At 33.2% G+C, this 142,573-nt stretch overlaps 13 protein-coding genes and 2 pseudogenes across 23 annotated transcripts; 4 read left to right on the top strand and 11 right to left on the bottom strand.

Moving 5' to 3' along the window:
- Positions 1-603: 603 nt before the first annotated feature.
- Positions 604-4,401, bottom strand: LOC126692193 (uncharacterized). 3 transcript variants are annotated; one of them, XM_050387710.1, is made up of 5 exons: positions 4,231-4,401; positions 3,983-4,091; positions 2,020-2,170; positions 1,746-1,917; positions 604-1,051 (listed from the first exon to the last, which is right to left on the bottom strand). In XM_050387710.1, exons 3-5 carry the CDS (start codon positions 2,155-2,157, stop codon positions 858-860), a joined length of 504 nt encoding a protein of 167 aa, XP_050243667.1. In that variant the 5' UTR covers positions 2,158-2,170; positions 3,983-4,091; positions 4,231-4,401; the 3' UTR covers positions 604-857. The 3 variants fall into 3 exon arrangements, with proteins under 3 accessions (XP_050243667.1, XP_050243665.1, XP_050243666.1); XM_050387708.1 differs by lacking the exon at positions 3,983-4,091 and adding an exon at positions 2,462-2,558 and having other exon boundaries at positions 4,231-4,400; XM_050387709.1 differs by lacking the exon at positions 3,983-4,091 and having other exon boundaries at positions 4,231-4,399.
- Positions 4,402-7,197: 2,796 nt separating this feature from the next.
- Positions 7,198-9,833, bottom strand: LOC126692192 (40S ribosomal protein SA-like). Its single transcript, XM_050387707.1, has 5 exons — positions 9,581-9,833; positions 8,705-8,967; positions 8,409-8,606; positions 8,102-8,312; positions 7,198-7,550 (listed from the first exon to the last, which is right to left on the bottom strand). Exons 1-5 carry the CDS (start codon positions 9,723-9,725, stop codon positions 7,456-7,458), a joined length of 912 nt encoding a protein of 303 aa, XP_050243664.1. The 5' UTR covers positions 9,726-9,833; the 3' UTR covers positions 7,198-7,455.
- Positions 9,834-17,664: 7,831 nt separating this feature from the next.
- LOC126692191 (protein trichome birefringence-like 8) lies at positions 17,665-21,197 on the top strand. The gene is made up of 4 exons (XM_050387706.1): positions 17,665-18,122; positions 19,745-20,134; positions 20,300-20,458; positions 20,724-21,197. Exons 1-4 carry the CDS (start codon positions 17,725-17,727, stop codon positions 21,049-21,051), a joined length of 1,275 nt encoding a protein of 424 aa, XP_050243663.1. The 5' UTR covers positions 17,665-17,724; the 3' UTR covers positions 21,052-21,197.
- On the bottom strand, positions 20,773-33,752 carry LOC126692190 (uncharacterized). 3 transcript variants are annotated; one of them, XM_050387703.1, is made up of 19 exons: positions 33,520-33,751; positions 31,945-32,437; positions 31,402-31,496; positions 30,501-30,665; positions 30,015-30,408; positions 28,976-29,094; positions 28,794-28,866; positions 28,493-28,713; positions 28,363-28,407; positions 28,077-28,173; positions 26,127-26,318; positions 25,527-25,630; positions 25,309-25,390; positions 23,719-23,868; positions 22,640-22,765; positions 22,016-22,186; positions 21,358-21,417; positions 21,084-21,258; positions 20,773-20,980 (listed from the first exon to the last, which is right to left on the bottom strand). In XM_050387703.1, the coding sequence occupies exons 1-18, from the start codon at positions 33,564-33,566 to the stop codon at positions 21,145-21,147; spliced, it is 2,748 nt and encodes a 915-aa protein (XP_050243660.1). In that variant the 5' UTR covers positions 33,567-33,751; the 3' UTR covers positions 20,773-20,980; positions 21,084-21,144. The 3 variants fall into 3 exon arrangements, with proteins under 3 accessions (XP_050243660.1, XP_050243662.1, XP_050243661.1); XM_050387705.1 differs by having other exon boundaries at positions 31,405-31,496; positions 33,520-33,750; XM_050387704.1 differs by having other exon boundaries at positions 20,773-21,258; positions 33,520-33,752.
- Positions 33,753-52,223: 18,471 nt separating this feature from the next.
- Positions 52,224-53,495, top strand: LOC126692189 (probable F-box protein At2g36090). The gene has a single exon (XM_050387702.1). The coding sequence runs from the start codon at positions 52,259-52,261 to the stop codon at positions 53,306-53,308; it is 1,050 nt and encodes a 349-aa protein (XP_050243659.1). The 5' UTR covers positions 52,224-52,258; the 3' UTR covers positions 53,309-53,495.
- Positions 53,496-60,834: 7,339 nt separating this feature from the next.
- LOC126692188 (small RNA-binding protein 11, chloroplastic) lies at positions 60,835-63,311 on the bottom strand. Its single transcript, XM_050387701.1, has 4 exons — positions 63,122-63,311; positions 61,552-61,620; positions 61,347-61,453; positions 60,835-61,271 (listed from the first exon to the last, which is right to left on the bottom strand). Exons 1-4 carry the CDS (start codon positions 63,234-63,236, stop codon positions 61,152-61,154), a joined length of 411 nt encoding a protein of 136 aa, XP_050243658.1. The 5' UTR covers positions 63,237-63,311; the 3' UTR covers positions 60,835-61,151.
- A 1,220-nt stretch (positions 63,312-64,531) lies between these two features.
- On the bottom strand, positions 64,532-67,936 carry LOC126691001 (uncharacterized; annotated as a pseudogene).
- Positions 67,937-70,308: 2,372 nt separating this feature from the next.
- Positions 70,309-74,941, bottom strand: LOC126692187 (mRNA-decapping enzyme-like protein). The gene is made up of 8 exons (XM_050387700.1): positions 74,599-74,941; positions 74,360-74,400; positions 74,116-74,165; positions 73,372-73,516; positions 72,521-72,577; positions 72,148-72,262; positions 71,216-71,692; positions 70,309-70,892 (listed from the first exon to the last, which is right to left on the bottom strand). The coding sequence occupies exons 1-8, from the start codon at positions 74,755-74,757 to the stop codon at positions 70,836-70,838; spliced, it is 1,101 nt and encodes a 366-aa protein (XP_050243657.1). The 5' UTR covers positions 74,758-74,941; the 3' UTR covers positions 70,309-70,835.
- Positions 74,942-77,016: 2,075 nt separating this feature from the next.
- LOC126692186 (DNA-directed RNA polymerases II and IV subunit 5A) lies at positions 77,017-80,867 on the bottom strand. The gene is made up of 4 exons (XM_050387699.1): positions 80,468-80,867; positions 79,351-79,530; positions 78,638-78,751; positions 77,017-77,314 (listed from the first exon to the last, which is right to left on the bottom strand). Exons 1-4 carry the CDS (start codon positions 80,666-80,668, stop codon positions 77,189-77,191), a joined length of 621 nt encoding a protein of 206 aa, XP_050243656.1. The 5' UTR covers positions 80,669-80,867; the 3' UTR covers positions 77,017-77,188.
- Positions 80,868-82,816: 1,949 nt separating this feature from the next.
- Positions 82,817-84,240, bottom strand: LOC126692185 (casparian strip membrane protein 1-like). The gene is made up of 3 exons (XM_050387698.1): positions 83,855-84,240; positions 83,451-83,574; positions 82,817-83,235 (listed from the first exon to the last, which is right to left on the bottom strand). Exons 1-3 carry the CDS (start codon positions 84,121-84,123, stop codon positions 83,020-83,022), a joined length of 609 nt encoding a protein of 202 aa, XP_050243655.1. The 5' UTR covers positions 84,124-84,240; the 3' UTR covers positions 82,817-83,019.
- Positions 84,241-85,500: 1,260 nt separating this feature from the next.
- Positions 85,501-89,783, bottom strand: LOC126692184 (mitochondrial fission protein ELM1). Of its 4 annotated transcripts, none has more exons than XR_007644946.1 (11): positions 89,511-89,783; positions 89,108-89,261; positions 88,915-88,981; positions 88,648-88,744; positions 87,752-87,901; positions 87,512-87,638; positions 87,119-87,231; positions 86,979-87,042; positions 86,782-86,886; positions 86,579-86,687; positions 85,501-85,967 (listed from the first exon to the last, which is right to left on the bottom strand). XR_007644946.1 is itself a non-coding variant. In XM_050387697.1 (11 exons), the coding sequence occupies exons 1-11, from the start codon at positions 89,700-89,702 to the stop codon at positions 85,866-85,868; spliced, it is 1,242 nt and encodes a 413-aa protein (XP_050243654.1). In that variant the 5' UTR covers positions 89,703-89,780; the 3' UTR covers positions 85,501-85,865. The 4 variants fall into 4 exon arrangements, 2 of the variants coding, with proteins under 2 accessions (XP_050243654.1, XP_050243653.1); XR_007644947.1 differs by having other exon boundaries at positions 86,825-86,886; positions 89,511-89,782; XM_050387697.1 differs by having other exon boundaries at positions 86,793-86,886; positions 87,512-87,611; positions 89,511-89,780.
- A 1,948-nt stretch (positions 89,784-91,731) lies between these two features.
- LOC126692183 (peptidyl-prolyl cis-trans isomerase CYP18-2) lies at positions 91,732-95,415 on the top strand. Of its 2 annotated transcripts, none has more exons than XM_050387695.1 (6): positions 91,732-91,925; positions 92,159-92,254; positions 92,351-92,412; positions 93,068-93,159; positions 93,753-93,837; positions 95,075-95,415. In XM_050387695.1, the coding sequence occupies exons 1-6, from the start codon at positions 91,854-91,856 to the stop codon at positions 95,118-95,120; spliced, it is 453 nt and encodes a 150-aa protein (XP_050243652.1). In that variant the 5' UTR covers positions 91,732-91,853; the 3' UTR covers positions 95,121-95,415. The 2 variants fall into 2 exon arrangements, with proteins under 2 accessions (XP_050243652.1, XP_050243651.1); XM_050387694.1 differs by having other exon boundaries at positions 91,735-91,925; positions 93,068-93,201.
- Positions 95,416-99,849: 4,434 nt separating this feature from the next.
- On the bottom strand, positions 99,850-114,402 carry LOC126692182 (probable UDP-N-acetylglucosamine--peptide N-acetylglucosaminyltransferase SPINDLY). Of its 2 annotated transcripts, XM_050387691.1 has the most exons (18): positions 114,066-114,402; positions 113,218-113,656; positions 111,935-112,096; positions 111,669-111,844; positions 111,433-111,508; positions 110,215-110,343; positions 109,961-110,080; positions 109,754-109,822; positions 109,590-109,671; positions 108,665-108,759; positions 106,564-106,628; positions 105,203-105,401; positions 104,142-104,336; positions 103,518-103,612; positions 103,274-103,409; positions 102,928-103,145; positions 101,156-101,283; positions 99,850-100,647 (listed from the first exon to the last, which is right to left on the bottom strand). In XM_050387691.1, the coding sequence occupies exons 2-18, from the start codon at positions 113,626-113,628 to the stop codon at positions 100,220-100,222; spliced, it is 2,784 nt and encodes a 927-aa protein (XP_050243648.1). In that variant the 5' UTR covers positions 113,629-113,656; positions 114,066-114,402; the 3' UTR covers positions 99,850-100,219. The 2 variants fall into 2 exon arrangements, with proteins under 2 accessions (XP_050243648.1, XP_050243649.1); XM_050387692.1 differs by lacking the exon at positions 114,066-114,402 and having other exon boundaries at positions 113,204-113,347.
- Positions 114,403-132,490: 18,088 nt separating this feature from the next.
- On the bottom strand, positions 132,491-133,182 carry LOC126691000 (arogenate dehydratase 3-like; annotated as a pseudogene).
- A 4,332-nt stretch (positions 133,183-137,514) lies between these two features.
- On the top strand, positions 137,515-142,517 carry LOC126692180 (WD repeat-containing protein LWD1-like). 2 transcript variants are annotated; one of them, XM_050387689.1, is made up of 2 exons: positions 137,515-137,674; positions 141,342-142,517. In XM_050387689.1, the coding sequence occupies exon 2, from the start codon at positions 141,395-141,397 to the stop codon at positions 142,403-142,405; it is 1,011 nt and encodes a 336-aa protein (XP_050243646.1). In that variant the 5' UTR covers positions 137,515-137,674; positions 141,342-141,394; the 3' UTR covers positions 142,406-142,517. The 2 variants fall into 2 exon arrangements, with proteins under 2 accessions (XP_050243646.1, XP_050243647.1); XM_050387690.1 differs by having other exon boundaries at positions 137,537-137,674; positions 141,378-142,517.
- Positions 142,518-142,573: the final 56 nt, after the last annotated feature.

Here is a 142,573-nt window from a genome sequence, read left to right as displayed (position 1 = left end):
ATATAACTACCATCTCTTCACACACGCCGGCACACACACACACACAAATTATATGCTCATATTAAATGTGTTCAATCTAATTGAATGAAAGTTTTTTTTTTTTTTTTTTTTTTTGGTGGGGGAATGTATACAACTACCATCTCTTCACATGTGCACGCGCACACACAAAACAAACCAAACCATAAGCCACCGTAATGCGTCCATACCTCCACACATTAGCAAAATAGAAACCAATAATTAGAACATAGAGAAATGAAGAAGAGAAGAATGATAAAATAATTGCTATTAGTGTCCCACACAAATTACACTTGTTTCTGTTATTCATTTGGGAACAGTTGAGAGTTTATAACAAGCAGATCCTTATGCACTCTACCTGCTGCCATAGAACTTTAACTGATAGTATTTATCAAGCATTACTCTCCTTGGACTTCATACAGATATTAAACAACACAGTTTCATATCAGTAATATTCTCTGTTCATCATAGTTGTACACACTAGATTATACCATTAACATCTATTCCATTGGCTGGAAATAAAACGAAAACAACACAAGTATAAGGCGTAAACAAATCATAAAACTAATTACCAAGGATTCACAAATGTGGCAAAATAACGACTTCAGCACTACCAAGTGACAGGTATTTCAAAAGACATTATATGTACATTATATGTACAAAAGAATTTCCAGACTATTCATAGCTCTCAAGTGTTTGTTTACACTATGGAAAAACTCTTAAATTTGAGTCGATCATGCTAGTAGTTCCCTACAATCTGAGCTCTAGCAAAGCTCTACAAGTTGAGTGATTATTTTACGCACTAGAAAAGAAGAAACATATATATTGCTTCCTACATTATGTCAATGTGAATTTTTTGGCGCATTGCCTTCCTGTTCAGATTTAGAATCATCCTTCTTCTCCATGACCTGTTGAACACCTTCTTGATAGCCCTGTATAAAACTTTTGAGAGCATCTCTGTAGGCAGAAGCTCTTGTCATGTACACCCGTTGCAAAGCAGGCCTTAGTGTCTCCATTCCCCCTCTCGCAGCCACAGCTATAAATTTTGTTTTCCCCAAGTAAAAGATAGCCAGAATTAAACTCAATAAATTACAAACTCAATAGTGGTATCCAATTTGATGTTCAAAACAATAAAAGGAATATTGATAATGAGGGGAAAAAAATTATGGTAATATAAAGATTAGCAGGTGAAGAAAGAAATATTCAAGATCTTCCAACATATTTGTTTTTCAATTAAAACAGTAACTATTAATTTATGAACATCAACTGCAAGAATATGTTTTTGATGTTGCAAGCTTCTTTTTACCTTCCAATTCAATTTTCTTTTCTTTATTACATGCTCAGAATTTCTAATGTGAAGCAGCCTTTAGGGACAGATTGGATAGGGCTAGAATGTGGAACCTAAAGACATATGAGAAGATTGCATATAGGTCAAGGCGTCTTGCACATAATGTATCGAGTTTATGGAAAATGCTAAAGCTACTCCAATTTTATTACTTTTCAAACTAAAGTGACACTGAATGTAATTACTACCACTTTACCAACATAATAAATAAATTTCTGAATTACTTTTTGTGATTGTTGACATATTAATCTGTAGTTTCCCTAGCATTGACACACACACACACACACACACACACACACACACAAAAAAAGAACATCAAATGTACAACAAACTGAGTCCACTGACACTAATAGTGAATATTATTAAAACAGAGATTTAGTCTTACCAAGATCCTCCAACGTTGACGGTTCTCTCTCCTTAGTAGTCCCACCCTTTGCTCCATTAGGCTTACTCTCACTCTCATCCTCGTCAAACTTCTTATAATCATTTGGCCGAAGATCCGGACCAATGTCACGTACCCAACTTGCAGCATAAAGCCTAGAAGCCTCCTTTAATATCTTCACCATCAAAAAATACACACACCCATTAATTTGAAATTCTTTCTAATTAAAACTTAATGAACAATTTTGCCAAAAAAAAAACAGAAATAGTGGTCAAACCAAGAATCGGTCACGCCAAGTGAGTTTTGGGCGCTTTTTGATGTGAGGAGGATCAGGCAAGGAAGAAGGGAAAGCAATTTCTTTGAGATCATGGCGCACATAATCATAGATTTTCTTGGACACTACCTTCAGCTTCATTGTATATATAAATCTATATCATAATCAATTAGATTTGTGTGAGAAAAATGAACACAAATTGTAAAGTGGAGAAGAGTTTGACAAAAGTTGATAGCCTATAAACGGTGTGTTGTTTTGGTGATTATTATAGTTGAAGAAGAAAGAATCTACAGTATACAGTAAACCCCTGAAATTGAATGAAGTGATTGAAGTTCCATCATTCAAAACATTCAAAACTGTTCCTACTGATTTCACAACTAAACATAAAACATCATTATAATTGACATTGAGCTCACAGAGAGAGAAAGAGAGAGTGGTCTCTCACCTTATCCAACTCCCAGTCACGTACTGAGAGTGGTGAATCACTGCCAACTGTTGAAGCCACCAGGTGAAAGAGAGAGAGTGGCGGTGTTTGGGTGCGACTGAAAGTAACTCAAGAAGTGATGGGTTGGTGATATAACCGATAATGGCAACTTTTTTTTTTTAATTCAATAAAAATATCTCCTAAATTTGTTTTATATATATATACACACACACTAGTCGCTAACCTAAGCGATGCACAGAATAGTTAAATAAAAATAAAAAATGTTTATTTTATTGAAGGTACTATGAGTTGAAACTATAAATGAAGATAAGTCATTTTGTTCAAAATAACCTTTTTGCAACCAACATGCTAATTGAGTACTACTCTTGGGGAGGAATCAAGTTTAGGAATGACATGGGATCATGTAGTTGTTTATCATATAAGATATATTACATGAATAACTAAAGACTGAATCTAATGCAAGTGCAATTAAATTTATTGTTGTGACAATACTGTTGGGGAGGAATTGCGGAAAAATAGCTCGATGCCATGATTATAAAAAATTTTACACCTCTCATTATTAGTACTTCTCAATATGAAAAAGGAAACAAAAAATGAAAAGGTTGTCTTATTTAAAACCCAACTTTTCTCCAACCTCACAATGTACCTTTCCTAAAGAGGGAGAGGCACTTTCATATCTTCTTAACCTAACAAAACTCAAAACAATAGAGACAGCCTCATGAGCATGTCCTACACGGCCTTATTAAGGGCATCCCTTTTTAAAGGTTCCAACTGTCCATTATATTGAAATAATTGGCAAATGGCTATTGAATATCCTTGAATTTCTCTCCAAAACTTCACACCAGATTTTCCCTTAACATATTTTTCAACCTGAAAGTCTGCATAAAACTAAAGATATAATTATTTCTTATAACTTCTAATTTCAAGGGTTCCAGACTAAGCCACTTAAATCCACATATCCAACTAAATTTCACAATCTAAGCCATCGGAGCTATTGCAATACACTTAATATCTGAAACTATTACAACTTACTGTACCTCTCCAAATTATTTTCTTTGTAACTTATAAACCAAAATGAGTTTGTAATGTCATATCTCCAATGGAAGAGAAAAATAAAACGAAGTTGATTGAGAATATTTGCTGGCTGTTTTGTGAAGGAACGCCACTCCTTCAGCTGATGACATAGATGTGGCACATATACTTAGTAATCATCACCACTTCAGCAACTTCTACTTAGGAAAGTGGTAATATAGTACACGCTTATTTTGTTCTTCTTATGGTTAAAGCTTTAACCTTGGCAATGCCTAGGTTAGCTTTGTCCAGCAATTTCCTCTTTTTATGCATCAAGGCACACAACTAAAAGCAAATGATTTAGCTGTGAGAAATACCATATTCAGTTTCTGAATCAATTAATTGTATATGAGCAATAGTGATACATGTGAGCAGCAGAGAATGAAATACCCATGTAAAGAATGAGGAAACATGTACTTACAAAGATGCCCAAAAATAAGATTTTTCTACCTTACACAACCTACTCAAACCCTTTTTGATGAGTTTTGGTGATACGAACTTTGGTTCAGGAATTTCTTCAAACAGTTTGAGGGAAACATCCAACCTATATTTGTTCACTCTATTGGGGGTTCTCTCAAAGAGAGATTTTTATTTCAAAAGCAAGAAAGCACATTTGCCAAAGGCATCCATGATAATAATAAGTAGTAATAACAGTTATCATGGAAATGACAATAACCTCTATTGAGAATTCCACGTACCTCAGCCAGACGATGGGTGCTCCCTCTGTCTTACTCTTAGGATCAGAGACTCTCTCTGTTTCTGCTTTTTTCCTTTCTTTTTTTGCCTGTGGTACACTACGGAAGTAAAGGTATGTTATTTGTTAATATATAACACTCGGTCATGGGTTGGGTGAGAGAAAGAAAATTTAGCAGAAAGTTTTGTCTCCAGTATCTTATATCTTATACTATATATAAAAATAAATAAATAAATATGAGAGTTTGAGTGGTTTTGTTTTGCATTTTGATAGCAATTTTGAGTGTTACTTTGTCTAAGTTTTGCCATTTCGTTTCATTGCATAACCAAGTAATCACTTCAATGTTTTTATTTAATATTGATTTGTATAGCTAATAATTTCAAGTGGCACCAGTGGAGAATCAATATATGTTACTTGAATTTAGAACTAACTTGATTTTAATCATTGTTGGCAATAATGTGATAAAACTAATGTTAGTTTATATTTTGACATTTGGAAGGGTATTTTTGGGCCCAATAGCGTAATTTTAGGAAAAATCTAGGAAAAAAACATTTGGCTAAACTTATTTAGTTATGTAACACTTTTTTGGAACTCAAGTTTGTGAAACTCGGGTTCCAAGTATTATGTGTCACTCAAGATTGGAACTCGACTTTCACTTAATTTCAAAAAAAAGTGCTATATAACTAAATAAGTTTGGCTGAATGTGTTTCTCCTAAATTTTTCCTAAAATCATGCTATTTAACAAAATTAGCGCATTTGGAAGCATTTATTTCAATTTTATTATAATTGATAAATCTATTATGTTTGTTTTTGTTTTTGTTATTTTTTTTTTTTCTTGGTGGTATTCTATAGCTTTTTTATACTCTAAAGGAAAATTTTCCATTTAGCATAAACAGTTTCTGACAAGTACATTTTTTAGTGCCTTCTGTTCTATGATATTGAATTTCAATTTAGTTAGTTTTTTGGTGGGTGATTTCATTTTAATTGCAAGTTTTTGTTGATATTTTGTAGAATAGTATCCTTACATGTTTTCCTATTATGTTTAAGGGAATGAAAGGAAGAAGATTGATATAAAAATCCAACATAAAAAAGGTCACTTGAAGTATTTAAATATGCCCTCAAAATCTTGGATATCATATGTCTAATGCTCAAGCCTGACAATTCTATCTTCAGAGTTTAAAGGACACCACTCAATTATCTTTTGTTAGCTTTTAAAGAAAGTCAGTCATGATAGAATCATAATGTTGTTTATTATGAATCTTTGCTGATAGTGTTTTTCACATGCCTTGCACGTGCACTAAAACTATCATATATAAGGTTGGGGTTCGAATCCCCTATAAAGGCAACTTTCTTAGCCTGAATGCTTAAAATAAATCGAGTGAAGTGAAGGCAACTTGTTAGTGCCTTAACCCAACCCTACATTACATTATATGGACAAATAAAAGGGTAGAGAAGTAAAACTACTATCGACATCATCTTAGTATAACCAACCTTACATTATTTGGATATCGCTTATTGTTGAAAATTGAAAACTTATTGTTGAAAATACTTAGCAAAATAATTTTTAAATGTGTGAATAGTGCCGTAGAACCCAGTTTTAAAGCAAAATTTGCTGAATTCCGTACTTGTGGGTCCCGTGAACAATACACGGGACCCAGCCAAAAAAACGCAGATGCGCAAAACGCCGCTACTGCTGCTATCCAAACTCACACTATATAGACAATTAAAAGGGTAAAGAAGTAACATTATTATTGATAGCATCTTATTATGACACGCAAGTCAGGTAATAAATTATTTTAGCAACCTTACATTACATTATTTTAATCTTGTCCTCTACTTTATAAAAAGTAGGATCTAACAATTGATCTTCTTCCTCGTAATCTTCATATTTAGGCACCTTAAAAATCTTTTCTTGGAAGTTCCTATTTCTCTAATTCTTAAGAGTCTTTTGTCTAAACATTTCTAAAATCAAAGTAAATAGACTTTGAATAGTTCTATACTATAAATTTTATTACATCTAATTACTCGTTGCCACTTGGACACATTCTCGTTCGATGCAGTATACTTGTTTTTGCCTTTTGTTTTTATTTTCCCCTTGCAAGTTGGGCAGGAGATCATGGAAAATGCTTCATCTGCATATAATTTAATAAAGGTCAGTTTTTTTGGCATTTTGCTTGCCTCTAGCGTTCCAATACACAACACATCTAAAAACGATCACACATTGCTTCCAGGTCCTATCCGTTTCCAAGTCCTATCCAATGCACTAGAAGACTATACCAAAGTTTTATCCCATCCTCAATATCTAACAACAGGCAACACATGCAAGAAGACCAAGTCTCAAAAATGTCGACAATTATAACGATGAACATATGAATACATCTTAACCACTCAAGTTTATTTGATATAAAACAAACTCCCCAAAAAAATAAAATTACGCCATAACAATTGGAGGCTAAACGTGAAACACAAATAACTCACTTTGTTTTTGTTTTATTTTTTGAGTAATAGCAGTCTTCTAGGTAAGACCCTTGTTTAACATTTACATTTAACTGCTGATGAGTACTGATGCCTTCTAAACTTTTTTTTTTTTTTTTTTTTTGAGAAAATGATGCCTTCTAAACTTAAACATCAAACAAACATGGAAAAATAACATTTTACCAACCCCTATCATCAGTTAAAGGTTAAATTTACAATGTCGCAGGATGATCAAGAATTTAGTTAGTAAAAAACTAAATGTACTAAAATTAAATTATCAAAAAATAAAAAGTTGCTATTAATATTCTAGATACCTTTCAGAATCCTCAGGTAACCCAATCGATGACAAAAGATATGGGTGGGCATGGGTCACCAGTATTAATTTATTTCTACAACAAAAAAGAAATTGTACCTTACATCAAAATTGAATATGGCACAGTTTGGATGACATTTAGTCATATACTTCCAAACCCTTCAAACATGTCATGTTGCAGAATGCAAGGGAAAACGAGGATTTGATTCTATCATAAAATATAGCTTACACTGCTTGCAGATTTTAAATCATAAATATATCAAAATAAAGCATCTCTCAAAGACACCAACATCAAAGTCAAAAGCCTCTGAAACTCTATATCTAAAACTGAGCTGTGCCAATTAAAAGGTTCATTCCCAACAGAAAATTGACCATACTTCAAATCCTAACACAAAATCCTGGATTCAGGGAGTATTTAAGTAAAAAATCTGGCACACTTCATTACTCCCAGCCAGAAGGAGGAGGAACACCTTCAACAGCAACAGTAGGAATTGGGGGCGCAATTGGATCCCATTCAGCTGTTGTAGCAGCTGGACCTGGAAAAAAAGGGTAAGAAATATGGAAATAAAATGTCAGCTAATGCAACAGATGCCATACCACATACATAGTTTTCTGCATGAACAAATCTTATTTTAAACACAAGATCAGCACATGTTGCAAATATTTCTTTATTAACATCCAGGAATAATGTAATGGAATTCCAGCAAACAAATGAAGAATTAAATTCAAAGAACAAATGACAATAGTTGTAATATTCTTTGCTGTTGATAGACAAGTTTACCAAATAAGGCCAGAATTGAATCCATCATATGATTTTTTAGTAGTAAATTCAAGCTATCAGTGTTAGAAGAAAAACTACCAACACGTACACGAACACTTGCACAAAATCCTGAAATCAATTTATAAATAACTCTTTTTGCCCATAGGGACACGTCAAACATGTTTATAACATTAGAAATATACAAATATAATAGCAATATAGCACCAGTGCATACAAATATATTCAGATGGACCATATCAACGAGATAAAATTTACATAATCTTGCATTTCAATAAGCCAAAGTAAAAGAAAACAACTTAGTTCTACCTGTTTCTGGAGTCCATGCCGCAGTAACAGCGGAAATAGGTTGCGGAGCATCAGGGATCCACTGGGCATCAGCAGCACCTTGAACAGGCCATTGGTCAGAAGCAAGGGGAGCAGGATTATATTCAATTCCATAATCTGCCATGGGTTGAGCTTCTTCTTCTTCTTCCTGTTGCTTAGCCTCCTCGGGCTCCCGATAGAAAAACAAATCCACCTGTAAATAAAAAGGATGACCCATTTTACGTTAGCAAATTAGCTCTCTAAGGAAAAATAAAGTCCACCAAAAAGAGCCTTCTGCCATCTTCCTTACCATCACTTCCCACCTACTCCCAGGACGAATAGTACCACGCATCTGCAGAACCATCCTTGCCAAAAGCCAGAAGAGACATCCTATGCTATGCTTCCCCTTGTTGTTGGCAGGGATCCCAATATCAACATACCGCATGGGTGAATCAGTATCACAAAAGGCAATAGTTGGAATATTTCCAAGGGCAGCTTCCTTAATGGGCTGCAATCAGCTTTTGGTAGTGAGTAAACATTGGTACAAATAAGCAACAGTACAAGCAAAAACAATGCATCAATAACATCAATTTAAGCAGCAATCACCTGATGATCAGTCCTTGGATCAGTGAGGATGAGGAGACGAGGCTCACTGAATGAGGTCTGCAACTGATTGGTGAAGGTACCAGGAGTGTGCCTCCCAGCAATAGCATGGGCACCCGTGTACTGAGCAAACTTCAGGACCGCTCTCTGACCATACGGCCTTGCAGACTGTACGATGATGTCTTGTGGGTTCTCAATTGCAACAATAACCCGGGCTGCCAACTGAAGCTTTTCCCATGTCTTCCCCACATTGATTATGTATATTCCTAAAAGTCAAAACAACACTAATCAAGTATTAGACAAGCACACAGGTAATCAACACATAAACATCAATTTCCCCAGTCCATGTATATATAAAGGACGTGAAAAGCAGCTCTTAATAGCACTTAGTGTACATTAAGAACTGAGCCCATTATTCAGAAACTTGCAATAAAATTTAAACAATCTACTCTAAGAGCTATTTAAAAAATAAATAAACCCAATATACATATACAACCAAGCTTTAAAACCTACAAATCTTAAACAATTCCATTTACAGATGAAATGCGAAAGACAATCTGATAATTAATATGCACAATTTCACATTTCAATCCCTGATTCAAATGGATCTTCATTTTGAAAATGAAAAGTTTAAAACCACTATGCTATATATAACAAAACCAATGCAATACATCCAAACATAATCAATACAATGTTCTTATTTCTGCCATACTCTGCTAAAAACCAAAGCTACCAATAGTGAATTAGTGTTAAAATATTACATGGGTATTGCAAAATTGGACACCCAGTTAACTCTACTGTTACTAATAATCAAAACCAATCCAAAACAATAACAAAAACCGAGAAGAGAAAAAGTTAAAAAGAGAGAGAAAAACCAACCATCACTGCGCCTCTTGAAGACATAACGCTCCATCTGGAAGTCGATGTTTTTGGTGCCCAAGTGGACATGGGAGGCCAACATCATCTGTATATCTTTCTCCTTCTGTGAGAGTTGCGCCGGCGTGGCGGCGGCGGTGTTTTCCATGCTTGCTTGCTCGCTCTTGCTGTTTTTGTGAGGAGAAAGAGAAACTGTGAAAAACCCTAGCCTGCCTCTCTGCGCTATGTGGGTGCGTGGTGTTGAGCAAAATATAAGAGAGTGGAACTTGGGTTTTACATTTAGGTTTTCGATAAAATACAAAAAACACCCCTAAAGTTTAAACTAATATCATATATTACCCTACCAAAAAATATATATAATATCATATATTGCCAAGAATTTTAAAAACAATTTTCCAATTTACTCCCTAAACACAAACTATACTTTTAATTAAAGGTGATAATTCGTATTCGTGTGTTGGATTTGTGTCGTATTAACTTATGAGTACCTGATTATATAGACCAATACTAACTCGATATGTTTATTAAACGGGTCAAGATTCCTCAACCCTCACATGATTCATTTGTTAGACAGGTTAGTTGTGTCGATTTGTTTACGAGCTCTATGGATTGAACACTAACCCAACCCGTTTATGCGGGTCAGTCGTGTCAACCCAAATATGACACGAACCTATTAAGTCTCAATCCATAACTTGCTAATTTCGTGTCGTATTATGTCGTGTCGAGTTTGTGGGTCATGTCCAATTTTGCCGTCCCTACTTTTAATTCGGTTTGAAAGCTTGTGTCTTGTTAGCCAAAGATAAATAAATAGTGGCCACATATTAATAATGAAGAATGAGAAGCATAAAATTTTTCAAATGGTGTTTAGTGACATTTATACATAGGGAGCAAATTTGATATTTTTGAAAAAATTTAGTACTATTTAGTATTGGTTCAAACCTCAATAGTATTTTTTTAGAGAGTTTCAGCATATGGTGTCCGTTCCTAATGATATAGTTTTTTATCATCAGACTAAGACACCAATTAGTTTTTTGTGTAAGCAGAAATTAAACCATAAATCTCTTATTCAACCATCAGAAATTTTATTAGTTGAACTAATTGGAATCCACCAAACCTCAAGAGTAGTTTTTGTATTTTACCCTTTGGGATTTGTGTCGTATTAACTCATGGGTACCCAATTATATGGACCAACACTAACTCGATATGTTTATTAAATGAGTCAAGATTCCTCAACCCTAACACGACCCATTTATTAAACGGTTCAGTGGTATCGACCTATTTATCAAATTTTATCAAAATGAAAAAAAAATATAAATAAATATTTTTAATATAAAATTTAGAATTAACGAATAACTGCATCACAAATAATCATTCAAAACTAAAGCATATTTCGATATCACAAACAATCAATCACAATATGTCAAAGAAAGTAAATTACAACAACTAATAAGTTTATATACTTAGGGTTTGAAGAGTATATTGGTAAAATGTCATTTAATTAAACAGGTTAAACAGACTCTATAGGTTGAACACTAATGCAAATTGTTTATTAAACGGGTTAATCGTGTCAACCCAAATACGACACAAACTTATTAAGTCTCAATCCATAACTTGCTAATTTCGTATTGTTTTGTGTCGAGTTTGTGGGTTATATTTTGCCATCCCTACTTTTAATTTGGTTTGAAAGCTTGTGTCTCGTTAGCCAATAATAAATAAATAGCAGCCACATATTAATAATGAAGAATGAGAAGCATAAAATTTTTCAAATGGTGTTTAGTGACATTTATACATAGGGAGCAAATTTGATATTTTTGAAAAATTTTAGTACTGTTTAGTATTGGTTCAAACCTCAATAGTTTTTTTTTTTTTTTTTTTTTTTTTTTTTTTTTTTTTTTTTTTTTTTTTTAATTAGAGAGTTTCAACATATGATGTCCGTTCCTAATGATATAATTCTTCAGCATCAAACCAAGACACCAATTAATTTTTGTGTAGGTAGGAATTGAACCTTAAATCTCTTATTCAACCATCAGATATTTTTGTATTTTACCCTTTTATATTCAGTAGCGTGAGGGTTTTAGGAATTAGGAAACAAAATTGTGTAAGAACTCTAGCATGCTCTTAAATGACTTAAATGCCCCTCATTAGCTACTTCAATATATATTTTACACCTTTTATTTTCTTTCTTTACTTGTTTATTTATTTGTTTATTATTATTTATAATTCAATAGTTACAATAACAACAAAGGGAGAATTTGAACCCTTAACATTTCTGATAAAAATACATTATCATCAAACGAAGACACTAATCAGTTTTTGGTATAGGCAGGAATTGAACCCTAAATCTGTTATTCAACCATCAAAGATTTTATCAATTGAACTAATTGGAACCCACCAAACCTCAAGAGTAGTTTTTTTGTATTTTACCCTTTTATATTCAGTAGTGTGAGGGTTTCAGGAATTAGGAAACAAAATTGTGTGAGAACTCTAGCATGCTCTTAAATGACGTAAATGCCCCTCATTAGCTACTTCAATATATATCTTACACCTTTCATTTTCTTTCTTTATTTGTTTGTTATTATTTATAATTCAACGGTTACAATAACAACAAAGGGAGAATTTGAACCCTTAACATTTCCGATAAAAACACCAAGAAGTGTTAATTAAGTTATAAAACCCTTCACAATTTTTTTTCCAATATTGTTGGGGTAGGAGAGGTGTTGATTGTTGAGGTAAGGATAGCGAAAATGTCCTAACCACTTCCATTTTATCATGCTTTCTCTTGTGTGAGTTTTTTTTTCCCCTTAGACTGACAATGAGAGTGGTTAGGTTTTACTATTTATTTATTTTTTTATTTTTTTTGAGGAATAGGTTTTACTTAATCTATCCTAAATGTGTATAGATATTTTTTTATTTAGCATATATTAAGTTATTTATATATAATTTAATATTTTTATACATATCAAGTTTGTAAGTTATCACACCCAAAACACAAATATTTCTTTTTTAACACTTTCATAGTCGCTCAATTATCTTCTTCCACACCTTTATCTAGTTAGTCCAAAAGTCACTTTCATCAAAAATGACAAAATATCTTTAATTTGCTTGCAGCCTGCCCCACTTTCACCATGTGAAAGTTTTATTCATCCTAAAAAGAGGGTAAGATACCCATGATCCATCTCCATCTTGCCCTAACTATTTCCATCCCCATAATTAGGGGCCTGAACCCAATCTAGCCTAATATAAGGGGTCACAAACTAATTTGAATGGTGGGTTGGGGGAATCTCGGACCAATGATTTTAAAATTTTCGACCCCAATGTTGGATGGAGCAAAATCTCACTTGAAAAACTTGATTCAAAATATTTTGAAACATATAAATTTTTTTTTTAACACACCTTTCACCTTCATTTGTCCTATTGGTCCATTTCAGATTACCTTATCCCCTAACCTTATTCTTATCAAATTTTAAAACTCTTTTCAGCTTTTCTTGACTAATCACTTTTTCAAATTTCATCTCTCTTTCTCTGAAATCCATTTATCTCAATTTCATCATTGCCTCATGGTGCTAAGATAATTCAAATTGTAAATTAAATTTCTTCATTTTGCAAGGAAATTTCAAGCTTACTTGCAAAGTGAAAAAAAAAAAAAAAAAAAAAAAAAAAAAAAAAAAAAAAAGAAGAAGAAGAAAAAAGAAGAAGAAGAAAGAGGCTATACAAAGAGTCGAAGAGGTGGTCATGGATCTCTTTCTAAAAGATAGATGTCATCTCTTTCTACTTGGTGGTATATCTAGTTTTTTGTTTTTGTTTTTTGTTTTGGAGAGGTACATATGATATTTTTGGTTTTGTTTTTTTGGAGGTGTAAATTTGTGGAAATGATTAATTATATTGCTTTTAACTTTTTTATTTAATTGAAGGTGAGAATTACAACTACATGGATCTATAAATATAGATGTGTATATTCGTGTAAAAATAATGTGATAGATATGCGTTTTTGTGGATGGGAATAAAAATATAACTAGTAAAAGTCTCATGCCTTGCACGGTTTTAGTCATTAATTTGTTCTATATTTTTTTTAGAAACTATAACTAAATGAATAATTTTTTTATGTGAACTGAATAAATCATTACTAAATCCTTTCATATTTTTTATCTAACATAATTATATATATATATATATATATATTTATATATATATATATAATATCTAACACCTTAAATTATATAACTTGAGTAATGTCTTTAGTTGTATTGTACTTTAAAAACTATTGAAATTTATAAGCATTAACAAATATTTAAAACATTTTTTTAGAAGAGAAAAAAAATTAAAACTGAAGGCAAAAAGAACAACAAACACATGAAAAAAAATTAATTTAATAATTACAAACAACCAAAAACAAAATTAAATAGAAATCTCAATTCATTAATTAAGAACAATCCATTTTTTTTTTTAAGAAAAAAGAATATTCCAAATTTCTAAACATTAAAAATATGAAAAACAAATTTAAGTTAAGCAAAGAGAGACTTACATAGGAATTGGACTGATGGATCTAATTTATCCAATTTCTTTTTCTCTTATCCAATTTAAATTGGCAGCAAATTTTGCTTTTAGAAAAGCTAGACTATACATAACAAAGTATCAAGCAAAAATTGCAACAAATTAAATCCACAATATGATGTCAATAACATATAAAATAAAAATAAATGATAAAGCTAGCATAATCTGTAAATATATCCATACATGAAATTTTAACCTATCTATAAAATTAACAAATTTAATAAATAAAAAAGAGAGAGAACAAAAGAACCACTTTATTCAATTACGGTTTCTAAGTCCAACTTGTACTTTCTTCAATATTGTAAAACCTACCTACTTCTCATTTGCCTTGCACATCTGAGTCTAGCACATTTACTTAACTAAATAACATTAAAATTTATATACATCTTCAAAGAAAAAAAGTTATTGTAGGGGTATTAGGTCCAGGAGCTCATTATCTACGTATATAGTGGGCCTAAGGCCCAAGTCAAGGACTAGAGGGCGTCCGAGGAGGGGTAAACATTGTCAAGGGAGCCCATGTTAGTAAATGAAGAAGTTAGTTTTGATCATAATGGCCCAGGAGGTTGGGCCGAGGATGAATGCCTCCTCGACTAACCAAAGTTGAGGTCTGTAGAGGTGGTCTGCCGTCCGGGAGAATGTTCCAAGAAGTTCTGTTGGCATGGATAAGCATTGCAGAAACAAAGGATAGAGGGGAGTCCTAAAATATTTAAGGAGAAAGTTGCTACCACCGCATTAAATGCTCTGCAGCTAACTTTCTGGCCACATTAATGTGGAGGTGATACCTGAACAGTGGTTTTGAGCCTTATAATTACTACCTACAGATTTTAGGAAGGTGCTAATGGGACAAGTATCAAACACCAACCATCTGGTCTGCACGTGAAGGGTAGAGATGAAAAGGGAAAATAGTATAAAAGAAGAAGGGAGCAATGAGAGAGGGGGATCGAGAAATCTAGAGAGAAACACTGTGGCAATCAGAAAACAAATTTGTAATCAAACTTAAGAGAAATATACAAGAACTGGTATTCTCGGACCGTACTGAGGACAATTTTCTTTAGTTGAAATCAATCTATCTTTTTGTTCTTGTCATTTGAGCCCATTCCATCTGTTGTCCAACTCATTTTAACCTAGTTTTCCAACTCACTTTCTACAAATTCATTGTTTTGGGCTTGTTGGGCCTGAGTCCATCCACCCTTTGGGCTAGGGATTTAAATCTGGTCCTTACAGTTATATTTTTATTTTTCTCAAAACGTGAAATTTAAAAGATTCATCTACATGTTACCTGTAGAGGAAATTGAAGTCAACGGCATTTCAAATGATAACCATTTTGCGTTTAAAGTTTTCTATATCATGGTTGGTATATATATACATGCATGTGAAAGAATTAAGTATGTCATCTTTATCCTTATCTCTAGCATAACATATAGAGTTTGTTCTTATCATGTAAACCATGTTATCAGGTAGAGAGAAGAGAAGAGATCCGTATATTAAATTAAAAAAAAAAAAAAACTCTTTCATGATTTTTAGATTGACACATAATTATCAATTAAGGGAATGGATATTATTGTAGAGAGTGCAGGTGTGAAGCCAAAATTTTAATCACCCTAGAACTCATAACTCATAAATCAAATAAATCTCCAATTGCTAATCAAATAAATCAAAAGTGAGAGGACATGTTAACGATAACTATGAAGAACTCAAAAAATATTAGTAGTAATTGTATGGCATTAGGACATAAAAGGTAGGATATTAATTGTGATATACATCACGTTAAATATTTAATTTAATTTTTTAATATTTAGTTTAATTATATGATTTCAATTGTTATAAAAAGTTGATAAGAAGTTGTTTCTATTTAAAACAATAATTTTAAGTTCTGAAGAAGTTGATATAAGCAAAAAAAAAAAAAAAAAAAATTTAAAATCAAATACCATAATTAATTACAATTTTTTTTCCTGTTATACCGTAAAAATCAAGTTGTTATTTGTTAACATTATTAGCTTCTTGTTCTTTTCTTTTTTTTTCTTTTTTGGTTATCCAAAAATTTGACATTTATCCCAAAAAAAAAAAATTATAACAAAATATATTTGGAGAAAAAAAAAAAAAAGTAGATAACAAATCCTCCCGTGTATCCCAATGAAATTGGTTTTTTTTTTTTTTTTAATAATTTTTTTATAATAAATTCATGGGATTAGCTATACTTCTACATCACAACTACACATTTCAATAGTTTATGCTTTAGATGATTTTTTTTTCTTTCTATCCTATTATTTTAGGCTTTGTTGATAGTATTTAGATAGACACACTTGAAGGTTTTACCTGTATGTCACCAACCAACTAAATTTACCTCTCAAAGAAAAAAACCAACTAAATAGGTGTAGTGTAGTAATAAAAAATAAGAAAGTTGCTACTTTTCTTTAATAATACACCATATGTAAAAAAAAAAAAAAAAAAAAAAAAAAATGATTAGATGTAGAATTTGGATTATAATACACTACACTTAAAAAATAAGGATTAGATGAAGAATTTGGATTGTATAACCAAATTAAGATTTTTATCAACTTAGAAATTATAGGAAAATAAAAATTATATATATATATATATATAAATATATATATTTTTTAAATCTAATAAAATTTCTGCAATTTGGTGAAGTCACTTAGCGCAATTACGGCTTCTAAGCCCAATTTTTACTATATAGTATATGATGATATGATATGATGTGCAGAATAACTTGATGGAGTCAAATGGTTCTCCTTGTTTGACCTATAAACGGTTTCATTTGCCCGTCAATCAACATTAATTAGGCCTTTCATTTACTTGACAAGGTCACATTTTATGGCATGTATATTTTGAAACTCAATCCGACCTTTCCTGTCATCACTCCTAATTTGTAGTAATTGCTTATTACTTTCATATAGATCCACAATTATTTCATACATTCTGTCATATTAAAGTTACCTCAAAAAGTTGAGGTCTTAGATTTTTTTTTTTTAATTTTTTTTTTCCCAAATGACTCCAATTCCACCATCCAAGCAACACAACCCAATATGTACGGATGTGATTGGTTTTAGAGCTACAATTGATTATGTTTAGATTAACTTGACATTTTTCAAACCTAAAAAGTTGGCTTGAATTTTAAGAATAGCACAAACCCAATTCATGCAAATCCCTATTTTATATATATTGGGTTAGATGGTCACGTAAGGGGAGTTGTATACACAGTGATATGCTCCCATGGTGGAGCCGTGGAGGATTCTAATAATTGAATAGACTAATAAACATGCAGTGCACGTCGTTAGAGCAAAGTCTCACCATGAAATGCTTAAACCCCAACAAGAAAAGTTCAAAAAATTGAAGTCTTGTTCTACCAGGACTTTAGTTATTTATAAAAATTAATTTACATTTATAACATTAATTTCTTTGCTGAAATTATGTATAACATTAATTATAGGCTATAAAAGTAGATACGCTGTAGCTATTAAAAAAAAATCGCAATCACTCCACAAACCTCTCTATATTACTCAATTATTGACCCCACATTATTAACAAACAACCTGGTCTCTCTTTCTCTCTAATGACTTCTTCAACCCCTTCATATGGATCATGAACCTTCTCAGCAACCAAATACACCAAAACTCCATCTTCTTCCTTTCTTATTCCCCATCACAATCCAAAAAGAAGTAAAATATGCACTTTGTTTTCTCCTTCTCTTACTTTCTTCCTTTGTTATTTTCAACCTTGTAACCCCTATTGACTCTCAGTTCATCTTTGGCATTGGTTTCTTCTCGCAAATCCTACCAAACAATCAAAAATCATCATTAGGAGGTTGTGATTATTCTAATGGCAGATGGGTTTGGGACGAAAGTTACTCCCTTGAGTCATACACCGAGAACTGCCAGTTTCTTGATCCTGGCTTTCGGTGCAGTCGAAATGGAAGAAAAGATGGTGATTATCGTAAATGGCGATGGCAACCAGAGGGCTGTGATCTTCCAAGGTATGGATTCAAAATGGAGTTTCATGCATGCATGATTGATGATTGGTTGTACTTTCTTTATAATCCATTTATGCAATAATTCTCTCATGTATTCTCGTTTTCATAGCATGTGAGCTGTATAGACTATAAAAAGAATAATAGTATAATACATATAACTTTCTAGATTCTAGTTCATATTAAGTTCTTAGCTCAAACTCTACAAATTTAATAAGATTTCTGAAATTGATGAAACACACACACTTTTGTTAGCATAAGCACTAAAAATTTGGAACGAGCAAGAATCAAGGACCACAAATATTACAGTTTCAAAACTTTTTTTTTTCCTTTTAAAAATTTAAATCTTTTTGGTAAAGGGAGTTGGTAGAGGGAGTTGCGGGACAACTGTGAAAAGTCATTAATAATGAAGATTTAATTATGACGTGTGGAAAGTTGCTCTCATCAAGTGCAACCAATTAGCAATGTATGTTGGCTAAGAAAAATCCCCTTATTTTCTACTGTAATACGGAAGAAAATAAAATTTAAATTTTGTTTTGCATCTAATTTTTCATGTATCATTGTGCACTCTTAATCTGATGGTCACTTTATAAATATAAAATTTTTGTAGAGTGAGTGGGACAAAAGTTGGGGTTCAAATTTTTAGGAGGAAACTTCATACACATATATACTTAGATTGGGCTGATTAGGCTAAAGTAGAATTTCTATATTGTATAAGCTAAAAAAAAAATTTATGCTTATTTTTTATCAAAAAGAGAGAGAGAGAGAAATCATATGCATTTAATTTGCAAGACATAGGATCTCACCCAGCTAGTCTATGGTTTATTGTGAACTGCGGAGGGTGGCGTTATTAAGTAGTAAGAGACTACTAGTTAAAGGAGTTCAATATATAAGCTATAGCTTTCAACCAACCACTCATTTTCTTTCTATCATTTCAATTTCCAATCAGCCACAAAAAAAGAAAAAAAAAAGATTTTTTTTTTTCTAAGATTTAACCGTGTGGAGGTACATTAGATTGAATTGAATGTGTTTAAATTTGAATAAATACTTACCAATCAAATGATAAAATTCTGGTTTTTTGTTCAAATGCAAAGACATCTATACATGAGTCATGCATTAATAGTGCGTTCTTCGATTAGCCTTCTTCCAAATGCACACTAGGAAGGAAATAAAACTTTTAGACAGGGAATGAGAGCCAAAATCAAAAATATTACGTAATTTAGCTTAACAGTCTTGTTTCTAAAAAAAAAAAAAATGCTTAATGGTCTTTATTCACGGTGGAGAAAACCATTTAAATGCTACATCTTTGCTATTCTAAATTGTTATTTTTAGATTGAACTCTAAATATATATTCTCAAAAAAAAAAAAAAATCCAAATATAATTTTTTTTTTGAGAAACTAAATATAAAATATATAGGAACTAAAATTAGCTTAAAAGAATCCCTTGGACTAAAATCAAGGAAGGATCATTAATATTCCTTGATTTTAGTCGATCAAAGTAGAAAACAGTTAATTTTCTTCTTTCTTTCTTGTTTTGGCCTCATACAATCACGTAATTATAGTACTTTCCATGTTACCAAAGATCATTTCGTAAAATTATAATTTTGCTTCTTTTTTGCTAATCTCAGATTTAATGCAAGTGATCTCCTGGAAAGAAGCCGAAATGGACGTATAGTATTTGCCGGCGATTCTATTGGAAGAAACCAGTGGGAATCCCTGCTATGCATGCTTGCACAAGCAGTCTCCAACCAGTCTAGAATATATGAAGTATATGGAAGCCCCATAACCAAACACAAAGGCTTCCTCTCCATGCGGTTCCATGACTACAACCTCACAGTTGAATATTACAGAGCACCCTTTTTAGTTTTCCTCGGCCGGCCATCTGAGAACTCATCTGATCAAATTCAAAAAACCATTAGGGTTGATGAGTTGCACGGGTACTCCAAGAAGTGGATTGGAGCAAATGTTTTTGTTTTCAATGCTGGTCATTGGTGGAATGAAGACAAAACTGTTAAGATGTAAGGAGCTTCTATTGATGCTACGACTCTAGTTTGTCAGACTTCAATTACTAGTTATTCAACTTATGTACAACTTTTAAATTATTTTTTGTTTCAATACTTTTAGTTGCAAAATGAGATAATTGACACTAAATGTTTTTACCACCACTATTGCTGTGTTTTCAGGGGCTTGCATTTCCAGGAAGGTGGCAAAGTAAATATGACAATGGACACAATGGAAGCATTCAGGAGGTCTTTACAGACATGGAAGTCTTGGGCATTACAAAATTTAGATTCAAATAGAAGTCATATATTCTTTCGCAGCTACTCCCCAGTGCATTATAGGCAAGTCTCAGTAACTATCTATTTCATTCGAATTAAAACATACAATAGAACCTTGATACTATATCATCATTACAGAACTTGAATTGAATTAGATTAGTGAACTGAAGGCCAGCACCTGATACTATTTAAGTTTTTTCTCTCATCTACATGCTTGAATCCTATGCACTCATTTTCTGCAATTCAAAAAGAAATGAGGGGAGGACAATAATAGCCGGAAGGCCTTAATTATAAGCTCTGACCCAAGCTTTTCATACATAAATTGCAGGAATGGCACCTGGGATACCGGGGGCCTGTGTGATACAGACACAGAACCAGAAACAAACCTCACAAATCTGGAGGCGGAGCCATTAAATAATGAATTCATTTCCAATGTAGTCAAACAGATGGATTATGGAAACAGGAGTATCCAATTCTTAAACATCACATATCTAACAGGATTTAGGTTTGATGGTCACCCTTCAAAGTATCGCGAGCCAGGCACTCCAACTCCCTCTCCACAAGACTGCAGTCATTGGTGCTTACCTGGAGTGCCAGACACATGGAATGAGCTTCTCTATGCTTATCTATTGTCAAAAGGATTCAGAACCCAGTGAAATTAGCTTTTAAAAGAATAAAATCATGTCACCTCATGATTAAAACTAGTGTTTCAATTTTGACAGCTGTACAAAATTTGCATTGGCTTCTAGTCAGGCTAGTTCCTCCCCATTTTCATTCGAATTATCTTCACTGGTTTCCATCTCCTTAACTTTCTCAAGTTGCCTCAAGAGATCCAATCTTTCAGGTCCATATGAGGATGGTATCTGCCAAAAAAAAGTGTCAGCTCACCAGGACACACAAGTTTTGGCATCTCACAAAGATTTTAACAAAAAAAAGCTGATCGAGAAAGCCAAGCCACACACCAGAGCTGGTGCATATCTCTGAATAGCAGCCAACATTGCTGCATGCCCAACTGCAGTAACCTAGAGGAATGAGGAAATAGTTGTTCTCAACATTAAGTCAGAAATGAATCAATATTCAACAGCCAAGAGAAAATTTGTCATAAAAACAATGTTTTCTCCAGTCATGTAAACCGTGATTATGCATAGAAGAGGTATTAAATAGCACAGGACTGATTTTGAAGCTTTCAATAAATGTACATGTATGAAAACCCTCAGTAGATTCCCATCTTTATCTTCTGATAGATAGAAATTATAGATGTATTCCCTCCATTTAGGTTGTACACAAACAGAAAAAGATATATTTTCCCCATTTAACATTTATGAAAACTATTTCCTCACAACTGGGTGGTCTCAACTCCCCATCTCAAATGATGTGGCAACAATACTTAATTTAAGGGACAGTAATGGTGCTACTAATCTAAATGAAAGGGGGAAAAAGGTGAGTTAGCCAAGACAAAGAGTTGATCAGGGTTATATAACCTACTAACATATGTCTCTTGAGTTAATATAATGGTTAAGAAAGATACAAGGAAGGAAAGCTGGATAGCGAAAAAGGAGATGCAATGTTGAATAAAAAAAGAATGCTGTCTTGAGGGAATTATTTCCATATTAAACTCACCGGAAGAAGCATCAAAACGCCAATTGGAACAACTGATGCTAAGTCAGTCATCGTTCTTTTGAAAACTTTCTTTTCTTTTTCTGTCAATTCATCTCCTACCAGGGCCCTTCTGAGCAATCCCATAGAAGCAGCAACATCAATAGCTAAAAGCTGGGTTCCTTGCAAGACATCCTGCTCAATTAAGTGTGATTATGATTACATAAGCTGAAATATTCTCATGTAACCAGTCAAGGCAAAGAAATGATTCTCTTAAATTCTGATTAATGTTACTAATTCCAAAGATCAAATGATTGGCCTTGGCTCAGGTAGTAACAGTGAATGGAGGGGTTGTGTAGGTCTAGGCTATTAAAGTATCAGAAACATCAAATTTATTAAAATCAACATTCTTGTCAGGGACTCTTTGAAATTGCAATATTCATAATGCAGATGGATTTTTTATTTTTATTTTTTATAATTAGATAGTTTGGGAAGAGGTGATTTGAACCCTGGATCTCTGTGTTGGAAACATCGAGAGGTGCCAACTAGTTAATCTACAAGGATCTTGGCTTAAAATAAGACTAATCATGTATACTAGTTACACCACAGATCATATTGTGACTGATGGAAAACCATAGATATCCATACCGTGCTAGTTTCTTTTAGCTTGACTAATGATTTTTCGATGATACTTTCTTTCTTCTGAACCTGGACCAATTGAGAACCTCTAACATCACACTGATTATTATCATCATCATCTGTAACATTAAACTCCTGAAAAAAAATAAAATAATAGCACATGATCACAAACTAAAGTCTGAAACAACACTACAGACAAGCAAAGGAAGAAAATTTTCATGACAATGTTCTGACACAAAGATGACTGCCTGGGCACCAACACAAAACTAGCAGGGTCATTTCCTTGGTGTCATAACCCATAACAACCATTTTTTTTTTATAGGTAAGAAAACTTGTATTAAGAGAAGACTACTTCATTAGAAAAATATGTACAAACAACAGAGAAGAAAACAAAAAAATTATGTATCTAAAAAGAAGAAAACTGGATGCAGCCAAAAATAAGCATTAGTGCAAAGAAACAATTTCTCACAGGTTTGTTGATAATTATTCATGTTCATCACATGTAAGCAAAGCCAAGGACCCCATTAGCCAAAACTTTCTAACATATTCTGTTGGCATAGAAAATCAAAGCCAATAGCTGGCCAACCTTAAAATATTCTAACACATAGGCCCACTAACTTCATATTATTTGGAATTTTTGGGAGAAGGTCAAGAGTCAAACCTTTAGGATGGATAATAAGAGGAACAACCCATTATGCTATCAAATGTTACATCCTAACACTATTTATAGGTGTTATGTATACTATATACCACTTGAGATTTGTAAAAGGCTAAAAGCTGATTTAAAATATTAATTGCTTCTTAACGGCTTCAAGATTAATGTCAAGTGGATTTTCAAATAATTCCAATTCAAGTGAAAATGCCCAAACAATTTAAATATAAAATGAGAGTTTAGACATCAACTGAATTCTAGAACAAGGGCCAAATGCCACAAGAAATTTTAAAATCAACAAAGTTGGCTGGGACTTCAGGCACATTTAAACTAGGCCCTATCTAACATCCACCTGACCTTTGAACTCCACATCCTAATGGCAGTTTTATCTATATTTTATATTGCGCACAACTAACTAAAAGCGTATTAGATATACCTCCTCATTTTCTGATTGATTAGCACTTCTTTGGACCCGTTTTTCAAGTTCTTTTAGCTCATTCCTCAGAAGTTCAAAACGGTGAATTTCATTTGATTCTGAGTCTGCATTATCTATATTTGAAGTAGTCTGCTCCAAACATTCATTTTCCTGCATAGAGAAACCAAATTTTAAAATTCTTTTCAATTGACAAAGCACACCTGCTTCACATAGCAAAATAGGCATTTCAGCTCCCTGAGCCAATGGTTACATTAGCAAAATATAAGAAACCCATAAATCACAGAACCAAATGCCAGGTTAATGGACTTAAAATCACTTGATCTCTCAGCTGAGAATATTGAGTGTAAAAAAACCCTAATAGCTATCTTACTGAAGCTGAAATAACTCTGTATTAAAAATTCAAACGCTGAAAAATGAAATCATTGGGAGAGATTTCAAAGTTCAGAAGTATTGAGACTTCCAGCATGTTTAGTTGCATAAATAGTAGGTCCAAAAGTTCCACAAATGTTTCCCAATGGAGCTATCCAAACTACTGAGTACCATTGACAACATGTTTTCAGTTAAGTATGTGGAAACATGTTATTAGTTGACAATGTCAGTCTTTCCAACAGGAAAAGATTAATATTGAGAATCTAAGGGACAGGTACAGTTTACAGTTGATAAATTTATCTAGGTGATCTTGTCAGTCACTTTGAAATTAATGGAAAGTATCAAAGTTTGCCCTATAGAGCAAGGAATTCCTTATCATTATTGCTTTACCAAATTGTGATTTACAAACCAGCAAAAGAAGTACTCCCATACTGCCTCCATCAAACTAGTAAAACTTTTTATCCACCCAATTTAGTTACTTTTTAATTTATTATATCATTGCTCAATGCATCTATAGAAAAAAAATTGCTCAACGCTCATAGAAACTCCTCTTGACCCAAAGTTGGGAATTGGCACTCTAATACCCAAGAGTGGACATCCTTGGAACAAATGGAGCTTTTGACTTCCTAGAGAAGTGATATCTGATTAACTAATGACCTTTTTTCCTATGAAAATCCACCTTGCAATTAGTTCATAACCTACAGTCCTACACCCCTAAGAATAAATACCACAAGATCCCATTGACAACCTAAACAAAGCTCTTGTTTGATTTAAACTATGAAATTAATCCACAAACACAAACTTCATTTTCGAAATTAGCAAAGATTTTTCACTACACCATCAAAATATTCACTCTAATCCTGCCATAGCTTGAGCCTAGTACCTTCATGTTCTGACCCAAATTATAAAACCTTGTAACATCAGAGAATCTACCAGCAGATTAAATCACACAAACCATAACTTCAAAGGAGCCATTATAAAAAATGCATTCCAAGGCCAGCTAAAAGTTCTTGAATCATAATCTAAAAAGGGCTGTTTTTACATAAAGAGGAATAAGTTTTCTGCAAAACAAGGCAAACTTCAATTTGAAAGATCAACAAGGTAGGCTTGCATGTACAAGAATCCTAAAATATAACAAACACATTTGGCTATAGCTCATGGCAATATAAGTTAATTAATGCGAACGTAAAATTTTATATTCATGTTAAAAGCAGAACATACGGATCCATCCATAATTGACTCTGGGCCAGGCTTTTTATCTGGAAGGGGCATAAAGAAGCTCCACATAGGTTTGTTGAGAATTCTGGAGAGAATTTTTTTCAAATAAGATTAACCCAACAAAAGAAAGAAATAGCATGTCAGTGGGAAAATTTTAAAGATGAGCAGTAATTAATAAGCTTCCAAAAGGCGGAACTAATCGTACGGTAGTAGTTACATACCTGTTGCTCCTATCCGGCACTATATTAGCATTCTTCCTGTTTTTCCCTTTCAAGTACTGTTGCTGCCCGCTGATACTTGACTGGGAATGACTGTCACCATCTCCCTGGATGATCATTACAGAAGTAACAGCAAGATCAATGAGAAAATATGCATATTTTAACAAGGATTATAGATGTCATATGCAAGATGCAGATGTGACCCTAACTGATGGAGAATGAAACTGAAGAGATCAAAAGGAAAGGATTTGTCCTGCACTCCTTTTGTTTTTAGAACACAACTAATATGTAAGCTTGGCAAAGAGTAAGCATTAGACTACGAACATGTAAAGAAAGACTCGGTTTGAATTAGTGGTTTTCAATGTCAACAGATCTCTTAGTAATAAATAATAATAAAACGCACAAAAAGTGCATAATGTAGCACATGATCAGATCATGCTTGCTTAAAAATTTATTAGTCTTAAAAAGAGAAAAGGCAATGCCCATAACATTTCAAGTTCTTCAAGATAGTGAGAAATTTAAATGAGAGGTGCAGTCATTTCTAGTCAACATGTTATGAGGTCTAGCTAATCTTAAATAAAATATTAAAACACGAAGAAATACCTGCCGAAGGGAGGCTGCTTTTGCTCTAAAAGATGCCTCCAAAAATTCAGCCTCTTTTTTCAGCTTCCTCATTTTCTCAAGGTCAGAACAAGCAGCTTTTAGATGCTCTTTTCCAGAAGAAGAACTTGATACATGCAACTCTTGAAGCAATTTTTCTAGTCTTACAAGAGCTTCTTCTACACTCTCCAATGCCTGAAACCAAATGCCAATTTCACCAGATCAAAGAAGCCTCCAGAAGATTCCAGATAAAAGTACAAAGTATAGTCTTTTTGGACTGGGACAATAATGAAATTTAGAAATCCATTCATTCGGCTCGTCAAGAGAAAGGTTGGATGCCAAGGCTCAAATTAAGCAAGTTTAATTTGTACTTTTACCATAAGCAACATCTGAAGACATCATCATCCTAGAAATAAATGAAATTAATGACAAAAATAACATTCTTATTTGTGAACATATGGACGTTCTTACATATATAAGGCCATAAAGAATAAGGGGTGCTTTTATTATTATTATTATTTTTTTTATTGATAAGTTACACATGCACTCAATGGGTTTTGAACCTATAACATAACCATCCATCCGGAAGAAGTTCCATTTGAGCCAGAGCTCATTGGCAAGGATTGTGTTAAATTAAATATTCAACACCAAACTTTGATTCCATTGCATGGTAGATGAATACAACAACCCATATAGAGAACTTTCTTGTCTTTATATTATATGATAATTTACACATTGTGGAATTTTTGTTGCTTTAAAAGTACGAAGTATAGTCTTTCTGGTTTTTTCATGATTTCTTTGGATTTCATATAGCAAAATGGTGTAATGGGGTTATTATAAATTGCCTCAAATTTCTGTTTTGACTTGTCCTGAAATTTCATAAAGTGGAAGGAAAGATTGCTCATTGTTAAAAAAAAAAAAAGTAATTTGATATTTCTTATTCACCAAGGAAAGTATTCCTAGTCCACCAAGGAATAGATATTTAAGTTTTACATATGTACAATGTTGCAAGGGGTTTGGTGGCTTTAGCCCAAGAAATTCTCCCATATAAACGAGAGGAGAAGACTTTGGAAAAACATGGAAATTTCTTCTATTGTAACTTAGTAGTTCTTTTAGGGTTTTAACACACCTGCATTTGTGAGCTCAGAATTTGTTATTGTTTGAGTGAGAGAGCACCATTGGGTGTATTGGGACTTTAGACTTATGACTGTCTCATTTGTGAATTTGTTTGTTGGTGGGTATAATGATAATTGGATTACTGTGTTTGTGAGAGTTTTTCTGTGTGTTAGTGTTTGTGAAATTTGTGACAATGTGTTAAGTTATTTGTGAGGTTTGGTGAGAGTGATTGTAATCCAAATTGTTGATGTGGATTTTGGTTGGTGTTACTTGTGGATGTAGGCATGGAGTTGACCAAACCACATTAAAATTTTGTGTCTTATGTGTGTTTTCATTTCTTGTTTATGTGTATGCACTTCTGCTAGTCTCAAATTCCAACAAGAATATCAAACTTGGTCCACTAATACCATGACTAAAAACAATATCAAGACCATGAAATTTAGTATGCACTCAACTCAAATTCACATAAACATAGAAAAGATTACAGTTGAAAAATCTCAATCAAAAGCAACAACACTAGCAAAATGAAAGGCAAGAAGTCCCCAGTGAGCCACGGTGAATCATGTTTATAAGTTTATTGAATACTTATTCATATCTACAAACATGAATTATTCTAGGAAACATTGTAATCAACTTGCAAGATCCCTATCCCATAGGTGTCTAATCGAGATTCATTTGACTTTGCTAGATTTCAGGTAGAAATCATATTCACCACATTTCTTATTCAAAATAAATTTAGTCTTCTACTTCTAAAAGTGGGTATATCATCAATCCAACATTAACTTGAAGCCATTAAGCAAGAGAACATTGACTTGATTTAAGTATAAAAAAGCCAACCTTGTCAAAAGAATCCAATGATTTCTCAGGCAGAAAATTAGTCTTAGATCCAATCCTCTCAACAGAATTCTTACTTTTACTTTCCACCATATCATTCCTGCATCACATATTTTGAAGGAGCATAATCGCAATTACTTGTTGATTCGTAAGAAAGTTTCATGGTTTACATGCACAGACCATCCCATGTTTTACAGGTTCTTTTCTAATCCTTCAAACAAAGAGTACACAAATACACTTTGTGTGTGTGTGTGTGTATGAGAGAGGTGATCAGCCTCCGTTTGCTTACTTCGATATCCGCAATTCGTCCTTGCACTCCATTAACTTGTTGTGCCTAAAAGATAGAAAAAAAATTATCATAATTCCATAAATCAGATGCATCACTTTATTGTTAAATTATTACTGAACCATGAAATTACCCTCTAGACAGAAATTTTGCTGCCTTAACATTAGAAGGGTTCTCCAGCCATTCGCTGTATTTGATAAAGCTCTGCATCCAATGAGAGCAAACATCTATTACTTGAGGGATAGCTTCAGCATTGGGAGGGCCATCTCTTTTACTTTTATGGCTGTGCAACTGTTTTTGGGTGCCAAAGTTGCCTGGATAAAAAGGAAGCCAATCCAACTCTTCACAGACTACCTATGGAATGCAAAAGCGTTAAATTCCATAACTGAACCACAACACATTTTAATAAGATCATAATAATCATACATACTAACCTCAACATACAATTGATAAGAACTTATTGATGAAAGTTGAGGATAGTATAAAACACTGCCCCCAATAAGGTAACTGCAAGAAAGAATGGCAAAAATAAATAGTCAACCAAACCATAGAAGCAATATTAAACTTAAGGGGTGATAGAAAAGAAGAAAAAAATGTCATAGATCAGAAGCTATACCTAACAAAGCCTTCAATAGGATCATCTATAACATCAAAACCATTAGCAGATAGAAAGGACTTTGTACTTCTGCCTAAAGCAATAAAGAATCCCAATATCGCCAAATCCTTCTCCAAAACCTGTTGCCAATTAATCTTTAATTTCAATAACAGCATCCACATGATTGAAACAATGCAGTTACATGTACACAAAAGTGTATAGGCCTCTAGCATACTTAACTAGTCATTATGTTTTAAAGAAAATCAAAAAGGGCATAGCCCTTGTCAATATATTTATTTTTGATAATTCGATAGTTGGGGGAGGGGAGATTTGTTGAACCCTAGACGTCTATATTGGAAACACCAAAATATAACAATTAAGCCACAAGGTTCTTGGCCCTTGTCAATGTTAATATATTCTTTTTGCTGCCCACTCATTCTGAATGGACAGTTTCTTTTTTTTGAAAAAATTTCTAGTTTAATTTATATTACAAATTGGTTCGCTTCAAACTCTCTCAGGTAAAACCATATGATTTTTAATCTTTGGCTAATTCTGTAGTATTTATAAAACATTTCCAAAATGGTTTTTTTTTTTTTTTTTTTTCTTTTAAATATGACAGACCTACCAAACATAGCAACCAGCAACTCACACAAATAACTTTCAGATGTAGCAACAAAAAAAAAAGTTGTATGAATAGCTGGCAAATGGTAACTTGGAACTCCCTCATTTCTCTGCTATTCTTTGTCTTTATTTTTATTCTTCTACAAGTCCTAAACCGATATATATATATATATATATATATATTTTCTACCAGACCAATAATGCTGATTGGCTATTACTTTGATTCACTATAAAATTGATGATATTATAAATTCTTATAGGATGAGGAATGTTAGATTGGTACTTATACTTGAGTCTTACTTCAAAATGATTTTTAGCCAATAATAAGTTCGTTGCCTCAAATCTATCTTAAATCCAAACTCTTTCATTCAATAAGCTACCTTCGCAGGGCTGAAAGACAAAATGTTGTCTCTAAAGCTACAGAGACTTTAGCACTAACCTCAATACTTTCAGATGTTGTCAGTCTTGACCATATTTTCTCCCTATCTATAGCTCGTTGCAGCTGCTTCTGTACAAGATTTACCCAGAAAAAGACCTCTTCTGAACCCCAATCGTTATTTACTCTACATGCCGCAGCTCGAGGACCGAAATGAACAAGAAATTCTGTGTGTAGACCAATATCTTTCATAGAATGATAAGCCTTGCGTATAGGAATAAAATCAACCAGTATGTCCATCAATCTACCAGTTATTTCTGGAGTCATGGAAAAGAATTGCGGACAAGAAACTTTTGCCGGACCAAGTTTTGTAATTGCAGCAATGCAAGTAAGTGCAAGCATGAGGACTGATACATCACTTGCATTCCCAGATCCCAATGATGTGCCTTTTCCACAACTGTAAGCAAATTAAAAATAACATAATCTCTACACTACCTTCAAAATCATTATGCAAAACCTCAACATGCAGTTTTGAAGATGACAACATACACAGCAGTGGCAGCAGTAAAGCGTGCATCCCCTTCAAAATAATCGACAAAGGACGTCACCACCACTGGAACTTGCTCAGAAAAAAACCATTCAGGAGCTTCAGGTTGCTTGGCTGATAATTTATCTCGGATTAAGCTCTCCAGTGGAGCAGATTGCCGTAATAAACTGCATTGACTCAAATATCAAATACATCAAAAAGCCTAGATAACTGAAAGCAATATATAATATATTTTTTTTTGAAACCAAAAGCAATATATAATATAGCTAAAAGAAAAGGGAGAAGAAGATGGCCATATGGGTAGTTTAGTAATATAAATAGGGAGGTTGATGGGAATTACATCTCAATGATATCAGAGATCATCAAAGAAAGTACCAAGAAAAGGCAAAGTATAAAAGACAGTAAAAAATTTAAAAGTTTACCATTAGAGATCCTGCCTCTGAAATGAAGGCAAAGCCAAAAAGTACAAGTTTCCTGGCATTAACTTCACACATAAACTAAATCCAAGAATTTTTAAATCTCAAACAACCATTTCTTTTTACAGAGTAAAAGAGGCCAATTATTAAAAAAAGGAAAGTGAAAGAAGCTTGTCTGTGAATTTTAAAGACTATTTAATTTCAAAATTGGCTGTGCAGGACCAACAATCAAATCAGTCACTGGAAAGTTGAAATGTAAAGTAAGCACAATTACAATCCAAGGTGGGGAAATTCCAGATCCTTAATTCATCACAAGAAACACTATCTTGATTAATAAAGTGGACATTCATATCCATCAAGGCTAAATCAAAGGGGGACACAAAAAGGCTTTAAATTGACAACAAAAGGCCTCACTTTGACAAGCTTCTGAAAACGGATAGCTCTTGCGCAACATAAGCACTTATAATATGAAATATGAGCAACTTACTACCTCCTTTGAACAATAAGATTTATATCCCTGTCTCTACGATCACCTCGGGATGAAATCTCACTTGCAGCTTGCAATAAGGAATACACAGAAGCCTGAGAAAATTCATGAGTCTTCAGATAGCCTAGATATTTATTATACAAGTTTAAATTAAGTAAGAACTGATTAGTCAATACCCTAGGACTAGGAATTCAGAGTCCAGCACTCTCTTTTAACTCATCACATACAAAAATCTAGAAGCTTAACCAGGTTGCTTTTCTTTTTTTGAAGAGTAACCAGTTTACTCATATGATATATTGAGCAGGAATTTCAGGAAAAAAGTAGTATAATGTATCAACTAACAACTCTACGAAAGGAAACAGGAAGCTAAAACTGCATTTGGGAAAGATAACACTTTCAATAGATCTATATAATAGTTTATTAAAAATAAAAAAATAAACCTATCATGCTAGTGCAAGAGTTTACATTCATACATGAAGCATTTACCACATGAAATTCTGGAGAATGTCACAATAACTTTTGAAGAAAGTTTCATGACTATACCTGATAAGATACTGATTTCACCCATGCATTTCTGTCTACACCAAGCCAGGCAGCTGAAAACCAAGATATTTTTGACAATGAGCCTTGTTCTTTGATTCCTAACTCAAAAATCCTGGCAGCCTCATGTAAAGTCTGGGCAAGTCCATCGCTATTATCTTCGGCTTGTAGTGACTGATTTAGTTTGACCCTCATTCCCTCCACATCACCACTGGTACTTGCTGGGGGACTCCCATTGACTGTTACACCATCATCAGCGGATGCAAGAGGACGGTGTTTTGCCATCCTTCTTGATTTATGAAAGGTAAAATAGGTTTTCCTATATCCCAACAACCGGTGGCTAAGGCCAACATTATTGCTCTCTGACAAAGCAAGCCTTATAAAGCATCTCTTACTTGAATTACCCCAATTTATTAGGAGGTGATCCAAGCTAGCCACTTGCTTGCAGGAAAAACGGGTTCTAACTGACTCACGCAATAGCCACGGATCTGAAGAGCTGCAAATACAGAATACATAAATGACACAATTTTCACCACAATAGGTGACTCTTAAGGCTTATGGTGGAACATAAAACTACAGGGCTACATCTACTACAAGTCTACAACCAAATCTTTCACTGTTTAACCCACATTTAAACCGTTACAATCTTTAAGGTGCCTTATTCTTCCTACAAAACAAGGAAATTCCCCTAGTTTCGAGTATAAACCAATATGTGAATCGCGCTTCTCAAATTTTTTCTATTTTAGTAATCAAATTTTAACTTTGAATGTGGGAAGCACTTCAAATATGACATTATTTCATCATAATTCCTCGTCCATTTTAATTGTTAGAATAATAGTTTAGTGATTAAATTCACTCAGCTTGAACTTTTGGAAAATGGTAATTTATCATAATATCAGAGTCAGTGGAACCCTATCTCCAATCTACCACTCATCTAAAAATCGGCCCAACGTGAGCGAGATTGTTAGAATAAATAATGATTAAGTGATTGAATTCACCAATTCCTAATAGTTTCTTAACCTTTTGGAACAAATGGTAGTTTATCATTAACCACTCAAATACAAACACAATTCCACAACAGTTCCACAAAGCATCACAAATGTAGTGTAATTACTTACAACGTGATTTGAGGAATTTCAGAATCAAGAACTCTAAAAAAATAAAAAATTACAAATTATCTGACTTAGTCTCTGTTTGGTTATGTAGAAAACTGAGTCAAAGAAACTACTATAAAAAAATTCACATTTTCCGCTGTTTAGTCAAAATAAACAAAACTGTGAAGAAAAATAAAAATCAACCTTCTAATCCACAATAACTCAAATTGGATTCTCCAGCTCTTTGAAGAAAACTAGAAACAAACGGACAATAACATGTTTAAATTTTTGTTTTATCCTTTTTTTCTTTTCTTTTCACTTTCCTCCACTTTCTCAGCAAACAAACAATGAATTTTCAAATTAAAAATTAAAAATTAAATAAATAAAATAGTAACCAACTCTAAAGCGCATAACAGAAATTCCAACTGCCTAAAGTTAGTTAGTTCAACAAAATACGCACATATAGAGAGAGAGAATTGAGTACCTTGAATAAATTAAGCTTTTATGTTGCAATTTAAATGCCATATACATATGAGAGAGAAAATTTTGGTCTCAATGAGAAAAAATGTATTGAGTTTGAGAGGGTAAAGCGATAGATATGAAAAATGGAGAGCTGAAGAGAAAGAGAATGGGAAGGTGACGTGGCTAAAAGGGCATTTTCTTTTTTGTTTTGGTTTTGGTTTTCGAAGACGTGGAGAAGCGAACGATCACACAACAGATAAAAATTCTTTTTCAGTCGTTTTTGCTTTTGCGATCTACAATGGAATAGGTTTCTAGGAGTGTATGGACTTTCTGTGCTACCGTGGGTGAGTTGGGGTTAGGTTTTGAGCTGTGTTTAGCCACTGGGTTGGTCCTATGCTTCCCCAATGGGCTTGAAGCCCAATCAACGACCCCTTATGACCTTATCCCTGTCCATTTGGTTGGGGGAGAAAAGTGAGGTGATTTGTGTGGATAAGAGAAAATAGGAGAAAACTTTTGGTGCCTCCTCCCAAAGTTTAAAGAGATATTTTTATCATTTGATTTTTTTTTTAATAGTCTTTTTGTAATTCAGTTGGTTTTAAGGGTTTTTTTTTTTTTTTGATACATCAATACTTAGGTACTTAGTGTGAGGAGATTTTAACCGGAATGTATGTTTGGAAACGAATGTGATACTAACCAATTGAGTTATGTCGGGGACTTACATTTTGAGTAATTTGTAATATATTATTACTTTTAAGTTTAAATAATTTAAATTTGTATATTATAAACACATGCTAATGCTAGTTTGATTTATTTAGTTAATTTGTTAAAAATTATTACATAAATGATGAATAAATTAATCATTAGTTAAATATATTCAAAATTTATTAAGAATATACATTTTATTAAATGTTTAAGTATCTGACATAAACCAAAAAAAAAAAAATTCTATTCACTGTACTGTTAATTTGAGTAATTTTGAGTAATAATATATTACAAATTACTCAAAAAAAAAAATTCTATTCACTTTACTCAAATTACTCAAAAATGCAAGACTAGCCCAAATCTCCCATTGGGTTCTTTAGAAGTGTTTATTTGTGGAGAATCAAGTCCAAAATTTCAAATGTATAATGAATAAAGGCTAATAGTGTTTTAACAAGAGAGAAATGAAAATGCTATAACTAAAATACAAGAAAATGTAGAAAAAGTACACAAGTTCGAAATTTCGACACACAGTCAACGAGAAGAGGAAATTGAGAGAATTTGTGAGGAAGAGAGGGAAGGTTACTCTATACCCATATTTCCACCCATTGGCTTTAGAATTGTGAGAATGTCTCCTGACTAAGTTGGCCTTTGCTCTAAAGTTGCTGCTCTATGGGAAAAATGTAGTTGATTAATTTTTGAGCTGAAGAGAGAGTTTTATATAGAGTTTGGGGTGTTGCTAATGTCTGGTTTCCGAGTAGTGGAAGAGGCTTTTATCCCCCATGATACTAATTTGGTGTTTTAGCTTGGGTTGCTTTTGTTTAAGGAAGAGTTTGGCATGATTTTAGCATGATTTTGGAAATAAGGTGGTTGACTCCATCAGCTATTATTTCCTTGTCATTGTAGGCTTTTGACAACTGCATTTGGTGGCTATAATAGGCTAGTTAATTAGTTTAGGGCCAGTTGTATTTTTTGGATGGAAAAGAAAATATGGTAGCAAAATTAGGTTAGGATAGAAACTTTGGGCACAATCAGCCAGAGCATAAAAGCTCTTTTGGGGGTGGAAATTTCGGATACAAGACCTCCTTCTTGAGCCTAAGATGCTACTAGTGTCCATTACCCACTTGGTAGCACGCATGTGTTGGGCTCATGCAAAAGGTCCGAAAGGAATCGACCCATACCTTCCAAATCACACTTTCTCAATTTCCCCCAATATGTTGCATGGACTTGGGCCATACTTAAAAGAATAAAATATAATGTAATATATGAATTAAGCCCACAAGGAAGTCAAGCTTGGTTGAAAATGTGTTGCGAAAATAGGTATTAACAAGCTGCGAGGCTTTTGGCCATTTTGGAAGTTTAGGGGCATTTTGGCCTTTTTTTAGTTTTGAGTGTATGTTGATTTCACTATTTAGGGAGAGGTCATGTCATTCTAGAGATTTATAGGGTAGTTAGGTCGTTTTAGAGATTTTCAGGATTATTTTCTTCATTGTACAAGTTTTGAGGGTAATTTGGTCATGTAAAAGATTTGATGAACACTTTGGAGGTTTTGAGGACATTTTGTTCATATTGTAGGTTTTGGAATATTTCTACCATTTTGAAGATTTTGAGAGAATTTGGTCATTTTAGGGTATTTTTTGGGGTCATATTTTGGAGGCTTCCTTGGAGTATTGGTTATTTTGGAGAGAGAATGAAGCTTTGGTTATCTTGACTCTTGAGATTAAAAATGTATTATGCTCCTTGGAAGGTGGAAAACATTTAGCTCCCAAACAAAGTGATTTTTTGTGTTTAACAAAAATTGTGGGGGGAAAAAAGAGTAATAGGCCCGTTTGAATATCTATACTGGGCCAGGGGCCCAGTCCATGGAAAAACCCCTCCTTGGCCACGAAAAAATCCTCTTCGGATGGATAGAGCCGAGGACAAAAGAGGTAACAGACCATCAACGGCAAAACTCCAAACCGTTCCACAGGGCAAGGAAAGCACGAAAGTGGAGAAAGACGACAGATAGAACGAATGCGTACAAGGGAAGGCAACCTTTATTGTACTCAGTGCCTTGTGCCTGACACAACTATACTTCTCTGTCCTTACAACCATTCCCAATAACTGGAGGTAAGGGCGGATTGGACAAGTACCTACCCTGGGAACCCCAGTCAGGAGGGAAAAACGACTATAAAAGGGGAGTAAAGAGGAACAAAAGAAGGGGGCCAACAGAGGGGAGACACCAGAAAAAGCTCCTCGGATCCTGCCAAGGACCAAATCTTCTCTATGAAACTCGGCCCATGAGAGATACTATGTTGGTCATTGTTCATACATTAAAACCCAGCTCTTTGGCCCACTCTCTACAAAATTCATTGTATCGGGCTCCCTGGTCTAAGTATCCATGCATCCTGGGCCTGGCCTAAAAAATGTGCCCCTACAAAAATTATTTCAATTTGATAAATCAAGAATCTTTATATGTGTTAGTTTACTCATTTTTCAAAAAAGAAGAAGCAAACACATGTATAAAATACATCTTAGCATATATACTAGGCCTCTCTAGTCACAATTAGACTTTTGAGAACTGAGAATTAGATCTTGTTTTCTCTAGATAACAGCCCCAACCCCAAAGGCCTCAAATACTCAAAAAATGAGAAAACAATTATGAAGAACGCTTTGCACACAAAAAACGGAGTCAAGATCCTTGAAGTTGAAAGGTACTTTTTTGAAAGCTTGGTTAAATTCATTGTAAACTTTTATAATATAACAGAAGTCAACCGATTTAGATGGAACGCAGCCTCTCGAGACCACTTGGAATCCACTTGAAATGTTTATGCATAAAATCATTTTAGGTGGGGATTGACTAATAGTTGATTTTGAAGAAAATGACATTTCATCTAAACATATTCTATCCCATGAAAAAACTCATAAAGTGGTTGTAGACTTGTAGCTCTTACTATCCCTACAAAGAAATTTTAAAGATGAATTATTCTCTCCTCATAGCTTACGTACATTCTTTTTAATTTGATTGGCCACAATTAATCTTGCCTATTTGAGTTTAAGAGCATTTGTATCGATGCTTGAATGATAAAAAAAAGTACCACATTTTAGTTAATCAAGCCCAAAATTCACCCACATCAAGTTATGCAAAATTGTATAAAAATTCATGATTGTTACAGTACAACCGTATAAATTTACACTGTTACTATTCATTTTACATTTAATTTTTTATTCTTTCTTTATGTATTTAGAGGATGAAAGAATAGAGTGAATAATAGTTGTTATGTGTGAAAAAAATCAACAATTAAAAAAATTAAGAAAATTTGATATTTTAATGAAATATAATGTAAAATAGATAATTTGATGAAAAGTATTTTAAAAAGTGGTTACGTAAAATAGAAAAAATAAATTCTTATATTAAATAAGACAAAAAATTTTACACGAGCCGATACAAATGCCTAGAGCTGATACAAATGCCTATGGGCTTATTCGCATTCTTTAACTTGCCTAGTTCTTTTTGCTGAGAGACTTGTCTAATCTTTTTTCATTGGTAACATTGACATGTTAAGCATTGTATTAAACACAAAGTGAACGATAACAGCAAAGCATAGCCTGCAAAGTCCACACATTAGTTTAGTCTCATGGAACACATAGACATAGTCCACCCTGCAGTTGGTGAGACTTGTCTAGTTGAGCATTAGAAAACTCGGCTGTGTATTTGAACGGTCTCTGATATATATATAAATATATATATATATATATATATATATATTTGCAAGCTCGCCAATGCTTATGCTGCTAATTATTTCACCATTGAGTCCTGCCACACTGCTGCAACTCAAAGAGATTTGACAATGAATAAAAATATATCCTCCATGTTACTCTTAGTATTTTATTTTATATTCTATCAACCACAGTATGTAACAATTTTTTTTTTTTTTTTTTTAAACAACCCAAAGTTTAATGAATAAAAATCTTTTATCTCACTCTTAGCGTTCTATATACTATATAGTTTATATCATGCATGAGTCTGTATAATAGACTGGACAAATTTACAACCATGAATTTTCTAAAATTTTCCAACTTATAAAAAAGTTTGTACCTCAACTGTACTCGGAAAAGAGGCAAAAAGCATCCATGTATATTACTTTGTTATTTTAATAAGGGAAATAGTTAATTAATTTTAGCAACAAGTTTTCAAAAATCATTTCTCTAATTAACAAATCTTACCTTCGGGAGGTAACGTAGGATTTGAGGGAGTCACATTACTTGACGGATTCCCTTAACATGTTAATGTATGTCATTTTCTCATATTTGGAGAATCTTGCTTTTACAATTTGCAGAGTTGTCTTGTTTACATGAGTTAATAGTAACAGCATATATACCTTAATATATAAATCATTAAATTGTGAATTTGTGTGTCTTTAACTTTGTTTTGAGTTGTCAATTGTTGACAACTATGAATTTTCTAAAATTTTCCGTCTTATAACAAAATTTGTACCTCGATGGTACTTGGAAAAGAGGCAAAAAGCATCCATTTAAATTACTTTGAGGTTTGAGGGGTTCTTGGTTTGTTTGAGTCTTGTCTCAGGACCAAAAAGAACGCAACCAATGATGGAGCTAGAAAAATATCTTTGAGAGGAATGTGATTGATTTTAATCTTATATAATTTTTAGGGAGCCAACGTGTAAAAATTTATATATATAATATTTATTCTTCATAGAAATTAGAAGGAGGAGGAAGGGTTTTTTCAAAACCCAGGGAGGCCATGGCCCCCTTCCTTCGCTAGTGTGTATATATATATATATATATATATATATTATATCATCACTTAATATATATTTTGATAAGATTATGACTTAGTTTGTTTGAGAGTATTATCTATAGATTTGCTTATAATATAAGCATTGAAAAAAAAATTGAGGGGTCAAGCGTTATTTTTACTTATATATATATATATATATATATATATAATGATAATTATAAATACCCATGTAGCTCTGCCACTAGGCACAACATTCACATTATAAGCAATTTAGCATAACCACTGCCCACGGGATTCCCATATTGTGGATAAAGACAGGCCACTAGCAACTGCATTGACGTTATTTCACTCTCTTGTGGATATTGTGTGCCTTGTGTTACATGATTAAGGGCGGCTCTATATTGATGTCAGGGTGTGGTCACCGACCAACTTGACCTGAAAAAGAAAAATTTATTATATATAAAATTAAATTTTTTTTTTTGATGTTTTTACCTTTAAAAAATTTTGTTTACTACCCTAAATTTTTTTAGGCCCAACATAAATAAACTTTTGACAAAATTTGTCAACAAACTTGATTATAAATTAAGGTTACAACTCCACTTAAATTTTTTTTATTAAATGTGAATTTTGACAAATCCACCGTTAAATTATATTTTCTTCTTATATCCTCAATTCTTTCAAAATACTAATAAAATCAAAGATCAATAACTATGTTATCAATCAAATGTTTAAATTTTGAGTTTTTGTAGTATAAAATTATACATAAAAAATAAGTTTTTGAATCAAATAGTAAATAAAATCCGATTAACATGAAATTTGACATGTTTTATAAAAACATAAAGAACATGCAATTCAATTATTAGATTTTCAAAATATGTAATCATATGTTAATTTGTTTAGTGAAAGTTGTAGAGTTACAACTAAGTTTGTAGTCAAACTTTGGTCTCTTGAACAATATACTAGGCTTTTACAAACACAATGGAAAAGCTTGAGAAAAATTTTATTAAACTAAAATTTTGAAAGAGATGTAGCTTGTAGCATTGATAATGAAACTATCATGTAACAATTTCAAAATAAGAAAATTCGTAGAAGGAAATTGTAAAATTATTTGCATTTTTTTATTTATCAATATATGAAATTATCTTTTTATTAGATTATACATAATTTAAGTTTCATAATGACTACTGTGGCGGCCAAAAACTATGTTATCAGTTTGTATTTGGGCCCCAACTTATTTATATGTATGTCACGATCCTACAAACTAGGCCCTGAACTTTGCCTGGCTTGTCTTTCCCCAACCCTTAATACAATGTAGTTTCCCCGGTTTCCCTACATTTCCCACTGGTTCCCTGTGTTTCCCTTACTCTCACTCTCTCTCCCCCTAATTTTTCCAACCCCTTAACATGTTCACCTTCTCCTCCTTTTATAGACTCTCCTTAGTAGGGGAGTTATCATTACTTCCCCACTTGACACACTTTCCCACATCTATTTGAATCCCCAGGAATCTTCACAACTTCATAGGATTTCCTTGGAACATGTTCCAAAAGCCAATTAGTGCTCGGTAGCGAACTCGCCAAAGTTATTTGACAATGTTTGGTTCCAACCTCAAATGGTTGTTCTCCTTCGGTCTTTTCTTTGGCTGGCTTGTTGAAATTGGGCCCAACTTGGCCCAAGCGTAACTCTATATTACCGAGGATTTGCCCATTTTCTTAGTGAGCTAATCACATCCCCTCCGTGTCTGACTTTAGCCGTATGGGCCAACCACACTGTAACGGGCCTTAGCCACATAGGCCCCTCTTTGTGTTGGGCTTTGGTGACATGGGCCATTCCCAATTCAAGGGCCCAAGCCCCTACAACTACCTTGGAAAAAATTCTTGGAACTGCCATTTTACATGACATCATTGTCATAAGAGGATTCACAACCGCGACAAACGTTGGTGCGACATATTTAGAAGCTTTAATATGCCATAGTAGTGACCTTGTTGATCTAAGGATGGCGGCTTTGGGTCTTTCAATTAGGTTTTTTGTGGCTTTGTGAATGTATTTGAATATTTACATGTTAGTGGTGTGTTTAGCTAAGAAGTGAAATTAATCATACATGAATACTAATAATAAGAATGAATGGTTAATGTAATTTGACTTTTCTAATATCTGCTACCTCTATCTAGTCCAATCTATTATCCACGTACATTTGACTTTTCTTTTTAAGCTTCCATTAGAACCAAACCATGGATCACAAGGTACATTGATTAAGATTCAAACCAACGAAAAAAATCTCTTCCGACAAGTATAGTGCTCTAACATGTGAGAGGTTGGTATTCACTTATTGACTTATTAAGATCAACTTGACATACAATATAAAATTGAATAACATGATATTCACTTATTGACTTATTACATTCGAGTGACTTGGTATGTTTGCTACAAAAGATTCTTTTCCACCTTAATTATATGAAACATAAACACAATTCAGCAAAAAAAGAAAAAGAAACATAAACACAGGAGAACAACAGGAACCACCAAACTAGAACCTCAAGAAAAGATTTACTAATGGCACAAACGTCACAGGGTGAGAGAATAACTGAGCATCACCAATTGCTAATGTACTTATCCTATCATATAGTCCTACCCTTATAAATTGACCATGCAACTTTTATTTTTTGGGCTTAGAATTTACCATGCAAATGATCATAAAGATTGGTGTTTATTTCCTTTCTGGTTTAGTAACAAGGGATAGTCTCTGTCTCTGATGGGTTCAATAACTAAATCACAGTAAAAAAATGTATATCTCCTTCAAAAAAAAAAAAAAATCCATTATTTAATCTTCACGCTCTGCAATAGCATTCCAAGTTCCAACAGCCAGCTCTACAGCCTTTTTTTAAAGAAAAATTGCAAGCTCTTTACAGTTTTCAGCCATTATTTACTAACACCAAAAGCTTTACGCATTCATACCAGCAAAAAAAAAATATTGGCAATGTATTTGTTTACTCATACATGTGATGTGAATGTGGTTAACATTTTCCATGAGGTACTCACCCCAATGCATTCTCTACCGTCATCAATTGCGTAATTGTATCGTGCGAGAGAGTACCATTTTATTTTATTTTATTTAGTAATAGTTGTATACTTTTTTCTACTCATTTGAATTTCTTTTTTTAACCCAAGAAATATCACTGGAAATAAAACTTCCAATTGACCAGTTACATAAAACTAATCTTACGCCTGACTACTTAACCTAAAGAAAGAAAAGTTTAAAAGAGTTCCAATTTCTAAGTTTATATTATTTGACATGTATAAATAAAACTAATGGCAAATATGGCTTTTCTTGCATATAAAAAGCTTGGTATATGGTCTATTTCCATTTAAATAGGTATCCATTGTAGGTGAAGTAGTGGACCATAAGACTATAAGAGCTTAAACGCAGCTGTCAATTGGAATGATCTTCTTGAATCCTGATTGTCTCTAATACATACAGAGTCTATGAATCGATGTGCTTGATCACGGTCTCATCTTATGTTGTTTTCGAATCGATGCTCATGTTGCACTCAACTTTTCTGTGAAACTAAAAAAACACCATTGCTATCATCATCATCATACAAAGTCTATGAATTATGAAAGCAACAAAAATGGATTTCTTATTCAATTCCATTAATGTAAACAAAAAATCTATAGATCAACGAAATGGTAGGTGGAAAGGAATTGACTTTATTGGGTGTGCTTAAGTAGGAAATGGAGTTGTTGTACATGTTGTTGATATGAATACAACTGATATGAGACAAAAATAAAAAACAGGTTTAGTCTAACTTTCATGAACCACAAAAGCTGTCATTTACAAAATAATTAAGCTAATTTCCCAATGCATTGTGTTACTTAGAGATGGTGGAAGTCAGACAGTACTTCATTTTACATGTGAAATTATAGTACGGCTTAAAAAATCACTATTGATCTAACAGGACCATTAAATTGTTTAACCATGATAATTATTTGCAAGCATATATAAGAAATGGAATCTTGTTTGCTAAGCCAATAATTAATAATGGATTAGTCAGAAACTTCGTGAACATACACTCTTTCACATTTGAGATTATAAAAATTCCAAAACATGATTCATTTTAAAATAAAATTTTAAAAAAAATGAACAAACGAGGCACTATGGTTTAACCTAGAAACGTTGAGAGGGAGAAAGAAAGAACTACAATGATTTATGATGGCTTAATTAATGTTTGCCGTACTTATCAAATAATTATACAGAAAGATATCTTTGACTGGGAAAATGGATCTACTTCGGGGTATGTTTATCTATATATTAATGTTTACCTGCTTGTCACGCATATGCATGGCTTGTCTCATATGCAAGGCTTGTCTCATATGCAAATATTATATATGATGGAAGCTAAATTTCAAACAATTCACACCAAACTCTCACGCAGATAATCCCCAGTGTATCGAATAACGATGTTAATTATGGTCTGTTGATTACATTATAAAATAACCCTTCAAGCATTCGAATTTATATAATGATCATGAGTTTCAAGAACCTTTTTTTTTTTTTTTTTGAAAAAAAAAAAGTTTTTCCTTTTAACATTCCTAACCTTTCACTTTTGCTCATACTAATAAAATTGCAAGTGATACAAAATTATTTACAATACATATTGTGGTTTTGTAATTGAAAGAACATCATTTTCACATATACATCATTGACATTACTCTTATTATTATACAGTAAAAAGCAAGTCACATAAATAATTTTTTAAAAAAAGTTTTGAAATTTTTTGTTCAATTGAATTTATTGTTATAATAAATATGGTTTCCAACTAAGCATATATTGAGTTGGATTATGATCCTATTAGTTATATTTAAATAAAAACAAAAATAAATGTTTGGTTCTTGAAATTTCAAATTCTATATATTTTGATCCTATAATTTGATACACTCTTTTTTTATTCTAAAAAAAACAATAAACAAATCACTAACTCCTATAATTTGATACGTTCTTTTTTATTCTAAAAACAACAATAAACAAATCAAGTTAGTGATTTCGTTTATTGACTTTATTCTCTATTGGCTTACTTGGCTAACAGAATGTTGATATGGTAATTTTTTGGCATGGCATTGACAAAGGATAACTAAACAAGCCTCATAGGTTTCCACATGTTTTCCCTTATTCATTGAAGAAAAAAAAATCCCACAAGTCCAGATCCAGCAAGTGAAGTGCCACTACGGTCACGCTCTAATGAAAAACACCAACTCAAATCGTCCCCCTATTCATTTTTTTGTAGAATGGAGATTCTTCTAGGGGTTTATTAGGATTTTTTATTTTAACCCGTAAGAGAAAATACATGGCAAGCCACATGGCATGCCTAATTATCCTTTTATCAAAACTTGTAACAAAAATAAATAAATGAATAAACACATTATGTTAATCACATAAGCAAAAATTAACTTGGTCTGTTTAAAATTTTTTGAGAACTAAAAAAATTAAGTATTTTAGGAACTTTTACCCAAATTTCAAAGATCAATCATACCATATTTTTTGCACCTTTCACATTTGAATGGAATGGCACACACGGACACACAAGAGCTAGGAATCTAATAATTTCAATACGATTTTGTTTTTTTGTTTTGTTTTGTTTTTGAGAAGATAACTTTAATACGATATCATTACAATTTGTAGATATATATATATATATATATATATATATATTTTAAACGTGATGACTTAAAATATAAGTATAAACGGATACGCACAAATAATAAATGTGCAAGAGGAATAATAAATAATATATAGTATTTAAATGAACAAGATTATTTTATTTTACAGGTATCATATCGTGCTACACGAGATTTCAAATATCTGGATCTGTCTCTTTTTTTGCAGAGTAAGCATCTCGAATCCTCTGCTGCCATAAAACTGGAAAAACAATGTGGGGTTCATAATTCCAAAGTCTAGTTTGGGTAAATCTTGCTAAGTTGGCTAGTAAATAATAATACTCCAGTATTCTATAATTTGCTAGGAAATTGCAAAGTATGGCTCTTTCCCTGACAAACAGATATATTCTTGTATTGTAGTTAATTAATGAAATCTATCACTTGGAGTTTCGAGCTTCCAAATATTCATATAACTCAACTGCATTATGCACTATGCACATGACAAGTTAATTGTGACTAAAGTCATTTACCAAAATGTTCAAAAATTCATATTTTAGGGGAGCCAAAAAATAAAATTCAATACATTAAAAAACTTTTGGCGAAAATCACATTTTCGTCCCTTCATTTTGACCCGATTCCCGTTTTGGTCCCTAAGTTTTTTTTTTACCGCTTTTAGTCCCTCTCCAGAAAAACGGTTCCATTATAGTCCCTGCCGTTACATCAGAAACGGATATTGCTGACGTGGCAAACGGCAGAATTAAAAAAATATTAAAAATATTTTATTTTATTTAAAATAAAATAAAATTTTAGTTATCAATAATTTTAAAATAAAAATATTAAAAATTTTAGTTAAAAATAATTGTTATTCATGTTCTTCCCCCAAGAACATGGTTGCCCAGAAACATGGTTGCCCAGAAATATTTTCCTCTCTTTCCCAACAACTCCCACATTCATTTCCACCAGAAAAAGAAACCCAGATCAGAAGAACACAAAATGCAAACGAAAAAAAAATGAAAAAATAAAATACTAACAGGGAGAATGAATAACTAAGAACGAATGAAAATTCAAGGAATTTCTATTCCAAGATTTGTATATGTTCTTCCACAAAAATCAAAAACAAAGACCTTTAAAGATTCTTTCACTCAGATGAAAACCAATTCTTTCACAAACCACATCCATGTGTGTCTCAAGGTTAGATGAAAACCGATTATTTCGCAAAGATTTCAACAATTACTCAGCTAATTTTTCACTATCTCACTACAAACACAAAGGACCTTCAAAGATTCAAAACACAAATAGCAACAAAGCAAACCCAACAAAGTAAACCGAGATGTCATGGGTTTGGCTTTGGTGTCGTGGTGCCTGTCGTGGATGGTGGTGGTGCTCGTGGGGTTTGGCTTTGGTTGAACTAGAGATTTGAGGGAGATCTAGAGATAGATCGAAGCGAGAGAAACAAAACAGAGAGAGAAGCGAGATCTGGGAATGTTCAGATCAAGGAGAGAGAGGACGGTGGGGTTTGGTAGTGAGAAACGAGGGAAGCACCGCTAGAGGACGGTGGGGTTAGTGAGAAATGAGGGAAGCACCGCCTGGATAGGCGGTGGTGTTGAGTGGCGATGATCGAGGAAGAGAGATCTGGGCGGAGAAAACAGAGAAAGATAGAGGGAGGCCTTGCCAATTTGTGGGTATCGAAGGTTTTGAGAGAGTGAGATTGAGAGATGATGATAAGGACGAAGAGGAGGATGGGAGGTGGAGGATGAAGATGATGATAAGCAGAAAAATTTCTTTTTCTGGGCAACCATGTTCTTGGGGAAGAAGAACAATTATTTTTAACTAAAATTTTTAATATTTTTATGTTTAGTTTGTTCTTGCTGGGTTTAGTTCTTTCTGGGTTTTGTTGTTCTTGCTGGGTTTAGTTTTAAATTTGTTTTTGATTTGTTTTTTTTTTTTTTATGAGAGTTTTTAATTTTTTTTTATTTAGTTAGAATTAATAAATTAATTTTTTTATTTAAGGATTTTTTTTATGAGAGTTTTTAATTTTTTTTTTAATTTAGATGCTGATGTGGCATTAAAAAATATTTTTTATTATTAATTTAGGCCACGTGGACATTAGTTTATTATTTTTTGACTTTACCGTTTGCCACGTCAGCAATATCCGTTTCTGATGTAACGACAAGGACTAAAATGGAACCGTTTTTCTGGAGAGGGACTAAAAGCGGTAAAAAAAAAACTTAGGGACCAAAACGGGAATCGGGTCAAAATGTAGGGACGAAAATGTGATTTTCGCCAAAACTTTTTAGTTAAAATTTATGGCTATTTTTCACAAATTATAATATTTGATCAGGACAAATTGTATTTCTTCCTAATTACATTGTAGTTGCACTGTGTATTTCGCAACAGATTAAAAAGTTAACCTTTTGTTTAAATTATCTATCCACATTATTTTGTCTTATTTTATTTTAAATAATTTAACTTTCAACTTTTTGGAAATAAACTAACTTTTTGTCTTACATTATTCTAATAAGCTACCGAAAATAAACAGTTCACAACCAGACATGCAATTTCTTCTTAAAATTTCATACTAACAATATTAATTATTAATTATTGGTGATAAACACTTTATACTGGAGATTTTCATCAAATTCAATGAAAAATTCAAACTTCTGTCTTTTTTTTTTGTTAAAAAAAAAATCAATTTTCAGTTATTTTTAATGAAAATCATTACAGTAATGGTAACGACAGCTCAAAAGTGAAGATTAGAAAGCACTTTAAGTGATGGATTAGTAAATATATCCAAGTCCAACAATGTGGTCGTAAGCATTATTGATCACGACTCAAACCTTCGTTTAAGAACACATACATATTATATATAGTGATCTCTATTTTCCATCTTTGTGACAGACCAGTACTGTAATCTTTCTTGGCCTTATGTTTATTAAACTAATCCTGATCAAGCTGCTATTGACATCAACACTCTAATCCTCTTATTAAAAAATGGAAAATATCGTCACTCAACAAGTTGCAATGGGTCATCATCAAGTCACTATAGAATGCAAAGTTAGCTACAAATGAACCGCCATTGTCATATGGTCCATGCTTGAGATAGTGATGCACGGACCTAATCAAATATAAAACTGAAAAACCAGTCTTACTATAGTAAGACTGGTTTTTATCTTGTTAATTATGTTCAGTTTTTAATAATTTATGTTTAGCCATGCTTGATAGTTGATACCTTTTTTTGGATATGAATTTCTCTCTATAGGCATCTCTTAATCTGTGATTCTTTTCCCATTTACGATTAAGATTAGGACATGAAATTTTATCTCAGTCTCTAAGCTACATTAACTGTAATATTCCAATTTGATTGATTGTGTGATGAGTCTCACATCAGGCATATATTGGATTGAACTAGGTTTTATTAACAACTACAATAAGCCTTAATTGTCACTAGTCATTTTGAGGTCTAGTGCAAATGTGACTAGTACTTTTCCTTGGGTCGTTACATTAACAAATAAACAAATAATTGACAGTTTAATTTTTAAGAGATTTTAGAAAACAATCAATCAAGCAAATATGTATAATTCATATGCCTAACAAACATGAGAAAGTACATAATTCGGTACACTCTTAGCATATATACAAGTCAGGCAAAATTTATTTAATGAACAATTTTTAGTACCTTTAGAATCTTGATATACCACCTTCTCAAAAAAAAGAAAAAAAGAATCTTGATATACCATTGCAATCACAAAAGTGTATTTTGCAAAGTTCTTAATTACTTTATCTGTCACACAAGCAATTCCATTTTTGAAAGTTCATTTGACTCTATCTCAAGCAACCATTCACATGTTAAATTGTTAGCTGATAACTTTTTATAGAACAGAAAATGACACAATATCATTCATCAAGGAAAAAGAAAATGACATAGTAACTAGCTAGGGATAATGGAGAGTGAGAGAGAGAGAACAGCCTAGATAAGAAAACTCTTAACTCAATAAATCTGATTTTATATAGTATTATTGGGCTCTGTTTTAGGGAAGATTATCAAACAGACTATTTAAAAGGGACTTCTTCCTACATATAATATTATATCTTAGCTTATGAAATCTGATTCTAGAAGCATTTTTCCCCTCATATGACTCAAGAATTGGACACAAACAGAAAGGTCTATTAATTGGAAATTATAGAATAGACAGGTTAATATACATAGATAAAACCTATCTTAAAGTCCACATATTATTATAAGATATGCAATTGTAATATATTACACGATATTATAAAGCATCACTTCAGTCACAAACTCTTTAGCAAAAAAATTCAGTCGCAAACTCACAATCATTGAATTAGATTTTTTTCTTTTTTAAATAAAGTTGAATATATCATATACGGAAATTTCGAAAATGTGAAAAAAAAAAATTTTGAAATGTCGGCATTCTATAATATTTAGGTTTGGTAGAATTAAGATTAAGAAAAAGAACAAAGCAGCAGGCCATGATCAATAGGTAAACATTTTAATATTAATAACCGGCCTCATACGTAGTTTTCATCTACTTGCCTTGGAGGCTTGAACCTGTCAACTCTTTTGAAAGATACTACAACTTTTAGTGAAGTGTGAACCCTCTGAAGTGTGAGCGACTTCAATTTATAATAATACCCAAGTATTGAAGGAATCAAACGTTTATTAAGTTTTTTATTGGCTAACCAAAGAATTTGTAGCTCAAGTTGCGCGCATAGCCTCTACCGAATATACATACATACATACATATATATATATATATACACATACACATGAGTTATATATATACACACACATGGGTTGGGTTCAAGTTACACTACTCAATAACTTGTTATAAAATTCATATTTTAAAATCACACCGTTGAATTGCACGTTTTATATATTTTTAACATGCATGCCTATTTTTATGTCAATTGGATGCTATTTACCATTCTATCCATAAACTCATCTTTTATGCATTATTTTAAACTACAAAAACTTAAATTAAAAAATTAATCGATAACATAGCTATAAATTTTTGATCACCTTGAAATTCTACAAGCATGGAGAATCTGTGAAAATAATGTTATTTAAGGGTGAATTTGTCAAAATTCACATCTAATTAAAAAATATTGAGTAGTGTAATATTGTTTAAAGTTACATCAAGTGTAACAAGAATTGTCTGAAAGATCTAAATTGCTTACTAATTATATTTAATTACGTACACACATGATGAGCAAAAAAAAGATTAATAGTATGGATTATTTATCATTGTGGTCCTTAACTTTTGCCCTATCATAGAAAGTTGGGTTAATTAAGTTACATCAATTGTAACAGGAATTGTCTAAAAGATCTAAACTGCTTACTAATTATATTTAGGACACGGATTTCCTCCAAACATGTTTGGAGGAGCTGCTGCAAACAGGGACAAGTGTCAAGCAAGGCTCATGTGAGTTGCACATGACCCATTTTAAGTTGAGTGCTGTTAACCCTAACGTTAACAGCGTTAGCCAGAAGGACACGCCTCTCACTGCTCTCTCATCTCCTCCACAGAGCTTCCTCTCTCTCAACCTCCGACCACCTCTGTTTTTCTTCAGCAACCTCAGATCGACAAGGGCATCTACTCTCTCAATCTAACCCAGACGGCACACAGCCAAGCCAAGCCCCTCTCATCCTCCTCCACCTCTATTTTTCTCATTTCTCAACACCCACTCCAAAAAAAAAAAAAAAAATTACAAAACAAGAATTACAAATATATCACAGCAAGGACTCAAGCTAGCCAAAATGATAATTTTAAAAAAAATTAAAAATAAGAAATCTAATTATCACAGCAAGAAAAAACCATAATTAAATCATCCAAATATATCACACAAAACAAACCAAAATCATATCAAATACAGAGGGATTCGGTAAGAAACATGGAAAGAAGTTGAAGCCTTGAAAAGATGGGTGGTAGAATCAGTGGTCCTTGGCGTCGGAGAAGTGGGTGGGGGATGGGAAAGGCGGAGCCTGTGGCAGTGGTTGGGATTTCTGAGAAGAACAAAGAATGAGGATGAGAGGGGCGTTGATTGGGTTTTAAAGAGAGAGTATTTTCTTCCCATCAGTATGTGGCTAGAGGTTGAGAGAAAGGAAGCTCTTGCCAATCTCAAGTTGCTGAGAAAATAGTGGTGGACATGAGAAAAACAAAGGTGGAGGAGGATGAGAGGGGCTTGGCCTGGCTGTGTGCCGTCTGGGTTAGATTGAGAGAGTAGATGCCCTTGTCGGTCTGAGGTTGTTGAAGAAAAACAGAGGTGGCCGGAGGTTGAGAGAGAGGAAGCTCTGTGGAGGAGATGAGAGAGCAGTGAGAGGCGAGTCCTTCTGGCTAACGCTATTAACATTAGTGTTGACAGCACTGCTGCACTCAACTTAAAATGGGTCATGTGCAATGCACATGAGCCTTGCTTATGTGTTTCTTTCTATGCTTGACACCTGTCCCTGTTTGCAGCAGTTTCTCCAAACATGTTTGGAAGAAATCCTTGTCCTTATATTTAATTAAGTACACACATGATAAGCAAAAAAACAAATTAATGTTATGGATTATTAATCATTGTGGTCCTTAACTTTTGCCCTATCAAAGAAAGTAGGGTTAATTACGATATAAACGAACGTAATAAATAATATCAACTAGTGTTACATTATAAATGAACGTAATAAGTTAATAAAGTAAAACACTGAATCATTACAAGAAAATCTAAGATTGTTCTAAAAATAAAATAATAATAAAAACTAAGATTGGTGCTGTAATAAGTTTTTCCCCGCTGAAACGGGAAACTTCATTAAATACATATTAGACAAGTGCAAGTGTCATTTTGGGTTAGTTGTTATGTTCGTCACTCATCACATCTTTTACCAAAAGTGTGGACACGCAAAATGAAGATTAAAAAAAACACCTTCTAAACCAGGACAGTCCCGGACACATTAGAACTTGTATAATATATAAGTTAATAATAAATAGCCTTCTGGTGCTGTAGCCTGTAATATAAGAGTCTGCGTTTGGCTTAATTAGTTCTCTATTACATAAGTTTATTCGTTTATTTATTGCGATTTGATAAAAGTATAGTTATATTTAGAAAGAACTAGATTTTAAAAATCTGTATATATAAAAATAAAATAAAACCCTAAACCATTAAACACAAGTTTTATACACATGCTCCAAGAATTGAAAATTTGAAATGTTACATTTAAAAATAAGTGTGCTTAATACATACTCTTAGAACATTTATTTGTTAACGAGTTATTTAAGAAAGTTTTGATATTATTTTTATAAATATATATATATATACATATATATATATATATATAATTTCTATAAAAAAAAAAAAACTTTAAAATGTTTCTTAAATAAATATTCTTAAGACATTAATTTATTTTTTTCATTAAAAATAAAAAGAAAAAAAAATTATCTCACAAACTAAACGTAAACTTTGTTTGGAAGTCAAACCGTGTTAACAAGGGAATCAACCATGATCAGCTAGCAGCCTGGAGTCAACTTATGGGTACTATAGAAATTGAAAATGAAGGGCAATCTCGTAATTAATGAAAAATTCAAGCCCAAACTCATTCCCAACGTTCCTATATAAACCTCATGAATTCATAAAACCAAAAAGTGTAAAACTTCAAACACTAGTACCATACATACACATGGCTTCCTTATCCACAACACCACCTACCACCACCACAATCACCACCGTCAATGAAGGCAGCGCCACCTCAATCTCCGCCGTCCACTCAGATATTCTTCAAACACATATCCTAACACGCCTTGATGGGCCCACCTTAGCCTCCGCAGCTTGCACTTGTTCTCAGCTCAATACACTATCATCTCAAGAGCCACTTTGGACAAACATTTGCAACTCCACGTGGCCATCCACCAACACGCCAAGTATACGCCACGTCATATCCACGTTCCCAAACGGTCCCCGCTCTTTCTTCTCCGACTCCTTCCCACTCCTCACAAATTTGGACCTCCCAAACAACTCTCCCCAGAGCCATCACGACCGTACGTCCGAACTAATCTCAGCCGTCGATGTTTACTACAAGGGCAACCTCGTATTCAGCAAAGTGATCGAGACCGAGACAGTTACCGGTTGGTTTAAATGCTCCCCGTTTCGGTTGGACCTTTTGGACCCCAAAGACGTGGTCCCCACACCGATAAGGTTGCTGGACGATGACGACAACACGTGTCGCGATCTTGAGGAGCATTTGGAGCTGAGCTGGATCTTGATCGACCCGGTCGGACGGCGGGCGATGAACGTGTCGAGTCAGAAGCCAGTTTCGGTACAACGTCATTGGTTGAGTGGAGAAGTGCACGTGCGGTTCGCGACTATCTTAGCCGGCGACCACCACAGAGGATCTTCCTCGGAGTTCGTGCAGTGTGGGGTAGTGATCTCGTGCGGTGGGTCCCAGGGAAGGGGGGTGCTGATTAAGGAGATGAGTTTGCAGGCGGAGGACATGGATGGGATTCACTTGAATGGGAAGGAAAGTTTGGTAATTTTGCAGAGGGCAATGGAGGGTAAAAAGGGAATAAAGAGGAGGGAAGAGGAAGGAAGGAAAAGATACCAGGAGTTTTTGGAGAGGAAGAAGGAGAGGAAAGAGATGAAGCTAAGAACAGAACGAAGATTGGATATGTTGTGCGTGGCTTTTGGAGTCTTGGGATTTGCCACTTTTTGGTTATTTGTTTTGTGCAGATAAAAAAAAAAAAATTAAGGTTTTATTATATATTTATATCCCAGGTAAAAAAAAGAGAGTAAGGTTGTTTTATATTTTTTTTTTCTTTTTATTTTTTCTCCAAGTTCATTGGTATAATTATAAAGAAACAAGAAGAAAAAAAATTATGACTTCATTTCTTTTCATCCTTTGTACAATTACCTTAAAATTACCTCTATATGAGTTTAGTATATCTTTCGTAATTTAGCAATATTCTTTTATTTTTAATTCTAGGCTGTATTTGAATTTAAGAATTTAGAATCAAAATATTTGGAGAGATTTTTTAGGATATAATGGTTTAGTATGAATTTTAGTATTGCGGGTTTAATTTGGAAATATGCAATTTGGCATGGATTGGGCATGTCGTGAAGAAGTTTTTGGTCACATTATGAAGTTTGGTAGAGATGATAATACAGTGAGAGAAGAGAAAACTTAAAGAGGATAGATAAAAAAAATAAAAAAATAAGGGAAAGAAGAGTATAGTATTTCCATTATAAATGTTTGGTAAGAGAGTGAGAAAAAAGTGGAGAGAAAATAAAGCATTTTGTATTAAATTTTTATTACATTTTGTATTAAAAGTTTTTTTTGTTATAAATTAGAATAATAAGGTTATCAAATAATGTATTTAAGATGTTTTCTCTCATATTTTATTAAAGATGGACTCAAGATGAAAAATTCAACCTCTCTCTTTCTTCCTTTCGTTTTTTACTAAACCAAACAATAGGCCTATTATTGTTTGGTTCTCCTAGGAATATATCAAAGATAGAGTATGCTATTCTGTGGTTTTGTCAACCATTAGATTGGTTCTGCCTATAAAAATTACATTAATTGTGAAGAAGAAATGAAGAACAGTTTAGAAAGTTTTATATACAAAGGGTAGCTGTCATAGTTATATTGGCAATAAATAAATTTGACAGTAAGATATAGACATTAAAAGGAGACGTCAGACGTGATGTTGTACACTAATAAGATATTTCTCTCTTTTTATTATTTACAAAAGCGTACGTAGACTTGATTTTCTATGCCATTTAGTCCCGAAATATATATGTTAAAATATTTGATTCCAACATCAAGCAATCAATGCGTGTAAATTATTCTACTAAAAATCCCTTACAAAATAAGAGTTTTAAGAGGCTTGGACACTGTTTTATGAATTTTTTTTTTTTAATTATTTTTGAAATAATGAGGTTAAGAGGAGAGCTTCTAATGTCTAAGACCTGAATAATACAAATCTTTTCTACCATTTTTTGTATTATACTTTATGTTTTATTAATTACAACTTATCATATATTTGTTTAAATTTCCTTATAAATTAACCAAAGTTTAAAATAAAAAAAATAAATATATAACAAATTGTAATTGATAGAATATAAAATGAAACACAAAATGTGGTACAGTCGTATGGAGCTAGACCTACATTGGATTTCATTAGTGGAGGCAGAAAATTTTCGTGGATTGGACAAGAGTGTATTTAATGTGAGTTACAAGCAGAATAATTGCGGTGGAAATTTAGGTTTGACATTATATATAGGAAATGTACGTACTTGCTTATTGCTATTAATTTGTCCTAATCGGCCTAAAATTGAGTCATTTCTAAGTTGAGTGTGAATGTGTGAATATTGACTTAATTGTCATGACCCAAGAGGTGTTAGAGTATGACTCGCTGATTTTAATGAAACACAAAAAAGAGGCCAAAGGTGGTTGAAAATTCAGGACGTGGAACCAAACTTATTTTTCTCTTAAAAAATTAAAACTTATTGGTGTGGACAATCAAGGTCCTCTCTCTCTAATCACATGCTTTACATGACTTACAATGGTTGTTATTTGATGCTGCCTTGCTTTGTATAAACTTATTCTTTCTTTGAATAAAATTCTGCCATTTATTCTCAAAAAAAAAAAAAAAAAACTATTACAGTGTATAGAAAATTTGTATTCATAAAGACTTGCACTTTAGGTCCACTTTAGTTGTATCACACATATTTATGCCTCTTATATAAGCTAGACACACTCTTGTATATTTTAATAAATCAAAGCAATATTTCTAACATTAACCTTAGGTTATGATATGCACAAACAGTTTGGTACAAAATTATGAGATGCGCCTAGAAGCAAGCAACTAGCCTAGCGTGTCTCTGGCATAGATTTGCTAAATCAAATAATGGAAGAGTTGAGAAATGGCACGTGAGAGGACTTTGCCTGTAGTGGTCTAACCCATGACATTATCTTCTACCCAAAAATATATATATATATATATATATATATATATATAACTAAAGGGAATGGATTGTTTTGGACCATGAGCTGTGTCATTTCACCTCAAAATCAATTAGTGATAAAGAAGATACACTCAAATCTTTTATAACATTCAATATTACGCCATTTGGGCCTATTTTTAGAGTAGTTGTAGGGAATCAAATTGTGGTCCCCCAACAGTCCCTTCCTCATAATGACACTCCTGTGACTTGAACCTATGACCTTGGCTCTAATACCATTGGACAGACCGTGAGTTGTACCATTCCACCTCAAAATCAATTGGTGATAAGGAAAACACACTCAAATTTTTTATGGCATTTGACATCATACCACGCAAGCCTGTTTTTAAAATGGTTGTAGGGAATCAAATTGTGTTCCTCGAATGACTTGGTTTGGTTAGGTATTGCCTCAGTTAAAAAGATTCTAAAGAATAAGAAATTCAAACAAGATAAAGACACAAAAAAATTGAAAGTAATCTATATTACACTGATCCTAAGAATAGAAAAGTAAATTGCAAAAAAGGTCAAGCAAATTGCAAGAATTCTAAAATAAATTTAAAGAAACTTATTTTTATTAAAGTAGAATGGTTACTAGGTTAATTTGAGCTGAAATGTAAAGCAACTAAAAGAGATGCTAACCTAAAAATAAAATAAAATAAAAAATGGGAAAGAAAAGAAGATATAGACATGTTGAATATTAACTTATAATTGTTTATCTCTCTTCTTCATGGGTAGTCGACCTTTTATAATTAAAATAATTAGTAATTACCACTTGTTGATGCACATTTTGGCAAAAGGGCCTAATGACAGAAAAAGTTCAACAATATAAAAAATGGGTGAAGAAAGAAAAAGTAGCAAAATAAAAACCATTAAAGTCCGAATAGCAAGAATAATAGTCCACAAGCCCACAAAATAACAAAGTAGTTCGAAAGCAAGCAAACGGGCCAAGGAAGCCCCAAAGAATGAAATGGTTAAGCCCATGGGTATCATAAGAAATAGAAAGAAAGCAAAAACGAGCCGGAGGAGCCCAAAGAAGGGAATTAGTAAATGGGATTGGTTCGAAGGTCAATAAACCCAAAAGTAAAGGATGTGTTAATTGGGTTGGGGAAGCCCAAAAGATTTAGTAAAAGCCTATGGGAATGTAAGAAGTATGAAGAATGAAATGGGCCAAGAATGCCCCAAGGAATGAAACGGGCCGAAGATGCCCAAGGAATAAAATGGGTGGGGAAAGCCCAAGATGTTATATGGACTAACCCAGCAGGAATACTGGGCAATGTAAACTAAAGGAAGGAATAGCACATGAAACTGGCATGGCAGGCCCAGAGGAAGTCCAACAAACAAGGTTAAACGATATTGTGGCAAAAACAATGCAATAACATGGCAGGAGTACCAGCTAGCCCACAAACTAGAAGTGAAAGGAGATGAGAGCTGAATTAAAGAAGAAAAAGCTCATGCCTAAGCAATGCCCAGCCTAGCCCAGCCCAACCCAAAGAAGAAACGAGATGCAAAGAATGAAGACCCAATGACTCATCCACGCCACAAGAGTTAAACAAAAAGCAGAACAAGCAGCAAGACCAGACAAACCTACAGGCAATGGCAAACACATAAACGCTAGAAAAGCAATGGACTCACATGAGAGTGGAGCACGCACAAGGATCAGGCACCACCTACTTGTACCCAACCAATACAGGGGAGATAGGCCATGGGTCAAAGGTAAGAGAGGATGTGGTCTGGCAGTGGGGAGAAGGAGGAGATTATTTTGTGGTTTCCGCTTAAGCTCATTTGGGGGAAATGTCCTGCTGAGATGACATTCCACCCAAAAGAGGTAAACATGAGCTGGAATCACTAAGTGCATACTATAGGAGTTAATAAAAGAGAAACACAGCCCTTATCCAAATGAGAATGCCAAGAGAAGCAAGAAAACAAAAGAAAACTATTTTTGTCTAGGAATAAAGCGTGGCACAGCCAATACAAGGTAGTGGTGGTGGTTGGGCAGTCAGCAAACCAGTGGGCAGTTCGGGAGCCAAAAGTAGTTGAAGGATAAAAATGGTAAATCTTATCACGGTAGGCAATATAAAAATGCCTTAGCCATGCACAATAAACAACAATAAGGAGGAACAAGAGAAAACACTGAAAATAGAGAAATAGAAGAAACTAAGAAAAACAAAGGAGACAAACAAAGAAAACTGAGAGTGAGTAAGGAAATAAGAGTGATAGGAGTGAAAAATATGCACCAGTAGGCTATCCACTTCTCTCCCTCTCAATAGCCCACTCTCTAACAAGTTAAGAATCTGAGGTTAAGCCACCTAGGCCCATTCTCCTAAGTGAGCAATTTCTATAGTAGGATTCCCCTATGAGGTTGCCCACATTGGAGATTAGTTCCCTTCTTGGACTTAAATCTGCCTAGGAGCCAAGTTTAGCAGACTAATTCTCTTCCTTCTTTTGTCATGATTGTTCAATGACTAACGCTATTCTCTTGTTATTAATTTACTCTTGTCATACTTACATTATCGTATTTTCTTTTTGTGAAATTGTTTAAGCATCCTCTCTATCAGTAGCAAGTGCTTTAGTTAAAATATTTTAGTTATCTTGCCGTATTATGTTTTTCCTGCCATAACGCTTTTTATAACAGTATCTCCTGCCATGGACCCATAACTCCATCAAGATTCCTACCAGGGAATCTAACTTGCGCACAAGTTGGCCTAAGGTGAGTTTCAATTAAGTCAATCCCGACTCTCTTATCCCAAAATCATTGAGTTGTAGTGCGGCAGGAGCAGCCCAGTGCAGCACATAAAAAGGCCCACCACACCACTTTACAAGATAATGAAGGTTTTTTTTTTTTTTTTTTTACTTTGTGGTAACTACACTGTATCATCACACACACACACACACACACATATATTTCAAATAATTCGATAATTACATTGAATTAAGAAAGGGATTTTTTTTTTTTTTTTGGTTAGCAGAATGGATATTATATTAATCAAACAGCAACAACCATTACAAATTGACCACAGAGGCCAAAGTATTGGCAACACCCTATAATACTACAACCCATTTTTATTAGAGTTAATCAAAATATTCAGATCAACAGAGTGGGGAAAATAAAAAAGTAAAAAAATAAAGCAAAATTTTCCATCATGGAACAACCCCTTTTGGTCAAGAAGTCAATGCATTGATTCACCTCTCTATACACATGCCCCACCCGGACCTGTACTAGTCTTGCTATGAGGGACTTGCAATCATTTAACAAAGGAGAGTAACTCCGGTTAAGACATTCAGCACCATTAAGCAACTCCACAATCACCTTAGCATCAAGTAATAGGTGGAAAATAAAAACTGCTAATTAAATTACAATATTCTTAGCATGACAAGTAATAAGTGGTATATTTTAATAAAAGTAACATGTAATTTAGGCAAAGATGCTTTTCCTGCCAAATTACTAGTGCCTAATTATTAGACTTTCACATGATATGATTGCCAAATTTAACACTTGTATATTGCCAAGCATTCAAAGATATCTAGTGAATCTTAGAAAAGGTAATAAAACACATTTAGGGGCAAACAACTTTAAAACTAAAAGCTTTCTCCAAAAAAAAAAAAAAAAAAAAAAAAAACTTTAAAAAACTAAAACTAAAATAGCTCATTGATTAAATAATAATAATAATAATACATATTTTTCAAAATAACACCCAATTTACACGCATTTTAGAGGAATAATAATAATAATAATAATATCTTTTAATTGAATTAATTGGGTTTAAGTATGAAAATACCTAGTACTCTTATAATTATGTCATCTTTTCTTATTTATAGAATATAGCTGATTACTTAAAGGCACTTTATCACTATTAAGGGTCATGCATCCAAGTATCCAACCCACCAACTTGACAAAATCGTCCAATCTAATCGGTCCTAACAGTTCAAGGTAGTTTTTTTGTGGGTCGGGTTCTGAATGATATGTTTTCAACCCATCAAACCCATCACCCTAAAAATTTATTTAATTTTTTTTTTGATTTATTATAGTATTTTGAGAATTTGTTTGGATTAATTTATAAATTTGGAATATGATTTAAGCATATTATGTGAATTGTAAAAATGTATTAAAAAATAGGGACTTATAATTGTTGAATGTCTTTTTTTTTTTTCCCTTACAAGAAATGAAATATTTTATATCCAACATGTTGGATTGATTTTTACACACATAGTAGGTTGGGTTGGGTTGAGAATTCTTTTAACTTATTCCCCTAAAATTTTTAAGAATGGATCTCTCCATTCAATTAATACTTTTTTATGGTAAAAATTATGAAAAACTCAATCTCTACATTCTATAACAAATGAAAAAAAATATAGTATCACAAACTATTATACAACTTCTTTGCTACAATTATGACATGGCAGAGTGTAAATGGTGAAAAAAAAATGATGGGTTAGACTTGTGACAAAAATTCGTGGAATGGTTTTGTGGTACTAAAGTTACAATAGGATTGCACTAGTGTTATTTGTTTCCTTTTCAACGTGGACTCAAACGCTTATTGATTTTAATGTCTTAAACTCACGTGTTTAGCCACTTTTGTCAACTTCTCAATCGAAAAAATGCATGGCATATACATGTGTTAAATTGTTAATTCTATTTCTTCTCCACATATATATGGACTTGCGTGGAATCATTCTACAAAGCCATGTAGACTTGCATGCACTCATTTCGTAACCATGTGAACTTCTTGGACCCTAGACTTTCATGCAATCATTTTGCAAGCCATCTGGACTTCTTGAACCAAGCTGTACAACACATACCCAAGTTACGCAATTCTCTTACAGTAGAGAGTGTCTAATCTCTAATGACACAATTTTGCTACAATTCTAATATGTTCAACTATGAGGGATAAGTTCATATAAAAGTGATGATTCAACATTCATAGTCGATCACTTTAATAAGTTGTGACAAAATATGTGGTCATTGAATAACTATATAATAGATAGTCGACCAATTGTCACCTCCAATGGAAATGCACCTTTAAGACCATGACGCTGTATCAAGGCAAAAATCAGATCAATTGTCCCCTCCAATGGCTATGCACCTTCAAGACCATGACGCTGTATCAAGGCAAAATTCGAAATAATTTTAGTGCGTATGATCCTAACATATTGTGTACAAGGCTCCCACCGCAGATTCCTTGTTATGCTTCAAGTCTTGAGATCGAGAGTCAGACTCTCAAGCTCCAGATCAGATTGGTTTCAAGCTCAAATACATATATGTTCAAGACAAATGAACTCTCTCAGTTTGCAAAAATATTAAAGTATATTACAACCTTTACTCATTAAATGTTCAAGACAAGTGAACTCTATCTCACAGATCACACTTAAAACTAGTATTCAAAGTTTGTTGGATTTTGATCTAAAATACTATCTGATGTTGCTTCTGATGATGTGTGGTGCTTCTACTAGTGGAAGACACATGCCTTGCGATCAAAATAAGATTATTAGCTAGAAAAAGTTAACACAGACATTTGGATAAGACATAATTTATAGGAATCCAACTTTTCCTGCCATTGTCCTTTGCACAAATTATATCTTCATATAAGTACTTGACTGTCGTCTTTTGGCTCTGGAGGCCCTCTTGCTATTGGGATTCCACCTCCAAAATCGGATTTGGGTTTTGCATAGTCCACAAAAACAACACGCCCATTTAATGCCTGCCAGTAGTTATTTGTTATTTTTGAATTTCAAAGCTTAAAAGAATCAAATGCAGAGATGAAAAAGGGGATTACCTTTCCATTCATCTCTGTAAGGGCTTTCTGAGCTTCATCTTCTGAAGCAAAGGTCACAAATCCAAATCCTTTTGATCTGTCTGAGACTCTGTCCATTACAACTTTAGCTGGAAAAAGAAAAATTGTTAAGCTCCAACTAACTGAATATTCTACTGGCTTGAAGAGGGTAACTTAATGTTATTGCATATGGAAAGCCCATTGTCACCTTCAACAACTTGACCATATTGAGAAAATGCTTCTGATAATCCTTTGTCATTGGTGTAAAATGACAATCCTACAGCATTGTGAGGGAAAAAAAAATCTTTAGCAAGTGCATTAACATAACAAAAATCTTTAGCAAGTGCCCTATACAGTATATACGGCAATAAAAGCTGCAAAACTGTGTTATCCTTTTTTTTTTTGGAAAGTCTAAGTGAGTTAATATAAAGTTAAACAAAACTTTTTGTTGGCAAAGATAATATGGAAAAATGATTTAGATAAGAAGCCAAAAAAAAGAATCAGAAAAACTCTATGGCCTATCTAGGGATCATGAAGCTCTCTCCACTGCTTGATATATTTTACATACAAATACAAAGAGAAAATGTTTCTATATGATTTGTGTACTTTTGACAAAGCATGTCGCTAAGTATCAAGGGAAACATTCTACAAAAATTCAAAACTTAAATAAGTAGCAATTTTATAAAAGATTCCAATGCCCTTTTAGTAGAGGTCAAGCCTCAATGCAATGGCAAGTGCCTTTCACCAAAAGCAATAGGTCACAGGTTCGAGTCTGGGAATCAGCATTTCCCAAAAAAAATTGGGGGTAAGCTTGCCTACCAATCACCCCTCCCAAAACTTTTAAAAGCAAGAGCTTTCAGCACTGGGTACAACCTTTTTAGTGCTTTTTTAGTACAATTCAATACACTTCTTTTTTAATATTATGAGAAGCTTAGTTACTTTGAAAAGCAATCCTTGTGCGGCTTCTCAAAATTAGCAAGAGTATAAAGCACCTTTGATTTATCTAACGAGATGCTTCTGTTCTTTAAAATGACGAAACACCCTATAAAAGTCTCCATCAAATGGAGTTTAAAAGGTTCAACTGATAGAACCATCTAGTAATCAAAATTAGGATCTGGAATTCTGTGAGTAATACACACAGCATGTATAACACAACAGTATATTGATCAGAAAAACATGAGCTAGGAGAATCACATCTCTATGTTGGTTACAGATGATAAAAAGGCATTCACATATACAAAAACAATCTCAAGATTAGTTATTTTGTAGCTAAGCAAAAAAGATAAAACACTATTTAGACAAGACTTGAGCAGACACACTTCCACCACTTTATTTGGAAATAAAAACAATCTGAACCATACATGAATATTGATAACCATAAAGGTTTTGAAGTAAATGTAATCAAGATTAGCATGAGTTCTTAATTAAGGTCAGAGCCATGTACATGGTTGTATTTAAGGATTTCAATAGTACCCACAAGACCATTCAGCTCTCTCTGGAAGCCTCACTCGGTTATTGATGAATTAAATAAGCGTATATTTTGTAGAAAAAGGTGAAAGAAGGAAACGCAAAAAATTCATATAGGTATTACGTCGAACAGGTTATGGTCATAGTTCAAGTAATCCAAAATAAAATGGTGGCGTAGATAAATAGCGAAACATATGATTGGTTTTCGTTCACACATAAATAGTGGGTAATAACTACTTAACGTTTTGAGATAGTACAACGTCGTAAAGCAAAGTGAAACAAAAAGTTAGGAAGAGAGAGAGAGATAGTACCTCCAACGAAAAGTTTGGAAGCTATGCCTCTGGAACAAATGAGAAGAGTTGGAGTAAGGAGAGAAGTGTATGATAGATTGGGATTATGCCCAACTAGTCTTCTAAGCGCCGCCATTCGATGCCACACACACTGGGTTCTGCTGCCAGGGAAATACTCTTTGAGAGCTTAGAAATGATGGACACTATTCCGCGATATATATATATACCGGTGATGCTAAGTTTTTTTTTTTTTTTTTGAGAAACCCTTAAATCCTAAGTTAAATATAATACATAGAATTTTAAATTTACAATCTAAAATTCAATTACTTGAAGTTACAGGATAATCTATTTTTAAAATCTTAATATATGAAATGATAAATACTCGAAATTAAAATGATAATTAGTTGAAGTTATAGGATAATTTATTTTTAAAATCTTAATATATTTTACAATTATCTACCCATCCCATCTTTAATCTTGAATTTACAAGGCAAAAAAAATAAGGAGGTAAATCTACTCCAATGAAATGAAGTGAAGGTCTGTTTGGATTTGCTTATTTGCTGAAAACTGAAAACTTATTGCTAAAAAAAAGAAAAAGGTAAATCTACTCCAGCGAAATGAATTGAAGGTCATTTGGATTTGCTTATTTGTTGAAAACTGAAAACTTATTTCTAAAAATACTGTAGCAAAATAATTTTTTAAAGGTAAAACACTTTAACAAAACCCATGGCTGCGTTTTTCAGTACTTGGTGATCCATGAATAATATCCATGGGACCCACTAAAAAAATGCAAAACGCAAAAAACTCTGTACGCAAACACACGCTAAGTTCTCTATCTCAAATATTAATAAAAATAAGATATTAGCCTTCCATGTTGTTTCATTCTTTTCATACAATTTTTTTTTATTGCTCAACTATGAAAAATATGTCTGAATATATTCAGACATATATGTGTGACACTGTCATTGTGCTGCTGGCTGTTCCAGTATGATTTTCTAAATGTTTTTGTATTGTCATAAAATTAATAATAAGTTCTTTGAAATAAAATTGCTCATTCATAGGAAAAAAATGTAAAAAGAAAATCTTAAACAAGGTCTTGAACATTCTGATAACAATTTTTTTAGTCAATACAATAAGATATGAGCCTCCTATGTTAGTTTCATAACTTTTATAATTTTTTTTAATAGAGTAGTGCAACTATAAAAAAAAAAAATAATAATAATAATAGAATAAAAAATTAAACTTGGTTTTAACATTTTGATAAAAGAATTTTTTATTTCCTGAATAATGTTCTTACATTCATGCACTGATGAGAAAAGCCATGTTTTTTTTTTCCCTATGTTCACAGACGTAAAAAAAAAATTATGGACTCATCATGAATCTCTACAGATAATTCATGAAATTTTAGATTGAATACAGTAGAAGAGGATATTCAAACAGAGAGAAGAAATCATTAAATTATGAGGGGCAATATTAACAACAACATAGGAAAAATCAATACTAGTTTTGTCACCGCAATGCAATAATTTCATCTTCTTTGCATTCTCCCACATCAATTACCATAGTACCTCCTTGTTAGTCGGCAAGATCCTGCAGCAGTTTCTTCTTGGAGGCTGTTCAAAATACAAAAGAACGATGTAAGTTATCAATCATGATAATAATGACAGATGACATGATTATAAATTAAATTTGTAACTCAAGCTCACTAAATACATTTTCTAGTGTTAACATCAATTAAATTAGGCAGTAACTCATGGAGTGTTGATTATTCTTCATGACTCAATCCAACATTCCCTAATGGGGGTGTCCCTATGGTCACGCTCAGGAGGGTGAGTCACAATAGTCTCCCCCATCCCTCCTATCTCATAAAAAAAAAATCGATTACCTTATCCCACAAATATGGGTTGGGCGTCTTGTAAACCTCCACTCTTCTAATTTGAGGAGGAGTTGGCATTTGCCATTTGCAGTTTGGTAGCGGAGTTTGATGTGGAAGATATTCAGTGGCTGTTTCATTTTTATTTGACGAATGTTGAGCAGTAGAAATGTAATACACAAAAGGTATTTGACATTTGTGCATGCTATTAGTGCCAGTGTTGAAGGAGAAGGCAGTGTTATCAACTTTATGGTGCCAATCAACAAAGGTTCTTCTAGGCAATTCCATATCTCTGACTAAGAAAGTGCCTCGGAATATTTGTACAACGTAACCCCATGAAGCAGATACTGTCCAATTTCGATTTTTGTCATAGCAAATGGATTGTTGCATCAGCCCAGCCGAGTCCATCTTCATTGGGCGCCTGAGTCGTTTTAGGGCTTTCACATTGTCCTTCGTATTGGGGAATATGTAATTAGCCTCCATGTCTAAGTGGTGTAACGAGACTAGAGGCGCAATTGGGTGCGCTGCTAGGAGACCCACTAGGTTGCCGTACACATCAAACTAATCACCAATGAGAAGAAATAAATTATTAGAGATGAATATTTTTTATTACCTTTATTCAGCAAAAAAAAAAAATATATATATATATATATATATTTTTTTTTTCCTCTATTCTATTTATAGCTAATTTTTAGGCATGTTATTAATTTAAATTCATCATTGTAAAACTAAATCCATTGATGGAAGACAACATTCTTGCTTAAACCCATTCATGGCACCTAAATTAGCTTAGCTATTAACAATTAATAAAATATCCCTTTCTATTTATCTAAATTCCATATTGTTTGTATAATATTATATTTATTGGAGAAACCCGACACACTAGTTTTAAATTACACACATAAAGGGTTACAATAATAGATTTACAATAATAAATTTTTGGTGCAGAAACTAGTTTTCATTATTATAATGGTTACTTTTAGAAATGTTATCTAGCTAAAATTCTACTGTAATTTGACCACTTATCAGTTCCCTTTGGATAGAAAAAACATATTTGTTTCTTATATGAAATTTCCAAACTCTCTCCTATCTATATCTTAACATAAATACAAAATCATTATTTTAACAAAAGTTTAGTGGAACAAACAAAAATGAGGTTCTTAATTTCATGCATATTAATTAAGAAAAAAAAAAAAAAAAAAAAAACCTTACCTAGTGAAATCCTTTTTCCTTTGTGAGAGGAACACCTAGTTCAGCCATGCAAGCTTGAATTCGATCATCTAATCCGTACAAACCTGGATAACTCTGTATACACTTATCTTGCATTTTCTCGAGTGCCATTGCTATTCGTAGCAGATGTTGTAAAAAAAAATGTCATTTTGACACACCAAAAGACTACTTTATTATTTTACCACATCATTTTACAATATCTCATTTATCAGATGTTCTATCATTCAATTCTATACATTAAAATAATATTTACTACACATTAAAATAATATATTATCTCCTCCCTCTCATCACCATCAACAACATCAACAGCACATCCACCACTGCCACAACAACAGCCACCAACAACCACTGTCGCAACAATATCGATCAGCCACCACCGGCACAAACCCGCATCCACCAACACCACCTTAAAAAAATAAAAAAATAAAAAAACAAACACAACCAGAGAGATCGGCACAGAAAATAAAATAAACCCAAAAGCAAAACCCACATCAAACACAAGAAGAGAGATCAAAAAAAAAAAAAAAAAAAAAAAAAACCGGTGAAGGAAACCACCCCAAACCCAATTTGAACCAACCCATCAAAACCCACTCACCTCTTCCGTGAGTTCGTGACACACCTCGCCGTGACCCAGCTCTCCGCAACCCACCACGCCACCATACCCACAACCCACACCGTCACCTAACCCACATCGAAGCCCACGCCAGAATATACCCACATCGGAACCCATCCTTCACTAGAGAGAGGGCGATTAGATAGAGAGGGAGGAGAGAGAGTAAGATCCGGAGAAGTGGAGATGGAGTGGCTCAAAGTGGAATAAGAGAGAAAGATGAATAAAAAAATAATAAAGTACAAATACCATTTGAGTCCGTATCGTGTAAAAAATGCAACGGTACTGTAGCATGTTGCAAAAATTTGACACATTTAACACATCTGATAAAACTCCGTTTTTATGTTTAGTGTGTCAAATGTGCCAAATATTTGGCATTTGGCACATCTGCTGTGGATGCTCTAATGGATAACTTATAGCAAATCCACCACCACCATAGGCCATATTATATGAGAAGTCTATGTTTTGCAAATGACTTTCAGATGTATTTCCAATATAATAATAGCTATTATGATCATACTTCTGCAAAAACTTGACCAAATTATCACGAACAAAAAATGTGTCATCATCCCCCATTACAAACCACCTAACATTCTTCATGTCTAACCTCAAGGTCTCCGATACTATGCGTGTTATACGTATGGCATACCGATGGCCTCCCTTGCGCTTGTACTCAAACTTTGAAGTATCACTGGAAATCCTCAAAGGAGGTAAACCATTATCATTAGGTTCGACTTTGAAATGCTTATCTAACCAAATATTTCCACGCATTTCATTGGGTCTCCACCATAAACTGATATATTGTTTCCTTTTATTCCAAAGTTTGGCTGAAGCTGCAATGCCAAAAACTATATGGGAAAGATTTGTTTTTTCTAGGGAGTTAGGAGTTGGACTAGAAACTATAAGGGAAAGATTTGTTTCTTAGGAGTTGGACCAAGGGATGATATTGAAGAATTATCTTGCTGATGGATTGAGAAGGATTGTTTGGGACAATAATATGGCTGTTTGGGACAATAATATGGCTTGTATATAAATGCAAACAAGTAAGAGAGAATCATAAATATAAATAAGCAAGCAATTATTCTTTTAAGAGAAAAATAATTTGAATCTTTTGCTTTCATGGTTGAGTTCAAAGGTTTTGATTCTTGTAACAAGGAGTGAGAGAACAAAAGGTGTTTGGAAGAGGAATAAAAATTTAGCTAAATTGAAACATCACAATATTGAAAAGAGAAGAGAGTTTTGTGTGAATTCAAAATGGCATAATCCATCTAAAAAAACTTTAAAAGAAAATTAGAAAAAAAAAAATTAAATAACACACGTTTCTAATATTCTATTTAAAAATGTTTTCAAAAAAAATTTTAAAAATAAAAATAAAAACACCCTCACGTTCAAATTACTTTTTTTGTTTTAATACTTATCACTTCTCATGCAATTTAATATATTAAAAAAAAAACTATTTATATTCTTATCAAACTCAAACTTATCAACTAAAGCCCTTCACGTTCAAATTACTTTTTTTGTTTTAATACTTATCCCATCTCATCATGCCGTTTAAAATATATATTTTTTTTTAAATATTCATCATTTTCAGAAAAATATCCACTTATTCTTATCCAAATCAACTTTTGAACCCATTATCAAACTCAAACTTATAAACTAAAGCAACCGTTTTTTTTTTTTTTTTTTTAAATAAACTATTACATTTTCATTTTTCACAACAAAACTATACAAAATCTTGACAAACATACGAGTCTCGCAAGCCCAAGTCTCTAAGACATCCTGAGAGGACAACTGCAAAAGGGACACTATTGCTGAGAATACAACTACTATGAAATAATAATAATAATGATACTAAATCAAGAATTCAAGTTTGAATTTCACTGCCAAATACCTCAGATGATCGATTGGAAGGAATAGGCGCAGCAGGCAGTTTGGTCACTGCAACCAAAATGTGGGCATAACCCAACACCCCAACTAAAACATCATCACTTTCATATCCTCAATACAATCACCCAAACATGAATAGCCCTGTGAGACAGCATATCTGAGCCATGACTGCAGCCAATGAACTAGTAACCTTACATGTCAAGGGTGCACTTCTGCCCCTATACATGCTCCTACTACTGACACCAAAACCGAGGCTAGTATTAATTGTTGCTAAAGAACCCAATACTCCTACTACTGAATTTCTTCAATCTTGCCCACCCACCGCCTCCGTTACCTAACTGGTTATCGCCGCCAACTGTTGAACTTACATCAAAATCAGGTAATGACCTTGAGGTGCTGAAAGGTTGGCTAAAGCCCATGCTGCTGCTAAGTAATCACATTTCCATAGTTTTGTGGCAGAAATAATATCCCTAATGATCTTATACTGACCATCTGGCATGCGCTCCACAACAGCAACTGCACTGGGGTCTTCAGTTCACCCGACTTGACTTCTTGTTTCAATAAGTTGAGCATAGATTGACATATTTTTTCACATGTAAAAAAATCTACTCATATACATTTTATCCTTCAAATTCAAACTGGGTTGAAGTGTATATTCAATTTTTCCAAATCTACATTGGACTCCAGTATCGCTTTTTCATTATTGATTAAAAAAATGTTGTTAGGCTTGATATCTTGACCTAAAAAAACTGTATTCAAACAATAAACAAATCTCCAAACATTTAGCTGGATGAATTAAATTTTATCCAACACTAACACTCCATCAAAACCCAACCCTCGAGAGGATGTCATTTAATGCACATAACTTCTTTTTTGATAATTCAATAGTTGGAAAAGAAGGAATTTGTAACTTCTCCATTAGGTACGCTAAAAGGTATTAATCGAGTTACAAAACTCTCATTTTCTTTTTCCCTCTTATAACTCCATTAATATTTGCATATATTTTCAAACTTCAAAAAAAACAGTACACAAACTCGAGTAGCCTTTTCAATTATTCCTTAATTAGGCTTATCCTGTTAAAATGACAATCATATCTACTGCACATTTGCCAGAGTATTCACTTCTTCAACTTTCCTTTTAGAGGAAAGTTTTTCACTAACTTCAAACAGCTGCTCATTAAAATGTTTCCATTTATAGGTAAGTTTCATCAGTTTTACATATTGCTAAATAAAAGCTGTGTCCCATTTTGAGCACCAACCTTTGTTTTTATCCACTCTCCTCATAAGATGTTATGCGTCACAACAGGTCTCAGTCACATTCAGTGAGGCAAAGCAAGACAAATCTTGTGCGACTTTTAGTGATATATTCATTTTGCCCTTTTTTTTTTTTTTGGTATCCCTCGAAAATACAAGACATGAAAACAGAAATGTCTGCATCACAGAAAGAGACTTTCTGTGCAGGCTCACCATCCACTAGAGCCGAAGTTCATAATACTTTCTTTTTGTTGATAAATGTTCATAATAGCTGGTTGTCCCTAATGTCTGAGCAGAGATTTGGACACCAACAATACAATCCAAAACAATCTAATGAACTGACAACAAACATATAAACCTCTGAAATGAACAAAAATGTCTATTTCAACTATTACCAACATTCTATTCAAGGGGAGAAAATGAAATACACAAAACCCAACAAGAGAGCGCTACCCTACATCCAAGAAAGCAACTTCTCAAAGTAGACAAGTTTCCAAAAAGGCTGAAGTATCAGTAAAGTTACACAGAAAAAGATATTGCACAAAGTTTTCCTCCAATTTAAAGAGATCTCCTCAAACCTGTGGTGATTAAAATAACCATCCACCTGTATTTTAATCATATGACCCATTAAGTAGCCTAAACAAGTGTATAGCTATTAAAAAGGTAATGCGATTAAAAATAGACATAGATGATTGGTTGAATCGCCATATTGTGGGCTGGGGAAACTTTCCTCAACTTGAATTGGAAGAAAATTCTGTTCAAAGATATTATCCACCATCATTATTTATGGAACCAGAGCTATATACAGAACTGATTTTTACACACATGTTTAGATCAGCAATATCTTCAGAAGGAAAGCTCACTAGTTCTCTAGAGGTACTCAAGGATGGTGCACCTTCACTAATGCTTTGTAAAACATGTCAATAAATTGATCGTCCTAGCAAAAGAACAGTTCCATGAATTAGCCAGTAATTTGTTTAATAATAATAATAATAATAACTTGAGAGGCTGGGAATGTTGGAGGCAAGTACACAACATTCAACCACAAGGATCATCCACCAAACCACATACCAAGGTGCAGTTAACAGTAAATACATGACAATTTAGCAGAAATAAATAAGCCTCACCATACAAGCACAGTAAGGTGTCAACATAATCATGTATACCATGATTCACAACAATTCCTCTCAAAGTAGTTTTACTTATACAAGAACAAATGAGATAACCAGGGAAAAAAGAAAAAACAGAAGATGGAGATACCTGAACAAGCATCAGAAGTGCATCGCGAACTTTGTCTCTGCTAATAAGAAGTCCATCATTTGAAGGAGAAGAACTCGGAGTAAGCGACAATGGTGGAGTGGGTGGTGGAAAGGGTTGAAGCATTGGAGTGCCATATGGACGTTGCAGATTCAGGGGAGGGTGAAGGACAGGAGCAGTTGGGATAGATGAAGAAATAGGCGGCATTATCAAGGCCGATGAGGAAGGGGGTGCAAAAAAAGAAGAGGGCTTCAGAAGATTAGCGACCAGATTGTTGCTGCTGATTGGATCAACGGTGTCTTGAAGGGGAGTTGGATTAGATGGAGCTGAAAGAGAAAGTGATGGTACTTGTGGAGTTGGAGCAGTAGAAGAAACAACACTAGATGAATGAGAAGATAAAGGGAGAGCTGCAGAAGAATGATAGGGCTGTGACAGCTGTCTAGAGTTCGCTACATTTGGAGCTCCAATATTCATAGCTGTCTGCAATAGTAGAATTGAAAAAACCGGTCAGAAAAGGGACAGAATGAATGTACTAATATTAAGCAAAGGCAAGAAGGTAAGGATGCAGACTTAAGGGCATCCAATGTTGCAAGCATCCAAAATCAAATAGATCACTTTCAGAATATAGAATGGAACATCCAACCCAAGGCTACAATTTGTTGTATGGAAACTTTTCAAAATCAACAGAAAGCTTTTGGTAACATCTGAAGGACCAGATCTCAATTACATCCATAAGCATTACACACATATGCTTCATCTTAGGATGCAAGCAACATGTTTTGAGAGAAACAAAGTAGTGCTTAGAACACAGAAAAAGTAGCATGTCACCAACATATCCACAGGAAAAAGCTCAATAGAATAAAACCAGTGCTCCACTATATCTAAGATATTGAAGAAAAAATTTTGAAGTATCAATATTAAACTAGACCACATACATTAAAAAGATTCCGAAAGGAAGAATCTTCAGGTGCGTCAGTGGCAGATGATGATGGTTCCAGAGGACCTTCCATTAATGACATGGATGGGACTGCTTCAAGTTCCTCAAACTCACTGAGTAAAGAAAAAAATTGAGGGGATAAAAAACAAGAAAGAAAGTTAGAGAATTATTCACAATTTTACAGCACAGTTTGCAATCAACAAGATAAAATTATAATGCAACTAGCAGAAACTATTACTGAAGCAGAACGCCATTAAATACAAGTTTTGTAAATACCCAAGGACCAACCCGGGAAACCATAAACATCTTAGACGTTACATCATTTTGAAAAGAATTCACCATTATTGTTGTCAGCATTTTTTTATGGTTACCTTTTGCTTGAAGATACTTTTGACTTTGTAGGAACTTTTGAATATGCATTAAGTATCCTGTAGAAAGGAAACATAAAAATGTAATCTATAAGACAACTACTAATTATAAATCTCCATCACATAGAATTATAATGTAAATCCTATACAACATAAGTAGAAAAAGATTAAATCCAGATATTTGAACTTCAAGTTATTGGTTATTGATCCCAATACATGCCCTAGTTACTAATTCTCTGTCCTCAACATTTTTATTTCTTATTTTCTTGGATAAGTGTCTGTCCTACTCAAATATGTTAACAACATCCTCTTGAATTTTTCCCTTGTTATAGATAATGAATAATAGGACCATTATATGTTATGCTATTAGTTTGACAAAAAAGAAAATTGTAGTTCTATGGTTTCAAATTGACAGAATGATCTGTGCCTCAAGAGAGACTATGCGTGTTTACATTTACTGCCTATTTAAGACATGTCAAAGGAGTGGTAGTGTGAAGATAATAGGATAAAAGGAAAATGAATTAACAGTAAAAATAAACTTGAACAGGGGGAAAAAATAAAAATTAAATTAAATTAAAAAAGAAAAAGGAAAAAAAAAGGAACCATGCAGAACTTGCAATAATTATTGATGAACAATGAGGCATATTTCGGGAGAGGTCACATGGTTGTCAAGAGATGTAATCTGATTTGAGTATTTGACAAAATTAAAGTGAAGGCAAATCATTTGTTAGAGTTACAACATGATTTAGAATCTTAAGGTTATGGTACGAAGAGGGCATAAACAAATTCTATGGCATGCCGATGAAGTATGAACTCTAGCTCAAATGACAATATAGACAAGGAATATATTGTACCTACTAAATAGATTCGCAACATCGTCACACTCCCGTGGATTGTAAAACCAAATTCCATTAACCTCTTGGGATGCATTCCGGTACAACAGATATGGAACTTGAACTTCATACTCAAAATCTCCCAAGAGATTCTCCACTAGGTTATCTGTTAAAGGGTTAAAACGAAAACAAACATAAGAGAAAGAAAATGTCAGGACCCAGGTGACATGCTTAAAAGATACAGGCATTTCCAATAAGTAAAACCAGGAACCTAAACCAAGTGTAGCTTTTTTTTAGTATATAGATGGGGAAAGGGGGAGGAGAGTTTGAACCATAAACTAAGTTTAGCTTTATTCCTGGCCGGAAATCAATCAATGGTGTACACCACATGATAATCATGACATAAATTGCTTCTTTCCAGAAAGTTTCTTGGTTCAATTGCTATGGTATAAACCCTAGTAAGGTAGTGCAGAGAAGGGACTACAAAGTCTTCTTCTACATAGTAGCCTAATGCCCACAATAGAGAGCATTCAAAGCATAGCAGGAAGGTTAGGTAAGCCATTCCTAGAGTTGACTATAGCAATCAAATAAGCCATTATGTTCTCCCTAATTTCAAATGGGCCTTGGTTTTTTCTAATCTACACCATGAACTAGCAAGATCCACACAGATTTTTTGCATTGATTGACATAATTCATATACATTTATTAAAAAAAAATCATCCTCTTTAACAGAACAAAATCATAAAATTAAAAAAAAATTAATACCTGTGTTACGCCTATTCATTACAATAAATTGGAACCGCGGCTGAGTATTCCTAACAATAACAAAAACAACAAACCACAACAACATTATTAGCATTAGACAAAACCATTTATAAACACAGCAAACTTAACTAAGAAGTTGGGAAATAAAATAAATCTAAATAACATGAACAGCATAGCTCATTAACACCAAACATAAATCAAAAACACAAACAAAAACAAAATCAAAACAAAGAAAAAGTTATACCTCTTAACAACAAAAAGAGATCCTTCAACGTCTTTGCGACTCTGCAACCGCCAAAATTTTTTTTTTTACTAAAACAAAAATTATAATAATAAAAAAATACTTTGTATTGGCATTAAGTAAGTGTAGAAGGCAGAGTTAAAAGTCAAACAGTAAAAAAAAATCCTAAAAATTGTTAAAGTTTCCTACATTTTCTCGGCAGCCAAACAGTAGCTAAAAAAGAGAGATATAGAGAAACGAACCCATTGGTTGCTCTCGATGTTGAACTCGTAGAAGGTGACGTGAGCGGCGGTGATTAAGATCTCTTCAATGAAGGGATCGATTCTTTGGAGCACAGTGAGGTTGAGCATTTTTGTGCTCTGTTGATCCAGATTCGGCATCAATTTCCCTGTCTGAGACATTATTCACACCAAAAAAATAAAAATAAAAAATAAAAAACCCTAAATCGAAATTAATTTTCCTTTTGGAATTTACTTTCCCAGGAAAGTTATAGAGAGAGAGAGAGAGAGCAGAGCATGCTAGTGAGAGAGAGAGAAGAAAAAGTTTTTTGTTGTTTTTTTACTGTTCTACTACTACTGGAGTCGTCTACATCTGCTTAATATAATATAGATCATCGGTGCTTTGAGACTTGAGAGCTGGTGTTGAATTTACAACTATACCCTTTCTCTGCTTGGGTTTTTTTAATTCCAGATTTTATATACGTTTTGGCTGAGTAATTCTTAGGTACGTCCGGAGCATAGCAAATGGTGATTTCTTTTCTTATAATCACGGTAGAGTTTACTTATTAAATTTATAGTGAAGTTCATCATAAATGTGAAAATAAAGAGTACCATTTCACTCTACTCTAAATAAGTATTTTTCGTTCTGATTTATGGGTTTTGTGCAAATTTTTCGAATGACATTAGTTCTTATTATACGCAACATGTCTCATTTAAAGTAATCAACTAAATAAGTCAAGTTTAGTGCACATGACAAAGCATTTGTCAGCGAGCCTCCGAACATGTTTGAAGCAAAACATTTTTCATGAAAATGTGGGATTGACTTTTTTAGTCTTTATAGTAACTAAAATTATGCAATTGACTTTCTCTTATTAACACTTCCATCACTTTTTATTGGATGTAAAATGATTATATGAACACACGTGTCATGGTGCAATACCTAGGGTTGATATTGCAACTGATGCAATAGTTCTCAATAGTTAAGATTGAGAGTTGAAAAAAACAACTTTCCGTCTCAACTATTAAATAAATAAATAATGAGAAAAAGAAAAAAAAATCAAAGTGGTTTTTTTTTTTTTTTTTTTTTTGTGTGTGAGAGAGAAAGAGAGAGAGAGAGAAAGGGTGTAATTGCACCTAATGCAATACCTAGAGCATTTTGTAGGTATTGTACCGAATTCTAATCTTATATCATGAAGTTGTTGTCGGGACTAGCTCAAAGCTAAGCTGCTCTATTATTATTATTTTTAAGATGAATTTTATAAGTGCTGTTGAATAATTGGTTTAAGGCCCCCTATTATTAAAAAAAAAAAAAAAATTCAAAATTGGTGGGACACTAATTAGTTTAAGGATTTAAGAAGTCATTTTCATAGTACAGGGTTGTGTTTGATAATGACCCCGTAGGGGATCTCTCCATTATTATTTTTTTAAAGATGAATTTTATAAGTGCTGTTGAATAATTGGTTTAAAGGCCCCTATTATTAAGAAATAAAGTTTCAAAATTTGTGGGACACTAATTAGTTTAAGGATTTAAGAAGTCATTTTCATAGCACAAGGTTGTGTTTGATAATGAACCTGTAGGGGATCTCTTTATATTTGACCCAAAAAAGAAAAAGAAAAAAAAAAGGAATTATGAAATTTTTTTCTTATTAAAATTTTCTATATCAATGCATGTGATCGATGCTTAAAATTTTTTTTCTTCTTTCATGACATATTATTTAAGAAATAGCTAAGCCTCCCATAAAATTTCCCAGTATAGCATCTGATTATTTGTATTAGCTTATTAAAGCCTATGGAAGCTGATGTGTGCAAGTTCCACAAGCAGAGGGGTGGAACTCAAAATAAATAAACCGAGGGGTGGACTTCTCATGACCCTAACAAACCCTTATTCGTTCTACTTTTGATTTGTAGGCTTTACTCTTCATTGCCATTTGCTAATTGGAACCCCAAAGGCGTCTCTTTGATGTCCTGAATGTAATGCCAAGAACATGCCTTCTATTTTCCATAAATAATGATAGATGCGGAACCAACCAAGGTTGGTTTTCTTTATTAAAAATAAAAAATAAAAAAATGTTGGTTTCGGTTGCTTTTGGTTGAATCTTCAGTCACCCAACTTGGCACAACGTCCAGTGCTATACTTATTTCACACAGCAAGGCCTTATTCAAGAGAACAAATGAGCATGTCAAAAGGGCATATAATGCCTGAAATAACTTAGCTCCTTGGACAGTAAGATATTAGTTAAGCACATTCAATGAACAGCATCACCAGGATAACCACAAGTATGAGAGGGTTTGTGGTATTAGGAATTACTCTATTGTTTGAGGAGAGAACCGCAACAGAGAAGACAGAGCTTGCATCTTTAACAAGTACACAAAACGCTTACGTTAAGATGCATGAAGAAAATGCTAACAGGATTACAAACCACCACCACAGACAGCATACACTATGATGCACAACTGAAGAATAACAATAAATATTTTCGTAACATAGTTGTCTTGAAACCCCCACTACAAAATCCCCTAAAACTGGCCTCTGACGATTTTGACAAGCACAACAGCACTTTCAACTCAAGTCCAGCTCAAACAATCTCCTAAGCAGTCACTAAAATGTAAATACTTATACAACATATCGGTAGGTGACATATCGGCCAGCAGTTTCACTTGGCCGGATTATCTTCACAACTTGTCCACGCTTCAGCCCATAATATCTGGCAATTGGATCAGTCACTTGAATACGAGGCAGCTGCATTCCAATCACCCAAAACGTAATCAATAAAATATCAAAATTTGATGGTATTTGTAACAAACATGCATTCAGAAGGGGCTGACATCCCAATCTTGAGGGATGGTAGAAAAAATTTACATGATCTATACAGATATCCCAGTAAGGAAAAAAAAAAAAAGGGAAGAAGAGATTGCACATGCAAATTCGCTCATGATCATGTGATTGAAAAGGACACCTTCATTAGAGAAAAAAAATTGAAAAAGATATGTTAACATTAGAGCAAAACATTTGGATAATTACAAAGTTGTCCAAGGTAACATAAAGAGGGCACTCTCATAGTAGCCTCATTGTCTGATTACGTAACTCTGAAATATTGTGGTGGTTTTGTGTAATTGCAATTAGTTTACAACTTTTTTTTTTTTTTGAGGAAACAGTAATACTTATTAGAACACACGAACACGAAAGTAGTATATAGAGTTTTTAAAACAGTAATACTTATTAGAACACACGAACAGCAATTAGTTTACAACTTAGTTTGACTTATTACATTCAATTCTTAGATTGCACTTTGGAAAACCGAAAACCCAAAGAATTTGTCCACTGACATAGATCATATCCAGTGATACCAGACAGTAAAGCACACTGTAAATAACGGATAACCTGAGCCCAGCTGATTTGTTAGGAGTTAGGACCCTAACAGGCTTTAGAGAACAGCACTACACTCAAAATCACGAGGATAAATTTTCCTCAGCTCTGCTCATTAGCTCTCTTATGAACCTAGTCCTTCGAAGCTTTACCTTATTTCAACCTCAAATTTTTATTTTATTTTTTGTAGGAAGGGATTTCATTAACCAAACAAACAAAAACAAAAGTAAGAGTTTGCCACAACAGGGTGATCACAGTACAAATTAGGACTGTTGAAGGACATTAACAAAGCCACATCATCCAAGGATACACACTAATAGCAAAAGTCTTTTTTTTTTTTTTGATAAGAAAATTAAATTAAACACTAATAGCAAAAGTCTTTCTGCTAAACACAGCAACATTTGGCCAAAGTTTTAGCATATTTAGAGACCAATCTATAATCATGGAGCAGACTAACAAGTTTCGTGTTGTCTAGCACAAAAATGATGCTCTAATGATTGATTTTGTGTAATAATAATCATTTCTTAAAACCAATATTTATGTGTGTGCACCTAAATAGTTAATTTTTGGCATGTTGAGGCATATTTTCTGTAGTATAAGCTTCCAGTCTCAGCAACAAATCTCAGAGATTCTAACAAAAGTTTAACTGCTATCGGTTTCCAAATATTTGCAACTGAAATGTTAACCTACACTGACCTGTGTTTCTTTTACGGTGTACCTCTCCAGCAAAGTTTTCTTCTCCTCAGTTGTAAGCACCTGATGCTCGGGAACAAGAACATGCTCTTTAATGTTTACCATCAGCTCTGCCTCCTGTATGAATGGATATAAGTAAGAATTTAAGAAGAAAAAAAAAACTTATTTACACAAAGCTGCATTTGAATATGTTCCACAAATATCAAGCAAATTGAATGTCACCAATAACCTCACACACAGACATAAAAGAAATGGTTTGTGTATCACAAAGATGTCCCAACATACTTATAAAAAAAAGTCCCAAGATGATTACTTTGTCACTTTTAGAGTAAAATCTCTTCAAATTGATGATAAAGATGATAAATCAGTTTAAAAGGAAAGAAAAAATCACTACAAAAATTTCTTTGGGAACATCTTTGACCAAAGTTCTTCAACCATCAAGTTGCAAGAATGGGTGACTGGTTGAATAAACATTCAAGCTCAGTAAACCATCAAAACCACCACTAAGAAGACAAACTTTCAAGTTCACTCAAATAGCTAAACCATCAGACCCACCAAGACCCTTGGGAGATGTGCATACTAAGCAGGCCATTGCAACAGCCCTGTTGTCTACAATACTAAGATTCCTTGCGTAAGAAAATAATGGATAAGCTAGACAATAGACATAATTTAAGAACCACAACTTTGTTCTTACAACATTATGAAGTCACTTTCACCTGGAAAACCTCCAAGTGGAACTTTGAAGATATCTCACTTATACAGGTCCTCGCAAAGGGGGTTAAATTTTGTTGAACAACCAAGATTGCTCTGAAAACATTCTCCGACTTCATGCGATTGGTGTAAGTCTTCATTGTCTTAACACCAACCTTTGGTTCCTCAGGGAAGAAAACATAGATCTGGTACACAAGGAACAAACAGTAAGAAAACCAACAAAAGAATGCATAGAAGTATACACAGGTACCATGCATCGTACATTCTGATAATATATATCAAAACATATAACCGGTTTTTTTTTTTTTTTTGATTCCTAGACGTCTCTGTTGGAAAAATGAGGAAGTGCCAACCAGTTGAGCTACAAGGCTCTTGACAGAAAAATAAAGAAACTATGCACATAGAACAGTTATAACATATGAATTGATCTAGCTCCACTTTCCCTGATCCCAAAAGAATCATAGAATTAGTGATATCAATGACATTAAAAATGTAAATGCTAAAAGCACATATGAGGAAACTCTGCACAGGGAAGTACTAAACTATACTGGAAGCAAGAAAAACTCAAAACGTAGGCAAGTAACATCAATCAAACCTTGGTCCCAAAATTTTGGGGTTAGCTAGGATTCTCAACAGGCTAATCAGGGTCAGCCACATTTGTTCTTTTCCATCATTCTATTCTACCCAAAAGCATAGTCTATGTTACCTTCTTAATTAACATGTCCCATTTTGATTGAAATTGGACAGTACAAGTTTGTCAATAGGTTCATATTATTGATGATATAAACCATCTATTCGAAGTAAAAATTCATGGAATTGTGAAGAGGTAAACAAGAAAATGAGTCAAAAGTTTGAACATAAAATCTTGTTTGGTGATGAACTCAAGCTCATTTACAGCAAACCCGAGTCGTAAGACAAATTATGTGTTTTTTTTGGTGAATTGGGTTTAGAAGTTAGAACCCTTTAGAAGAAGGGTTATGCTTCAAGCATCAATATGGGTTCAAAGATATAATTTAGGGTTTCTAAGGTTTTTTTTTTTTTTTTTTTTCCCTCGAGTTGAGTATCAAAAAGTAGAATAGAATTGAATATAAAGAAAGAGAAAGATTGATGGGGGAAACGAACCTGATCAGAGGAATCAGTTCGCTTGGTTTTGTTGATGACAAGGTCTTCCCTCTTCATGCTCTCACCGTATTTCCTTCTGAACTGGTCTTTGGTCATGTCAACCTCAAAGTCTGCAACCAAATAACCCCGATCCTTAAGCATTTGCATCACCGTTTTTCGGATCCTAAATAGCCTGTTTATTTCATCCTCCGAGATCACCATTGCAAAGCACACCACAACTTTTCTCTCTGAAACAAATAAGAAAAGGGTTTTGACGACAGCGAACAAAACCAAAGAGGTTTTTTAATTTGGGGCCGGCTTTTTAGTGTCTCATGTTTTCTCCTGTTTTTAAACAGATAAATGACACGTGTCATCTACAAAATATAATGGTAAGATATAAGGCCACATCACAACATCATTATTTCTATTTTACCAACACTCTTCAGCAATAAATTTACTGTTTCACACCCCACTGCACTTGGCAATGGATGATAAGCATAAATAGAGCCTCAAGAGAGGAAGAGAACCCATGAGCACAAACAAAGAAAAAATTATATTGAGGGAGAAAATCCATTTCATTTCAATTCAAACTAGACCCATGACAAGAATCCACTGTAGAAATGGCAAGAGAGAGCTCAGTATCAAACTACCAAGTCTGAAATCAACCAAATCCCAACAAAAAAGATGAACAAACCAACAAGTGCAGACCCGAACCAGTTAAACACACACACAACCACAACTAGCAATTAGCATTTAGCAGTTAGTTCACAAATACAAATACACAAGAAGCCTTTGTTGTTCTTCCGCAATTTCTCAGCCCATTCTTTCCCACTCTCTTGCAGCTCTGTTTGTGATGGTTTCTCAGATTCGGTGTAGTGGGTTACTGCTGAAGAGTGGGGTAAAAGAGAAATAAACGATAATTTGATGTGGCCTTGTTTTTACCATTAGATTTTATATCCTTTCTCCGCTTGGGTTTATCGTTTATGGGCTTTGTGGCCCATTTTTACATGGGATGGAAGATGGCCCTTAGCTAGTAGCTATGACCCGTTCGATAAAAGATTTATAATAAAGTTGTTGTTATTTTATGAAAATATATGTTGATAAAAAAATGTGTAAAAATATGTGTAATGTTGTTTAAATACTAAAAATTGTTATTTAAACAACGGTAACAAACACCCCCTATATGCATATAAGATGTCGTCATGTGACAATTTTTAGATATATAGAAACATCCTTTTGGGTCTAGTCCATAAGACACTGTACCTAAACCGAATTCTGCAAGTTGATCCATACAAACTAGGTCTTTAACAGCAAGTCGTTTGTGACATGTCCTTCATGGCTATTTTCCTTTTGGGCTAAACTAAAGTCTAGTAAAGTTTTCAAATTTTGTAACTCAATTTACATTAATGTTTTTAACACAAATATCTTCCTATCAAATAATAATAATAAAATAGATATTTATAATTTAAATGCTCCTCTCTCTTAACTATAAAGATCCTGTAAAGTTTGAATTTCGCACATATAATTTAATTGTGTTGACTTCCTCCTTGAATCAATTCAACTGTGTTGATTTTCTCCTATACTTTCCTCCTTAAAGTTTTAATTATATATTTTTAAATATTTATTAAATTTTTTTTACCTTAAAGAATAGGTCTTTTAGTATTTTTATTGTATGTCCTACCTATATAATCTCTTAATTTATAGACTAAATACCACTTGAAAACTTATATTACAAATTAATTTGTTTTTAGTGTTGCAAGATGTCAAAATAATGATTATTTATTTATTTATTATAATTACTTACAATAATATAAAAATTTAAAAGAGAGATTTGAATGTTAGATGTCTTCGTAAAAAATGCCAAGAAGTACCAACAAAACTCTTAATAACGGATTTTTTTTCTTCAAGAGAATGGAAAAGTACAGTCTAAGCTTTATAGTAATACAATAAACAAAGGGGTAATTGCATTTTTTTCACCTTAAACTATATCACATTTTACACTTTGCCCCTTGAACAATCGAAATGCACGAATGACCCCCAAAGTTATAACTGTGTAACACTTAAACCCACGTCATTTGTTTTGGTATTAAGTCTAATGGAATGTAACATTAAAAGACCTATTTACCATCTACCGTATGTTTTGGAGGGAGGAGTAAATTGGACTTTTGATGCAAAATTATGTTAGACTTAATCCCAAAACAGACAACAGGAAGTTAAGTGTTATAGATTTATAATTTTGAATGATCAATTGTGCATTTCGATAGTTCATGGAGCAAAGTTGCAAAATTGGGTATAATTTCGAGTCAAAAATATGTAATTTGTCCATAAAGTAAAGAAAATCTTGAACTAGGCACAAAAAGTCAATGCGCATAGATCACAATAATTTTTCATTACAACACATGCCATACAATCAATAGATTACAATTTTTTTTTATCAAAGAAAAAAAGAAAGTAGATTACAATTTTTCAAACGTCACACAACAAAATTCAAAGTAACACTGAAAGAAATTCATAAACAACAATACAAAAACTAAAATTTATTTAAACAGCTAGCTAGCTGGTCCATCATCTTGTCAAGGCTTTCGGATGGCCAAAGCAGACAGCAAAATAAGGAACACGAAGACAACAACCGAGACAAATGCGGCCACCACGGCACCACTGACTTTCTGGCAGAAATCACCGTATTGCTGGCAGATGGCTAGCCAATTTGTGTTGGAATTGCCATTGTGAGCCAAGTAGACTATGGCTGCAGCCGCGGCAGCAGCTGAGGTGTTTAGAGTAAGCGCCACCTGAATTTAATAGATGGATTAATTTAATGCCAAAGTTAAGAAAAGGTTAATTATTGTTTCATATTCTTGGATGTGAAATGTTTCTCACAATGTCCACACCTTTTAACACAAATATCCACATTGTGTACACTATTTGATGTGAAAAAATCAAAGACTGCTAAAAAAATTGATGGCAAATTATGGTGCTGAATTAAAAGGTTAAGGAGGTTAATTACTGTGTCCAAAACGAGTAGGAGCACTCTTGGTCCGACTGCTTGGGGGCGAACGATGGATACTATGGAGAAGGGAAGAGAAAGTACAAGGTAGCCACCCACTATTGCCATTGCAATGACGAAAAACCTGCATTTTTTTGAAGTCTCAAAAATTTTAATAAACTTCATACGTTCTACATGCATGAACATTCACATATTGACCATTCACAAAGTTTGTGTATAAATTTATGATAAAATTTTGCTTTGCATAAATGGCATTTGCTTCTATTTATTGATAAAAGTAGTAGTTGAAAGAGAGAAAGAAATTCTTCATCTGAAATGGAACAATTTTATAGTTTGGATTTAGTAAAATCTTTAAGCATGAAATGGATCGAAATAGAGAGAGAGAGAGATGAAAAATCACGTACTGGAAAGTGGGCAAATCATCGTAACTAGCTTGGAACTGGAAGAACTGAGTGAAGAAGGGAAGGGTCTCATCACTAGTACCCATGGTGGCAGCCGCGGTTAGAGTGGTGATGATAGCTCCTAGCCTAAGAAGGAAGTCGAATATGGCAACTCCTCTTTTCCATCCACCCTTCCCTTGCTCTTGCTTGACAATTGCCACAAGAGGTGCTTTGCCTTTAGCAACAGCGCTTGACTCTGGAACATCAATTGTGGTTGAATCACCGCTCCTCATTTTTGTGTAGAAATGAAAATAGTGAGCTAGAGAGAAACTGATGAGAAGTAAAAGCTTGTGTTGAGAGAATAGTTGAATAAGAGAGACTTTGAAGATTGTGGTGATGATGAGAATGACTTGATGAATGAACCTTATATAGAGAATCACAAAGGAATTGGTTTGAAATAATTTGCATTTAAAATTGTGAAGTTATAGTCAATGGTAGCTGGGGGAACTAAGGGAGTTGCTAACCATTTCCATTTGATTGAATTTTGAAATCACTTTTTGTTCACAAAGCAAGTACAAGATGGTCATAAACTCATAATTTACTTGCTCCAACTTCAAAAATAAAGTCGACCAAACAATAATTTTACGATTATTAATGTCATTGGTTGGATATAATAGAAATTTTATGCATAGAGATCAAGCAGAAGTGAGTTATCGCATGTCTGTCCTTTGTCATTGTAGTATTTCATACTATTGCTTTTAGCACCATATAATGGAGAAAATAGAAAGTGGGAATAGTAGCTAGGGTCTTAATATATAAAAATTAAAGTTAAAATGTCAACCTGCTATAACTAACAAAAGTTTATTATTCTCCTAATCAGTCAACTAAACCACATAGCCTCGCTAATCCAACAGTGTGAATAATCGGATCTTTCCTACCCCACTTCCAAGTTACACCTTATTCTCTTTAGATAAAACCACATTGTTATGCACCCTTCAAGGTTGTGACTGAAGACCATTAATCCAGTGTTTTATTTTCTTATTCTTCATCATATGATCAACCTCAGGTCCTCAGGAAAATTTCCATCAAAGAGACAACTCAATAGAAATCATAGTTAGCAATTTTGTTTAATCTTTCTTCCTAAGGTGGAGACTAAAAGTTGCCCAACTTGCTGCTACACCACAGCTCCCCCAATAAAAACATAAGATGAGATTAAATTAAGCATCTAGTTTGGATTTTTTTTAAAATAGTATAGGCGAATTTTGGCCTTTAAGAAAAGGAAAATTCACTTCCACTGATCCCCAGCATTTTAAGTTACCCCTTAAGGTTCATTCCATTGAAATATTAAGTTCTGAAACTAAGAAGAAATAAGACAAAGATCTTCCTCAAAAAAGAATAATAAAAAATAAAATAAGACAAAGATTAAAGACAGACAAGGTGAATTCTCATGGTAAAAGGGTAAGCTCAGGCAATTTTCCTCAAAAGAGACCATTCAATGTTAGTGTTTAGCTGGTCCTCAGGGTCGTATTTCCCAGATTGGGTTTAAATTTTGTTTAAAACAAACCAAAAGAGAACTAATACACTTTGTAATACAACATGCATTAAGATTATTTTAATAAATGGAAGCCTTGGAATCAAATTCATTATATGCAAGAGCAAAGAACCAAAAATTTCATCAACCAAATCAAAATAAATTACATATCATCATACTTTAAGTGAACAAGTAGTATAATTCAGTTTTTATTTTACAAGACAGGCTGCTCTGCTGTAAGTTCTGTTAACAATTCAAAATCTCTTGTGGTATTGAACAAGATACAGGTAATACCAAAATCAAACAAACGAATTCTAACACAGGGTATGAGCAAAATTGGTCAATCCGGTCAGAGTTAATTGCTTCTATCAGTCAGTAAAAAACAGGTCAGACACTGCTTCTAGGCGTCAATTGGTAAAGGACCACGTAAAGACTGCTTCTGGTTGGAGGCAATTCCCACCCTGATAGACTACTGGGATCATGGACCCAAAACAAGGAAACCCATTATCTGTGTATACTCCATCCACGCTGGGCAAGTGCCATATTCACACAATTAGCAGCCTCAGTAGTGTCATTAAGTGGAGAATAGCTCCAGCTCTCTGATATCTGTAAATCAAACCACGCATTGTGAAAGAACCTTAGTTTTGTTTATAATGTGATCAGGCTACCCAGGCCAAAGAAAAAAAGTGATCAGATGAGACATAGGCCAAGGCACAAATGCATTTTTCTTGGGTAGAAGCAATATTTTCCTATGCTATAAGAGCTTATTACATGATGTTCCTCATTTTTACACTAATAAAACACTTGTTGCACTTACCTTCTGGTAGAAGTGGTATACTATTAAGCCATTTTTTAAAACTGATAATTACATACTTGCATGGTGGGTCTTGAACCCAAAATTTCATCATTCACCTTGCTCTTACAAGGGGAGGAGAGGTTCCATTTGCACTAAAGATCATCAGTGGTATACTATAAAATTTCATGTGAGATGTGCCACATATAGGCCCCATAATTTTTTATTTTTAAAAAGGCGTGTGTAATAATAAACAAGGCACTGAGAGAAAATAAGAAGCTAAAAATAAATTTAGAACATCTGCTGTGAGATTCTTCTCTCAACACCGACCAACTTTAGAAGAAATAAAGTGAGAAACAATAAGTGCAAGGTAAAACTTAATATTTCAGCTAAAGAGAACAAAATAAGACAAATAGCAACTTACATCCTCTTTACCAGTGAATGGTCGAGCAACTCCTCGTTCCTGAAGAGACTTTTGGAAATCAGCAAACTTCCATGTACACCGCTCAGCACCAATTACATAAACGGGCTTCCTATAGATGAAAAATCATTATTAAAACACATGAACTTTAGATCAAAAGAAGAACTTAACGAACAATTGTTGAGAGGTTAACTTCATCATCATACTTTGAACATACCCAGTACTGCAAGCCTCACTCAACATACTTACTGAATCAGCTGTGATGACAAAAGCATCAGCCCAAGCTAGATGCCCCATATGTGGATTCCGATCTATGCAGTATTACATAAATAAATGTCAAACAATCTTTGTACTTATGAAATATACTTCAAAAATATTCTTTGTACTTGTGATATCTTAGTACCTTCACCATCCCAAATGTACACCTTTTGGTTACCACTAAATTCTCTTACTAGAATATTGGACACCTGTTGTTAACAGCACAGAGAATAAGTGTGCAACTGTCAATAAGTTCTTCAAAAGAAATTCCTAAAGCATATATACCTTCTCAGGAGTTCTTCTAGAGAAAGATATCCTGATGCTTCCGCAGCTCCAAAGAATATTCCGCAGCATAGTTGCCAACTGCATTGCAAGATCCGCACCGTATGGACAATTGCCTAGAATATGATAATCTTTCATATACTCAGGGAATGGAAGGGAGAAAAGTGTGAAAGAAGAAGAGCTCAAGATGTGATTTTATTCAAATAAATAAGTAATTCTTGCAGATATAATATCACAGACATAACCACAGTTGCTGATGTAGAAAAACCAGTCTAAATTACAAAACACCACAGAACTTAATGCATGGGAGGTAGAATTAGACTCCACAGACTACAATCAGATTTGGTGTTTGATATGAGCAAAAGCTTGACAGATTATAGGTGCAAAGAAAATTACTAGTAGGCCCTCCAACATTGACCACAAGCAAGGGCTTTGGAAGTGGTGCCAACTCATCATGCCACGCAGAAGCAGCACTCCTAAGTGCAGCAGAATCAACCTGATGAAGAGCTCCCACAGTGAGAACCTGAAATCCACACTTGTGAGCTTCATAAGCCACTGCAGTAACTAACCATATGTAGCAGAAAAAGTTTAACGACCATCACATATTACCCATTTGAGCAAGTATTCTATACCTACCACATTTCTTCCTGGAGGTTCACGTGGAGTTATCCACCTGCAGAGAAACCAAGGAATTTGCTCTTGTGCATGAGGAGTCAGAGGGTAATAATCGTGACGAGGAGTAATTACCAAGTCAAACCGATTCAAATGGGACCTTGGATGTTGTATCTGGAACATGTTGTCAAAGACAAATCTATTACAACCAGACATTGTAGTGCTTGCATGCATCAGCAAATCAAATCCACATGGTACCAAATGGTGTGGTGGAACTAAGAAAAAATGGGAAAGAAGTATTACCATCAAAATGCTTAAACAAGCTATTAAATAAAAGATCCAAAATAGAAAGTAAACTTGTTGCAAACTTATACCCTGTAGCAATACCTACCCACCTGTGCCAGTTTCGGGTCCAAAAAAAAGGGTGAATGTACATTTGCTTATAGAAATTGTTCCAATACCCTCATTTATTTATTTATTTTATCGGTAAGTTACATACACATCTGGGATGGGTCTTGAACCCACGACATCATTCTCCACCTAGCACTTATGAGGTGTAAATTGGGCTAAAACTCATTGGCAACAAAACCCTCATTTATCATTCTATTAAAGTAAAAATATTAGATAGTAATTCAAGTTACAGTTGTTCAAAAAGCATTGAAGTTACTGGAGTAATTGAAAAGCTAGTACTAGTTGAAATCATTTACAAAAATCCAAAAATAGCCAATTAGAAATCAATTACATTTTCAAAAAGCATTGAAGTATCCAGTGTATTAAAAAGCTAAATCATTAAAATTTTAAATTATAACAAATTTGTACAAAACAAACATACTGCATCATGTTTTGATATCAACATCATGTAAAACTACAGAGTTATCATATGTAATCAAAGAAAGATTAAAAAAGAATATAACTTTAACCTGAACAACAAAAACATTTTCTGGAGCTAAACGTTTTATGGAGCTTGAAACAGAAATAGTATCCCGGCCTGATGCAACCACCAACAGTGGGCCGTCTCTGCAAAAAAAAAAAAAAAAAATGGATATATCAGTGCATCAGCATTAAACAATATACTTTGTTATGCACAATGTTCCGAAGAATATGAATCATGAAGCACATACAATTTGTGAGTGTAACTCCAATTAATAAAACTATTCATGAAAAAAATGAAATCATGGAAACCATACTTGTCAAATGTTTCGCGGGCCATTTTCGCAATATGATTTGCATCAGCTTCTAGAACATCAGATAGGCCTGTGCAACCACCATTTTAATTCTCTATATAATAAAAATTAACAATTTCCAACATAATCAACACCTATCTTTATCACAAAATACATCTATCTCATACATAATTTGAGAGCGACCACAATACAATACCAGTTGTTTGAGAAAAAAGAGGCATCACTTTTTGCCCATTAACCATGACTTGATATCCAATTATTCGCTTCATGACATAATCCAATTTTTTGTGTAGAGAAACTGGAACCCAATGAAGCCACTCATTGATTCCTCCTCTTGGCCTTGTAACTCGCTGCAAAATTCATATACAAAATCATTAACGAAAACATTTAAGACTTCGATCGCTTAAGTTCCAGTTAGCTCAGCTAGTAAGTATTTTAGCCTAATGACAAAAGAAAACGCTCGTTATGGAGTGAACAGTAGCTGAACTAGTGAAGTCTATTATCGTATTAAGTTAAAGCGGGACACTGTAAGTTGAAATTTTATCGTATCTTTAAAAAGAATTCATACAGAGAATTGGGATCAAAGAGAAATGGCTTACGTAAAAGGAGTGGTGGCGAGAGAGACCGAGACCGAGAGCGCGAACAAGGCCAATGCTTTGATTTTCTGAGCCGGCGAAGCCGTTTCCGATGATGATAGCTCGTTTGATCGCGCCGTAGACCCCACCAGCATCGAAGATCTCGGGCAGACCCGAAAACCCGCTGGGCGGTTCGGGAAGCCTGATTGGTCTCATCAGAAGTCAGACACAGACACAGTATGGAATGGAACTCGTTGGGTGTGTTTCATTCAGTTTTTTTCTTTTCAATTTCCAGTTGGGCGAGGTGGGCCGGCTTGGGCCCACGTTATGCCCATTTTGAGTCGACTAGTCTCAATTACTAGAAGTGTGTCAATTTATAGTAAGAATCATCTCTCTTTTTTCTTCTTTTTTTCTTTTTTTTTTTTGAGAATCTGTCACAATTATCATCTCTCGGAATAAAAAGATATACTTACCCATGTCACTTAACTTTTCTTTAGTTATTTTTGTGCTTTAGTTATTTTTGTGCTTGTTAATTTATTTTACTAATCAACTTATTTTTGCTACTATTTATGAGTTTTATTGTACTTTTTTATACTATTTATGGATCCTATTATATTATTTCATTTAACTTTTACTTTTATTTATAGTATTTTTAGCAAAAAATTTTCATTTTCAGCAAAATAAATAGATTTCAAATGGACACTTTCTTTAAAAATAAAAAATAAAAATAAAAACTTTTCTTTCATTCTTTATTTCCTAACTTTTGTTTATCAAAAATTTCCCAACTTTTTTTTTATTCGAAGCATCTCTCAAAATTAAAGATACTTTTTGGGGGTACATATGCACTTAATGTACTAACTTTTCTTTTATTCTATCATGAAAGCTAGACATGTAATAATGTTGTACTTGTAGGTGATTCCTTCTTAGCATGTCAATAAAGGGGCAATTAGGGGTAATCCACCTAACAAACAGACTTTACGACTAGAGGTAGGTTGCCATTATTGAAACAAAAAGACTCAAGGGAACATAAAGCAAACTTAGTAATTGCATGAGCAACAACGTTATAGTCTCTCTTGACCCAACTAAAAGAGAAATTAAAAAATTACTCAACCGAACTTAGAAGGTTGACAATCATGTATAAATGTGTCATGTATCCTTTTGTGAGTGCAAAAATTGAAAATATAATTCGTTTTCCACCATAAATTCAATTAGAATGATTCATTATTATGTGAAATATAATTCGTTTTCCACCATGAATTCAATTAGAATGATTTATTATTACGTGAGATGAGAGAATAATACATTGTTGTATTTCGAAAGTATTGAACAATTATTTTGAAAAAAGTTGATCCGATAAGTTAAAAATCAAAATTAAATGATACTTATTTTTAATGGTTGTATAACTTGTTTAGATTACTTTTTTTTAGAAGAAATTGTTTAGATGACTTTGATGGATCATATGATTAAAATATGCATGAATAGTACTATAAACTATTATGTCTTTCTCCAAAAAAAAAAAAAAAAAAAACTATTTATGTAATGACTTGAATAAGATTCCTATAACATAGCATCTTATTATAATTTTTTCTTCAAAATTTTATTCACTGAAAATTGGCAAAAGTATAATTGTATATGAAAAAATTGAAAATTTTAAAACTTATACATAAACAAATAAGTTAATAAAGTTAACTAGAAAAAAATAATAATCCAAAGGGACGATTGAAATAAAACATTATCATTTTGAATAAATTTAATGACATTATATGCAAATGACTTTATCACATTATTTATATTGTTTAAAATTGAAATTATACCTTCATTTATCAAATCTATCTAAGTTTTTTTTTAAGAAAGTAAGATGGGTTAATTAATTAGTCAAAGGTGGAGTATTCTCACAAATGCACCACACAAAAAAAAGAAAAAGGATGTGATAATTCATGTTATTTAAAAAATTAACTAGTGAAAACAAAATAATCAATAAGACACAGTCATACAGCGATCTATTATTATTATTTTTAAAGCAAATGTAGAGATTAAATCGACACACAAAATATAAAATCAAAGGATGGGATTATTATTATCTATTATTTTTAGTAACCAAAGGAAAAAAAAATGGAATATTAAAAAATTACATAGGCCTTTACTCAAAAAAAAAAAAATGACATTGGCCCATGTTTGTAAATATTTAAAACTGGCCCAAAATTGAGGCCATTTAACAAAGCCCACAAAACGCAGTATTTAGAAATTGGCTTCAGAGTTCAGACCCTGCAATTCACACCTTCGCCTGAGCTGAGACCAAGAACTCGAGCTCTTGAATTCACTCTTAACACTTCACTCTCTCTCTCTCTCTCTCTCTCTCTCTCAAAGATGTGGGCAAGTGCGGAAGGAGGGCCTCCGGAGGTGACACTGGAAACCTCCATGGGTTCTTTCACCGTGGAGGTACTTTCCTTTCTTTTTTAATTACCTTCTGTTTGGTTGCTCAGAAAGCCATAGAAAATCAAACAAAGTAATAAATCGAGTGTTTTTTTTATTCAATGTTACTTTATTTTGGTTGTTAATGTTTGAATGTGAAATAAACTAGCTCAAACAGTCATACAAATACAAGTGTTATTAGGTTTCAAACTTCAATTTTTATTTTTTTATTTTTATAATTTGTCGTGTAAAAAACACAGCTATATTACAAGCACACACCGAGAACTTGCAGGAACTTCATTGAACTCTCTCGCAGAAACTACTACGACAACGTTAAATTCCATAGAATCATCAAGGTCTCTTTCTCTTATAAAATTGTTCTTGTATTGTACTTTTTTGTTTTGTTGAGGAATGTAAATGTTTACATAGATATTGGTTCAATTTTGGAGTAGGATTTTATGGTGCAAGGTGGGGATCCCACTGGAACAGGAAGAGGTGGAGAATCCATATATGGGTAAGTTTTAATTTTAAATTTTTTTGGGTATTTCTATCTTTTATGACAAATTTGTTTCTGGAAAATTATTCTCCAAGTTAGCTTAGTATATAGTAAAATGATAACAATCAAGCCTTAGTCCCAAAACTATTGGGTTGGCTATGGATCCTAAACATACTAATCAGGGTCAGCCGCACACTATATATAGTGGCAAGCAAGTGACTAAATTTTATGCTGACCGTCAACTTACCACAACTCTACTCCTTTTTTTGGGGTTTGGGACTGAACGTGAACAAAATATATGACACTGGGTATAGACACAGGCAGAGTTAGCTTTAATATGTGATAGTGTATTTTAAAACCCTTTGCACTATCCACTTATCAAATTTGTTCCATGATTGTTTAGACCATAGTTTGATTCCAATACTGCTTAAGTACAATGGATCACTAAAAACTGTGAATAAATACCATATTATGTCTTTGATATATGTATGCCTTATGAGGGATTTTTTGTATGTGGATTTCATTGATCATTGTACTCTACACCATGATTATAATGGTCTCTAGTATATGTCCTGTATAAATTGTCTTTTTTCGTCAATAAATTACGTTATTTATCCAAAAAAAAAAAAAAAAGAGGGGTTTCTTGTATGACTTGTTCTGTGATGCTTTGCAGTTCGAAGTTTGATGATGAGATTAAGCCAGAGTTGAAGCACACTGGGGCGGGTATTTTGTCCATGGCAAATGCTGGTCCAAATACAAATGGAAGTCAGTTCTTCATAACCCTGGCTCCATGTCCATCACTGGATGGTAGTGATATCATCCTTCCCTGTTACAACTTGCATGTGTTTGATCATTCTCTTTGAAAATTTGTTCAACCTTTTTTTCCCATGTGATTGGTATAGGTGGTCCTGTATTACTGCTATGATTAAGTTGCAGGATAACAATGCTTGAACTGCTACATAAAATGTAAAGCTTCAACACTTATTCAAGAATGGACCCCTCAATTCCTTGAAGTTATTATACCTTTATTTGGGGCTTTTCTTTTTTGTTTTGAAATGTCTTTAAGCTGTTAGTTTTTTTTATTCCTTCACTCAAGGCCAAAATAAATGCCAAATTACTACTTAGCCACAAAAGGGCTACTTTAGGATACTATATCATCTTTTGAGCAGTTAATATTTCTGACATTTATTATCTTTCATACCGTATGATGTGTTTTGGGTTGCCTCAAAAATAAATTTTTTATTAATGAGTGTTTAATATTGAAAATGGTAAGCATGGTTGCTCCTTTCTTTGTCTGATACATTGAAACTTTTTTTCATGTGCTCATAATGCTGAACTGATGTATCCGTACTGTCCAGGAAAACATACCATATTTGGAAGAGTTTGTAGGGGAATGGAGATAATCAAAAGACTTGGCAGTGTCCAAACTGATAATAATGATAGGTATGTTTTCCTTACAAATATCCCTGATCTATAAGTGCCTTGATTTAGAACATGGGCTACATCAGCTTGCTGCATTGTTATTTAGATATGAATTTTTATATACATATTAGATGCTTCCTAACTGTTTCTAGAGAATAAAACTTGAATATTGACAATCATCTAAGCATGCCACTGTTCTGAAACCCAATAATGTGGCCTCCTCACCCTGAATAATCCAAAAACTGAGTGCAGCTAGACTAACCTTGTGTTGCTTGTGAAAGCTGAAAAGTGAAAACTAAGAGAATAATATGGTGTTATGTTGGTCCCTCTTGAAAAATGAAACTTATCTATAAGAAATTCTAATATTATTGATAAACTATCAATTGTCCCAAAAGCTACAATTAATGGGAAAAGTGAACTTAATTACTTAACTGTTATTGTAACACTTTCTCACATCCAAACTCCTCAATAAGAGGGCTCAACACATGGAAATTTTTTAATTTTTATCAGTTATCATCTATGTTTAATCTTCCCAATGTTCTGTTGGGTTTCTGTAAGTTCATATCAACTAATAATCCAATTGCCAAGAAGATTGAAACAGGTCTTTGCTTGAAAAGACAAACAAAAAAGTAGTATATAATTATTGTGGGAAGATAGCTTGGTGAGGTTGTGATCCTTTCAAATTGTTAGGTCACAAAGTTAGCAAACTTTAAAATAATAAGCAAAATAGGCAATGATTAGAAAAAGTGCTATAGGCAGGACCCTTCATGATTCCATTTCCTACTACTTCTATGAATACATTGCTGAATGATAAAACTGAGACACCTATTAAAAAAAATTAAAAAATGATAAAACTGAGACACTAGTTCTCAAAATTTTCAGTGAAAATGTAACTGCTCTATTAGAGAGAACTAATTATAAGCTACAGAATCAAGCAGGATGCTGGAACAATATTGGTTATATCTACACTTTTAGTACATTTAGTGACTAAAAGGGACCTACTAATAGGTTTAGTCAATCATTTCTAGTTCAAATATCTTCAGTCTGCAGAAGTGACAATCACTATATCACAATTTGGCAACACAAATTCCTAGTTTTGATATATCATATCCTGGCTAGATTTACAAAGTAATGCAATTAAGGCATATAGATTATAGGTTCCACCCAGATTTACTGTGTTGTAACTTTTTTCTGGTGATTGAGCTCTTCTGTACACTTTTAAAGACTTAACTTCTTGTGATACATGCTGTGTTTACAGACCCATCCATGATGTGAAGATACTACGGACATCGGTCAAAGATTAATATCGAGTTGCTGTTACTGAGGCACATGTTTCAGGTTCCAAAATGGTCAAGACTCAAGTGGTGGGTTTCTTGAATATCTTGTATCATTCAGAAATGTGATAAAACATTGTATTTGGAATGCTTTCATAGAATAGTAGGGCAGAAAGTTTTGAAATTTTTTAAGTAGGAAAGTATCTGCCTGGATTCAGGGTTTTTTTTTTTTGTTTTTTTTTTTAATTAAGTGTTCTCAAATATTTGACCTTTGGCCAAGACCTTGCAAGATGCAACTTAACTAACATCTCATGGTATTCCTAAACGTCCAATGTTTAAATCTTCCTTTCCCCAACCACGAGTAATTAAAAAATATTTGAGCTTTGGTTTACTTCAAATGGCTCCCTAACATAAGAATTCTATAAAACTTTAGCCAAAGGCCAAAGTCTTATGCTTATTGTTTCAAATTTCCATGCCTTTTTGTTTGCCCAATCAGAGTTTTCACATTGAGGAAAAAAACTTCCTTTTTGTTTTAGAGGAGTAGCTAGAGTGACACACGAATATTAAGAAAAGTAATGATAGTCACACTCTTTATAACACACACTACTACATGAATTGAAATTAAAACATGGGTAATACACCAAGGAAGAGGGAGGGCTTAGCGGTGATTCTTCTTCCTCAAAGAGAGAGAGAGAGTGTTCGAGTTGAACACTGTTTGTTTGTTTGTTTAGACACCTAAAGCCAGATTGTTTAACCTAATAAATTAACCAAGTGATTACTTAGATTAATTATTCAGATCTAAGTTGAATAACAATAAATCATATCATGTAAAGATGCAGAAAAGTAAATAACACACGATTGATGACCCAGAAAAACCGATGAAACGAACCATTTCAAGGTAAAAACCTAGAGATGATTTAACTTAGTTATCCTCAAGGTAAACACATCTACTATAAGAGAATTGAAATTTATACAATCAGATTTAACCCTAAATCTATTGCTACATCATATAGTAACTTACTAATATGATCACGTGCAAACTTCAAATTCACGAACTCTTTCTCTTCTTGAATTTACACCAACACAAGCACCCTTGCTTGTGACTTTGAGATCCCACTCAAAAGTTTAGCAACACAAACTCTCTAGTTTGTGACTCCAGGACCACCCTTGCAGTTGTTGATCTTCTTGTTGCAACTTCAAATCTATCGGATCTAATAATATAAGAATAATTTCTGGTAATGACTTTGAAAGAGGAAGGCACAATACCTTTTAGATCTCACAAGAGCACCTCCAAAGTCTCTCAAAAGCTTTGAAAACATAGTTAGGGTTTTCATTTATATACTAGAAGTGTTTTACTTGAAACCCAAAACGTTTAAGCAAAGTTTGGGCTAAAATAAAATTTTGCAGAAATTTCATGTTTGCAATTTTCAATCGGTCGGATCTAATTTTTAATCAGTCAGATTTCATTGAATTTGAATTCTTCTTTCTGCAGCTTGTATGTTCTTGTGTTCTGACTTGTAATACCTTAAGTATTGTCTAATGAACTCTATATAGTCTAAGATCTATACCTAGACAAGTTTGTGTTCATAGTTTGTCAATTGTTCTAAACTTTTAGAACCTAACAAACACTCTTCATATTTGAATTCAAAAGCAAAATCTCACTTCTTTCTCTAACCAATAGCTTTATAGTTTAAAGTTACTTCCTATTCTTAAAGCGAGGAGCTTTGGCTTCAATTCATAATGGGCACAAAATGTGAGGGGGTTAAGAATCTTTTTATCACTTGTAATGGTTCATGCCCAATTATAACATTGTCCACAAAAAGCTCCTCGCTTTAAGAATAAGAAGTAACTTTAAACGATAAAGATATTGGTTATTCCAAGTTTTATATGAATTAAAGCCAAAGCTCCTTGCTTTAAGAATAAGAAGTAACTTTAAACTATAAAGCTATTGGTTATTCCAAGTTTTATATGAATGATGTATGTATAAAGAAAAAGAAAAAGAAAAGAAAATGGTAAAAAAGAACAGGATTAGTGGGCCAGATGTAATGGGCCATAAAAATGATGGATTAGTAAAATCTAATCCCAAAAAAAAAAAAAGTGACCGTTGGAAAAAAAAAAGGGTATGTGGTGTCAAATAAATTGATTCAACCATTTGAAACAAAGAAAGAAACAATACACTCAGTTTTTTTGAATTGAGAGAGAGAGAGAAGTGAAATTTTGCTTTTGAATGTGAATCTGAAGAGTGTTCAACTCAAATGCTCGCTCTCTCTCTCTGAGGAAGAAGAGTCACCGCCAAGCCCTCTCTCTTCCCTAGTGTATTATAAGGTAACCCTAACCTTAACTCTAATTCATACCCATGTAATTTATGCAAATGACCAATTATCAAATTCATTTTAAATATCCCAGGATGTTACTTCCATTCATTCCAGCTTGTGAAAGTAAACGTTTTGAACCCATTTGATGCGATGGGAGTTTTTGTAAAGGCAAGTAAGATTAACATCAGCTATGGAAATAAGGACTGACTCCTGCTAGTATCGCAGCCTAATGGTAGATCATAACTAGAGCCAATTAACAATTTGCCATGGATTAGAAACCAATTATTGATATTGAAATAGACTTATAAGAGCATCAAATGATACAATACACCGATATACTCTAAGCACCTTTCTCTTCATTACGTTGGTTGAATTAATAGAATAAATTTAGTAACCTCTTGTTTTATGCTAGCTACAGCACAAAGCAAACTAAAATTACTATTAAAAAAAAAGGTAAATAAACTTTTCCCTACACAAATAGGTCACTTATCACCAAAGTTAAGAAACTTAAATTAAACTTAACCTCAAATGTGTACCAAACTCAACAATTATACTTAAATTGAAAAAATAACAGTTTCACAACTAACAACTCTTAACTCCATAATTGGTTTAGCACAAAAGATCAAGTGGTTTCATTCAATAATAAAATATAATCAAAGCATACCCAATCCAAAATATATACCCAACTTCAAGACCATACCCAAATTGGGAAAAAATAAAAATAAAAATAAGGATAACAAAAGAGAAAAAATATTACAACAAATCTGAGGTGGCAATTTATTATTGATGGGTAAAGCAATGACAGTAATATGCACAAATTAGAACCAATAATAACGTACTACTTAAGATTTGTTGTGAAATTATTAAGAATAAAGCATGGACCGAAATAGACCAAATGAGAATAAGCGGACCGAAATGGACCAAGATGGATCAAATGAACTGATATGAATCGAATTGGACCAAAATGAACCTAATGGACCTAAGTGGACCGAATTGAACTGAAATATAACAAATGGACTGAGGTAGACCAAATTGGACCAGGTGGACTGATGTGGATCTATTTGAAGGACCGAATGGATCAAGGTGGACTGAAATGCTACGCTGATATGGTTCAACAAGTGTAACAACAATTAATGCTCAGGTGTATATTATATATAATATAATTCATAGGCTTACATAGAAACCTAATAAAATTGAATTGCTGTTTTTTTTTTTTTTTTTTTTTTTTTGGTAAAGAGAAAAAATGTGTAGGAGAGGAGGATGTCAACCCCTACATGCTCAGGCAATGTAAACCAAATTAATATATGATTAAAGTATAATTGAAATGACACTTGACATGAAATTAAAGTGCATTTAAAATGTGGAACACAAAATTAATGGGCAATTAATACAATTTTTTTTTTATACAAGATATAAACTTTACTCTAGTCTAATCTAAGTATATATGTGTGTGAATCTCTCTTTTAAAGACTTGAACCTCAGCCCTTACCCTCCACACCCCACAAGCATTTATACTCTTGGAGCCACAAGGTGTACAGTGAACACAAAATTAAAATGCAATTAAAAATTAATTTTAATTCTTAATTTGACTTTCTTCTATCTTCTACCTTTTTATATTATATTTGCAACAATATTCAACAATATCTACCACCGCACACCTTAGTGCAATAGTCACTTCACGAGTATAAATGTTTGTAGAGTGTAAGAGGTAAGGACTAGGTTCAAGCCTTCAAGAGAGAACTTCACACACATATACACTTAGCTTCCGTTTGGGAAGGATGTTTTGCCTGTTTCCCAGTGGAAGTGTTTTTTCTGTGGATCTCGTGCACTGTTCACAAGTACCATATTCAACAACTTTTTCTTTAAAACTGGGTCTCACGACACTATTCATACATTTAAAAATTATTTTACTACCGTATTTTCAGTAATAAGCGATATCCAAACAGACCCTTAGATTAAACTAGAATAAAAATTCTATCTTGTATCAACAAGGAGATTATAAAAAATAAAAATAAAAATCTAAAGGTGCGGCAAACAATAAACCCTCCACTGGCAATAAATACTTCAGCAGGTCGCATGCTAACTCGGTGCACTATCGTCCATTTGTCCTTGGAAGAAGTTTGTCCATTGTCGTCTAAATTTGTAAATTAATATTACATTGAATTTAAATCAGTAATTTATTATTAATCAATAATTTCAACTTATTTGAAAATTTTTAGGTGAACTCTAGATAAGTTTTATCCTTTATTTTTTTACTTTGACCTTTTTGGCCATTGCAGTGCAAGCCATCTTTTTTGACATCACCATTTCCATCTAAATAATTAAACAATGTGAACCCAAAAGTTTGAAAGGACTTTACTCGTCCTCTAGGTGATCTGACCATCCATGTCAATTCATAATCAAATAAACAAGCCATACTAAAACCAAAAACAAACAAACAAACAAAAACAAAAGCAAAAGGTTTCCTTATAATTTACAAGCCACAACTAATTTCTATAATTCAGGTTAAAAAATTGCAATACAGCTAAGTATCAGCTAATATCATCATCACCTCTTTGCTTTCCTCTATATCCTATTTCTTGCACATAAAAAAAATCAAATCTCTCGACTACCGCCCACATACTTTCCCGAAAAAAATGTGATCCTATGGAAAGGTGCCCCTTGGTTGCAACTCACAGTTACCACCCACCATCAATTTCAGCAGAAGCAGCCAACTATAAATATACACCACAGTAGCATAACCCCAACAAAGGTAATACACCACTGAATCCATCCAATCTTTAGCAAATTCCTTGGATAAAGATAAATTCAAGTTCAGCTCAGCTTGCCTGAGTTAATATTCTGATTCAATGGACCCCCATTTTCTTCACAAGTAGAGACATTAGGCATTGATGATGTAAGTGGACTATATCCATTACTCTTGATAGGCCCAGGAGGGCTTTCTCTTGAATTTGTAATCCTTGTTGGCTCTGAATTTTTAACATCCGGTTCTTCAGTAACCACAGGCTGTTGCATTTCTATGTGCCGTGAAGATGGCACATCGCCTTTGCAGTACCTCTGCCACATGTTTCGGTATGTTGACTCAAGACTAAGGATATAGTTTTCTCCATCACAGACGGGGGACTTAGACATACGGTCTCTGAGAGCCGCCCTTAAATCTGAGAGGGCTGTAACGTCAGAGGCCAACTGCAGTGCCAATTGGACATATTCGTCTTCATTTTTGGCAACCAGATGTCCCAAACCTACAGAGCATCAGCCAGAAGTCCACTTTAATTAGGATGTTTGGGAAAAAAAATTCTTAAATAAATACACTACCACTGCTAGTGCAATAAAAAAAAGGCTGAAAATCTGAACCACAGAGACGGCCTGTTATTTTTTTGTATTAGTCCCATTTGGTATTACCTGGTCTGAGATGCACTATTAAATTATTGTTATTAAAGAGTTGAATTGTTGACACATACATTTTAGGGCTTGAAGTTACCAAATTTTTATCCTTAAAGGATATGCGTCTACACTAACAGAATGCAAACAGAGAGTTGCATCTTCTTCGTGCTCTCTTACCTAATCACGGATGTCTAAAGCATGGAAGATATATACTTCCTTCATAGTCATACACAAGATACAAAATATGGCCCTGTTTATCTTTTTCAACAAATCATGCACATAAAACAAATGCAAGTAGGCATATCACAGAAATTTAGGAGACAAAAGATGGACATTAACCAAAAGGGAAAGGGAAATGGTTCTCACCAACTTTGCTGAGAAGACTCACGCCAACATTGTGAGCATGCACTGATCCAGCCATAGTAACACATGGGACTCCCATGTACAAAGACTCACATGTTGTGGTGGTTCCAGCATATGGAAACGTGTCCAGGCTACATAAAGAGAACATAAGTAAGAATCCCTATATAGTACGCATATGAGAAGCCAAAAGATACATGGTTTGTAGTCCAATTGGCAGCATGTTATACATGACAAACATTGAGAAAGGCTGAAAACACAATAACAAGAAAGGAGCTTTAAGTGGACATTCTTGTCACTGATTTTCAACAAAATTGTTTTATCTGACATAGAAAACACGATAATTCCAATTCCAACAAGTATCACACAAAGAAGGAAGAACAATGAGCTACTTTTAGTCCTGTATAAAAGTAGGATGGGAGATCAAAAAAGAAATAAAAAATTTGTGTATTTACATTATATGCTAAATAAACTAGGGTAAGCATCTCTGAGATTGGTATGTACATTTTATGCTGAATAAACTCAGGCATTGGTGTGCAACCATAGAAAATGAGGACAGGTAATTGTGAAGGACACACTTCTTAAAATGAATGATATGGTACACTGAATTAAGAACTTTTGTCAGACTTTTGCACCTCACTCATTTGATTCATTAAATAATACATAAATATTTCAAGTAACTTTTTCTATTTTGTCACTTACATATCCAGTGGGTCTTGGACCTGACCTCACCCTCCACCAAGTTCTTATAGATGGAAGAGGTGCCATTTAAGCTAGTATTCATTTAGTATGAAAAAACTTTGGAGAAAACTTCCCTGTCAAAAAACTCATTGAGTATACAAGTCACAGCAGGTTTGTCACTTTGTCTAACATATTCCATCCTTTGCATCTTTGCCCAATTCAGATACTTCACTTTTTATTTAATTGGTAAGTTACAATTGAACCAGAGGGTTTTGAACCCACGACCTAAAGGTATTTCACAAATTTTTAAGTAGTGTAATGTAAGAAGTTATGAGCTTATGTCACAAATCAATTGCATCAGAAAAAACTATCATACTGTTCAACTAAGAAACATATCATGCTATAGTTTCCTCTCAGATGCCAAGCATTAGACATTTTGTTCATAATAATCGGACAGGTGTTTTATGTTAGCTATTGGCCACAAATCACAACCCCCCTCTGGTGTTCAGGCACAAAATTATGTTTGTAATTGTATACACAATAAAGGAGGTAAGTAAAAAAGAACAAAGTAACTTAAAAACTCATAGGTGCAGCATTTTATAATGGTCAAACGGTGGTTTCTGAGGGCATAAGTCATAATGGGAGTGAACTAAAAATTCTAGAATTAAAAGTTGAAGCTATCGAATTCATTCCATTCAATGCTTTCTTTGCCTTCCCCTTGCTCTGAAAAGTTTCCATTTCAGATGTCCTAGTTTAAAAAAAAAAAAAAAAAAAAAAAAAAAAAAAAGAAAAGTCCTAGAAAGGCACCCTTGTCAAGTCCTAGTAGTTAATGAAAACTGCCACTAAAATAAAACAAATTAAATCCAATACAGCCCAAAAAAGGATAAAGAGCGAGGTCATGGGTTCAATACCATCTGGGTGGCATGAGTTGTATTTACCTTTTAAAATAATTTTTCTTTTTTAAAAAAAAAGAACTATAATGATTATTAATAAAAGATATATTTATATAAACAAAAGTCCATAATATGTAGAAAATATCTGGCTTCTACAAATACAAAATGTAAACTTACTGGCTTAAGGAATGAAGATTGAATTACCTAATGTCCATAAGAGAATAGGCTTGCATATGATCATGGTTAAGAAGAATCAGTGGCAGAAGATCAACACGTAATGATTCTAAACCCAGTTGCTCCAATGTTGAAAGAAATCTCTCTCTTACACTATCACAACAAAAAGGTTTACATTTCACCACAAGGCGAGAATTTGGAACAGCACATAAAATCCTTGCCCAAACTTGCAACACCTTAGGGGTAATCTGATGAAGGACAAACAAATAGAAAGGAAGATAAAGAATAAAATCAAAGCATGTCAGAACATCAGTTGGACTTCAATAAATATACATTTTCAAGTAAATCAGTTATCTCATTCCAGTTTAACCAATACCTTAGCTAGATTATTAAAGCTACCAAATGTAATAAAGCCATTGGAAAGAGCAGGAGCTGGGCAGACTGGCCCAGCCTCAGGGGAAGGTGTATAACAAAGGAAGCATTCTGGTAATCGAACCAACTCTTCAACATGCCTGCCATTTATTAATAATATCATTTTAAGAGAAAAGTGGAATAATATACCTCAAAGATCAACTTTAGTGCGTTAAGTTGTACATGGAAATGTGCAAACTAAGACTTACTTTTGCTTTGTATCAGGAGGATCTGCCAGTGAATCAGTGATTCTATAATCAATCGTAGGCAAACCGGTTGTATTTGGGTAGCCAATCCAAGTCACCTACAAATTCAACAACAGTCGATTATTTATATGTATAAAGACCAGAATACCAAAGGATGCATACCATTGTTGCATATGCATAATATGTCATTCCACTTCAAAAAGACTCCAAATTTTGAACTTAAATATAAAGGACACAAGACCATGGACCATCAATGTTTGCCATTCTCAAAGTGATGACAAATGAATAATTAGATTGCCAACAGTTTGAAGCAATCATCCCATACAATATGCAAAAAACCAAGCCGATCATTGCTTAATGCAAGTCTGTATGCTTGGAGTAGCATAATATTTTTTGGCAAGAGGCGTTGTATAATATTTAGGTTCAGAAGATAAAATAAATTAATAACTGGCTTTCCATAAGACAATAACAAGGTGTATCAATTTTGCAAGTACCCAGGTATTCTAAAATAATTCAATCATTTCAGCTCCACAAAAACAATAACAAGAAAATTAATTATACCAAAAGCTTTGAAACTTATCCATTAGAAAATTTTAAATAGGAGAGGTACAATAGCCTCCAACATACCTGGATGGGTGCAGGTCGGCAAGCCATCATTCCCAACTTATTGTTAGCTGTATGACCAGTAAGTTCTACAAGGATGTCAACTTTATCTTCTCTCACCATGCTTGCCACCTTCTTTTCATCAATCCCGTATATATCCCTCCAAAGCCCACCCTTTTTTATGACTCTCTCTTTAAACCTATTAGTTTTTGCATCTGCCTGTAACATCATTTAAATAAAAAATGCTCTTTATGAGGAATGATAATGACTTGTGGAGACCAGCATGTGGTATATATAGACATTAATTTTATATTACTGTAAAACTATAAATTAATTTAAGTGTAAAATTTGAAATTCTAGTAATTACTAATCAGATTTTAAAATAAAGAATTCAAAGAAAATGAAGGGCATTTCACAGATAGAGGTAGTGATGCCAGAGACTTTGGTAGTGTTAAATACTTATATCATTGTAATGATGAAGGCTGCACTGATGGCAGTAGTGACAACTGCAGTAGAGATGGGGGTTGTGTAGTAGTTGTGGTGGTGAACTTCAGAGTGCCAACATCAATGTCGAGAAGCAATGGCAGTTATCTTAGAGGTAGCAGTAGTGCCTCTAGTAAAAATTAGATGAAGTTGTGATAATGCTAACAATGCCTGGTGGTTGTGATGGAGGCAATACTGGTCATTTTTAGAATGGCGTTAGAAATACAGGCAACAATAGCCACGTGCAATAGCGGTCACTATAATGGTGACGGCGAAGACTGGCAATACTAGTGGCAGCAATAGCATTAATCAGGAACACACAATGAGCAATTGGTATTGGCATAAGTGAAGCCAGCAGTGGTACTTCTGTCTTTCCAAGGATCAAACCATAAATTTTGGGCAATATCATGGGCTTTCATAAAAATAATGAAGAAATGGTGCCACGAGTGAAGCAATTAACTTTTTTGAAATCCAAGCAATCAAACGTATAGAAACCACATGAAGAGGAGACCAAAAAATAGATGTATGAAAATAGAAACAATTGCCACAGTTTGGCAAACAGTGTACCATCAATAATATGGTTGTATGTCAGAAGAAAATACCTTCACCACTGCTGAATAAACAACCACCTTGTACTTTTCATAGTTGTGATAGATGAGGGGAGCTTCTATAAAATATGATACAGAATGAGTGAAAAAATCAGGAGATACATATCCAATCACAAGCGGTCGTTCAAGATCCTTCTGGTTGTCCCACGATGTGTACTGTGGAAATAACCTCATGAAACGCTTACCCCACTCCCTGCATGTAGGATTCCAATTTAGATGAAAATTATCAAAGCTAGAAAATTTCCACTATATATAAACTTCCAACAATCTAGTATTAAACCCATGCAATTGAATGAGATGAGGGACCACCACTTGCAAACCAAATACAAACTGAATTTGTGTCAAAATCAATTTATATGAGATCCCTTATTCTAAATCAGGTGGTGGCACCCTCTAATGCCATTCACTGAGAAGTGTCCCTGACCTCCAACCGAGATTTTCATTTCGGGAAAATGATTAACAGATAAAACGGTTTCCATCTAGCAGCTTGCGGAGTAAATGTACTCAATAGAACTCAAAAACGATGCATTCAAGGTAGAAAAATTAAAAACTTAACCTTGCAGTCAAAATTGAAAACTAAGAAACAACTAACCTCACAATTTTCAAATCAGGCTTCTGGTTAAAACCCAATATTAGAAATATATATATATATATATATATTCTAAAAAAGGTCAGTTTAGGTCTGTGAAGGTTAATAGTGAATACAGTGTGCTACTTGTCTTGACCCAAAAATTCTTGGCTTTTATGGCTCAGTAACACAATAAAATCTCCATGCATGTCTCATAAAGCGCAAATTAAAATGAATATAAGTTGCTGCTTTAACATACGTGCATATGCTCACAGCAACATGTAATGACTCTCTAGAAATACAAAACCATTTAAAGAAAAATCATATGAATTCTAAAACAGGGCTGACAGATGAATCTCATGATTAGATTCTCAGCCAAAGGAGGGGGAGAAGGCCTCTCTACATAGGTTCATAATGAAAAACAACATTGATCGCATCCAGTCATACAACCCTCTTAGAAAAGAATTTGTAAATGAAAAAACCATATGTTCCACTCCGTCAGGAGTCTGAGTATTATATTCTTTCCAAACAGTCCACATAAGATACAGTGGAACAGACATCCAAAGAGATGATGCTTCACCCCCCCCCCCCCCCACACCAACACACACACACACACAAAAAACCAAAAAATTAGAAGTTACTCCCTAGGAAAATACAAGAACATTCCTGGTGATGCAGGAATAAAAATTCTTACTATGATCCTGTGAATAAATCATACATTTATAATAAATTAGTCATCCAAGAATGAAGAACAAATGCATGACAGTTGATTAGAGATAGCTGAAACCTGTGAGCCTCAAAAAGTTTATCATCATGTCCTTCATTTATGTAATTCTTCGCAAGCAATCGATTCTGCAAAAATGGTCAATCAACCACAGATAAGAACAATATGGTTAATCAAGGGGGCCCAACCGCCAAAAAAAGACAACTCTAGCAAAGAATCAATACACAGGCATGTGGCCCTCAGATAAAATTACCATCAACTGTGCAAGCCAATATGTTTAAAATTTTGAAAACATTCAGTGGTATATGAAGAAAAAAAATCATATTTTGAAACTGCCAGCTACAAAAAATCTTTTAACTTCCTGATTTAGTTACAGCATAAAACTTATTTTTTTTGGATAAGTACTAGAATTTTATTGAAAATGAAAATGGATACACCATGTTCACTATGATGAACATAAAGAACCTTAGAAAATACAATCAACTCAAACAGAAAATCTAAGGGAAATTTGGAAATCAAAAAATTGAAGTACAAATAGTAAAACCCCATGTCCAAGACCAATCAAACAAGGTATGGAGCAGCAAAGACTTCAATTGATCAATAGATCTTTCAATCTCCTCAACTATGCAACTGTTTCATTCCTTCCACACTAACCACATCACGCATGCTAACACCAAATTCCATACATTTGAGGAAAGTTTGCCAAACCAATTCACCAACCAAAAAGAAGGGATGCTACCTTAGTCAGCAACACCCAATGGATCCCAAAAATCATAATCACACCATAAAGCATAAGTAAACTCACAACGAATCAAAAGTTGAGTTACAACATTAACACTCTATTTGGGAGGAGGGAAAGAAATAGAATAAAAAGAATTATTTTGGAATATTAGGTTCCATTTTCTTGTTTGGGAGTTTTAATGGAGGAATAGAAAGACAACTCCCTCATTTGATTGTTTGGGAGTTTAAGTAGGAGAGAATGGAATGATAGATGAGACACTCATAACCTCCCTATTCCCTCAAGACCTCAAAATTATATTCCCCCTGGGAGGAATCAGGGGGTATGGAATTAACTTTAATGAAATTTTCACTAAAACTCCCAAAATACTCATATACATTCAAACATTTATTAAAAATAGGGGTATAATAATAATGTTGTTATAAAATGATTCTCTTCCATTATTTCTAATGTTACTCCCAAACAAAGTTACTTATATTTCATTCATTTCCATTCTTTTAGTCCAAACAAGATTGGTTAATTCCGTTCCATTCCATTCCATTCTTTTCCTTTCCTTTCCTTTCCTTTAATACATTCTATTCCTTTATGAACTCCTAAATGAAGTGTAAGGGATGAGGAAAAGTGTAACAGTATTTGTTTGGTACAAGTGACAAACGCAAGACAAGCATAAGGTAGTAACTCAAATAAATTAGGTAGTAGCTCTGACAATAAGTCGCTAAGCCTAGTTAAATAAATCCACATCTCCATCGGTGCAATTACATTTGAATGCCAGTTATCCTCCCAAAATAATCATATCACTGTGGCACATTAAAATAGTTCCGTTCCAAATTTTGTGTGCCCAAAAGCACATCAAGTCTCCCAAGACTCCCACCCCCCCAAACAAAACAACCCAAGAAAAAAAAGGAAAGCCCAACACTGCATTTAACATTCCAAATAAAATTATGGGCACGCTGAAAGATCATTCAAGGCTGTCAACGGTTTTCTAGAAGTAACACAAACATTTCACACCAATTATAGTTATGCATAAAACACTATATTACACTTTTTGACAATGAATTAATCAAAATTGTAAACATTTTGGATGATAGGATGCCAAATGTTATGTTGTGGTAATTGTCAATCCAATATTTATTGTAATTTCTTCTATACTGAAAATTACAGTTCTTTATTTATTGAATCAGAGTGCTCTGGGACCAAAACATTTTAACAGTAATCATCTAGCCCTTATCCACATTGAGCCCCATTCGGTATTTCATAACACACATCAAGCTCAATTCCAGATATGATATTACTATTCTGAAAGGCAATTAAAACTGCAATGGAACAAAACACTCAAAACAATACTTTTTATGTGATGAAAAAGTTTGAAAGAAACTTAACAAGCATCTAAGATGTGCAGGAGTTAATTTGCATGAGTGACAATACCTGGCCTGCATTTCGAGAGTCAGGATCTATCTTAAGGCATTGCTCATAAGCATCAATAGCAAGAGTTATATTGCCAGCATCTCTATAGAGAACCCCTACAAAGGACACAAAGGAACAAATTTATAACAGAAGCAAATAGAAAAGAAATTCTATAGCAGAAAGATAAGAGATAATATAAGCAAAAAAAAAAAAAAACTGCCCTGAAAAAAGAAGAAGAAAGGTATTAATCAACTACACCAAATAATTCAAAACTCCAAAATACCATATGTCACCATGATAAGACTAGGTACCCCACTTTACATTACAATATTTAGAAAATCCTATATGACCCTGGTTTTTTAAATTCATTCTGCATGGCATCAGCCTTGTCCCCAAATTGATCTTTATGCACACTTAGATTCAGGGGAGACGTTTTTGTGAATTCACAATTAGCTTGTAAGCAGCTCTTGGGTCAATCCCCAACTGGAATTCTTGCCCTCAGATTCTCCAGCGTTTTGTAAGCACCCATCCCTTCAATTATACCTTATTAACTACTTAAATATAGATAGACCAGAAAATGCTTGACGATAAATGCCCATACCCAGTGTTGGTCCAGCCAAAATATTACAGTCGGGTTTAGATAGGCAGACCAGATTTTCTTATTTCCTTGCCAAAGGTGATTCTTATAATGTAGTCAATTAAGTTGAAAAAGAATTCCCGTACCCAAAGATATACTGTCAAAGTAATCTACAGTTCATCGACCTAAATAAGTCATTTCTTGCAGCAACCTAATACTGAAAGCATTTCCAACATGAACTAACTTAAACTGAACTAACACACTTTGACATCATAGGAAAATCAATTTTACCAAATCATGCACATAATCCAATGAGTTAAGGACCAAAGGATTTCAGAAATAAAACATTCAGGCAGACAACAGACTAACCCAAGTTATTATATGCCTCTGCGTATGTGGGATTTGCAATGATAGCTTTCTCTATCAAATTCGCAGCGGCATCCATTTTACCCTGCCAATAATGCGGGTAGTTGACTGTGTTAGACCATGGGCATTTCACATATCAATCATCAGGAAGAAATTCAAAACCATACCTGGACAGTGAAAACAACACCAAGATTGTTCAATGATTGGGAGAAGTTCGGTTTGATTGACAAAGCCAACTGCAAACGATCATAAATAATGAGAACAATGTTGAGGATGTTGATGATGGTAAAGACATGCACTCCACACATGAAGAGGGGAGTAAAAAAAACAATAAGAAAAAGAAGTGGTGTCTTGCACAAGTGTTGAAAAATTACTTGATAACACTCTACAGCTTTATCAAGGTTGTCTCGATCTTTATATATCACTCCCAGATTGTTGCATGCCTCCGCACAATGGGGATTGAAATGGATGGCAAGTTCGTAGAAAACAATAGCCTTCAAAAGTAGACACTAATTATAGAATCTCAAGTTTTCCAACTACAGCAATCAATATAACTGGAAAATAAAATTTTAAAAGGATGAACTTGATTTTTGGAGAGAGAAATAGATTACCCCCAAGAATCACTTACCATGTCAAACTCAAGCATTTCACCATAAGCAACCGCTAAATTATACATAGCATCAGCATAATGCCAATTATAATACAAAGCCTTTTTGTAATATGCCACACCTTGATTGATGTCACCCTCCAATTTAACCTGAAAAATGCCAAATCCAATATCAAACATGGAACAATTGAACAGTTGCTAATAAAAAAAAACAGAATCCACAAACAAAAATCAGGGGACAGAGAACCTGTTAGGATATCAAGCTAACACAAAAGAAAACAAAAACCTATAAACAAAAATCAGTGGAAGGACTACATACTAGGATATTTAGCCAACATATAATGGTAAAAGAATAACACAATCATAGATATGGCAACCATTACAAGTGCATGATTATCACATTTACTGTTATGATTCAAGTAAAATAGGACAACCAAGTTTCTTCAGGAAAAAGGCAAAGGCTAGTGATCAAAGTGCAAGATGCAAAGTAAAAGTGATGAATTTTAAAAGGACTTTGTCATGAAAGAGGTTGCAGAGTCTCTCCTTTAAGTTGCTGATCTCTTTCAATAGTGACAGATAATTGCAAATGGAATTAAGCCACAACTTATACTGCAATTCTTCTGAGACATTCTAAGCCATGAAGAAGAAATATCATCCATTTCTAGATTCACAACATTAAGAGTGACATACAGTCTTTTCCCTCGTACGTCTAGATAACTCTGTATTTAGTTTTTTTAGGTACACAAGGTTACAATCTATTCTGAATTCCAACCAACTTCAAGAATGTTATGTCCCTTGGCCCAAAGTTAAAAATGGGATTTTGTCAGCCAATCAACAACCATAAACCACGCCAGCATAAGCAGATATTAACAATGGTAAAAAAAAAAAAAAAAAGCAAGTTAACCCTTGGGGTTGGTAGTTTTTAAGATGGTATCAAAACCCTGTTTATCTAAAAGGTCCTTGGTTTAAGTCTTGGTACCACCCAGTTTATCGGTTTCTTCTTTTCTGTATAAGCAAGGCCTATGGTTGGTTCAGGATTGTTGGACAGGCCTATAGGGAGGATGAGTCCTAGTGTATCTGTGAACTCAATATACTTTCTTGACACAATTTCTGACAGCTTAAACTTTGAGGGCCGGTGGTTACCAACACGGTACACAAAATGCAAATTCAGATGTAGTTACAAGAAGTAAATGTTCAGGAAATAAAAAAGTAAATGAAAACAAATGGATGAGAAGTCACCTTTGTTCCTAAATCTGTCAGGGCTATTGCCATATTATTCTTTGCAATCTCAAAGTTGGGTGATACAGCTAGACACCTGACACAGCAAGGAATTTAAGCACACATAGCATCAGCAGTGGTAAAACCATGAAAAGAAAATTACAGAAATCACATTCAAGGTCCAGCTCAGATCTAAAAAGATTAATTAAAAAAAAAAGGACTTTGAAGGCCCAACAGACAGCGTACTGGCAGATTACCTCTCATAACAAGCAATAGAGGACTCCAAGTCATTACGATTTTTGTATATGACTCCCAAGTTGCAATATGCTTCAGCATACATAGGTCTCTCCAATACAGCCTTCTCATAGCAGTTAAGGGCCAAGTCGAATTGCATCATCTCAGAATAGACAACACCAAGATTATAATATGCAGGCTGCATGTATCAAAGTGTATAAGACTATAAATTTGCGTGCATACCAAAAAGAAAGGCAGACAGCAACAGAAAGTGTGTTAATAAAATTACAGCATAGTGTGGATCTATTTTGAGTGCTTCATAATACTTCTGAATTCCCTCCTGAACGCTCCCAGCAAGCTTAAAGCCAGTTCCAATATCTGTTAAGACAATGGCTAGGCATTCTGCAGCTGGTTTGTATGCAGGGTCTGCTCTCAGAGCTTTCTGATACGACTGTAAATCAAATTGATCAAGTCTTAGCAACAAGATTCAGTAAATGGCTCTAGTATAAAATTGTAATTAATTACTCGATGCAATATGTAGATCAAGTTCAAATTAAAGTGATTATCGATACTTTCTTTTCTTCTTTTAATAGGTAAAAACTTAACAACCCATGCACCTGTACATGATTGAACCCATAAACTTACCCTCCTCCCTTTACCTATGGGGCCATAATCAACGACTGCTAATAAGGCATGCACAATATGTTACAGGAATAGCTGATAAATGGTCAAGTTAGGTCAAGCTGATGATGAATTGAGCTCAGCTAGAATCATGATACCTAAAACCAAACTCAGCCATAGCCCTAATTATTCAGCCCAAGTTTGGCCCCCTAATATGTAACAGGCATCAAGCAGACTCCGAACACCAAATTAAACTACTCATGAAATTTTTTTCTTCACTCTAATGAAGTGGAAGATTAATAGTCAGGACCTACGGACCAAGGGCCAGTCTCAGGTAGACAGTTTCTAAGGGGGGTAGGCCTCCTAAAAGGTGACGGAGGCATGCAAAGGTTTCCTCGGGCCAGACGAAGATTGGCCCTCAAGTGCAAAGGCAGAAGGGAGCTTGACTGCAAGACCCACCCGTCAAGCAAAAGAAAGGTCACATAGTTAAAATGTTATCAAATTATAGGTCTACTTTGGAGTAGGCTGGGCCTCAACATCTATGCTAAATCTACCAGTTTAGTATAAATTTTAGCTCACCTGGCAGCACATAGGACAATAGCCAAATAAGAAAATATGTATTGATATGAATTCTTCCAAGTACTTTTCCTTTCACATTTCAGATATTCATCCTCCTTTGTTTCTGATAAGTAAATTCATACTTTCAGACAAAAGCTTTCGATATCTACTAGACTAGTAGAAAACAGAATTCTTGTTGATGCGAAACTCAAAAAGGAACACCATAAATCTTGTACTGCACACGTTAATCGAGTGCCAAGTAGCAAGAGGCCCACGAAATTAAAGATTTTTTTAATTGTGAAATCAACTACTGATTAATCCAAATTTTAAAAAAGTTAAAGTCTTTCTTTTGCCATGATAGAAATAGAAGTGACTTAACTGTCATGAGCATACCTCAGCAGCCTCCACTAGGCAACCCTCCTCTTTGTACAAAATACCACAATAAGTGAGGGCACAAGCATTCTCTGGCTCCAATCTGATGGCCTCAGCAAAGCTTTCGAACGCAAGCTTTGTCATATTCTGCATCTGCAAGCATATCCCTTTACCAATGTGAGCTTCCACATTACTACTATCCTTCTCCAATACACTCTCATAAAGAGCAAGGGCATCGACAAACTTGTTCCTCGAGCGGAGAATGTTAGCATAAGCAATGGCATCTTTCCCTTCAAACCTCTTGTGCAGCGGAACAACCCCCACAAGAGAGCCGCTGGTACTAGGAGACGACTGTGACCCGTTCAAGAAACCATTATCTCTAACCGGGTCACCCTCTCTCCCATTCCCAACAACTTTTTCCGGCCACGCCATCCTAGCACCCCCCTACAACCTCAATTCCCTGAACCAAAAAACCATCATATACAATTCAAACCACATACACAAAAGTTGCCAGCTAGTACATTCAACTTATTAAATAAAACCAAAGTTCCAAACTTTCAAAACACTAAGTTCAATTGAAAAATCAATTCAGTTCAATCAACAAACAACATTACCAGCATAACAAGAAATAATCACCCAAAAAAAAAAAAACCCCAAAAGCTGAAACCCTAAGTTGATATAGCATGATCACAGTAGCTACTCTCTAACAAAGACTGATCACAAATAATATAATATATCAAAAAACCAAAAACCCTAGTGAACAAACTGGCATTAAAGAAAGCAAGATAGTACATTTATGAAAGATTATGGATTCAAAAGAGAGAGAGTGAGAAATTGCTCAAAAAGATTAGGGATTTGGCGGCGCTTACAGTGAAGGTCGATGAGTCTGTTTCGAGTACTAGAAGCACATAGTAAAGAGCTAAAGTTCTTTTCTTTTTTGGGCTCAGAGAGAGAGAGAGTTAGAGAGAGAAAGAGAAAGAGAGAGAGAGAGAGAGAGAGAGAGAGCCAGAAAGACCCTCTCTCCGACAGAGTGATTTCGATGTCTCCTAAAACCCCAGAGGCAAAGAATAGAGAGAGAGAGAGTCCAATGGTTCGGTCCGTTAATTACAATAACAAAGTAAAACAATAACAGCAACGTTTGGAATATAAGAAAGGGCAAAGTAGAAGAAGGGGTGGTTTGGATTGGTTTTTTTGGTTAATGTTTTTTTAACCCTGTTGGTCGTCGGTATTTGCTGTTAATACCACTCAAAGCTCATGGCGTTCATTATTGTCATTTGTCGGTAGCACTCGTTGTTGTTAAAAAATAACGCTGACCTGCCTAGCTATCGTGCTCCTGCAAAAGGCTCACTCCACCAATTTTGAACTAAGGATCACAGCTTTCAACACACACCATCACAGTCTAGTTTCATTTTCAAAAATATTTTTTATGCCCATTTTATAATTACATTTTTTTATGCGTTTTTTTATTTTGTATATATTTACAAAAATATATATAATAAAATAAAAATACTCTTTTAGCAAGCAAAAAAAAAAATTATGTACATATGTATGAACACTTTTTTTGTGGATATAAATATAGAATTTAAGATATTAAGTTCAATGTATTAACTTGTATAGAAAACCATCTAATTTTCTTATCTTTGACAGTAATCTGAGTTGGAAAATTATTTCTTGACTTTCCTTATTTAGATTTGAGTGAGATAAAGTTATTTTCCTTATTTAGTTTAGTGTGAGATATTGCTGTTTTTCATAAAATTTTAGTGGAAAACAATTTTATCTCCAAGTTAAATATGGAAAGTTAAAAGATAATTTTTCTTTGACTATTTTTTTTTTTTCTTACCTCCAATACTTTTTTAATTGGAATCTCCTTTTGTTTTAATGAGAAATTGTCACATCATCCACTAATTAAATAAAATGCGGAGATTGAATTCTACTACCACTTACCATTATATATTTACAATAAAAGGATATATTCAATTAAAAATGTACTAAAGGTAAGCCAAACATTTTTTTTTTTATATACTAACAAATATAGTATGTAGAAAACTATATTCATATAAAGTTTTTCCCATTGAAACAAACTAAGCATCAATACAAAGTTACAAACTATAAATTATTTGGGATGTTTTAAGTGAGGTATATGTATTGGTTTAGAAAAAATTCTTAGATACTTCCTAAACACGAATAAATTGTACTTCCTCCTCTCATATTCATGGTAAACCCTATCATGAATTTAATGAGTAAACCTCACCATAAATATGAGAGGAGATAGTATCATTCTTCGTGTAGTACCTAAAAATTACTCATGGTTTAATAGCTGGTATTGTATATATCAAATTATTACAATTAGTATTGTATGGTACTCACAACTTTAATAATTTTATCCCATCTATTTGTCATATGTATCATCTTTATTGTATTACGTTGGTTTCATACATAAAAAAAAGTATTCTCCAATGGAGGACTTTTTTTCCAAATATATTTTGTTTAAATATTAAGTTATGTAATCAAAATCATAGATATCTAAAATATTTATATAGAAGAACAAAGATTTTTAAAGCTAGTATATATTAAGATTTTAGGTTAAAACAATCTAAACCTAAGCCTCCTTTTAGTGGGTCATAAACCCTAAGCATATGTCTAGATGGATGGAAAGTAGAGGGGAGCACCTCCCCTTTACTCTTCCTCTATTTCTCCAACCACCTCCCCTCTATTCTCTCTCTCTCCTTCTCTCCATCTCCCTTTCTCCCTCTTTTCCCATCCAAGGACCAAACATTTGGTAAAGGTTTAAATCACAAAAGTCTTGTGTATAACTTGAATTAAGTGTTCATTTGGGAGGGTGTTTTAAATTGCAATTTTCCGAAGTAGAGCTTTTTTAAAATTCTATTTTGGTAGGTACAAAATTTTCAAACAATTAATTTTAAAAAAGTTAAATAATAAATATACAAACGGCTACTAAATCATATTATTATTGTTAAAGAAAATGAGAGATGATGAACCTTGTGCAAACGATGGTATTGTGGCATCTAATCTATGACAAAAAAACGTTTGACTTTTTTCACAATATTCTTACATTCAATTTTTTTAAGGCCTCATAAGTCTACACATTAGTACTCTAATATTTCTTTTAATTGAGATTAACTTGTATTCTATATTTAAACATAAACAAAATTTAGTTACAAAATTTTAGCTTAAGATTACAACCTTACTCAATATTTTTTTATTGGAGGTGAATTTTAACAAATCTACCATTAAATTACATTTTCTTCTTATATTCTCCATACTTGCAAAATTTCTATAAAATTAAATATCAATAGCTATGTCATCAATAAATTATTTAAATTGCAAAATTTTGTAGTTTAAAATTATGCATAAAATATAATCTTATAAATTATATAGTAAATAATATCTGATTGACACAAAATTTGACGTGTGTATTAAAAGTGTAAAGAGCATATAATCCAATGGTTAGAATTTTAAAATATGTTGTAATGTTAATGACATTGAATAAGGTTGTAGTTTTAGGTTACAACCAATTTTAATTTTGTAACTAAACTTTGTACTTTAAACATTCTATTAGAATCTTTCATATCTTATTTTTTTTAAATGGTAAAATAGATAATTTTATACACAAACACAATCATAATAAGTACATATTAATAATTACTATAATTAACAATTTTAATATACAGAATAAAATTTTTAAAAATATTTTATTAAATTTTAGAAGACGGATTCTAACTAGAATCTAGCACTAAACTAAAAAGAGATTTTTTTTTTTTTTTTTTGGTGGTAAATAAAGAGATGTTTGCTCTGTACTTTGAAATGAAATAATATAATCAAATAATGAAGTAAAGCTCTTTTTGGGCATGTGGAAGAGCTGACTTGGACCCTTTCCACACGCGTTTGACAACAATTGCAATGCTTCTAGCCTAAGGCACGAAACACTACTTTTTAGACTTTAGAATGCGTCATTCGCCGAAATTCAACTTAGGTGCGGTCATGGATAGAATAACAAAATTTGAATATGAATTATTCTTTTCAAAAAAAATTATTTAATTTAATAGATACATAATTCCAACATATAAAGAATTTTACTGTGGTTGTCGAAAACAAACACTTTGAAGGTAGTGACTCAGTAGATGACTTGCACAACTAATTTATAAGAATAGAAGGGTAAGAATTCCACAATGGAAGATCTAAACAACTTATTGAAAAATGATAAGGAACAAAAAGGTTGTTATTAATATAAGAATTGCTTTCCTGAGGTACAAAGGGTTGTGAATCGAAAGTTAAAAACTCTTAAACCTATTATGCTATTACAATTTTTTCTCTCTTGTTCTTCTCTAAGTCTTATCTCTCATTTTTTATGAACCTCATTTCCTGTTGCACCTTCCCTCCTTTATCAGCAATTTCCCCCTTCCCACTTTCCCCAGTTGTCATGTTTCTAGTTGGATTTGGGGGATACATTTTCTACCACCCATCAATTCTGCCATTCTTTCATCATGAAAGAGGGTGTTTTCATTGTTTAGGCCAATCAATCAGTAGTTAATGTGGAAGAGATTAGGTGAAAACATATCATTAATGCGGAGGTGACTACCCCAATGGTTCTTATCTCTTCATGGCGTTTTCCGAGGTGAGCTTGATGGAAGGTGGCATCTCAATCGAGAAGGGAACTAGTCGCTCGTGGTTCCTTGCATATCTGATATGGGAAATGTCTTGCTTATTACCTTGGTAGTGGAGCTTTGGTAATGGTAGTTGATCCAAACCTCCACAGGATCCGCTCCATGGAGTTATCTTTCATTCCACAACCCTCTTTAATTATATCCACACCTTTGGGTTGGACCTATCTTTTAAGAAATGATTTGTTGGGCCTTTAGCTAGCTCACAACCTGAGCTCAGGTTCATCCCCCCACATTTAGCAATTGAGCTAAATTTAACCCACAAAATAAATATATATCTATTAATGATTTATTGTTTATACTTTGTCTATATATATATATATATATACTTCTATTCTTTTTGTTTTTGATTTGTAACACTAGATATTATTCCAACAAAGATGGGGCATTTGAATTTTGAACCATACATATCTCCAATAGAAAAATAAAAAAGTGTAAGTTGAGCTAAAATTTTATTGACAAATTCTAAATATAAATTTATCATGATTGTGTGTGTATTTTTAATAGTTGTATGCAATATTTTATTTAAAAAATATTTGAAAATTGTGTTATGCTAACAAAGCCTCCAACTTATGCATAAAGTTCTTCTAAAAAAAAAAAAAAAACTCATGCAAAATTTTTTTAAAAATTTATTCACTGAAATAAAAAAATGCAAACTAACAAAAGAACCCATACCATTTTATTTTTTAGTAATGCTACAGTCACTAACTATTTTACAATATTTTTACAAATTGCTGATGTGATAAATTTTTACTAGTTTTAATTTGGATCCACTATTAACATTATATTTTTATTTATCACTAATTATTTGAAAAATGCTAAAGCCACATCAATAATTTGTAAAAATGTTATAAAATTAGTTTATATTTGTAACATTACTTATTACTAGATACAATAGAATTTCAACTCTTATAATCAGATTAAAATATCAATCAATTTTTGCTAAAACAGACTTTGAACTATAAATTTATTCAACGAGAATAAATTTTACTAGTACATAATCACATAGTCATGCCCCTGCCTTTTCAAATAAAAGTAATGAGTTTGGTAGGAAAGAAATACAAAAGCACGGAAAAAGTGAATGTAAAAGAGCTAAAGAATGACCCAAGGATGGGTGAAATAATAGGGAAAAGGGTTAAGATTAAGGAATCCTGAATTACTGTTTTACCCCTCTATTAATCATTCTTTTTTGATGAAAAAATCATTCTTTTTTTTTTTGAGAAACATGAAAAAATCATTCTTAATTGTTTTAGCTTTTCTCTTTAGAGTTTATTTGGGCCCGTAACAAATAAAAAATAGATTTAATTAAAATACAATATTTAAGTTATGGGTTTTCAACTAAAAATTATTAAATATGTGAAATAGATATGGACATATCAATTTTTTATAGAAGGGTGAATAGTTTTTAATTTTTGTCATCAAACTTCTCTTCTAATCAAAGGAGATTGATGTTTATACTTTATCTCCAAAAATCATTGCTTAATCTTGCTTCTGCTTTTCCATTTTCTTAATGGTTTCGGTGTGTGAATTTTACATTTTACATTTTTATTTTTATTTTTTATATAAGATAGTTACAATAAAGGAGGGGGGATTTAAACCCTATATGTCTTCATTGAAATTAAATATCAAAATATACCAATTAAGCTATAAGGCTCCTGGTTGAATTTTGATTTTTCAAAAAATTGTGTTTGGCTACCAAGAAATTGTGGGAAAGAAAGGAAATTGTTGATACATTTAGAACTTTTCTTTTCAATTTTAATCCATATCATATTAAGTATTATTTTTTAATTTTGTGTTCTATGTCAAATTAAGTTACGCCAAATAAAGATTCTGTTAGACACATAGGATATAACGTTAATAGAAATTGGTGGAATGCTTCTCAAAAAAGAAAAAAGAAAAAAAGAAATTGGTGGAACGACATAAAATGTAATGTTTTCAATAATACAAGGATTACAAAATTCGAATTTCAAGTAAATTAACTTCGAGGAAAACCATTATTCTAGCTATTTTTTTTAGGACAAAACTTAGGTACAGTACTTAGGTGTTGTTCCTTAGGTTTCATTCTTAGAATTCTACCATGTGGTTATTTAACTAAAAAATACACTTCCATCTCATGTAAAAAAATTCACATGGCAGAATTTTAAGAAAGGAACCTAAGGAACAACACCTAAGTACTGTATCTTAGTCTTGCCCTTTTTTTAATTATGGAAAAGATGGTAAGAACACGTGACAATCTAATTACTTAGTAGTATTTTTTTTTTTTTTAATGAAATTGCTTAGTAGTTGATGTAGCACTCTCTATGTAGATTGTGTTGTATATATAGGTATATACATGGATAGGTTGTAATAATGTTGTTTAAGTTTGGAAAATATTGTTTTATAAAGTTGCTAAAGTGAAAATCTAAGTTCTAGAATTTTCTAAGTGAGAATTCGAAATTCGGCATTTTCGATCGGTCAAATCTTTGGCTTGATCGATTGAAAGATGAGGAAAATAATCTTGGAGTTTCTATATGGTTCGATTGCTATTCGATTCCTGCTCGATTGATCGAAAAGAGTACTTGATTGATTGAAAGGAACTTTCAACCAATCGAAAGTTGTAAAACAAGATTTTTCGCAGAATTTTCAGGTGACTGTTTAGAGAGTTTGAAGAGGTTTCAAGCCTTGTAAACAGTTTTATGAAATATTTTAATTCTCTATACATGCCTTTTGATGAAATATAACTCTATGGGTACAAATAGAGACTTACGTTCACTTGAAAAATAAATAACTCCACAAAATAATAAGTTAGAGAGAAACACAAGGAATTCTGTGGTCATTCTCCAGAACCTAACATCTTGGTTGTATCCTAGAGACAAACTTGTGATAACCCTTTAGCAACAATAGTGTGGGGGGCAAATATTGTCTAAGGAAAACGATATTGTACCTCCAAGTTATCCATTTTCTATTTGGCTTTCGTATTAATTTTGTTCTTCCATTACTACTTTGTGTAATTTCTCCCAACAAATTGCCGTATTGGTTTTGTAAAACTTAGATAATAAATTAGTAATGTCTCTAGGATTTTTTTTCAATTTAAATTATAAAGGCGATACAGGACAAGATGACTAAAAAAACACCTTTTGAAATAGCTACGGAGGCCATATAATTAAAGGCGACACAAGTAAAACTCATTGCAAGTCCTCTAGAATATACATTACCATAAACACAAGTTAAAATGGAATGAAAAAGGATCTTCTCTATTTCATGTTTTAGATTAAATTTTACAAATTTATAGATGTACAAACCAAATTATTTAAAATTTTAAATGATATGACAGTCTATACACCGTTATATCCAGAAAATAAAATCTTGACCATGAAATTGACAAATAAAGAAGACTTGAAATTTGAAATGAGAGGATCTTATTCCTAGTAACAATACTACTGACACACCCAATTTCACAACATATATATTGAGGTGGTCAATTGTAAGTAATAAAAAAATAGTAAATCCATGTAAAAATTGCTGGACAAAAAGTATCCTACCATGTAGCATATTGCAAAATTGAATGTATCCCTAAATTTGTTATATTCCTAGCGGCATAAGAAAGTTTAGGGTCCATTTGGTTGGAGGGGGTGGAAAAGTGGGAGGATGAAAAAGTAGGAGGATAGAAAAAATTTTATTTTCTCTCATTTTTGTTTGGTTGGCAGTGGAAAAATTGAGAAATAGAAAAAATGAGTTTGAATAAATTTACTCATATACCCTTGTTAAATAATGCTGCCCAATTAAAACAAAATAAGTGACAAATAACCAAAAAAAAAAAAAAAAAAGCAATCACCCAAATTTATTAAAAAGATAAAAATCATGTCCCAAAAAAAATAACATCTAGTTTTTTTTTTTTTAAAAAATCATACTCAGACCTAGAAAATCAAAAGAAAAAAAAAAGAATAGAAAAAAGAAAAGAGGCAATGTTACTGCCCATAAGAGGAGGAAAAAAAAAAAAAAAAGGCAATGTTACTGCCTAGGGAGAAGAAGAATAAAAAAAAAAAAAAAAAAGGTAACTTGAAGAAGCCCATCTGCACACATGTACATGAGTATTTTTGTCAATTAAGAAAAAAATTTATCTCCACTTAGTATTCTCGCTATTTTGAGGAGAAAACATTTTGGTCGGCTTGAAAAGAAAACACTTAGTCTTCACTATTTATTTTCCTTCCTTCCTACCCAACCAAACACATTCCAAATAAATTTCCCTTCACATTTTCTCTCAAAAAAATGTTCATCTACATGTTTCACTTCCAAACAAACACACTGTTAAAGGCAAGATTTGTCGTTACAAATAAGCCTATCATTGGACAAAAATGATAATTTAATGAAGTAGCTGTAAAGTCAACACAATCTGTCATCAAGGCGACCTACTAGTATTTCTTATAACATATTTTGGTAACTCCGTGAATGTTGCTATTACGAGAAGTTTCTTCTACGGTGATCTTTTTAAAGTTTCAAGGCCGACATGCGTTGGGGTACAAGTTGTTATGCATTTTCAGCATACAACTCAACAGTCGAAGGCAACAAATTCAAGGCCGACATGCATTAGGGTAGTTTTCTCAACCAAAGAGTGTTGACTGTTGAGTTGTTTTCTGAAAATGCACAAAAACATGTCGGCCTTGAATTTGTTGCCTTCATTATATAATTTGTATAAATTTTCTAAAAATAAAAATATTAACAACTCAGTATATGTTTTGGGCTGAAAATTTACATGAGTTTGGGCTGGACTAGAATGCGTTGGGTGGATGATTTTAGTATTTTAGAGGAGAGAGAAAGAGAGACTAACTAAGCTATCTAGGGTGTGTTTGGATACTGTTTATTTTGTTGAAATTGAAAACTTATTATTAAAAGTTTTGTAATAAAGATAAAAATTAGTTAAAATAGTACAATGAGATCCATAAATAGTACTAAAAAGTACAGTGGAATCCATAAATAGTACAAAAAAAAATGTATGAACAGTACTGTAAAACTCACCATTTTTTCAGTAAAAAAAAAAATTTCATCCCAACGCAATGCAATCCAAACGCACGCTTAGAAAATGGGCCAAAATATAAAATTTTCTTTTTTTGTCTGAAAATATGCCTAAGATAGTTTCTTTTTCATAAGCCCTAAGGGACCGAGCCCCCTGCGTGGTACGTCCCTAATTGTAGTATAAGAGCTTCATTCATGTTATATTATATATGTTGTTCAATGATTTTTCACTTGAGACTTATTTAACATGATTCTAGAATCATATATATATATATATATATATAATTTTTTTTTTTTTTTTTTTTTTTTTTTTTTCATGGAAACTGCTAGTAATGGGAATTCTTAATTCTATTGGTATTACAAATGGAGATACGTACTGTCAAGAAAAATATTGATTTCCAGTTTCCACTTGGACCACTCTACTTTAAACATGCTAAGAATTCATTTGTTTGTAATGGTTCATATGGAGAGAGTGCTCAGCCACGGCGTGTCCTACTTATTATTATCAGAATGGAAAGATTTAATTTTTGACATGTTAAGCTCTCTCTGCCATTAGTTAGAGTTTAGATGGCCCACTGCTTTTGGATGGGAGCCCTAGCCTCTCCATTTTATGATGTCAAATGTCATTATATATTATAAGAAGAAAAAAAAAATTAGTTGATTGTTGCTGTTAAAGTGTTAATGGTAGGATTCCCATTAAGGTATTATTGGGTACAAAATGGTGATGATCTTCATATGATAAGGCATAGTTTCACATTTCCATGACTTTTGTTCCCCCATTGTTATTGGTTGTTTTGTCCAATTACATTTCAAGCACTTCTCCCTGTTAAGCCCATAAATCACTGTCCTTCACTTAGGCCCATTATTGATTTTAGCGAGTTATCAAATGTATCTTGTTCATGCATTTAAGTAATAGCACACTGATAGTGACATTTCCTTTTATAGTATCCTATATATCCATACACCTCTTCCAAATTTATCATCTACCCATCTCAAGAAGAATATCATGTTCAAATGTTAAAGGATAGGAATATGTACTATGTAGACATGTCACGTGTGTTTGCCATTTGGTGTGACCAAAAAGTTCTTACATATTGATTTTGTTGACCTTGTTTATGTAGCATGAAGGAATAATGATCGATGTACCATACTCTTGGATATTTGATTATTAGGTCCGGTTAACGGGTATTCTTAGTACATTTATTAATAAACCATTTTAAAAAAAAATTTTGATACCGCTTTTATATATAAAACATTGTCAAAAAATTCAGTTTTTTTTTTTTTTTTTTTTTTTTTTTTTTTTTTTTTCATTTCTTATAACAATTTTCTAAAAGTATTATCTAAACAAATACTTTTAGGATATCTGTTAACAAAATCCTTGATTATTTTACAGGGTTTGTGATACATAAGACCCTATATTCTATAAAGTTCATAGTCATATGTAAAGTTTTGGTCACTAAAAGTCTTATAGCTCAATTAGCTAGCTGACACCTTTTAATATTTTCAATAGAAACATCCAAGATTTAAATCCATCCTCACCTAAATATTGAAAAAAAAAAAAAGAGTAAAATTTTGGTCATCGTTAAAAGTGAAAAATGTGTTCAAGTGCTCAGGCTTTTTTGCACTTATTATGCCTTTGAAACGTTAATTTATGACATTATTTGAGTGCAAAATAGCCATGGCCAACATGATGATTAACTAATCTTTATGATGCCAGTGAGTATCAAAATAATTTAAGAGTCACGTAACGACAAGAATCATAAAACTTTATGAAATATTATCTAAGTTGCAATCAATTCCTAAAAATAATGACTTGACCCATAAGGAGGTTATCATATTTTTGATTCTATGAAATGAGATGGTGACTTATGGGCTGTGCTACAGCCAATACCGGGAGAAAATGGGCAAATGCCCATTTAAAAAAAAAAAAAAAAAAATCCAGCATTTTGTCCCATTTTTCAAACTAATTAGGGAAATATCTCTCTTTTGAAACTCGATTTTCTTAAAATCGAGTTATAAAAAAAATAATTTTGGAGACCTATAGTATCGTTTTAAAGAGCCTATAGTGTCGTTTTAAGGACTTATAGTAGCGTTTTGTAACTCGATCTCCATGAAATCGAGTTACATGCAATTTTTTTTTTTTTTACCTATAACTCGACCTCGTGGAGATCGAGTTACAAAACTCCACTATAGGTCTTTAAAACGTCGTTATAGGCTCCTTAGAAATGCCACTATAGGACTTAACTCGATTTTGAGAAAATCGAGTTTCAAAAGAGAGGCATTTCCCTAATTAGTTTGGGAAAGAAGGCAAAATGCTGGATTGTTTTTTTTAAAAGGGCAAAGACCAATTTTTTCCGCCAATCCCGGGGTTCAAATGAACCCCTGACTTGACAAAAAAAATATATTATATATAATTTTTTTTGACCCCTTAAATTATAAAATTTGAACACCTTCAACTTAAATTTTGTTTAAATCTAGCTGAAATATGCTTGAATATAATTATCTTTGTACTACTTTTACAATAAAGATTAAGTTGTAAATTGTAATTGGTTTTTATTTAGACCTACAATTGACATCACTTTTTTACGTTCCTTTAATAACTTGTCACTTAGATTTTATTATGAAAGTGTTGCGTCAATAGCATTATTGATAAAATTGCTTCTTTGTTAAACAAAATAAATAAATAAACTTCTTTCCGGATTATTCCTAACTCTGACACTATTGAACCCTGAAAAAAAAATCCTAGAACTACCACTAGACTTAGGTTTTTTGATAATATTTTTTTCCTAGGCGAGAGGTGTGGAATTTTTTATTTTTATGTTCCATTTGTTTTGATAAAACACTTTTTAAAAAATATTTTTCTGAAAACTAAATAATTTTTTTTTGGGTATTTTGTTGCAATCCTAATAATGGGCCAGAAAAATAAGTGTTTTGACTTTTGACTTACAAAGAAATCGTTACTATTTCTTATACTTCTAAATAATTATGAACAAAAATTTAAAACTAGTTTAAAACTATCTATAGGTGGTAAGTTATCAATGTGAGTGGATCCAAGGAACGATGATTTATAATATAGGAAAACATTTTCTATTGTTTGGGCCATTTAGGAGCTACAAATTTTTTTTTAAAAAAAATCCAGGATTTGGAATTTATGCAAAAATAAGTGGAAAAACAACTGGTTTGAGAGAAAAAAATTACTTGGAAAAAATTTAACATACATTTTAATATAAAATTGTCCCATTTAAAGTTGTCACCTATGACATCAAATTGTATTGAGCCGATCCTACATCAACTAACTGTTAATAACAAATCACTTGATGGAAAGAATTTGTAAAAGACCAAGGGGTCCCTAGCCACCATAGACTCTAAATTTGGGGTTTTTATTTTATTTTATTTTATTTATTATTATTATTATTTTTTTTTTTTTTATCTTTATGGTATATGAACAAATAAAAATAATCTGTTATATCTTGAGTGCTCCATTAATTGCAGTCTATCTCCTTTGTATTTCTTTATAAAGGGGAGAAAAAGTCGCATATGACTAACTACAGTTTACGAAGTATAAAATCGAACATTAAAAGTGAAACAGATGATCTACTTGAACAACAGTCAATGAAGTTATGTCAATTTCATTTCTTTTGTTACATATATTCTGTACAATTTTTCTTACCTCACTCAATTTTTTATTTTCCCCCCTTGATGTTGATGAGCATCACGTTTTCATTGTTCACTTTTGATGAATGATTGATTGAAATTATATGATTAAAAATATATTATATCCTCCGTACCATTCATATGATATAGATTGAAGTTTTGGATGGGAATATTGTCCTAGTCGTGGACTAGTAGATGGTGTTTGTTTTAACTTTTAACAGGACCAGCTGTGTGCTGCCTTATATAGCACCCGTGAACCAATCTTTTTGCCTGCACGTTTTTGCATTGTTATAAAAATTGGATCGAGACGTTGCATGTGTTAAGGACCATTCAGAGATACGTGTGGCAATATTTCTTTTCCAATCAAGTTAGTTAATACGACGTGAATTAATTGATGCTGAATGAAAATGACCATGAATTGCACTTTGAAGACAAAAAAAAAACTGTACTGTACTACTCTAGACATGTTTGGATGTGAACATGAAGAACAAAGCAATCAACGTGGCCTCGACCGTTTTTACTCTTAGAAGTTGAATCCCTAAAGGGTAAAATTTAAGTATAGTTCTTTCAGTATTTTAGTTACCTTAAGTTTTTTAATTAAATCCAACCATGTAGTTACATTGAATAATAAATTAATTACATACTTGGATTTAATTGCTTTCAGTATTTTAGTTACCTTAAGTTTTTTAATTAAATCCAACCATGTAGTTACATTGAATAATAAATTAATTACATACTTGGATTTAATTGTTAATGAAAAATCTAATTCTACTATATATTTTTATTAAATCGGTCAATTTTCATGTGGATAAACTCAATTAAAAAAAAAACTAAAATACAACAATCGAGGAATTATACATATATTTTGTCTATATGTAATCATTTAGTTTAAAAAAGAATCATATGTTGATATTAAACAATCCCCATGATAGCTTGTCAATGAATTAATTAAGTAGCTCAACAATTAAGCCAAGGATGGGTCTTATCAAATAATGACTTCCCCCCCCCCCCCCCCCCAAAAAAGACTTTGGCCAACTTGTCGTGGATGAAGACAAATTTCTAAAGAACAAAAACGTAAACGTGAGATATATATCATTCTTCTCATATTAGGTAAATCCTGCAGTTATTCACACTATGGGAGAGATGATGCTAAACATGTATTATATGCATGAGATAATTAGCGGGGAAAAAAAAATAACGAATTAATCAACTCTATATTTGTAAAAGCTCTTCACAAATTTGAGGTTTCTGGTGTAGGACTGACGTACGTGGCTCAAGTTGAAAACTGATACTCAAACAAAATTGAAAAGGATCTCAATGCACAAAAAAAATTTTGAGTGCAAATTTGAATCATTGCACAAAATTGAAGGTGGGGCTTTAGCCCTCATTCACTTTCACTTACAAAATAAGAAGCTCAAGACACTTTCAACCTTGGGGGGGGAGGGGGAGAGAGAGAGAGTATAATGAACAAAACAAATAATGAGACCTTTATTAAAAACAAATAATAATAATAAGAGAGAGAATATAATGAACATAATAAATAATGAGATCTTTTTTTTTTTTTTTAATTTTTTATTTCGATATAAGATAGAATTTCTACTCTAGCCTAATCTAAGTATATATGTGTGTGAAGCTCTCTCCTAGAGATTTGAACTGTGACCCTTACCCCTCACACTCCACAAACATTTATGCTTGTGGAGATCTTTATTAAAATAATAATAATAATGACAATGAGAACCTGTTAATTAGTTTATTATTATTTCTTAAATGCATCTATGACAAAATGTGGTTGTGAATCATCTACAGGAAAAGCAACATTTGCTGACTTTAGCATTTAACCTATCGAATCAAAAAAAGATGAAGGTTAGTTAAAATAATTAATAAATACCACAAAATTCCATGCTTAATTATGCTTGTATCCTAGTGGTTATGATACAACGGATTACAAAATCGCTTAAATGGTTTTGGTCTTTTTTTTTTTGGTTAACAAGAACAGAACTAACCCCCTGAAAGGAGGGGGAAACAAATCGGAGACAGGCCTCCGTAGAAGAGTCAAAGTCCACTAACCCCTGAATAGACTCAGGAGATGATGAAAATAAAGCAAAATTAACTGACTGGGTTCTACCCAAATTGGCCATAGCATCAGTGCAAGTGTTGCCCTCACAATATACGTGAGAAACATGAACGTTGGGGATCCTTTGCACTAGTGACCTGCAATCATCGACTAGAGTCATTAGGCGAGGGTGAACTTTAGACCTATTAAGCATAAAATTAACAATAAACAAGGCATCTAATTCAACAAAAACATGGGAGAAGCCCATGGAAATTATGATCCTGGATCAGACCACCACTACCCGCCATGCCGGGATTCCCCAGCGAGGATCCGTGCTTAACTTAACCCAACCCTTTCCAAGGGCACACCACTTCACTATACAAGGAATGAACCTGCTAAAGGTAAAAGAGAAGCCCGACACAGCATAAAATTCACAAGCTATAGCGACACAACTCTTAACAGATCTATCTACATGAGAGCTCAACAGCCACAACTAAGGATTAAAAACTACCTTGTTTCGGTTCAACCAAAGTGACCAGATACTAAAAGGAAATAATAACTTCCAAGGAAGATCATGGTTAAGAGAAATTGCTCGACTGGTACAATTGGCTTTGGTTCACCTTGTTAGGCACATATGGAATATAAATGTTTGCCTTTACTTGATAATCAAATATTTTCCAGCAAAATTAATCAAAACCAGATCTCAATCAATTAAAATGTTTAAAGTTTAGTATGGTTTAGGTTTGTAACTGTGAAGGCAAGAATTCAACCTGAGCTTAATTTAATTGCTTGCTTAAGGACACAATTAATTTAGATTATGAGTTTAAACAAATCTACAATGGAAAATTTGAACAAGAATTCAGAAATTATCTCACTCTCACAAAAGTATGCAAAAAGGTTATTATTCATATGATTTTTCTTAGTTGCAATTCTCACTTTGTATTTCACTCTCTATCTTTTGTTTGTCTTCTTTTCTCTTTTATACTCTTCCTCCTCCTTCTTTTTCATCCTTATCTTGTGTTTGATTCTCTTTATTTTCTTCTCCAACATGTGTCATAGTAGGTGCTGTTCTAGTTTGGTCGGGGCAGTCTTCTGTCCCTCAAGCTCTTCTTTTCTTACGGTCAATGAACAAAGACTTTTGAGGCTTCTTGTTTTATTCTGATAAGTTATCTGTTGCATTAAATGCTATTGCGTCAGGTGGATTGTTGTGGATTTATTAGGAAGATCTGGAGGGCTTCCTCGAATGCTATGTGTACCTTGGTATGATGTCTTTGATAGTTCAACCATTCTCGAATATTGTACATATCTTGGTGGGATGCCTTTTGTATTTCATCTATGTGCATTTATCTCAGATGGTTTAGGTGCTCCATTCATTCTTGGATTGATGGTGGTAGGCCCTGTTTGATCGATTCCCGGGGTTTGGGTCTTGAGGGTACTTTTGATGATCTCTTGTTTCATCTTTTACCCTTGTACTAGGGTATGCTTTTCCATAGTTGGGCTTCATTTCTTGGAAAGGCGTACTTTGGGCTTGTCCTGATCTAAGGCCCAATGCTTACTTAAGTTTTAAGTGCCACGTCCTTAGAGTAACCTAAAGCATTGATTAGCTCCAAATTAACCTAAAGCATTGATTAGCTCCAAATTATGAGCAAATCACTCGAGCATCTTCTATCAAGCTCTTCAAATAAATAATTTGACCAAGAATAAAATACTTCAAAACCCAATTTGATTACAAGTAAATATCAAGGAATGAGCTAACACTAGAAACCTATCAATTAATAAGTTGTTGTGGTTCCATATAAAACAAGAAATGGTTTCATTTCTATCTTATGGCTAGAAGATCCTTAAGTAATTCTTTCTTTTATTAATTTTCATTTCTTTTACTGATATTGATATGAAATTAATTATGACTTGCACTTCCCCATCTTGTATATGCTATTCATACTTCATACACCCCTTGTCAATTATCATAACAAATTTTATTTCCTGATGCTATTATGCTATAGCTAAATGCTTAATCTGGTTGCTTGTTTCCTTCCGGTAGGACTTATGTTGCTATGCAAAATTATTTCATTTTAGGATTGGAAATGCTGATCAAAGAATGAATCACCTAAGGATTTTCAAGCCAAATTACTATCTTATTATACAAAATGCCTTATTCTACATCAAATGATCAACATTCATCGTGTCTAAGATTTGAAATATTAATGTGTTAGAAAATTCTACTATCTATGTATTTTGAATATTGTGCATATAGCCAAGAATCTTGTAACTAAATTAGTAGACATTATCTGATGTTTCCAAATGAAATATTCAAAGTTATATATATATATATATATATATATTTATTTATTTATTGTGCCTATATATTTTTTGTCAACTTAATTTGATGCCCTATTTTGGATTAGATGCTAGGTTCGAACCTAGCATTTGATCCAAAAAACATGGCTATAGACCCTATTTGTGTTGCGTTTTCAAAACGCAGCTATAGGTACAGTTTTGGCTGCGTTTTAGAAACGCAGCTAAAGCCTCCTACAGTTGCGTTTTTGAAACGCGGCTATAGGTTTTTTTTTTTTTCCCCAAAAAATTCAAAATTAAACAGAAACCCAAAAAATTCAAAATCAAACACAAACCCAAAAAAATTCAAAATCAAACACAACATACTCACGATACAAACACAATGTGCTCCAAAATACAAGAACACAAACCCATGAATCTCCTCTCATTCAACAAAACCAACCCAAATCCAATACCAAATCCATTCAAGGAACACAAAAGCACAAGCTCAAAAACACAAAAGAACAAGCTCAAGAACACAAACCCATTTAAACATAAGCACAAAATTAGCAACACAATAGCACAAATTCAAGCACAAATCCAAAAAATTCAAAATCAAAACTCAAATCCAAATCAAGACATAGACACAAATATATGCTAGAATATCCACTTCATTCAAAATTTTCAGAATTTCTTCCATTTTCTTACTAACTAAACATAAAATAAATAAAAAACAAAAAAAAAAATCTATAGACAAAAAAAAACACAAAAAAGCAAAGAAAGAGATAAGGGGAGGAAAAGAGGAAGGGGAATGGCTAATTGGTGTGGATGGCGACGTGGATGGCATCGGCGTGGGTGGGTCAGCGTTACTTGCAGAAGAAAGAAAGAAATTAAGGAAAGCAAAAAAAGAATGAGCAAAGAAAGAAAAGATGAAAGTGGGGGTAGGTGGGAAAGTGGGAAAAGTGGGGGTAGGTGGGAAAAAAGAATCTTTTGGTAGTGTTTTTGAATGTAGCTATAGACTTAACCTATAGCTGCATTTTTTAAATACGGCTATAAGTCCTCCTTGAAAACAAATTATTTGGAGAACACGGCTATAGATTTAACTTATAGCCTCGTTTTTTAAACGCGGCTATTGGTCCTCCTTAAATTTTTTTTTTTTTATTCGGCTAGACCTATAGCCACATTTTTTGAACACGACTATAGACTTAACCTATAGCCTCGTTTTAAGAACGCAGCTATAGGTTAGCTATAGCTGTGTTTTTTAAACGTGGCTATAGTTCAGCCTTTAAAAAAAATATTTATTATTTGGATGCCACGTTTTTTAAACGCGGCTGTAGGCCCTATCAAAAAAAAAAAAAAAAAAAAAAAAAAAACGTAGTTAAAGACACTTACAAACACGATTATCGACTTAACCTATAGCCACGTTTCTTATAAACGTGGCTATAGGTCAACTATACATTTGTGATAGGCAAAAATGTAAAACTGGCCCTCTAACTTTCACTCTTTTTCATTTCAGTTCTCTAACTTTCAGTTTTGTCAATTCAATCTTCTAACTTTCAATTTTTATCAATGCAGGATTCCTTTAAATCCCTGTTATAGCTGCCGTTAATGCCACTGAGTTTTCCTTTTATTTATTTATTTATTTAATTTCGGAATTAAGGTGTGTGATCTGTGGCCTCTACTCGATCTTCGTTAAGCTGATGTTCCTGAATGCGAACGCTGACAGGACCTTGAACAGGGCCGAGGTCCCCTTGTCGTGCGCGAACACATTGCTCGAATGGGCGGTCGGTGCGAGGTATTATGGGCTCTCGGGCCAGTATGATGAATCGGGTCACGTTGCTTGAGTCGTCCTGGATTCCGTCAGCGAGATGTTCATCCCATAGAGACTCGAGGCGTGTACGTTGGCTATCGCGGAGGTTGTTGGCAGCGACGAACTCGGCCACTCCAGCCGTGTCGTCGACTGCCTCGCGTGTGATGTTGAGGCCGAGTTTCGTGAGGGTGAGTTCGCATTGAGCTAAGGCTTGTGGGTGTGAGATGACTCAGGTCAAGTACTCTTTTCGTGAGGGTGAGGTCGTAGTTTCTGTGAATTGAGCTGTCGAGTGAGTTTTCGATTGGGAGCACAGCTCGATCGGCAATCCAAAGCTCAACAGCTTGGAAAGCCACTTCGAATTGGTCACAAGGAATGGCTTCGCAGTTCGGGTAAGTTTTTCCGGCCGCGGCTTCAAAGTTCGCGCTGGGAACACCTGGGTAAGCAAACCGGAGCTGCGACCCATGCATCGGAGCCGGCAACAGGTCTGTAATAGTTAATGGCTTCGTCGGTGGCCTGTTTTTTTTTTTAACAGATTTTTCTTTTTCTTTTTCTTTTTTTAATTCAGAAATTAAAAAAAAAAACCGGAAAACAATGACATTAACGGCAACTTTTAACGGAATCCTGTATTGACAAAAATTGAAAGTTAGAGGACTAAAATAAAAAATAGTGAAAGTTAAAGGGTCAGTTTTGCATTTTTGCCTTTATAATATTAGAGCCTGTTTGGGTAAGCAATTTCCACAACTCAATTCTCAGTTTCCATAACTCATAACTCAAAAATGGTGGGACCCATAGCAAAAAGGTTGTTTGGCCAAACGATAACTCTGTTTCCATAACTCTGTTTCCATCACTCAATTCTCTGATTTTTGAGTTATGAGTTATGGAAACTGAAAACAACAAAAGGCTGTTTTCAGTTTCTATAACTCATAACTCAATGGCATTTCCGTAAATAAACACACATGAGGGACCCACAGCCGCAACTTTTGACCACCTTTTGACTTTTTTTTTTTTTTTTTTTTTTTTTTTTTTTTGTGTTGGCTGTTCGTTCCTTTTTTTTTTTTTTTTTTGCTGCTGGGTTGGCGTTGGCTGTTCTTTCCTCCTCCTTTCTTTTTTTTTTTTTTTTCTTTTTTCTTCTGTTGGGTTGGCGTTGGCTGTTCGTACCTCTTTCTTTTTTTTTTTTTTTTTTTTTTTTTTTTTTTTTTTTTTCTTTTTTCTTTTTTCTTTTTTCTTTAGTACCTAGACTCACCAAACTTAGTGAAAAAAAAAAAAAAAAAAAAAAACCCCAGACGGAACAGCCAACCTAGGAGGAAAAAAAAAAAAAAAAAAAGAAGCTGCTAGTAAAAAAAAAAAAAAAAAAAAGCTGCACTGTGACAGGCGTGGGCCCTCCAAATAGTGTGAAAAATTGTGAGTGATGGAAACTGAGTGATGAAGGCAAACGGATGTGAAAAATTGAGTGATGAGTGATGAGTGATGAGTTATGAGTGATGAGTGATGAAAATTGAGTGACGAAAATTGAGTGACGAAAAATGCTTACCCAAACAGGCCCTTAACTTCCCTGTTGATTTCATTATAGTATTTCCAAGTTCCAACGTGAAGTCATCATTTAAGCTTTTGACTACCTCTCAAAGTTTCAATGTTTTTTTTTAATATTTTTTTTATTCTAGGTTAAATTAATTTGAATAACAATTTATATAGCTAGCTTTGGACTTTTTCACCTCATAAAGTTGATGACTTTTCTATCAATGTTATGCAACCTCTTATAATCTATGTGTTGCCTTCCTAAATAACAAAACTGATGACTCTTTGATTGATATTAAAACTTTTAGACGTTTTACAAATTTTTATTATTTTTTATAATTCAATAGTTGAGTAAGAGGGAATTTGAATTTCGAATATCTCTATAAGAAACAGCATAGGTAAAATTAAATTATTTAAATCATTACTCTGTATTGAAAATTCAGTTTTGTTTTTGATTTTATCTCATTATTCAATAGAATGGCAAGCATGTGCAAGACCTAAGTTTGAATAAATCTCTTACATATTTATTTAAGAAAACAACAAAATCACACAATTCACACTTTTACGTATGTTTCTAATCATAGTCGTATACGTCTTTTTCTGTTCTTGTTTTTGATGATATCCTATATGGGGTCTAGGCTTTTTGGTTTGGTAGCCTCGTGGCCACATACCAAAAACAGGAAAATTTCAACAATAACATCAAGATTTTGTCTTTTGCACCGTCGAAACTCGAAATGGCCAAAAAAACGTGCGTGATTTTTATACAGACCTTTCCTGTGTAGGGTATACCATATACCAAGGGAAACTATATTAGGAATTTCAAAAAAATAAAGAAAAGAAAAGGAGTGATATGGAAATATGGTATACTATACATATTCCCCTGTTTGTCCTTTCTCAACATTCCTGATATGTTTCTCAAAAAAAAAAAAAACATTCCTGATATGGAAATATGGTATCCTATATATATTCCCGTGTGTGTTTGTTTCTCATCAAAAAAAGAAAAAAAAAGAATGAGTAATTGTTCTACATTGTTTAAGAGAATATGTTGTGTGTAGTATAACATGTCCCACCCTCTCTTAAAAGTTACCATGACTTTTGAGTAAAATTGTGGCGTATTTTTGTGTTAAAACCCCTGTCCCTCTCCTTTGTGTGTGTGTGTGTTTATTTCAAAAAATAAAATAAAAGGTAGTTGTCTCACATTGCTTAAGAGAGTGTGTTGTGTGTAGTATAACTTGCCCGACCCTCCCTTAAAAGTTATCATGGCTTTTGAGTGGAATTGTGATGTACCTTTGTGTTAGAACCTTTTTTCCCATCCTTTGTGTGCGTGTGTGTGTGTGTTTGTTTCTCAAAAAAGAAAAAGAAAAAGAAAATGGATAATTGTCTCATATTACTTAAGAGAGTGTGTTGTGTGTAGTATAACTTGCCCACCCTCCATTAAAAGTTACCATAGTTTTTGAGTAGAGATTCCTGATTCCTTCATTAATTTTCTTTATTTAGGTGTGAACATTAATTCCCTAAGTGCCCCTATTTTGATGAAATTAATTTTCTTTATTTGGGGTGTGAACATTAATTCCCTAAGTGCTCCTATTTTGATGAAGCGAATAAACGTTACGAATTAAACATAATAAAGTTATTAATACAACAAAAATTCATAATAATTTCCAATTAAGACATTCAAAATTCAAATCTCTCACTCCAAATTATCGATGCGAAAAAAGAAAAATATTTATATGCTTCAAGACATATATGATTTAAACTTATTTTTATTGCTAGTGGGCTGTGGGTATCATACCTTAAAAAATATATAAACGTATCATAGATTTTCCCCCCTTTTAAATAATTAAGGTTTTGTTTTTCATATATATATATATATATATATATGTTGACTGTTGAGTCCAACTATACCGGTACTATTTACACTTTAGTATTTATACATTGCTTTTGTAAAATAATAAGGGTAGTGTTAATAGGTACTATAAGATGTCTTTAAGAAACTACTTTATGTCATATCATTGTATTTTTTGTCAGATTTTTTACTAATTTTATAGGATGTAAAGTTAATAAAGTTAACTTTTTAAATTTCACTTGTCACTTCAGTCATATTTTCAATTATTTTATCAATTTATACCAATTTTTTATTAAGTGGACCCCACTATAAATAATCCTTCCCCATCAACATTTCTCAAATAATAATAAATAATAAATAAATATTCATTTATATAATCGGTATCTCATCTTATATTCAAGGTAATCTTATCTAAGGCATCAGTCAAACTTAACTTGGAAGACTTTTATAAAATTTAAAAAAAAAAAACCCCGCATAAATAGGAAGTTCTTTTTTTTTTTTAGAAACATACACACATATATAGGGGAAGGGCATAAATAGGAAGTTCAAGAAAATTAAAAATGTAGTAAAGAAAATTAAGTATAAGAAGAAAAAAAAAGGGTTTTCTTCCTTTTAATATTATGACTTGAACCTATGAAAGTATCAATTCTTCTACTAAAAATGCATAAAGTCAAAATGAAAATAAAAATGGGTGCTTGTTTTATTTAGAAAGATAATGGGTCTGTTTGAATTGAGCTTATTTTTACTGAAGTTGAAAATTAAAACTAAAAACACTGTAGCAAAATAATTTTTAAATGTGTGAATAGTATCGTGAGACCCATTTTTAATGAAAAAATTGCTGAAAAGTGGAATTTGTGGGTCCGTGAACAGTGCATGGGTGTACTGTTCATCGTGGAAAAGTCAACCTTTGTGGCTACTGTTCATGAACAGTAGCCGCATTATTCCCTGAAACGTGAAAAAAAAAAAAAAAAAAAAAGCTGACTTGTAAATGTAGACGCCGAATCCAAACTCCACCAATGATTCATATTTTTTTTTTTGGAAATTTACTTTTCATGTTTAATTGTACAGTGAGATTTTTACAATTAATGACACTGAGTAATTTTTGAAAAATTATAATATGATACAGCAAATTGGACTCCATTACAACATGAGTACAACACGTATATAACACGATAACGACATCTCAAATGAAGTGTCCATACATCTTAGCAATTAGGTCAAAGGGCAATTTTATGACCAAAAGGTAGATGGGTAAGATATATAGCAGTTCCAAGTTGCAGTCAAAGAAAATAAGGGAAAGTTTGAAATAAAGACAATCAAAAGGAATAACAACCAGTTTAAAAAAAAAAAAAAAAAAAAGGAATAACAACCCACCCTTCAAAACAAAACAAAACCAAAAAAAAAAAAAAAAAAAAACCCACCCTTCTGGACTAGTGTGCGCATGCATTGACCATCAGCTCTACCTTCCCTTCCTTGACTTGAAAGTTTAACTATCCCATTTATTTGGCCCTAACTACAAAGCTATGAGCTATCCCTCAGAACCCACTATCAATAATCCTCTCTCACTCTTCTTGTTTGAGTCTGATAACATGTACATGTGATTGTATGAGTTGCAAAGGAGCTGGTTACTAACTGTGCCTTTGGCCAATAATGTAAGTCTCTCTTTCTCTTTGAGCCATTAGTAGCAACTAAAAAATAAGCACACACCTGGTAGAATTTTTCTTTGCTTATATATCTTTTGTCTTCAAAGTACTGTTCATTACTCCGAAAACGATCTATCTAGAACCTGCAGTACTGTTCTAAAGTGTAAATATGTGCTTATATCACAAAAATGACATATTTTGTTCACAAGTTTTTTCCCCCACCCCCTAAATATGTACTTTGTTTTGATGATGTTATTTTCTCTCTGCATCTCCGATTCTTTTCTTTGTTTTTCCATTTTCTCTCCAACAGTGTTTCTTTTCTTTGCTTATTAAGCTCTTGGTGTAAAAAATAGAACATATTAAAAGGAAGGGGAAAGAAAAAAAAATTTACTAGAAAAGGAGGAGTTTCAATGCTCAATAGAACAAAGAAATACTGAAATAACCATCAGCTAATTATTTTCCTTAAAGGTCTCTCATTTATAAGCTAAGATATTAGAAATATCTTTACAAATTTGCTAAGTGAAGTGTTACAACACTTTGTGGAATAATTTGGATAGCTTCTCTCTCTGTTGGTTTTCTTCTTTTCCATTTTTCCTATCCCCAGCTTTCCTGATTATACTAAATTTTCATCTGTTTTCGATAGTAGAGTATCATTCTCTGCATGTATGGTTGATGACATATACCTCGAAGCATGTTTTAAATTTTGTAATTGTTTTCCTTACAAATAATTTTTACAAAGTTTCAAATTTCGAGAGGTTCATTGTCAGTACTGTACGTATAACATACAGTCTCACCTATCATGTATTTTACGCGTGAAATACTGCCACGTACATTATTTTTGAATTGATATATATATATATATATATATGAATTGATTTTTAGTATAACTATAATCTATTAATAACATATGTAATACTAGTGGCCATCAGCAACAAAATAGTAATAATACTAGTCGTTAATATCTGCAATGTGTAAGAAAATTCATAAAAATGATTTATTTATACATGAGGCATATTTGAATAACAAGTTTTAATAAATAAAAAATAAAATTAAGGATTTTTTTAGAAAAAAATTGATCATTAATTTGATTAGAATTTTTATTGAAAAAATAAAGAGTGTGTTTAACTTTTGCTTATTTTTGGTAACTTATTTGTATAGTGTTTATCAAAAGATGCGATTTTTGGTAATTTTTATGTTAAATATGTTAAAAAAAAAATTTTAGTATATTTTTAAAAGGTAAAAATTAGATTATTTGCACAAAAAAGAAAAATTGAGACAGAAGGCAAAAAAACAATTTTTCTAAAGCAAATCTCAAACGCATCCAAATTTTTAGCTAGAATTTGTTTAATGTTGGGTTCCTCTATAAAAAACATATTAGTTCTAAGTAGTTTAAACTAACATATTTTTAACACTATTTGTCTAAAAATAAAATAAAATAATATTAAAATGATGACATGGAAAAATGTGAATTTTCAAAATTTATTTAAAATATTAAAATAATTTCAACAAAAAGTATAAATAAATAAATAAATCAGTTCATGTTTATAAAAAGGCTTATTTGAATTTCATGCTTAATTAGGGTACCTTGTTATGAAAGGCTTTCCTAATATTCAAGGAATGTTGCTATGAAGTTCGAATTTTTTTTTTTGATGAATGGTGAGAGTACTCATGCGTTGTGCCTTACTGTTAGCTCTCTTAGGGTGCTAGAGTGAGGTCTGTGGCACCCCAGTCACAGTAGTTATAGCTCAATCTAACATTTCCTAACGGGAAATGTCTCTATAGACATGTTCAAGGGTATGAGTCATACATGGTCGCCCCCGCCTCCCTTTCTCTCATCAAAAAGAAAAAGAAAAAGAACTTTACTATGTATTTTGTGCATTTTCACATATAAATTTCATAATAATGTTATAATTAAAATAAGATTAAAGTATTATTAGTTATTACATGACAGAAGTCAATTCCCAGAAAACCCGGCCCATTGCATGCACGTAACATGATCCCAAGTTATTTTAAATTCTAAAATCTTTTTAATAATATTACTCATATCACAAAACTTAATAATGAGGCCTAGAATCTTTACTTTTGTTCATTGAAATATAAATTAGTATGAAACTTAATGCATAATCAATTATAGATAATTATCGAGATTTAAAAAAGAAAAGAAAAAGTCAAGTTTTTCATAGATATGATTGAATACAAATGTATTAGGAAACAATTATTTACTGCTCTTCTTTTATTTATATTTTATTAATACTATAAATAAATATTTTTTAATAAATTAATTTAATTTTAAATTTTAGTATATTTCTCGTTCTTGAACAGTGAAATTTTTTTTTGGTATTTACTTTCACGTCCAAAAATGAAATTCTGGTTATGTCAATCACCTTATTCTTCTCGTACAAAAGGTCATTGATGTCATTCATCCTTGTCTGAACGGGACAATTTTGGTACAATTGGCCAGTTTTGCTTTACTTTTATTTTTTGGAGGTGTCTGTGCCTACTGTGTATTTCCTGATTTAGAGTTCCAGAAAAATTCTTCGGCAAATTTTTTTTGGTTAAAGGGAAATGGCATTAAAGAAAACTAGGAGGCCAAAGTGGCCAAAGTAGCGGTAGTAAGTCTACCATAGCACATGCCATTAGCATCTATAGTTACATAGGATTCAACTTCTACAGATACATAGTCACACCTATTTGCCTCCCTAAACCGCTAAACGTGTGCCCCCACTTTGACTTCGGCAATTACCTTTGTTACTTTGTATGTATATTTCATGAAAAGACTTGTAAAATTATTATATATGCCCATGATGATTCTGAGATAGAATTGGGAATTTGGGATCCCAATAAACAACTTTTAGCAATTGACCTTAATTAATAAATCTACTGTTTCATAAATGTCGACAAAATTGTGACTTCGTCACTTCTGAAATACTATTGGGATTCGAACAGAACTACCGAAAGCAATTCAGCTTAACTGGTTAAAGAATCAACCATATCTGCTCATGAAAGATGTGGTAAATAATACTACTGTGAGACAGGAGTAACGGGACCATATGTTTAATTTATTTTTTAACGAAGAATGGGACCATTTGGTTTTGAAAAAAAAATAGTGACAAAAGTTGCCAGTTGCAACTTGTTTCTCTCTCTCTCTCTCTCTTTTGCATTTGAATTGGTAGAGGCATACAGTTAAAATGCTAAATTTAGCATATAGATATAACAAAAGTAGCACAAAAAGCTAGTGCATTGGTGGAGTTATAGCCATATCATTTGGCTATTGCGCTGCAGTGCACAGTCAAAGATGGCTGTGCACTGTAGCTAAGAAGGTAAAAAAAAAAAATTTATTATTTTATTGTGTTAGTTGTGGTGATTGTTGTTTATTGATAGATATATTATTTTATTGTGTTGTTTATATTATTATATTGTGTTGGTTAAAATAAAACCATTGATGTTGAGTATTTTATAAAATGAAGTTGTAAAATAGATAAATTAGTTTTTTGTGATGTTAAATGGCTAAATTTTTGCCTCCACCAATGTGGATGTTGTACACAAAAACACACTTTGTAGAATCATAATTATTTTATATATATTCCACAGACTATTTCATCAATTTGATTGACTAGAAGTTAGAACACAGTAGAATTATATAGTTATAAACCCAATTTTTGAATGTGCCATGCAGAAATTCTCGACCATCATCTTATTCAGTTCATTTCAGCTTGCTCGATCACCACCATGCAAAGCCCAACAGAGAAAAAACAAGGCGTGTACACTTATCAGAGTCAATGGCCAGTTTATTCACTAGCTTGGTCAGTCCGTAGTGACAAGAATGCTCGTCTTGCTATAGGGAGTTTCCTTGAAGATTATAGCAACAAGGTTGAGCTTGTTCAATTCAGCCATGACACATTTGATTTCTCCACAGACAATCGCCTAGTCTTTGATCATCCATATTCACCCACAAACCTAATGTTCTTTCCCTCCGAAGACACCACAAATCCTGACATTATAGCCACTTCTGGGGACTATCTACGATTGTGGGAAATCCATGAGGATAGAATTGAGCTCAAGGCACTCCTCAATGGCAACAAGACTAGTGAATTCAACTCTGCCATTACTTCTTTTGATTGGGCAGAATGTGACACGGGGCACATCGCCACGTCTAGTGTGGACACAACTTGTACCATTTGGGATGTAGAGACTGAAACTGTGGACTCACAATTAGTAGCACATGACAAAGAAGTGTATGACATTTCATGGGGTGGGTTCAATGTGTTTGCTTCAATCTCTGGGGATGGTTCTGTTAGGGTTTTTGATCTAAGAGACAAAGAAAGATCAACAATAATATATGAAAACCCTATTAGAGATAGCCCATTGTTGAGGCTAGAATGGAACAAGGCTGACCCAAGATTTATAGCCACAGTTGGAATGGATAGCAATAGAGTTGTAATATTGGACATTAGGTTTCCAACATCACCTTTGATGGAGCTGAATAAGCATAAGGGTAGTGTCAATGCTATATCATGGGCTCCGCGCATCGGACGACAGTTGTGCTCTGCCGGGGATGATTCAAGGGCTCTGATTTGGGACGTGGTGGGACTGGGTTTTCGATCAGAAATTAACGGTGATTTGGAGCCTGAAATGTGGTATGGATCAACGGCTGAGATCAATCAAGCACGTTGGTCGCCCTTGGAGATGGATTGGATTGCTATTGCCTTCTTAAATAAGCTACAGCTCTTGAAGGTTTAGAGATCTAAATAGAATCATATGTCATTGATCTTAGTGATATCAAGGTCTACTTCTAATCTTAGGCCTTTTTGTAGTGGTACTTTGGGTTAAGTAAAGTGTTTGAATTTCGTGAGAGAGTATAATTAAGTGTATGTGTGTCTTCAACAGTAAATTTGTTTCTCAAAAAAA

Source organism: Quercus robur, chromosome 7 (genome assembly GCF_932294415.1).
Source record: "Quercus robur chromosome 7, dhQueRobu3.1, whole genome shotgun sequence".
NCBI classification, from domain to species: Eukaryota; Viridiplantae; Streptophyta; class Magnoliopsida; order Fagales; family Fagaceae; genus Quercus; species Quercus robur.
Note: the sequence above shows the minus strand (reverse complement) of the source record. Positions and strands in the feature narration are given on the sequence as shown.

Excerpts from the sequence above, each read along its gene's own strand:
- LOC126692193 (XM_050387710.1), bottom strand. The coding sequence starts at position 2,157 with ATGAAGCTGAAGGTAGTGTCCAAGAAAATCTATGATTATGTGCGCCAT. Across the intron at positions 1,918-2,019 it reads CTTGGCGTGACCGATTCTTG|ATATTAAAGGAGGCTTCTAG; the intron begins GTTTGACCACTA and ends TTGATGGTGAAG. Across the intron at positions 1,052-1,745 it reads GTCAACGTTGGAGGATCTTG|CTGTGGCTGCGAGAGGGGGA; the intron begins GTAAGACTAAAT and ends CAAAATTTATAG.
- LOC126692192 (XM_050387707.1), bottom strand. The coding sequence starts at position 9,725 with ATGGAAAACACCGCCGCCGCCACGCCGGCGCAACTCTCACAGAAGGAG. Across the intron at positions 8,607-8,704 it reads ATCCAAGGACTGATCATCAG|CCCATTAAGGAAGCTGCCCT; the intron begins GTGATTGCTGCT and ends AGCTGATTGCAG. Across the intron at positions 7,551-8,101 it reads GGCATGGACTCCAGAAACAG|GTCCAGCTGCTACAACAGCT; the intron begins GTAGAACTAAGT and ends CTTTTTTTCCAG.
- LOC126692191 (XM_050387706.1), top strand. The coding sequence starts at position 17,725 with ATGGATCATGAACCTTCTCAGCAACCAAATACACCAAAACTCCATCTT. Across the intron at positions 18,123-19,744 it reads GAGGGCTGTGATCTTCCAAG|ATTTAATGCAAGTGATCTCC; the intron begins GTATGGATTCAA and ends TGCTAATCTCAG. Across the intron at positions 20,135-20,299 it reads GAAGACAAAACTGTTAAGAT|GGGCTTGCATTTCCAGGAAG; the intron begins GTAAGGAGCTTC and ends CTGTGTTTTCAG.
- LOC126692190 (XM_050387704.1), bottom strand. The coding sequence starts at position 33,566 with ATGTATATGGCATTTAAATTGCAACATAAAAGCTTAATTTATTCAAG. Across the intron at positions 30,409-30,500 it reads TTTACTGCTGCCACTGCTGT|TTGTGGAAAAGGCACATCAT; the intron begins GTATGTTGTCAT and ends ATTTGCTTACAG. Across the intron at positions 23,869-25,308 it reads AGTCAATTATGGATGGATCC|GAAAATGAATGTTTGGAGCA; the intron begins GTATGTTCTGCT and ends TTCTCTATGCAG.
- LOC126692189 (XM_050387702.1), top strand. The coding sequence starts at position 52,259 with ATGGCTTCCTTATCCACAACACCACCTACCACCACCACAATCACCACC.
- LOC126692188 (XM_050387701.1), bottom strand. The coding sequence starts at position 63,236 with ATGGCGGCGCTTAGAAGACTAGTTGGGCATAATCCCAATCTATCATAC. Across the intron at positions 61,621-63,121 it reads TTCCAAACTTTTCGTTGGAG|GATTGTCATTTTACACCAAT; the intron begins GTACTATCTCTC and ends ACAATGCTGTAG. Across the intron at positions 61,272-61,346 it reads TTACAGAGATGAATGGAAAG|GCATTAAATGGGCGTGTTGT; the intron begins GTAATCCCCTTT and ends AACTACTGGCAG.
- LOC126692187 (XM_050387700.1), bottom strand. The coding sequence starts at position 74,757 with ATGTCTCAGACAGGGAAATTGATGCCGAATCTGGATCAACAGAGCACA. Across the intron at positions 74,401-74,598 it reads ACATCGAGAGCAACCAATGG|AGTCGCAAAGACGTTGAAGG; the intron begins GTTCGTTTCTCT and ends TGGCGGTTGCAG. Across the intron at positions 72,578-73,371 it reads GTTGCGAATCTATTTAGTAG|GATACTTAATGCATATTCAA; the intron begins GTACAATATATT and ends TCCTTTCTACAG.
- LOC126692186 (XM_050387699.1), bottom strand. The coding sequence starts at position 80,668 with ATGGTGATCTCGGAGGATGAAATAAACAGGCTATTTAGGATCCGAAAA. Across the intron at positions 78,752-79,350 it reads TCCACTTGGAGGTTTTCCAG|GAGGCAGAGCTGATGGTAAA; the intron begins GTGAAAGTGACT and ends CCATTCATACAG. Across the intron at positions 77,315-78,637 it reads ACACCGTAAAAGAAACACAG|CTGCCTCGTATTCAAGTGAC; the intron begins GTCAGTGTAGGT and ends ATTGGAATGCAG.
- LOC126692185 (XM_050387698.1), bottom strand. The coding sequence starts at position 84,123 with ATGAGGAGCGGTGATTCAACCACAATTGATGTTCCAGAGTCAAGCGCT. Across the intron at positions 83,575-83,854 it reads GATGATTTGCCCACTTTCCA|GTTTTTCGTCATTGCAATGG; the intron begins GTACGTGATTTT and ends AAAAAAATGCAG. Across the intron at positions 83,236-83,450 it reads TCCTACTCGTTTTGGACACA|GTGGCGCTTACTCTAAACAC; the intron begins GTAATTAACCTC and ends TATTAAATTCAG.
- LOC126692184 (XM_050387696.1), bottom strand. The coding sequence starts at position 89,702 with ATGAGACCAATCAGGCTTCCCGAACCGCCCAGCGGGTTTTCGGGTCTG. Across the intron at positions 86,887-86,978 it reads GTACATTTGGGATGGTGAAG|ATCGGAATCCACATATGGGG; the intron begins GTACTAAGATAT and ends AATACTGCATAG. Across the intron at positions 85,968-86,578 it reads CATTCACTGGTAAAGAGGAT|ATATCAGAGAGCTGGAGCTA; the intron begins GTAAGTTGCTAT and ends TTTGATTTACAG.
- LOC126692183 (XM_050387694.1), top strand. The coding sequence starts at position 91,854 with ATGTGGGCAAGTGCGGAAGGAGGGCCTCCGGAGGTGACACTGGAAACC. Across the intron at positions 92,413-93,067 it reads GGTGGAGAATCCATATATGG|TTCGAAGTTTGATGATGAGA; the intron begins GTAAGTTTTAAT and ends GATGCTTTGCAG. Across the intron at positions 93,202-93,752 it reads TCCATGTCCATCACTGGATG|GAAAACATACCATATTTGGA; the intron begins GTAGTGATATCA and ends CGTACTGTCCAG.
- LOC126692182 (XM_050387691.1), bottom strand. The coding sequence starts at position 113,628 with ATGGCGTGGCCGGAAAAAGTTGTTGGGAATGGGAGAGAGGGTGACCCG. Across the intron at positions 101,284-102,927 it reads TATTCTCTTATGGACATTAG|CCTGGACACGTTTCCATATG; the intron begins GTAATTCAATCT and ends CTCTTTATGTAG. Across the intron at positions 100,648-101,155 it reads GAGTCTTCTCAGCAAAGTTG|GTTTGGGACATCTGGTTGCC; the intron begins GTGAGAACCATT and ends GATGCTCTGTAG.
- LOC126692180 (XM_050387689.1), top strand. The coding sequence starts at position 141,395 with ATGCAAAGCCCAACAGAGAAAAAACAAGGCGTGTACACTTATCAGAGT.